The sequence below is a fragment of the Lycorma delicatula genome, chromosome 4 (genome assembly GCF_047948215.1).
Source record: "Lycorma delicatula isolate Av1 chromosome 4, ASM4794821v1, whole genome shotgun sequence".
NCBI lineage: Eukaryota > Metazoa > Arthropoda > Insecta > Hemiptera > Fulgoridae > Lycorma > Lycorma delicatula.
The window spans coordinates 215,042,230-215,186,408 of record NC_134458.1 but is presented as its reverse complement, the minus strand read 5'-3'; the positions used below and the strand labels follow the sequence as shown (position 1 = coordinate 215,186,408).

Genomic DNA, 144,179 nt, shown 5'->3' with positions numbered 1-144,179 from the left:
CTATCATCGGATTTTAACATCATTATTCTTATTGAAACTTTGACTGATGCTTCTTATATCTAAAGTGTATCTGCTTGCGTCATAAGTCATAAGAAAGACTGTGACAGATAATATAGAGCGACAAAATTAGTCTACTCCTTTCTGTTGAGAAACAGAATAATAAATATGACATAATGTATGTGGTACAAAAATATTTTATATTTTTAAACTGAATGTAAAAATTTAAAATTAATTAATAATGAAATTCCTTTTTCACAGTAGATAAAAAAAAAAACAAAGAAAAACTTCAACAACGAAACTTCCTTTCACATTTCAGTCGATCATCACAAAATTAAGCTTACAATCTGTTTAAAAATAAAGTAAAATGTTTATTATAAATAAAGAGAAAACAGAGAATATAATTTCTGCTGGGAGAGGAATTATATAGATCAGAAATGGTAATCTGGTCTTTTTAACTACGTAAAATTTAATTTTTAAAGTATTTACAATTTGCTTTTTTTAATTTGTATTTATCAATTGCCTGTGAAAGAATTCAAAAGTTTACATTCATCTTTTTGTTGATCACTGCAACCGTTTTGAAGTTACATAAGAACAAACACATATGTAAATGTTACTGTCAAAAACTATTACTCTCTTGTTACAAGTTAAATAAACAAATTTTAATTTTGGTATAAATTAGGTATAACAAAAGATTGACAACGAATCAAAATATATAAAAAAATCTGATGTAGACACTACATGACTTCCTTGTACGCATATTAAATTACATATACACATTTTTTTTTTTAAATGAAAATTACATGAAATTTTATTTCATTATAACTTCTGATATTTTTTATATTTTTTGTTGTTGTTATTATTGAATTATTATTCACCGTAAAAAATGTTTACAATGAGAGGTTAATAATTATTAATAAATCAATATATTTAAATTAAAAAAAAAGATAAAAAAAGGAAGGTGAAATCTGATTCGAACCGGTGTGCCTTCCCCTCCAAATATTTCATTAATTAAACTTTTATTTGGCTGTAACTCTGGAACCGATGAAAATAAGTACCACTTATGATATATCGTTGAAAAGCTCTCAACAAGGGCTTATTACTGCAGTTAAGAAGTCCAAAATCCACATTTTTTTAATTTTACCGAAACTAGTCAAAATGGATTCACGGATGGTCAAATTGGATATTTCCGTTGAAATATGAAAACCGAAACTTTTCGCGATTACAATACTTCCTTGTACGTACAATGACTGACAACGTCAACGGTTCACTCACATATAAGTAATATGTGAAAAATATTTTTTTTTTTTTTGTTCAGCATTTGCAATCAACTTATATGACCGAACGTGACCAACGTGAACGAAACATATAGAGCTGCTGATTTTCTGGTATGAATTTTTTATTAAATCTAATAGGTAAGATCAATCAGAATACGGTGGAGATTAAAGCAATAACAGTTTAAAACGGATACTGAAGGATATTTCTATTTTCCCGTAATTCTTCGCTGAACATACCTTCTGTAGCGTTGAATAGGCTTTGCATAGTAGTTGATCTATGAATGGTTGGACGGACGAATTCATTTCTATGTAGCTTGATTAAACTTTATAAATTCCAAATAAAGGTTAGCCTACTTAGTTTAAACGTTTATTTATATTTTGGAGTTTGAAGCATAACGGAAAATGGCATAACAGCCGAATGGCGCTGAAATTTACCATAACATCGACTCTTTTACGAGTATTTTCAGTGATATTCCAAAAGTATAATTATTTTTAAAAAATTAGAAAAATCTTATTTAGTTTAACATATTAAATATTTACAGTCTATTCTATCAGAACAATAAAGAGACGTGTTGAATTTCTATAATCGATTTGAAGGAGATAATGCCTTGGGCTGTTAATTGCCCAAGAGCAATTAACAGCGATTTATTTTAGCTGGCACATTGTAACAGCTGCCGATGTACGATAATGAAATAAAGTTTTTTTTACCGTGTGAAAAAATGTCACACCTGACTTGGACTCAAACCCAGAACCTGCGGTTGAAAGGAAGAGATATTACCGCTCCGCCACGAAGATCGATTGAAAAGGTAATCAAATAAAACTTTTTACGCGTTGCTTCGAAAGTTCTGCTCTGTATTTTAAATATGTTTTATTCTAATATAAGAAAGTAATTTAGAATAATTAAACAGATGAATTTAAATTTCAACGATATCAGCTTTTCTAAAAAGGGCTTTAATGATTTTATAAGCCAAATTCAAGATGCCGACAAATATATTTTGCCTTGACTTTCACAATTTCCGATTGCTTGATATACAGCATAGATATTTTAAAACGTAAATTATCAGTAAACAATTGTTTACGTCGTAAATTTATGCATCAGCTCAGTTTTCCTGAGATTATAAAACTGTTAGCCATGAACCATTTGTTGTCAGAGGTATTAATAGACCGTTCCGATTTTAATCGTTAGCTGAGGAAAATGAATCTTGTTAATGATCAGGTTATATTGAGATCTATATATATATATATATTGAGATATACTATTTTGATTTGTCGATAAACGGAGGGTTTTTCGAAGAAGATTGCGCTTGAATATGGTCAATAAAAAACCGATACGGTTCAATAATAGGGAAACATTCAAACTTTACTGTGATTTCATGAATGATTAATTTGCTGAAGCAGAGGCTCCTCTTCTTGTTCTTACTGTTTTACGGTAACTAAAAATCAGGTGTTTATATCTATTTACTGGTCGAAGAGACTAAGCTGTACTCTCTATACCTCTTTAACTAGAAGACAAAATTTAAAATTGAGAGGAAAAATATTGCATGAAAGAAAGACGACTAAGTGCAAAAGATGATTATAGAAGCAGTAGGGCTGTACACACGGGTAAGGGTAAGACTGACGGCACTTCCTCCATTTTATTAAAATAGTGATCCTACATTTATAATATTAATAATAGATTTCTTTGATAAATGATATTAAGATTTACAGATTACGTATTCAAGTACCTATGGAAGTCTGTATAAGAAAGAAATTTTAATTATTATAATTGAAATCATTTGCGTGGAAAATAGGTCACGGCAGGACTTACGTAACACGTACACTCGGTCGAATAATAGATTAAATAATAATACAATTATCTGCTAAACAGAGTAATAACTTAAATAGTCATGAGTTTTAACCGTAAATACCACTACATTATCAATAAACTATATTTAATTAGATATGTTAATGCATCCAAAAGCTAATTTTACAGTTTACAGTTATTAGATGATATATGGTGTAGTTACATCCATTTAACATATAATAATGTGGTAAACATGATATATTTTACATAGATGTATTATACTCATATTTCAAGTACATCGTTAAATATTATTTTACTATAATTTCTCTATAAACAATAAAACGATAAAACAATAAACATTGTGTGTGTGTGTGTGTGTTTGTGTGTGTGTGTGTGTGTGTGTGTGTGTGTGTGCGCACACACAAACACACACACACACACACAAACACACACACACACACACACATCTATGTGACATTTGTTTGTGAAAAAAATAACTGCGTGTGTGAAACGAAAATAACTCTTAAGTGATACAGCGTCTTTTTTTGAACAAAAAAACAAAATTGTAGCATTATTTTTACTCATATAAAAATTAAATTTTAATTAATTTTAAAAATGTAATACTAATTTATGCCACAGATAAATATTATAATCAAAATCAAATTTTAATATTTTTTAATTTAAAAGAAAATCCAAATAATAAAGCTTTGTTTTGAAGCTTCATTTGAAAGTAAAAATATAGTTAAAATTTACAGGTGTTATTCATGTTTGCAGTAATGAAACATGAGAATTGGGAATTATTTTGTTGAAAATTTTCATTCAATGCGTAAACAGTACAATACAACAAATCGGTATAAAGAATTTTAATCGTGTTCTGAGGTCGTCATACTAGCACCTTTGTTTGCATATTATTTTACCCATAATAGGTAGTTACGGATAACGAATTTATTAAAATTTAAAGTGGAATATAATGTTAAGCTTATGCCGTTAAGAAGATTAATTATAATCAGAACATCATATTACAAATTGTTTATAATAATACATTATTTTCGTTTATATATTTGAAAATTCGTTACAATCCTACCCCACTTTAGGAACTCTTCGTTTATGTGGTAAATCGGTTTCTGACGTATTCTGGCGTGTACGTGATATGTTGTTCAAAATAATTTCTGAAGGTTTCACCGAAAAAAACGTTACAAAAGGAATCAATAGTTATAAATATTATAATTTAAAATACATTTAAACATAATTTAACTTAAATCACTCATTGAAATAAACGTATTTTCACTTTTTTTTAATAAAACTGTTTAGTTTTTTTATTAAAGATTAAGAAAAAAAATTAATCTCAGCAAATATTTATAGACGTAACTTTAATTGCATATTGAGCTATTAGATAGCATTCGATAACAAACTTAAAATAGAAAATTCCAACCGATCACAAAAATGAATATGTCGAACCAGTCAGATACATAACTATTATACCAAACACAATACGTAATAAATTGACCGATAGCAGTGTTAAACGTGCTGACGTACACCAACCGAACATAAAATATCGAATCACAAGTATAAATATGACAGTTTAATACAAGTTTTGTTTTGAACAGCAGAATGCAGGTTCGACTTATCATTCACAAAAATAAGTGTATTGCGTAAGAATAAAGATAAAATTGAAACTTTTAGGCCGATAACAATTCAGAAATTCAAATCCCATTTCGTTTCTGTTAATTCACATTTACATTTATTTAAAAAAAAAAAGTAAATGTTTAAATAAAATGTATTTAGATAATTACAAATAAGAAGAAATGTCTTATCGAAGTTGTTAAGTAAACATTTTATGAATTACATTTTTGTTTATGGTTTACTACTTACAAATAAAAGTAGGTTTGTTTAAGCAGTAACTAGTAGATCTATCTTTCGAGAATATTTTAAAATAAGTATTTGTAAATATTAAGAAGGTTTCACACATCTATCGCTTACAAAATAATACCATTGCCATATTTTTTCACCCTTAACGGATATCTGTTGCGATATTTACGTAACGTAAGGTATCTAGAAATTATGAGATACCTGAGAATGAAATTTTAAATTGACTAATTATTTTTACTTGTTGAGTTAGTGTTCTTATGATATTAGGAGTCCTGCAGATTGTGATAAGAAGTGAAAAAGAAATTTAAAAAAATGCAAATTTGTAAAAAAATGATAAAAGTAATTTGCGTTTAAATAAATAATTAAGGAATGTATTTTCTTATACACGGATATAATTAAATTATTCTAAAACTCTTTTACATTTCATTAAAATTTCTATAAAAATTATAACAAAGCAAATAAAGCAAATTTTTTTTAATATTATTTTTTTTTTATTCGCCTCGATACAACTGTAAAAACCTTTTTTTATTCTCATACAATGAACAGAACTGAATACTATACAAATGAATAATGGAAGAAATTTATTTACTTTAGCCGATCTCCGTGGCGGAGTGGAAGCGTTTCGGCCTTTTATCCGGGAGTCCCGGGTTCGAATCCCGGTCAAACATGACATGTTTTATATCCTAAAAAAATTAAATTCCATATTCCCACATACAAGCTTTCAAACTTCTGTGTTGAATTAATGAATTTATCCATCAAGCGAAAGGTAAAACTATTATGTAAATCCCGGTAAACTTATTTTTTATCTAGATGGGCAGCCGAATAGTAATAATCTCTAATGATGAAATAGCAAATATTGATGAAATTTCAATAATGGTATTTTATACTTACTGTTATTAATGGCTTCTTACTGTTATTACTATTATTTCTTATTATTATTGATTTTTTCTCTATTCTAATGATTTCTTAAAACGGATCTCATCGATTATAAGTATTGAAGTAAAAAGTATTAAACGGTCATATCCGGATAATCGACTCGTATAAAATAAACAATACCGTTAAAATAAAAGCCTCCTTGTATTATATTAATATAAAACCTAAGAATAATATGTAAAGTATTTGTAAATACGTACATTTCAAACCCTCTTTGCGATAAATTATGCCATTCTCATTCCTACGAAGGACAAATCGCAATGCGTAAATGTGTAGGGAAATTGCAGTACTGAACAACCTTCATTCGAAATTCCAACCGGTCACAAGACCGGTTTCTTATCAATTGTGTGAAAGTATACAACATTTACTTAACAAAATCTATAAAAAGTTATTTTTAGCTCTATTAAAACATTTTCTCAATAATAATTTAATAATTTTTAAAACGTTTCAACAAAAAATTCATTAATTTTTGTAATGAAAACAGGTAACTATGTATTTATTTTTTTCAGATTCAAACCAACAGATGATAATTTATTGTTATACACCCATATACCAATCGAACCATTTTGTCCGGAATGACGGTAGCAAAAATATCCTGAGCGTTGTACATGGATTTTAAGGTTTCACAATGATGATATAATCATTAAATTTATATACTTCTCAATCCATATAGAACCGTAATACAAACTGCTTTGTTTTGTTAACGAACCTAAATCCATTGAAACAAAATTATTTAGATAAAACAAAACAACTTGGCAATGAAAAATTACTGGTATTTGAAAATTAATCACGAGTTAAATATCGGTAGGGATGAATTTAAAGCTACTCTTAACTGTGTAATCCGATTTATTTGCCAGCATAGTTTTTCTATTTGTAGAAAGATAGCGTAAATAACACAGAGTAAATTTCATAATTATTATAATTTAACACAGCATAAAGACGGCGATAGCATGCGAAGATAAACTGACAAACTTTCAAATATATGTGATAAATCTTGGAAAAAAGGAACAATTATTCTTTATATGGAATCGAGAATGCCGACTCGTCATCAGTGACTTTCGAAATGTCAACGACAATTGAAAGTGTAGTAGGTGCAAAGAGTGTTCAGATATAAGTTACCGGTTAAGAAAAGCAACGTCGCTCGGTGATACTGACAACAGTTTCGGACGGAAAAAACTCTTTTATTATGTAACTTTTGAAAGAAAATATCTACCAAAGAGTAAACAATTTCCACCCGATATTTTGGTTCAAGTACAAGAAAAGGGATGGATGGATAATGAATTACTATTGGACTGGATAAAATGCGTCCGGGCGCATTGACCAGGCGCTTTATTACGAAAACCTTCCGTATTTTTAATGGACAGTTTGCGTGGTCATAGGGCCGATGATATAAAGCGAAGAATGACTGGTGAAAAGTGTGATCAGGTTACAAATCCTGGTGAAATGATATTTATTCTTCAACCTCTAAATATTTGCGTAAACGACCACTTAAAACCAAACTTTGTAAACACTATTGTCGCGTATTCGCGGCTCGATCAGGATATTGAAAGAGATTGACAAGAGAAAATGTTTATATAAGCGTAATTAAAATTACTAATTTATAAACCACAATAAGTAACAAATAATTATATCCACAATAATAATAAACAGTGATTACATACAAAACAGAATTTAAAGTAATCGTCAGGATTTAATCACAGGTAGTTGAACATTGAAAATTAGAATTCAGTCCCATTGACAAAAGACTTTAGCATGACCGCTACTCTTAACATTTTAAACCACTAGTTTGTATTAACAACAATAATACAATCGATAAAACAAGTATAGAGTTCTTTAACTGCAAATACCTTTGCTGCTGACAAATAAAACTACCCTAACAGTTTATGAATGAGATTTAGCACATTATCTCTTTCAGTTGTAGTCTTACAATAACTTACTGAACCACTTGTTGTTTTCCTGTACTGTCCACACTAGAATTAATTGTGACGTCACCTTAATCGCTAATTAAACAAATCGTGTATTTTGAACGCTCTTGACGGAAGCGAGGATCATTATTTGTGGTTAAATGATTACGAAGATAATGCCAATTCTACGGATAACGGAAACTCGAGCAATGATGGCAATAATTAAGGTAAATACTTACTATAATGTCTATACTTTCAATTGAACATTTACAATACCGACCGATTTACTGACATTATGTAAATAACAAACACTGTTCAACGTTCAATCTTCTGTGGTTATTCTGTTAGTAAAAATATCTTTTTTTACATTACATAAATTTCAAAATCTAGGAACGCATCTTACATGAGTGCGCGTGGTACATGGGTGTATATGATAGGTAAAAAATTAATATGATTGAATTTTTAAAATATATAAAATTCTTTGATTGCTGTTTTCCCAATTTTTCTTTCTAGCCTACGGCCTTATCAATTTCGTTTTACAAAGTGCAATATAAGTACATTTAACACTGATGTCTACGACAAAAAGAAATATCGCCCGTTTCTGATTAGTCCCCGTTAAAGGGTCTGATTTTAACTTTTAACATCCCGTCAAAATTATTTAACTTTATAGTTTTAACTTTCGCCCTCACTTTTTGGAATACATAAATATACCTTCTACCGGTTACAAAATGATGTTTATGTTTAATTACACGCCTAAATACAGAACAAGATATATTTTTTATTGATTTTTTTGTCTTCAACATATTATTTTTATTTTATACATTAAATCAGAACTCACCATGAAATAAATTAAAGTAAATAAAATATTAAAACTTTTCCCTCAGTTACAATTGTAACCTTTCTTATAAACAGTACATACATGACGTTCGCTTCGAAGAACTATGTCATTCGCCTTTCCATGAAAATATCAATACACTGAAAATATTAAATCGCAATGTCTCATATTTTTTTAATAATCAGGCTGGATGAATGTAGTTGACCCGTGGCAAATCACCATATTTAGTTCCAATAAAACCTCTGAATATCTCTGACCGATTAAAATACACAAAATTCCAACCGATTACAATACTTAATCTGTTTTAACCAATTACACGAATGAATACATCGGACCAATAGAAATACGATACGTTTAGGGCAATCAAACATTCAATTAAGTTGTTCATGAAAGTACTGAACTGTGAAAATACAATATCTCGACCGATTACGAGACTACGTTTGTTTGTTCGTGGTAATAAAGTATAAATATAGCCTTTTGGGTAAAAACATTTTTACCTGCAACAATACAGAATTTCTTTTATTTTCGTTAAATCATGTTCGCGAAAAGGAAGAATATACTTTTCAAAATTTTGCAATGCTTGTACATAAAATATTCAAAACCCATTCTATCTTGCCTTAGCCGATACAAAATTAATTTAAATTTTGCAAAGAGAAACTATATGCGTTCAGATGAAAGTTCATATGATAGGTTTAAATTTAGCAATGATTTTTAGTTTGTGAATTATTAATTATAAAGTAAAAGAAAGTTTGTCCAAAATATAATAACAGTTTGATTATCATTTCGACTTTTAATTTAGCACACACAGACGTCTTTAAGTAACTATTTACAAAGTTCACAGTAATATTTATTCGAATAAAGCTTACAACAAAGAGATTATGCCGTTTTTGGTCTCGTTCTCGTTAAACATCTATCGCAAAAGGTCTTTATTATTAAACGTAAGGTGATCGATCGCTTAATGAGGTCGAGGATATAAGAAATTATCATGGGCAATAATACTAACTCTTATGAGTCTTTTATATCAGTAGAAGATTCTAATTTCTTGAAATGTAATAAAAAATCTTACGTAAGTTGAAATTATTATTTAAAAGTTTGTAGGAGTAATATAAAACGTCTTATATATTTAAACCTTATGCTTAGAGATAAAATATGCCGGAGGTAAAATATCTGAGAAAATAAACCAGCTTACATACTTAATAGAGAATTTTGTTTTCCTTGAAGAATTAATTCACCACAGAAGTTTTGAAAAGCTTGTACGTGGGAGTATGGAAATGAAATTCTGTAGTATTTGAGAAATGCCATGCCGACCGACCGGGATTCGAACCCGGGACTCCTGGATGAAAGTCCGAAATGCTACCATTCTGCAACGGAATTTGGCTATATTTTTTCTATTTCAAGTAATAAATTGCTTGTTATTAACATCAATAAATTTTTTAACAGTAACCTTAAAACCTAACCGAGTCGCCTTTTCTGATGAAAAAATAAAAAGTTTAAAAAAATAATGTTTGATAGATGCATATGTTCAAACGGATACTTAAAATTTCGTTTATACTTCAAACAAGACTCTTACTGCATAAAAAAAATATTATTCTTATACTACCAGTAATTTAGGTAAAAAGTGAAATAAATAGATATATTCTAAGAAAATGGCGACCGTTTGCTTTCATAATAAGATGATATATCTCATCCAGTTCGTACCTAACGAGTAAGTAACGACGATGATACCAACTAACGGTTGCTGAGTTTGCAACGGAACTCAAATTTCACACCCTCATTTCCATTTTCTCTTGCTTCTTCAGAGACAACTATAAATCTAAACAACACGTGTATAAAATGAAACGTTGTGTAAGTTCCAAACCGAAATATCTATATCTACATCTATAACTGAAATATCTAAGGTGACAAATTGTAGAATAAAAAAAAAACTGGTAAAAACATTAAATTTATCTCTAAACCAAATAAATTATGTATTATTTAAAGCTTTGCCTAAACCTAAAAGTGTCTATTTTCTAAGTAAGTAGATTTTCTGGTTTGTGTGACTATTTTTTGTTTGACTACGCAGTTTTAAAAGTTTCAGTACATCCAGTTTTACGCGGTTTGGGTGTGTGTGTGTGTGTGTGTTTTGTGTTATATGTGTGCGCGTATATGTGTAGTAATTTCTATCGCTTCCACGTGGCGTTTAATGAAATGTATAATAAACTCTGCGTTTTTCAATCACACCAAATCAATGAATTTATATTTACTGGTAAATCTTTACCAACATGAGTTTTTCTGTCTTCCCTAACAACCTGTTAAATATTTTAACATAAGAATGTAAACATGATGAAATCCAAAGAGAAAATCTACAAGTAATAATTTGTTTTATCCTTGACTTCGGTAGTGATGAATTTTAGTTTCAGGTAATCGACGCAAACTTTAAGAGTCCATGAATTTCTACCTTGACGACGGTAGAACTGGACGCTTGAATTTCTCGTGTTCATATTCTTGTTAACTCTATCCAATAGGTTGTAACAAAGTAGGGGAAAAGCTTATATTGGTTAAAAAAATTAAATATTAAAACTCAGTAATATAACTTTATTTAAGTTCATTGTCTTGATTTAATTGAAAAAAGACTTGTTTATTATAGACATATCATTAATGATTATGTGTAAGTGAGAAAAACTTCTTACAAAACACACACACACTCACACACATACACACACACGCAAAATGCGGCAAGCACATAATACAGCCACGAGGCAGAAAAAAGACGATCACAAGCGGTCATCCTACCCTCTTATGGGTTAGTATGCAAACTTAACCACCTCGGTCCATCCTTCCCGAGAGCAGAGCATGTGGTCTACGATCATATAAGGAGCCATCACCGCCGAGAGCCGAGACCGGAAAGTAATCCACTTATCGCACTCGAACCAGATGTGCTGCGGTGTATCAGCAGAGCCACAATACCGGCAATCCGCAGGCGCCCTGCACCGGAACCTCGCCAGATAGGAACCGAATTTTTCATGTCCAGTCAGGAACTGAATGAGGCGGAAATTGACCTTCTCGTGTTGCCGCCCCACCCAATCCTTCACCTCCAGAATAAGGCGCCTGGTCCAGCTGCCCTTGACACTAGCCGCCCACCTCCTCTGCCAGCAAGCTAGCATCCTCCCTCTCGCCTCGTGAGTAGATACGCCGGCAAATCGGAGGCCCCTCTCCACCACCAGCAGGTCTATAGGTGGGACACCTGCAACCACACAGATTGCATCATAGGAGGCCGTCCTATACGCGCACGTAATGCGCAGGAGCAGCCTCCTATGAACCGATTCCAGCTGCATGCAGTACTTTTGTATTCTCATGCCACGGGCCCAGGCCGGACACGCATACAGCATCGCCGAGGTGGCGATGCTGTATGAGGAGTTGTGGCGATCACCCTTCTCCGTTTTTCCCCCGGCCCCACCGAATTTGCCATGAGTCTTGAGATGTCAGACAGGACCCTCCCAGCCTTACCAACGGTCTGCACAATACGGCGTCCAAACGACCTATTTTTGTCTATTCATATGCCAAGATATTTAGCCGCACGAACCTGTCGTATCGCTGAGTTGTTGATTATGAGATGAACATCACGAAGGCGGCCTCCTCCCAGAGAAGACCAGGGCCTCGGATTTATCTAGAGCAGCACATTTGTCAAGGAACCACAAAGAGAGCCACCCATAAATAGCTTCCAGCGCTTCGTTGCCCCTCGTTTCCACCTGATCCTCATCAGTGCCTTGCACTACTACCGCCAAATCATCAGCAAATCCGAGCACCTTCACCCCCTCTGGAAGTTGCAAACCATCATTTTTTTTCATATCATACGCAGGGAAGCTTGCGTATGATGGTGAAAAAAAACCTCGCGTGCGCGTGTGTATGAGTGTTTTTTTTTACAATTACTGAATACGAGTACTTACTGAATACCTCTTTTCAATATTCATGTTGACATACATATAATGTATTTTAAATACAGAACACGAAATATTCAAGTTATAATTAAGAAAAATATTTTTTTCTTTTACAGAAGCAAAATATCACTTTAATTAAATTTTAAAACAGGTAATCTATATGTAATAATCACACAATTGACGTATGTTTTAATTTACACAGATAGACTTTTTCTTACGATCATAAGTTAACTATATAATTTTAATTAAAATTGCTGAGTTGCTACGATGTCTAAATTTAAAAACACACTCTCATATTTGATACAATAAAAATATTCCGTAGATAACTGACGCTTACAGCATCTCTTCCAATTCAGTTCTTTTTTCTTTCCTTCACTTTTTCATAATTTCTATTTCTTTTTTGATATGTTATTTTATCCCTCCTTCGATTTCCTTTTACTACCTCATATTCTTCTGATCGTTTTCACATAATACAGAATGTCCCATAAGTTTCCATTCATAGAAAACCAAACATTTTTTTATGAAAACCATTTCTATTTATGTAATATGCTCTAAATAACTACCATTGTTTTGAAAACACATTTCGATGAGTGTCCTCCACTGCAGAAGAACACGTATAAGCGTAGTTAGAGTTATGCTTGTTAGGTTGGCGCTGGTGATACGGTCCTTAAGATGTTCAGTATTTTGTATCTTGTTATTTTCCTGTGCATAGAATCTTATGGGATACCTGTATGTATTAATTCAACATATTATTCTACTAATCGGTATTTACATTTTTATTTGCGTCAAAATAAGTTTGTTTTCTTGTTTCATACACTTAAAGTAACGTTTCAACTCTTTTTTAACCATTCGTATAATACATTTTTCTATTTTATTCAAAACAACATTTTTTTTTTTGACTGATGAATTAATTCATCACAGAAGCCTACTAAGAAGTTTGTATGTGGGAATATGAAAATGGAAATTTGTAACGTATGAAAAATGCCATGTGTACCTGGGATTCGAATCCCGGACTTCATGATCCCGGTTAACTAGTTGTAATTAATCTAACTTTTCCTCTCTTCATTTTCCATGTGACATAAAATTCCAAACCTTATATATTAAGAGAATGTTTTAATTTTGTTTTCATTCTTGTTAATTAGAAAGGGTTTCGATGAAAGCCTTCTTTTACTTATTTCTATTATCTTTTTATTTCCTTATCCTTATTCTTTCTGTATCTTTGCTATTTCTTGTTTGGTAAATAAACAACTGAATATATTAATATGTCAGTTACACTGTTTACAATATAGTATTTTAACCACTGAATTGAGTATTATGAAAGTTTTTATGTAGTATATTATTTCATTAATATCTGGGATCAGATATTTAATTCCTCGTACATAATTTAAATTAATATTAATTGATTTATATATCTTTTATTAAATGTATATATATATATATATATATATATGTGTGTGTGTGTGTGTGTGTGTGTGTGTGTAATGAGACTTTGTGTAAACTGTCGCCGAATGGCTTCGACGGCACGTAATTCATAACCTTGCGGTGACCCTGAAAAGGGCCGTATTTTTGGCGTTAGCTCTGAGAAGAGCTGCTGTTTCCGGAAGCTGGTCTCCGGCGAAGTCGGGGAGTTGCGACTCGACTTCGACCATTGAAGTCCGACCCAGCTTTCTCTAAGCGTCAGTTGGGTCCCCACTACAGCGTGGCAGTGGTGGCCCCCAGAGCCCGCAGTGTCGGGTCGGCGTCGGTCGTCCTTCGCCGGCGCGGTCGAGACGGTTCTCCCTGAGCGATTCCACGCTGGGTCGGCTCCTGCGGCTGAGTCCGCCGGTCAGGGCGATTGAATCCCGGCGAGATGGAGCTGGTGCGGGAATGTAGCGTCCGCGTCCAACGGCTCCCTCGGCGGGCCGGCCAGGTCTGCTGCTCCAGCGGGGATGCTGGCATCTGCCGGGAGGTCCCACGTTGAGCCGGCCATGGGACTTCTTCTTCTTCCAACCTCTTCTTCAGGTGGTGGTCGACGATGAATTGCAAATTCACTCTCGTGCACGCTCTTTTATTGGAGCATGAGAGTGGTGGGGCTGTAGCGTCGCTATGGTGGAAGAACTGCGTGGTGGGAGTGATGCTTGTATGAGCGCGTCCGTATACTGTTCACTTGCTCACATCGTTGCTACCATTATCGCCCGCCGATATTAAATTAGGCATATATGTGGTAACAAAAAAAAGGTTTTTGGTATAGAATGAAATTAAAAATTTTATACATATATATCACAAAGTAACTAAATACTTACAAAATATGTTTTGTTATTAAAATTAACGAAAAAATTCCATAGAAAGATAAATCCAAGAAGACTTTGTTTTTGAGTAACGGGAATATAAAAATTATTTGAAAATTTTAGTGTAAACATAATACTAAAACTCATTTGAAAAAAACAAATTACTACTAATACTGACCCAGATTTCGCAAAGGTATGATCATTTTCTGACAAATAGTTCTGATATATCTAAACAAATGTTGCTCGGTGAGAAGTTACCGGACCCAGGCTAGGAATGCATGGGGCTGAAAGGGTCGGTCGATCGTTCTTACGCTCAATTGGGGTCTGGTCCGGCAGGTAAAGAAGATAAGATCATAAATACTGCGGGGAAGACCAGTTGAAATCAGTTCCGCGAGGAGAATTTGCGATATGAGTTCTGCGAAATCAGTCTAGACGAGACGTTATGATATCAGTCTGCGAGATGAGAGTCTGCGAAATGTGAGTCCGCGAGATTATTCTGGGAGGAGGTCAGTGAAGGAGAGAATTTGTAGTTTAGGTTCAACGCAATTACGATGACGTTATAAGTAATTCCAGTACATGAAGACAAGAAATGGTTCAGTGAGTTACGGTAAGACTATAAGCGAAAGAGATAATGTACTAAATTTCATTCATAAACAGTGTATGTAGTTTATTTGTGAACAGTAAAGGTATTTGCAGTAAAAGAACTTTACACTTGTCTAATCCATTGTACTATTGTTGTTAATTCAAGAGTGGTGGTTAAAAGTGTTAAGACTAGCGGTCATGCTAATGTTTTTTGTCAATGGGACTGAATTCTGCTTTTCCATTCTATTTATCTACCTGTGAATAAATCCTGACGATTACTTTAAATTCTGTTTTGTTTGTAATTTATGTTTATTATTATTATTATTATTAACATTTATGATTATTATTATTATTGCGGTTGCGATTACTATGATTATTTGTTTGTTATTAACATTTAATATTATTATTGTTTACTGTTGCCAAATTTCTGCAATTTAAAAATTTTTTATGCATTCGCCCTTGCAAATAAGATCAATAATTTGAATTTGTAATGCATCAATCAAAACTTCCACAGATCTTTCGCTACAACGAAAATCGATGAGATTTGTTCTACCAGATTTAAAACAGTTCGATACAATTATAAAAAATTTTCACGGTTAATACACATTTACCATATTGTTTTTTTACATACATGAATATATTTCGGCAGGTTCTACACTTTCAGAAATTAAAAAAAACTTATTACAGCAGGATGTTGTTCCACGGTACATGTTTCAAGCGGAGTTAATATTAATAAATAAACAAGAGGTTAAAGAAATGAAAATTCTTTGTGAACAGCTGATATTTTCTAATGACCGGGTGACAACTTGACACTGTTTTGGAATTTCCCTCCAAAATGTTTTTATTTTTTTGAAAAATTAAATGAATGGTTAGATAAAATTATTTTGGAGAAACAAAAATATACCGTATTTATTCGAGTACCCCCGTCCCCGAATAAGCCCCGCACCTCGATTTTCGGACCGAAAATCTAAAAAAAAAATCGAGCATATACCAGTATTTTAAAGTGCAACCATATGATAAATCTTCGACTTCCTAACCGATCGTAAATAATACCAATTAAAAAAAATACCGGTATGCTAGTACCGGTTTTTAAAAAAAAAAAAAATACGAAAATATTCATAAAGTAAAGCATTTAATTCGTTCATTTAAATTACAATATTAATATTACATTAATAATTAATTCCCGTAGGTACTAGTTTCGTTCAGAATCAGTAGGCCAGTAAAACGAAAAGAAAGTATCACAATGGAAAGGATAATTTTAATACACTTTTTAATATTGGATTTGATTTTTAATCAATCATTGTCACTGTCAATGTCTGTAGAAGAGTTACCGGTAGTCTCCACGTCGCTCTGCCATCCGTGTCGTCTTCACTACCATCAAGTTCATTAGATATTCCGCATTTTTTAAAACTTTTCTTTACTAATTCCGTGGAAATACCTTCCCAAGCATCTTTTATCCAAACACAAATCTGGTTAAAATCTAGGCGTTTGATTCTTCCTGTAGGCGTGAGAAAGAAATTTTCATAAGACATCCATTTACTGTACAGTTGTTTTAATGCAGATTTGAACGGTTTATTAATGCAGACATCTAGTGGTTGTCAATCCGCCTGGAATTATTACTTTGTCTGTCATACCCTTTTTTAAATGTCTTTCACTTTATCAGTCGTATGTCCCAGATAACTATCCATTACTAGCATACCGGTATTTTTTTTAAAAGTAAATCTCCTGATCGCTTTTGCCATACATACCTGATCCGATCTAAAATTGAGGTTTCGTCCATCCAACCTGATTCCTGTGCTCTGATAATAACTCCATTTACCTGTACGGTAGAAAGAGTTTTTCTTTTAAAAACAATGTACGGAAGTAATTGTGATCCACCAGAAGTAATGCAAAGCATAACACTACACCTTTGTTTTTCATTACCACCAGTGCGAATCGTAACATTTTTTTCACCTTTTCTGTTTACGGTTTTGTCAAATGGCATTTCAAAATATACTGGGGTTTGATCAGCGTTTTCTACTTTAGAAGGCAAATAGCTCTATCTTTTCTAAGATTTATTACGTATTTGTGTAAAAGAATTATTTTTTGTTCATAAACGTCTGGAAGTCGTTGAGAAATGGTCCTCTTTCGTCTTGTTGACAAATCACTTCGTGCAAAAAATCGTGTTATCCATCCACGGCTTGCTATGAAATCAACTTTATTCAATGTTTTAGCGATATCATGAGCATATGATCGACACATTTGTGTCGTGACAGCATAACCGCATTTCCTTTTTTCCATAACAAAGTAATACAATTTTTTTCTATGTCTGTGCATTTTGGTTTTAAGCCACGAAAAGCCCTTTTATTACCAGTGCCTTTCACCAGAAGTTGTTTCTTCTTACGCCAGTCTCGAATGCAGTTTCATATACGTTAAATTTTCTTAATGCCGCCTGATTTCCAATATTTTCAGCCTCTTCTATAACAGGCAGTTTTTCATTTACTGTAAAAGATCGTATACGCTGTCTTTTTGTACGCATTTTAATGCCGTAAAAGTAAAATAAATCACCGTATTAAACCTCACAAGACAAACTAAACACATAAAATGTACTTAACCATCCACAAATACAAACAGTACAATGACTATGGCGATTAGACAAGACGACGATGGGTAAGTGATACTGTAACTATAGTGTCATTAGAACCGGATGCAGCCTATACAGAATGAATCAGTTTTGTAAAAATACCGTAACTTCGTTCCTGTCGGTAATAAGAACACGATGTTAATAATTAAGGATGATTCTGTATAAGAGGCATCCGGTATCGATAAACGAAAGCCTAATGTAACAATATTTATGCGATTGAATTTATGTACTTCTAAGGAAACGTTTGCTTTACATAAATTATCCTGACTAAAGGCTATGTTTCAAGTAAGTCCCGCACCCTTATTTTTTCTCTCCAATTCCAAGAAAAAAGTGCGGGGGTACTCGAAAAATATTGTAATTAAAAATTCACATAATATATTTTTAAATAAAACATTCATTATAAATCGTAATTACAATTCCTTTTATAAAAACAAGACTTATTTTACTAAACGATAATTATACTACAGGATGAAACTCGCTAATATGTTGAAGTATCAAATAGAACAAATCTTCCTCATTCTTATGTCGGTGACGCCATAGATATTCACATAGATATGAAATCAACAAACTTTATTAGTAATCATTATAGATTGTATCACAGTTGTATATAATTTATATATTTAACGTTAATTAAACAAGGTTAGCCAGCGAAGCGAGCATAGGTTTTATTTGATTAGGTTATGTTGATAATCGTAAGATTCGTCATATAGCTCAAGCTCGGTAGTTTTTTAACATTTTCTCCGCATTCTATTTCTTTTTGTATTGGGTTTATTATATTTTTTTAATCAAAAACAGTTTTTTACTTTTCGTTTCTTATCTACGCATTTTTTTTTCATTGGATATTACATTTTGTAGACTTATCTATTTTTTTTTTTAAAACGTTTGCTTACTTGTAATCTGAATATATTATTTTAATTATGTAATACGAATTTTTAAAATTAATTTGATTTTTTAAAGAGCAATTCACACTATAGTATAATAAACCCTTTAATCCTAAGCCTAAGTAAGTAATATTTCAAATTTTATGATATCAGTTTCGAAAAGTTGCTAGTCAGGATCGTTTAACAACAGTTAACTAGTTGACGACAGTGATGTATGAGTATACGTGTGTATGTTGTTATATTGACAGCTATAATCACGCTACGTATATAAAAGTTTCTCTTTTTTTATAACAGGTCACCTGAATAATTATATCGGTATTGTTATTCATACTTAAAATACGTAACCAAAACCGAATAATTTAACATCGTTATTTTGGTTACGCTATAATAACTTAGTACTTTATAATATTATGAAAATTAATTTTTTACAATTTAAAGTTTAAATTCAGTAGAATTTCCATAATATTTTTTTATTTTTAATAATGTTATTAATTCTGAAATCGATAAAATTCAGTAATTTGAAATCTCTGTAAATTATTTAGAATAATTTAAAAAAAAATTATATATGCATTAGCAGTACAAATTATGGATCACAGTTTAATTTTACTAAATAACAATAATATTAACGCTTAGATGATGTTTTAATTACTGGTAGTAACACCTTAAGAGAATCCCTTAATTTACATTTGTAACTAGGAATCCATGTATTACATTTTGCATATATACAGATTTCCAGTTAGGTTCTGTTAATCCGTATTAACGGTTGGATGCTTTTATGCGATGCTTGTTTGTTTTATTATAATTACAAAAGTTTAAATGGAACGTGATTTTATCTACATAATGTGTTTTTAGAGTTATTAAACTTGTGATATGATCACGTAGAGATGAAATTATTATTAATGTTCGTTTGAAAACATAAACAGTAGAAGATTAGTTAAAAAAATGAACTAACAAAACGTTAAGATACATTAACTTTTTATTACTTTCTCAAGCTCAATATTTAGTAGTAAATATGAGAAAAACTTAAATGTGTGTGAACGGAAAATTTACGTGTGAAGTTGTTGCATTTGCAGATAATGTGGCCATCTGCAATCGATCAATTAGAATACAGCAACTGCATACTAATATTGTCAGTGATTTTAGACACATAAGGACTTCGCTAACGTTGAATGGAATTACTTTAAATGTTAAAAAATGAATTTTGTAGAATTTACTTTAAGATCTACGGATAATGTAACCGATAATTTAAAATATCACAGTGTAAATTCTGCGGATGGAAACTTGTGTAACGGTGTATCTATCATTAAGATTGATAACGTTAAAATCTTGGAATGATCTTAAGCAGCCAATTGACATGGAAGAGTCATGTTAATTACGTTAGAAATCTTATTGGTTTTGGTATAAAGGTCTATTATTTAAAAAATACCTGTCAAAATTATATTATTTAATTTCATTAAATATAATAATATATTATTATATTTAATGAAAATGTTGTACTTTTCTCTTGTGCAGTCCATAATCAATTACGCAGTAACATATCGGGGAGGTACATATAAATCGGTTATTGAGCTATTAATTTAGTCAAAAACATTTTTTGAGGTTGATTTCTAATGAGTTTAGGTTAAATTCATCTTTACCTATTTTTAGGAAATTAAAATTATTACCTGTAAGACGATTGTATTTCTTTAGATTATCGGGTAACTTCTATTTAAGAACAGGATGAATCGAATGAAATCATAATATCGTGCAGTCTGGTAGAAACAAGGGAAATTATTATTATTATTCCCTTTCCAAAAAGGGAAAATATCAAAAAATTGTATGATTGTACAGATCCTAAGATTTATAATTTAATATTTCATGATATCAGGGAAGCTGGAACTTATTCTGCGAGAAAAATATCACTTTTGAATAAAATATTTGAGCTTGATGATCCAGTGTGTTTCTTCCTGTCGATTGACCGATTGCAATGATTATGAGTTTTAACTGATTTGTGACTTTATTAGAGGATTACTTGAGTTGTTTGACGAATATATGTTAATCGCTCTGGCATTTCGTGTCGTATAATATATGTGATATACAACTGATGTGATGATATCATGTGATATGATGGATATCTGTCTTCTATATGTGAATAGTTAATTGTTCGAATTTGATTAAACTAATAAGGGTCAATATGTCGACTGAGTGCAATTCTGTATTTTTTTAATGGGATATACATTATAGGATACGTTTATGGTGAATATCATTTGTCGCCTCTTTAAGTTAGTATTAAATTGATGTTTTATTTTTGCTCTGATTATATTAATTAATTAAATCGCTGGTAATCTCTGAAACAGGCTTGCCTCTAGAGATAACTAATTTCCAATAATTTGGAGTGCTGTCTAACTGTATTATTACGAAATTTAGATTAATTTTGTTTAGATGATAGAATAACAATTGGAAATAAAATAATTATTATTACTTAAAGCCTGGAAGCATAAAGATTACACACTTAACTAAAAAGTCATTTTTATATTTGAAAAAAGTTTTTAGAAAATTTATTGTTTTGCGACCGAAAAGCTGAATTTAATAGCATATCGGAACAGAACGCAAGGATAGCAGGAGTTTATTTTCTCCCTACTAATCGCAGAGCCTGTACAAATGTCCCTTGCTGCTGTGTCTTTCGTTTATCGGGCGGGTCATTATTTAGTGGCGGTTATAGATTTTTGTGTTTTATTTATGGACGGAGTTGGTATTTTCGTTCCATTCTTTTAGACCAATGAGAAGTAATTGACTGGGACTGATCGTGAGAGACTAAGCGCACATGAGCTTCGTACACATGAAAACTTCCCGGCGTGATTCCCCTTCAATCCGTCCCCTGAACTCCTTTCGGTGATAGCGTCTTTCGGCCTAACAGGAATACGACTTCTGCGGGCTCTAGTGTTTGGAGGCAGCAATGCGCTCCCAATTCCGGAGGGAGTCGCATGTGCTGGCTGGGGCAATAATTATAAGAATTAGGTAAAGGGGATGGTGGGTGATAGGAGAGGTGAAGTTGAAGTTTGTAGTCTTCCTTCACTCGAGCTGTCTTCGCTGCTGCGGCTCTGCTGGGCTCCGGCGTGCCGGATTCCTCTTCGTGTTGGCGGGCCGATTTTCATGATAGCATATATAACAGAGGAAATTTACGAAATCCATTCGATTTTTGGCTAGAAAAGAGGATGTGCATTCCTTTTATTTTTTGGATGTCACAGTCCATCTACATTCATTCATTTGGATAAGATCACGTTTCAGAATATTGAATGATATATCTTCAGACTGATTTAATCTAGAGAACGACAACAAGAAACTGGATGGGCTGGATCGCAACAAAGAGAAGGGACTGATCTCAATAATTTTATTTTATATTTAAGCCTTGAATTATAATAAAATTTTATTCTAACAGTTACATCAACTTTCAGAATTTGCAGTTAAATATGGTCCTCATTCACAATTTTACATCACTTCAGCTAATAAAACTTTTATTTAATAAATTTTCTACCAATCCAGACAAGAACTGTTTTCAGAACAGAACTGTGATAAATATAACCCAGCACAATCTACGAGGAAAGGGCGTTTTTATTTCTGTTATTTTATATAAATTTATAATATATTCCCAAAAATTTATTTAAAATAAATATATATATATATATATATATACATACTCGTATATACAAAAGTAATATTACTTTTCCGATTTAAGTATTATTATATTTAAATAATACTAATCGAAAAATAATACAAAATTAAATTTTCTTACGTATCTATTACATGCCTACATAAATGAGTTCAAATAATTTCATTTGTTTAGTATTTTGACCCTCCTCTATGAATCATGAGACCTTGCCGTTGGTGAGGGGGCTTGAGTGCTCAGGGATACAGAGTAGCTGGACCGAAGGTGCAACCATATCGGAGAGGTATCTGTTGAGAGCCAGACTAAGGAATGATTCCTGAAAGAGGGCAGCAGCTCTTTCAGTAGTTGTTAGGGGCGTGAGTCAGGACGACTTAAACGGCCGTATCAACATCACTCAGTCCTCTGAGTACTGCGCAGCTGAAAGCAATGGAAAACTACAGCTGCTTTTTTTCCAAGAAAATGTGGCTCTCTGCATTTTCACATAGCAATAATGGAGGCGCCTTCCTTGGTAAAATATTCCGGAGGTAAAATAGTCCCCCGTTCGGATCTCCGGGTGGGGACTACTAAGGAAGGGGTCACCAGAAAATTAAAAAATAACATTCTACGAGTCGGAGCGTGGAATGTTAGAAGCTTAAAAAAGGTTGGTAGGCTAGAAAATTTAAAAAGGGAAATGGGTAGGACAAATGTGGATATAGTAGGAATTAGTGAGGTTCGGTGGGAAGAGGAAGGTGACTTTTGGTCAGGTGATTTTAGAGTAATTAACTCAGCGTCAAATAATGTGCAGGCAGGAGTAGGTTTCGTGATAAACAAGAAGATAGGGAGGAGAGTGGAGTATTTCAAAACGCATAGCGATAGAATCATTGTAATAAGGATAAAATCAAAACCTAAACCGACAACGATTGTTAACGTCTATATGCCTACAAGCGCCCATGATGATGATGAGGTAGAGTGTGTATACGAAGAGATTGATGAAGCAATTAAACACGTAAAAGGAGATGAAAATTTAATAATAGTTGGAGATTGGAATGCAAGCATTGGAGAAGGCAAGGAAGGAAATATAGTGGGTGAATACGGGCTGGGCAAAAGGAATGAAAGAGGGGACCGACTTATAGAGTTTTGCACGAAGTATAATTTAGTAATTGCCAACACCCGATTTAAAAATCATAATAGAAGAATATACACTTGGAAAACGCCAGGCGATACTGCAAGGTATCAGATAGATTATATCATGGTTAAGCAAAGATTTAGAAATCAACTCGTTGACTGCAAAACTTACCCTGGAGCAGACATTGATAGCGACCATAATTTGGTGATAATGAAATGTAGATTGGGGTTTAAAAACCTGAAGAAAAGGTGTCAGGTGAATCGGTGGAATTTAGAGAAGCTTGAGGAAGAGGAGGTAAAGAAGATTTTTGAGGAGGACATCGCAAGAGGTCTGAGTAAAAAAGATAAGGTAGAAAATGTAGAAGAAGAATGGGAGAATGTTAAAAAGGAAATTCTTAAATCAGCAGAAGCAAACTTAGGCAGAATAAAGAGAACTGGTAGAAAACCTTGGGTTTCAGACGATATATTGCAGCTGATGGATGAACGTAGAAAATATAAGAATGCTAGTGATGAAGAAAGTAAAAGGAACTATCGGCAATTAAGAAATGCTATAAACAGGAAGTGCAAACTGGTGAAAGAAGAGTGGATTAAAGAAAAGTGTTCAGAAGTGGAAAGAGAAATGAACATTGGTAAAATAGACGGAGCATACAGGAAAGTTAAGGAAAATTTTGGGGTACATAAATTAAAATGTAATAATGTGTTAAACAAAAATGGTACACCAATATATAATACGAAAGGTAAAGTCGATAGATGGGTGGAATATATTGAAGAGTTATACGGAGGAAATGAATTAGAAAATGGTGTTATAGAGGAAGAAGAGGAAGTTGAGGAGGATGAAATGGGAGAAACAATACTGAGATCTGAATTTAAGAGAGCATTAAAAGATTTAAATGGCAGAAAGGCTCTTGGAATAGACGGAATACCTGTAGAATTACTGCGCAGTGCAGGTGAGGAAGCGATTGATGGATTATACAAACTGGTGTGTAATATTTATGAAAATGGGGAATTTCCATCAGACTTCAAAAAAAGTGTTATAGTTATGATACCAAAGAAAGCAGGAGCAGATAAATGTGAAGAATATAGAACAATTAGTTTAACTAGTCATGCATCAAAAATCTTAACTAGAATTCTATACATAAGAATTGACAGGAGAGTGGAAGAAGCGTTAGGATAAGACCAATTTGGTTTCAAGAAAAGTATAGGGACAAGTGAAGCAATTTTAGGCCTCAGATTAATAGTAGAAGGAAGATCAAAGAAAAACAAACCAACATGCTTGGCGTTTATAGACCTAGAAAAGGCATTCGATAACGTAGACTGGAATAAAATGTTCAGCATTTAAAAAAAATTAGGGTTCAAATAAAGAGATAGAAGAACAATTGCTAACATGTACAGGAACCAAACAGCAACAGTAACAATTGAAGAACATAAGAAAGAAGCCATAGTAAAAAAGGGAGTCCGACAAGGATGTTCCCTATCGCCGTTACTTTTTAATCTTTACATGGAGCAGTTAATGATATTTAATCAGCAGTTAATGATGTTAAAGAACAATTTAGATTCGGAGTAACAGTACAAGGTGAAAAGATAAAGATGCTACGATTTGCTGATGATATAGTAATTCTAGCCGAGAGTAAAAAGGATTTAGAAGAAACAATGAACGGCATAGATGAAGTCCTATGCAAAAACTATCGCATGAAAATAAATAAGAACAAAACAAAAGTAATGAAATGTAGTAGAAATAACAAAGATGGACCGCTGAATGTGAAAATAGGAGGAGAAAAGATTATGGAGGTAGAAGAATTTTGTTATTTGGGAAGTAAAATTACTAAAGATGGACGAAGCAGGAGCGATATAAAATGCCGAATAGCACAAGCTAAACGAGCCTTCAGTAAGAAATATAATTTGTTTACATCAAAAATGAATTTAAATGTCAGGAAAAGATTTTTGAAAGTGTATGTTTGGAGTGTCGCTTTATATGGAAGTGAAACTTGGACAATCGGAGTATCTGAGAAGAAAAGATTAGAAGCTTTTGAAATGCGGTGCTATAGGAGAATGTTAAAAATCAGATGGGTGGATAAAGTGACAAATGAAGAGGTATTGCGGCAAATAGATGAAGAAAGTAGCATTTGGAAAAATATAGTTAAAAGAAGAGACAGACTTATAGGCCACATACTAAGGCATCCTGGAATAGTCGCTTTAATATTGGAAGGACAGGTAGAAGGGAAAAATTGTGTAGGCAGGCCACGTTTGGAGTATGTAAAAGAAATTGTTGGGGATGTAGGATGTAGAGGGTATACTGAAATGAAACGACTAGCACTAGATAGGGAATATTGGAGAGCTGCATCAAACCAGTCAAATGACTGAAGACAAAAAAAAAAGTATTTTGACACGTTTAACCGGTTGACTTTTACAATCGAAATAGCAATGCTTTAATCGCCTGCTACAAAAATCTTTTTCTGTAATTTCTATTTACTTTCAATCTACACATTTTCTGTAAAACATTTACGTGCAATTATAATAAAATAATAACATTCTTTTTCCGCAGATTATTTACAATTTATTTAAATATATTCTTTTTGTTAAAAAAAAAATCTTAAATGTCTCCTTAAGATACAAACTTAAAAAAAATCAATATTTTTAGTTTTTTTTTGACCGATCTATATAATTTCCCGTTATAGTCGTAGGTGCTATAGAAGCATACATTGCTATAGTCGGGAAAGTAAAATGTGAAACGACATAAATTTGGACCTAACAACATTTTAGGTCTGGGGTCAATTATTTAAAAAAAAAAATTAGAAATTTAACTTATGCGTATAAACTTTCAGAAAATGTTAGAAAAATATTTAAACTGAAAGGAGATTCAGTAAAAGAACATATATTTTAATTTTTATAGGTGGGGGTTGGTTTTTTGAAAAAAATTGTTTTTGTTATTTATGTATGCATTCTAGATAACGAAAGAAGAGAAGAATTCTAGATAACCCTCCTCTATGAATCATGAGACCTTGCCGTTGGTGAGGGGGCTTGAGTGCTCAGGGATACAGAGTAGCTGGACCGAAGGTGCAACCATATCGGAGAGGTATCTGTTGAGAGCCAGACTAAGGAATGATTCCTGAAAGAGGGCAGCAGCTCTTTCAGTAGTTGTTAGGGGCGTGAGTCACAATGACTTAAACGGCCGTATCAACATCACTCAGTACTCTGAGTACTGCGCAGCTGAAAGCAATGGAAAACTACAGCTGCTTTTTTTCCAAGAAAATGTGGCTCCCTGCACTTTCACATAGCAACAATGGAGGCGCCTTCCTTGGTAAAATATTCCGGAGGTAAAATAGTCCCCCGTTCGGATCTCCGGGTGGGGACTACTAAGGAAGGGGTCACCAGAAAATTAAAAAATAACATTCTACGAGTCGGAGCGTGGAATGTTAGAAGCTTAAAAAAGGTTGGTAGGCTAGAAAATTTAAAAAGGGAAATGGATAGGGTGAATGTGGATATAGTAGGAATTAGTGAGGTTCGGTGGGAAGAGGAAGGCGACTTTTGGTCAGGTGATTTTAGAGTAATTAACTCAGCGTCAAATAATGGGCAGGCAGGAGTAGGTTTCGTGATGAACAAGAAGATAGGGAGGAGAGTGGAGTATTTCAAAACGCATAGCGATAGAATCATTGTAATAAGGATAAAATCAAAACCTAAACCGACAACGATTGTTAACGTTTATATGCCTACAAGCGCCCATGATGATGATGAGGTAGAGTGTGTATACGAAGAGATTGATGAAGCAATTAAACACGTAAAGGGAGATGAAAATTTAATAATAGTTGGAGATTGGAATGCAAGCATTGGAAAAGGCAAGGAAGGAAATATAGTGGGTGAATACGGGCTGGGCAAAAGGAATGAAAGAGGGGACCGACTTATAGAGTTTTGCACGAAGTATAATTTAGTAATTGCCAACACCCAATTTAAAAATCATAATAGAAGAATATACACTTGGAAAAAGCCAGGCGATACTGGAAGGTATCAGATAGATTATATCATGGTTAAGCAAAGATTTAGAAATCAACTCGTTGACTGCAAAACTTACCCTGGAGCAGACATTGATAGCGACCATAATTTGGTGATAATGAAATGTAGATTGGGGTTTAAAAACCTGAAGAAAAGTTGTCAGATGAATCGGTGGAATTTAGAGAAGCTTGAGGAAGAGGAGGTAAAGAAGATTTTTGAGGAGGACATCGCAAGAGGTCTGAGTAAAAAAGATATGGTAGAAAATGTAGAAGAAGAATGGGAGAATGTTAAAAAGGAAATTCTTAAATCAGCAGAAGCAAACTTAGGCGGAATAAAGAGAACTGGTAGAAAACCTTGGGTTTCAGACGATATATTGCAGCTGATGGATGAACGTAGAAAATATAAGAATGCTAATGATGAAGAAAGTAAAGGGAACTATCGGCAATTAAGAAATGCTATAAATAGGAAATGCAAACTGGCGAAAGAAGAGTGGATTAAAGAAAAGTGTTCAGAAGTGGAAAGAGAAATGAACATTGGTAAAATTGACGGAGCATACAGGAAAGTTAAGGAAAATTTTGGGGTACATAAATTAAAATCTAATAATGTGTTTAACAAAGATGGTACACCAATATATAATACGAAAGGTAAAGTCGATAGATGGGTGGAATATATTGAAGAGTTATACGGAGGAAATGAATTAGAAAATGGTGTTATAGAGGAAGAAGAGGAAGTTGAGGAGGATGAAATGGGAGAAACAATACTGAGATCTGAATTTAAGAGAGCATTAAAAGATTTAAATGGCAGAAAGGCTCCTGGAATAGACGGAATACCTGTAGAATTACTGCGCAGTGCAGGTGAGGAAGCGATTGATAGATTATACAAACTGGTGTGTAATATTTATGAAAAAGGGGAATTTCCGTCAGACTTCAAAAAAAGTGTTATAGTTATGATACCAAAGAAAGCAGGGGCAGATAAATGTGAAGAATACAGAACAATTAGTTTAACTAGTCATGCATCAAAAATCTTAACTAAAATTTTATACAGAAGAATTGAGAGGAGAGTGGAAGAAGTGTTAGGAGAAGACCAATTTGGTTTCAGGAAAAGTATAGGGACAAGGGAAGCAATTTTAGGCCTCAGATTAATAGTAGAAGGAAGATTAAAGAAAAACAAACCAACATACTTGGCGTTTATAGACCTAGAAAAGGCTTTCGATAACGTAGATTGGAATAAAATGTTCAGCATTTAAAAAAAATTAGGGTTCAAATACAGAGATAGAAGAACAATTGCTAACATGTACAGGAACCAAACAGCAACAATAACAATTGAAGAACATAAGAAAGAAGCCCTAATAAGAAAGGGAGTCCGACAAGGATGTTCCCTATCTCCGTTACTTTTTAATCTTTACATGGAACTAGCAGTTAATGATGTTAAAGAACAATTTAGATTCGGAGTAACAGTACAAGGTGAAAAGATAAAGATGCTACGATTTGCTGATGATATAGTAATTCTAGCCGAGAGTAAAAAGGATTTAGAAGAAACAATGAACGGCATAGATGAAGTCCTACGCAAGAACTATCGCATGAAAATAAACAAGAACAAAACAAAAGTAATGAAATGTAGTAGAAATAACAAAGATGGACCACTGAATGTGAAAATAGGAGGAGAAAAGATTATGGAGGTAGAAGAATTTTGTTATTTGGGAAGTAAAATTACTAAAGATGGACGAAGCAGGAGCGATATAAAATGCCGAATAGCACAAGCTAAACGAGCCTTCAGTAAGAAATATAATTTGTTTACATCAAAAATGAATTTAAATGTCAGGAAAAGATTTTTGAAAGTGTATGTTTGGAGTGTCGCTTTATATGGAAGTGAAACTTGGACAATCGGAGTATCTGAGAAGAAAAGATTAGAAGCTTTTGAAATGTGGTGCTATAGGAGAATGTTAAAAATCAGATGGGTGGATAAAGTGACAAATGAAGAGGTATTGCGGCAAATAGATGAAGAAAGAAGCATTTGGAAGAATATAGTTAAAAGAAGAGACAGACTTATAGGCCACATACTAAGGCATCCTGGAATAGTCGCTTTAATATTGGAAGGACAGGTAGAAGGGAAAAATAGTGTAGGCAGGCCACGTTTGGAGTATGTAAAACAAATTGTTGGGGATGTAGGATGTAGAGGGTATACTGAAATGAAACGACTAGCACTAGATAGGGAATCTTGGAGAGCTGCATCAAACCAGTCAAATGACTGAAGACAAAAAAAAAAAAAAAAAAAAAAAAAATCTAGATAACAAATTTGCTCTAAAATAAGCAAAGTTTTCTCTAAAATTACTCTAAAAAAAGCCAACCTGGTTTTCTCGCGACATTCCCCCTCAATAAAAAAAAAAATAATATGTTCAATGCCCCATGTATAGAAATATTTGAGCCAAATATGAAGAAAATCGGTTTGGTTAATCCTGAGACATAAGGCCATAAGCAACGCGCCAACACACGTACGCACATACATACATATGATTTTTTGGTCTAGATGTACTATTTACACCTTAAAACGTAAAGATTTGCAAAAAACCCTACACCTAATTTTGAAATGATCACCATACTTTCCCCTTTAATATAGTTATTCTAGCTACATTCGCCGGGAAAGTAATAATTATGTCATTAGTCAATATATTGAAATAAAATATCATTCCTTTCAAAGAATTACTTATTTCTTCAAAAGTACTTCGTGCAGAGACAAAAAAAGAGAAAGCAATGTATTGAAATATTTTTAAATTAATATTTCTGTTAGAATAATATTTATTAACTTATTATTTTACATCAGTTTCAAATTAAGATAGTATAGATTATAAAATAATTAGTGTTCTATTATCATATTATAGATGATTGATGTAAAAAGCAAGATTAGATCCATACAATAAATAAAAATCTCTAAGCAGAATAATAATATTCATGAGATAGTAAGTAAAGGAAAAATATAAAGAAAATTTACAAAATACTTTTAATATATAATTATATTTTATAATAATTTTTATTTTAAACGGTTACTTTTCAACGAGGCGTGTTGATTCAAATTATATAGTTACTTAAGCTTCTGAAACGTATGAAATAATAGCAACTGAAACTCCAACGTATATTTTTTATAAGAAGGGTGAAGTAGCTTTAATTATATACGAGTATCCATTTCTTATCATATAAAAACATCAGTTTACAATTATTTAAATAGATAAAGTATTTTATTAAATTTTTTATTTATTTTTTTAATGTCTGAGTTATTCTTTGAATTAAAAACATTTGGTTAGTGTTATACAAATTTTTATTCCTCTTTCTGCTGATAATATTTATTACGACTTAATTTTTTCTTAGTTATTTATTTGATTGACTTACGGGCATCTCTTCATTTCTTTCTCTCTGCGCTAAACTTTTTATTTAAATGTATATAAAGTATACTTTTTTATTTTTATATATATGATCTAACTTTTGACATCGCCAGTAGGTTAGGGATTGTACATTTCCTTCCATTAATTAATTAACTGGTTGTGTCTTCGGATTATCTACAAATCTAGTAATTCTAGTAAGAATTTTTCATAGGTTTCTTTATTTCTAATTCATTTATATAGTTCTTAATTTTGAACTTTATAGAAAAGTCTTAAAAATAAATATTTTAACAATTTATTGTAAAACCACAGTTATATATCCTTTTTTCTTTCCTCCTATCAATACTTTGTTCAAATGAAAAATTTATCTTTAATATCTTCTGTATATGAAGGAATAATAATATTGTCTTGTATGTTAATATCTTCTGTATGTCATTAAAGAATGTTTAATATTCCGCTAACTTCTGTTTGTAGCTGAGAGTGTAGTGGCCTTTCATCGGAAAGATTCTGGTTTTGAATGATCAGGTTTGGCATTTTTCAAATATTAAAAGATTAAGTTTTCATCTTTATCATACAAAAAAAAAATATATATATATATATATAATTTAACTAGCATACCCCGTCGCGACTTCGCCCTCAATATAGATGTAGCTTCACTCGCAATGCTTTTTTAATAGCAAACTTATTTTTTTATAAATAAAAAATATTTAATCAACAATATTATATTTAGATTTTCATTAAATCCTGATAAAACGGTAAATAAAATTTTTTATGAAAAATACTGAGGGAAAATACGATAAAAAAAGAATTGTTGCCCAATAAACGAAAACAAAAAAAGGAAGATATGAAAATTGAACAATATTTGTTAGACCAATCTATTTTATGAATGAATTAAAATAGTTCAATATAAAATTCCAATAAAGATAAACAAAAAATTTATTACAATCCCAAATCTAGCATCCCCTATCGCGGCGTCGCCCGTGCTCTATGGTTACTTGCGCTTCCCGTCACGATCAGAGGGTCATGGCTCGCTTTACTCTCCCTTCCCGTTTTTTCCCATTTCCCTTTCCTTCTCTCGTTTCTCTTTCCCATACTTCCTTTTCACCTTCATATTCCCACATTTTCCTTTCCCCTTCCTCTTTCCTCTTTTATTTCTTCCCTTTTCCCTTTTTTCCATTTCCTTTTCCCGTTTTCCTTTTCCCCGTTTCCCCTTTTTTCTTTTTTCCATTTTCCCCTTCTTCCCTTTTTACCCTCTTCCATTTTACCTTTTTCGATTTTCCCTATTTCCTTTTTCCGATTTTTCACTTTCTTCCTTCTTCCCCGGTTTTCGATTCCAATTGCTTTTCGATGAATTTTTGCCGCTAAGCAGAAATCATGGTAAAATTCTTTGTTATTCCTAATATAAAAACAAAGCCTTTTCCGGACACATGTTTATTACGAACTTTTTCCATTATTTTAAACAGAGAAATACAGCTGTAAAATTTAACGGCATTCTTCTGGAGCACTCACACACTCATTCTGTCGCTCTGCGCGCGCACACGATATATTAATATTACTTATTTGACAGATGTAATGAATTACTTAATTTCCATGCTTTACGTACGCTTTTATTCTCAACCAATTTTTTTGTATATGACATCTTCAATTATTTACTTTACATATTCTAATTTTTTAAATCCATTTTAATCTAAATATTTATTTATTTAGAATTTAATTTAATATTATCTTATTTAATTTTAATTAAATTTATTTAATCCCCTTTCTCTTCCCCCATTTCCCTTTCCCCCTTCCTCTTTTCCCTTTAAATTTCCATTTATTTTCCCCCTCTTTTCCATTTTCCCCTTCTTCCCTTTTTATCCTCTTCCCTTTTACTTTTTTCGATTTTCCCTATTTCCCTTTTCCGATTTTTCCCTTTCTCCCTTCTTCCTCGCGCATAAATCGGCCCAGTAGTTTTTTAGTCTACAGCGGACACACATATCGGAAACATTGTAATGGAATCGTAAAATATTTAGTATAGCGTATGTTGTTTTTACGTCCAACAGATAAGAGGATTTACTGTATATTATTACAACAAAAATTTGATTAATTAAAGAAATCCATTTTAATTAAAAGGTTTTATTATTTTAATTAAATTTTTATAGTGGTATTTTTTTTTTTTTGAATGATAAATAAACATTATAAACCCACAAGACAAATAACGTATAGTTAAATTACAATCTAATCTCTTTTATAACAGTATAAAAGTAGGAATATATTTCTTTCCGCTGTATCTTCTTTTAAACCGAATTCTCTTGTTTTTAACAGTTAGAATTTGTGGTGACGGTATTATTATTATTCGTATATAAACAGGTAGCTAGCTTTATTACTGTTATTATAATATTTTATAATCCTTTTTAAAAAGAGAGAAAAAACAACCTGTTAAAAATTCATAACCTTTTACTTAATACAATAAAAGTACAGATAAAAATAGAATAAAAAATAAAGGAAAAGTAAACAAAAGATAACTTCAAAAATAAAGCGTTTTAAAACTTCATTAATATTTTTATTAAAATTAAATATAAATGTGAGCGAATAATACTTTAAATAGAGTTTCTTATATTTTATTTTGTTGTTATTTTTATCCTAACCCTTTCTAATTTGATAATTGTGATAAGCACATTAAAATATATTTATATTATTAGGAAGGTTTTTTTTAGAATTGATGGTTTTAAATTGACCAATGTATTAATAATAACAGATTTATACCGTTAGGCTACTGTAATTAAAAACGGTTACGTTTTTAAACGTAATAAAAATATTTTGAAAAGGTTAGGATAATGAGAGATTATCTACAGCTGTAGATTATTATTAATTATGTGTAATATGTAGGCTGCCTCTAAGTAATGTCAAAGATGGGTATCGGGGCGTGCTGTATTAAGTGGGATTGATTTTAGTCGGTGAGAGCCCGATACTACCACTGTCTGTACGCGCGAGCAGTGGCTGGGAGAGCTTTCTCCTCCACCAAATAAAAAAAATTATACGTAAAATATTATTTAAATAGTTACAAGCAGTACCGCAAAATTTAGACGTGGGGGAATTTAGGTAAGAATAAAATACAAGTCTATCAGTTTAAAACAACAAATAAAGTGCAGTGATTGGACGATTGCGTTTTGATGAAATCAAGACCGTTTCATGTAAAAAACGAAGATAAATGCGTGGAAAATTAGTCTGGATGATGTAGGCTGTATGACTGGAAACATCGATTGTTATATCCGGATTGTAAAGGAAAAGTTACAGAATAGAAGAGGTGAATTAGCATCAAGTACACCCTCAAGCACAATTGTAATATTTTTTTGTTATATAAAAAATTGATATAAAAGATTAGGGAACCGCATTGCTTTCAAATTTTACTTGCAACTACGGTAACTCAGGTTTTAGCTTCACATCGGGCAAAAGTTAATTAAGGTATACTCGTTTAGTAATTTCAAATGCTAATTCAATATAATCGAGTTAGTCCGAAAGATATTATATTAAAAACCTCAATATTCTATACCGATAATCGACCAACCGGAAAACAGATCATATTTAAAGTTTCTATTTCCAACATCAAGCCTTTCTTCACACCGGAAAGAACTCCATGAATTACTGCAATTATTTTTATGTAATATAACATTAATTATGATCGATTTTAAATATATTTGTATTCACTATAAACATATTTTTTTTTTAGCTATAATTACCACGAAACCTTTGCAAACAATACATTGGAGTACATTGAACTCAAGAAATAGAAAATATGTAATAAATAATTTTAAAATTTAATAAGATAATCTTTCTTTTATTATTAATCAATATAATAAGCTTTACCTGCTGAAATCCTCTGATAGCTTGCTGTCGATAAAACTATCTGGTTATAAATTTTCTATTAAATTTCCAAATACGCGAACGGAGAATTAGATGTTAAAGTAAAAGATTATGCTATAACTTCTGCTCTAAAGTCCTTGAAACTCATTAGAAGGGTTTAATATCAACTACCAACCTTAAAAATATTTCTATTGAGATTCTGGAAGAAAGAAATTGTATATTTGGAAAGAGACGGTAGGAAAATTGAAATATTAAAAAAAATAGATTAGAATACTGAAATTTTAGTTTTTTACGGATTAGTTTATTTCTGTTTACTTTTGTGTTTACACAAGCTGTGGCTAGTTAAATAAAGTTTTAAAGATAATAAAGTAAACAATAATAAATTCTAAGTAACGTATAAATTCCTGCATTACAGTTCTCTTTAAAGAAGAATTGAAATTCTCAGTTTTACCCTGCAGCCTCTTCAACCAGTGGGTTTATTATCCAAACATCGGATAAATAATGTGAACGATTCAGATACATCAGATCACACCAAGATCGCCCCTGGTTCTACCGGGTCCGGATGGATGTAAGAGAGTTCGACCTTCAATTACAGAACCTGAGATAAACAATCGGTCCAAAAGGACGGGTCAAAATCCTTCAGGAAATCATCCTCCTAAATAATAAATAAAGTAATTTTTACCCTGAATGGTAACGAGAAATCTCCGATCATTAATTTTGTCTTGATAGTTTTTATATATGATGAAACAATAATTCCTTTACTTTCTGTAGTTGAAAGGTTGCCCGAAAAAAGCTGTGTGGGTCCTAAATAACCTTTCACTTTCGGAATAGTGAACCTTGCGATAGAATTCAATTGAACCTAAACTCTCACTGAAGTGTTTTCTGTTTATAAAACTCATTTCATTATTAATATATCATAATATGTGTGGGAATATATGAAAATAAAACTTTGCAGATAATAGTTAGTAAAATAAAAAAAATAATCTAAAATAATAAATTGCGTAAGGACTAAAATCAAATAAGGAATTTTATAAAACCCAAAATAATTGGAAACCGCAATTAAAAAAAAAAGAATAAAATTCCTCGTTCACATGATCCGAATGAATGCAAAAAGAATAAATAAAAAAAAAGAAGATAAACTTTGGAAACTAAAAAGCCAAACAGAATACATAAAGCAGATGAAAGAGGATCTTCCAAACGTAGTATAACAAAGGAAGGCTGTTCGGTTAGAATGAAGTTTAGAGAATTAATTTATAATGTAAGGCTTTTGTAGGTGAAGGAAGAAAGAGCATCAGAAGAAAATGGACAAAAGAAGAAAAACAAGCGCACTCTAAGAAAGCGAAGAAAATATGGAAAAGAAAAAAAACAAAAAAGGAATGATACTGGTGTGATCTCTAGTAGGCCGCTACTAAAATTAAGTAAAACAATATTTAATATTTACATTACAATACTGCAGTACTGTGATACTGGAAGAAATCAAAAAATAAAATTTGATGTGTGGAAAAAAGGGTTGAATAATGAAAATATATGAAGATTAAATGAAAGAATACGGTATGAAGGAGTATTGAAGAGGGAAATAAGATAAATTATCGTAGAAAACCTAAAAGTAATAAAAAGCCAATTTTTTAGTATATAGAAAATAAATGGAATAATATAGTAGAGGATGGAATTATACATAAGAAGAGTAAGAAGAGTTTACAGAAGTTTGGAAAGTATTTTTTACACTGCGGAAGGCTTAAGATGGTATGAGAAAAATATTAAGATGTGTAAAGATACATATAAAAACTTTCATACGAATCATGACTGGTGATAAAGCACGGCTCATTAGGAGAGAGAAAGGTAAAATCAAATAAATGGAAATAAGGTTTTTAAAAATATGATAAGAAAATCATGTGTAATCTATGACCATATCAGAAACGAGAAAATAAGAGTGTATTTGTTGGGTGGCGGGAGGGGGGTGTTGTAGTGTCAAGACTGAGTGGAACAGTGCACCGTTGGTATGGGCGTGCCAATCGAAAAGTGTGAACGAGTGGTGGGAAGTAGAGATGCCTATCCTTGTAAGACCAGTCACTCTATTCTTTATTTCCACTATTCTGCAGTTACATTCTTTCGGTTACACTTAACAAAAAACCATATTATTTTAAAGAAAATACAGAGTAATCTAACAAAAGAAAATTTATTCGTTATTCAGAAAATAGACTAATTCACACGAACGTCTTATTTTGTAATAATAATAATAATAAGTTTTTTTTTTGCGCTGGGCGGTGGAAGTGCATTTACGCACGGAGTGTCGGGTCCCGATGATGGTATTATCCAATCACTATCAGTAGACTACCGACTAAAACCACCCCCCTTTCTACCGCAGCTCGACCTGGAACCGTTTAACACATTACTTCCGGTCGAATCCTCCTAGACTAGCCTGATTAGGTGCTACCTAATTTTCAGGACTATCCAGGTCAACCTTTTTGGTCCTGAGAATGTTGCCGACGAATCGGGCTACACTTTCCCAGCTGCTCAGATTTACGGAGCATCATCGCAACCACATTGTGGGGGCTCAGTGATCCGAGATCCTCCTCTAGTGTCCCTCGATCTGCCGCCCACTGTGCACATTTGAAAAAGGTGTGCTCAGCGTCGTCCCGTACACCTGGACAATAGAGGAAGTAGGGGGACGGCGATTTCCCTATGACATGAAGGTAAGCGCGGAAGTACCCGTGACCCGTTAAAATATGGGTCATGTAGTACTCCACCTCATGCCGCCGCTCCGTCCACGTTCTGACCAGAGGGATAAGCCTTGCGGACCGTCGTCCTCTGGTCTCGTGGTCCCAGGTCTCTTGCCATGCGAGGAACGTGCGAGTGCGTTCCTCGTTGGCAATGGTCACCCGGTCTTCGCCTGCCCGTCGCCTTCTGTAAATCACCTGGCGCTCCCTTGCTAAAGTAGCATTGGGTATGACGCCGGCAACCACAAGTACTGCAGGCTCGGAGACCGTCCGATAAGCGGAAGCGACTCGCAAGGCTGCGGTGCGTTGCACCTGCGCGAGTCGCTTTCGGTTACTTGCGGCTCTTAATGTCTGGGCCCACACTTCCGACCCGTATAACAGGATGGAATGCACTGTGGACATCAGCAATCGCCGTCTGCTGGCCTTCGGTCCGCCGTCATTCGCCATGAGCCGGCTGAGAGCAGTTGCGGCTCTCACAGCTTTGTCGGCGGCTCTCCAAAGTTGAGTTTCCGGTCAATCATCATACCGAGGTACTTTGCGGCCGGCTTGGTCTCGAAAACTTCCACTTCGACCCGCAGGAAGGATGTCGATACGCTTCTTTGTTAGAATCACGATCTCCGTTTTACTGAGGGCAATACTAATAATAACAATAATAATAATAATCACTATAAAAAAAAAATTGAATATATTTAAAAATTTCCAACGCTGAAAAATGATTATCAGCTATTACAAAAAAACAAAAAAAAAACGACCGATTCCCCTTAATTAGTAGAAAAAATTTAAGAAGTATATCCACATCCACTTGGAATGAAACGCAAGGAAGTCGGGAATGTTCTATCCCCCTATTTATTATAGAGACTTGACACCAGTTCCTTACTGCTGGGTCTTTCTATTTATCTAGCGGGTATTTAATTTTTAATGACGATTACTGTCTCTTTGAGATCGAATACAGATGAGAAAAACTGTTTATATAAAAATTTAAGTTTACTAGATCCTCGTATTAATCAATTCGGTAAATGTGAGAATTTTTAACAAGAAATTTAAAAAATCCTTTAAAATTTAGCTGTTTTATATTCCAAACAGTTAACGGTTAACGGTTTAGTTTATTAGCTTATTTTTACATTTTATAATCGTATTTAAATAAGTTAGAATAACTGAAATTATATTTTAAGAGTAATTACTAATTACTTTTTCGATTATATTCTAGAAAAAACTCTATCAACGTGAGAATATTTACATAAATAAATATCTTTGTTAACTGTGTTGTGTGTTTTTTTGAACGATTCAAATAGTCACAAGAGAAAATAGCTTATTAATTTATGCAATTTACTCTCTCATAAAAAAATGTATTTAGAGGATTCCATTTACTAGAATTGTCATTCCATGTGCTACTGTAATAGAGGAAATCTATTTAGTTACAACTTAACTACATTTTAAATGAAATTTTCAAATTAAAAAACCGTATGCGTATCGTAAAGTGATGGTATTACTGTTTCCTATCAAATACAAAAAAAAAAAATTGATACTAAACCGACGGATCAGGCATGACGGCAGTTAACAATTTTGTAATTAAATTATATACATATAAACTGATTTATAATTCCCTATAAAGATAAAAAAAAAATGTTTTTAACTTTTTTTGATTTTACACATATGCTGAATAAATCTAATCTAACGGAATGAAAATTTTCATATATATGAATGTTTAATTATTAATAGTTTTCTTTATTATTATTATTATTATTTTTAATTACTAAAATCATCTTTATAGCTAATTAAAAATATTATTAGAATGAAAAATAAATGTATTATAAAAACGAATTAAAAATTAAAATTAAGTTAAAATAGTTTGAACTTTTGAGTATGTAAGGTCATCAGATTTATTTTTGCCTGTTTGTCCGCGGTAAATTGTAAATGTGCAGGATGAACTATAAAAGTCCGTAATAAAATTATAATTACTTCTAACAATGGTAAAATCGGTAGTTTAAATCAATTCCATTTGAATAAAAAATATATATTGTTATTTATTTATTACTTTTTTTATTGTCCTCATGTTGCAATTTGTTAAAATAGCGAACAATAAACATATCCGCGGTCATGGCACAATGAGTTGAGGATGATATGTATGACTTGTAAAAGAGAGGTACAGATTCAGGCCGACTAATCCTGAGACATGTGGTTAATTGAACCCCAACCACCAAAGTACACCGATATCCACCGTCTACGGGTAATATTCAAATCCGTATAAAATCAGCTAGCTTTTACTAGAATTTGAACCTCACAACCTTCTACTTCGAAAATCAGCTGTTAAACAACTGATTTCCAAAGACGAGTTGATCACTTAGACCAGCCCGGTGGACGTTGTTATTTAAATAGATATTTTAGTTATGTCTGGATATGAAAAAAAATCGATCAAATACTATATTAGGAGATGAGTATAAAATTAAGATAAATGCAATGACGGATTGATACTATTTAAAAAACTACTAAGTAATCGGCAAACCAATAAGTAAAAATAAATAAGGCTTTAACGTATATACAAACTATTTATATATGAATAAATTAATGTTTTTTCCTATAAATTTTACCTCTTATTTTGATAAAAGTAAAAATATTAAAGTAAAACCTACAACAAAGATTATAATAATAATAAAGCCGAAATAAAATAAAAACCCCCACATTATAAAGTAAAAAATTTCATTATATTTAGTTTAAATTTGTTTTAATTCATTAAATTTCATGTTTTTGAAGTGTGTACCAAGTTAAAAACGAAACCAATAAAATGTCTAGTGTCTGTATAAAAAGAAAAACTGCTTAAAAAAAACGAAAAAGACTCAGAAACATGCGTCTTGATAAAATAGGAAAAGTAAGTCGAGAAAAGAAAGATGTATAAAAGATTGCTAATTTCCAAACACGAGTCTAATATAATGCTGGGTATTGATGAATCAGTCAGTCAGCTCATGTTTTTTTATTATATACAGAATATATTTTTGTAAATGTTGATTTTTTCAATGAGATCAGATATTATAAATTTATAGTTTTTTCTAATTAGAAAAATATATTAACAATTTTAATAATATTGAAAAAAACTTATTTTATTTAAATTTTTACTTGTATTTCATTTTAGCTGTAAAAATACGTTCGAAATTAATAATTGAATTTCCTTTTGAAATACGAAACGAGTCTAAATACAAACGATTTAGAATTTTAAATGAATTTAAAAATTTGTTTAAAATTCAAATTTTCTGTTAAACTGCCCACTGAAGAAGATAGAAAAAATAAACTTAGATTATCTTTTCATCATAACTATATAAAAATAAAAAAAATAAAAAATAAACAAAACTCGAGCTTATCGCGTTGTATAACATCTTAAAAAATGAAATAGTATCGAATAATACATGTTTATTCAGTTGGTAGAACTGGACGAAGTATAGAAATTTCGTGCTAAGGTATTTTCAACAGTGCGTGATAAAGAGTTTCTGATAATGACGACACATTCAAAACTTGCAACTCCTTCATGAGGGTTAAATAATATAACAATCCCTTAACTAAACCTACTGTTGTTTTTATTCTTTACCTTCACTTACCTTATCTTTGTCTTCTTTTACCCTATTTTTTTTTTACGTAAACAAAACTCTCATGACATATACAATTTCTTTATACTTCTTTTTCACGTGATTCTGGCTAATAAACGAAACTTAATTTTTCGTTTTTTTATTTTTGCTTTTTTATCGACAAGAATAAATTCAATAATATACGTATTGAGGTCACATTTCTATAGTACGAATCTTAATATATATATATATATATATATATATATATATATGTATATATATTAATGTAGATTTCTTTAGAACTTGTAAATAAATTATTTGAAACTTTTTTTAACACATTATTACATTATTCTATTCATGTAATATTCATAATTGCCTTACAACTATTTAAGATAATTCAAATAAATAATTTATAAAATTATTTTAGTACATGAATTAATTTAATTAATTCTTTTATAGATAAAATTTTTATATATTTATTCATTTATTTTTACAAGATAAAATAAAAAATATAATTAAAAAAAAATTAAAAATTATAAAAATAGGTCTAATTAAAAATGTCTACCAACAGTTTACAGATACTTTTTTTGGCGGCAATTTTCAGAAGTCAACATTTGAACAAGAATTGAATAGTATCATTATTTTTAAAGTTTATTTTTGTTATAGATTTTTTTAGTTTTATTTTAATCTAAAATTTGGTTAGACTTACAAATAAAAACTTTCTGATATGAAAATAAAATAGTCTGTAAGAAAGTACAGAAGTGTAATTTGTGTAATAATAAAAATAAGAAAAGGAAAGCAGCTAAATGATTATTAGAACAATAAATAGGGTGGGGTAAAGCTCTCTGTAATAAAATAAAATAAATAATTTATTTATCTTAAGATTTTCAATTAATCTTCTTGAATTTTTGTGTGAAATTAATTCTGAATATTAAAATGATATCAAGGTTTATAATTGACTACACTATAACAACGGAATTCTAAGCAATGATTGCGACAAAAAAGAAGAAAAAAATACCTTCAAATCAACTCTACGTCGATCCTAAAATTTTTACTTCAAAAAAATCTTTTATTTAACTTAGTTGAAAAAAACGTTAAAACACAAAAATAATCAATAAAAACGTTCAATTTGATTACGTGGGTCAAATAGAAAGTAGATTAAAATAAAAGAAATGTTTCAGCTGAAATTATGATTTAATTAAAATACTAGTCAACTTATAGGCCGAAGCTTAAAATGATATCCATTTTTTTTTTTTTTTTAGTTTACTAAAATATAAATTAAATCATAAATATTTTATTTATTTTTCAGAAGTAAATTTTTATAAAAACAATTAATAATATTATTTATTAGTAGTTACTTTTTTCAATCTCTTTAATGTTGAGTTTTATTTCTGGCATTTCAATGAGTGAAGATTTTTAGCACACCGTGTAATAATAATGTACCTCTTCAATCTTCCTGATGTATATATTATGCCGCCAACACACTTTCCCCTATTACAAAGTACATTTTGAACGAAGCATTTCTAAAAATTATCTCTTAATTTCTACGCCAATAACGTACAAGTTTTAGGTAGGTAGGTTTCATAAGAAAGCTACCTATTGTAATGGGTGCCATGATTCAACTTCCGGAAAATTTCGACATATCTTCACGTTTCACATCCTCCCGACCCCAAAACCACGTAAGATCAAAAGTTTATATATATACATTTATATGTATATTTCACTTTCTTGTGGACACGATAACTGCCGTAATTTTGAGCCAATCACTTTTAAATTGTTCCTTAAAAATAACTCGTCAGAAAATCTCGGTCGAGCTCGTTAACGGGCAGAATCGGACCATGGACGTGGAAATTGGGTTGCTTTTACGAAAAAACAACATATTGCTATAACGTTTTTATTAAGTAAAATAACTAATTCGTTTAAAGTTCTTACTAGTCTTTGGATAAGGGTACACCTTATGTAATTAAATTTTTTGATATCACCAATATCCACGGGGTTGAAGAAATTTGGTTTTGAAGACAAAATCACCATACCTCCCTTAATAGGCACAGTATCGAATCGGTTTTAAGTAGTCTTTAATACTATAACCATTATCTAAAACTTTTGTCTGAAGCAATTTTTTATATGACCTACCCTTACGGCAAGGGATGACCAAATATTTGTTGGAATTGTAAGAAGATAGGCTTGTCGTATGCTAAACAATTGAAATTTTTTCACATACAACCATTGTCGTATTGAGTCAATTTTAAGTTTTTTTTAACTTTAAGGTGGAATTTTTTTTTATCCCCTACTTAGCATCGGTGAAATCTACCTCCGCCTCCGGCGTACCGAAAGGGATTTTTTTAGTACTAAAAATTCCAGTTAACTAGGGTTTTTATATTCCGTAATCTAAAACCTTATGACTTGAACGTAGAATGAAACATTATCTGTTAGATATAAAAATCTAGTGTTGCCAGCGTATATGTTACTCTTTTACTCAAAAACTTCTCAACCGATTGATCTGAGATTTTGAACGAACATAGGTTTTATAGCTGGAGAGAAAATAGGACTACTGCCGTTATAAAATAATTTACCTTTTCAAGATGGTGTCAGTACTAATGGCTTGCGTAAAAACCGGTTATTTAATTTTACTTTGATCAAATCGAATTCGGGACCATTTGCAGTATCTGAAATTAACTTTTCTACAAAAAAACGTGTTTTTGTTTTTTCGTTATCCATTTCTACTATACGGAAAAGTACCTTTAAAGGTGAGTTTTTGGTGTGTTTAATCTTCATATGAATATCTAAAAACCAATTTCTAGATTTTTTAAATTCCGAGTTTAAATGATTAAAATGGATTTTAGAATTTGTTTTGAAACCCGGCTATTTCTTTTTGATTTGTCGGTAACAAATGAAAATATCAATCTGATTTTTTAGTGTGTAATTTTCATGTAAATATCTAAAAATCAATTTCTAGATTTTATTTCTTTTTAATTTCGATTTTTTAAGGGGTGAAGAAAGGTAAAACATTTTGAAAAATGACTGAAAATTTTCCCCATTTCCAGTTACACTAAAAGAGATATTCACTAGATTTGGGCTAGCAAATAAACTTCATGTAAATATATAAAATCCTTTTCGGGTTTTTTTAAATTTCATTTTTTTAAGGGGTGCGACGGTGTACGGCGCGGCGGCTCAACCGTTTGAGTTAAAGGACACGCCCCTGCACGTACATTACACGTATATTGTACGTGCAGTACATTGCTCGTGGTCCCGCGCACGGGTGTAGGAAGGGGAAAAGTTTAATTTAGGAAGTCACGATCGTACACCTTCAGCACATGCAATTAAAAAATGGAAACATAATTTTGAGGAAACAGATTAATCAATATAAAAGAAACCCCCTAGACGGTGTGCGGACCATTCATACGTCAGTAGTGTCGAAACTGTTCGAGCTACTGTTTTAAGAAGCTTACACCGTTCAATTTATTGTCATGCAGTGTCTTTACAGTCGTACAGTTCAAGAATACTATTACAGGATTTTACCATCTATACAAGTTGTACATCGTCCAGCAACTAAAACAAAACGATCATATAATGCCCCAATAATTCTTTGAACGAACGATTGTAAAGATAAACGAGAACAATGACTTGCTTAAGTTGCGGATGTCGGACGAAGCCCATTTCCACTTTTACAGATTTAATAAACAGAATTCTCGTTTTTGGTTACAAGAAACTCCTACACAGTTTCACCAGCGCCCGCTACACAGCCAAAAGGTTACCGTGAGATGTGCTGTTCATCGTATGGCATAATAGGCCCTTATTTTTTGAAAACGAGGATGACCTTACGACTACAGTCACTTCATTCGTTAAGCTGAAAACTTTTTGCGCAAAAATTACAGACATTATTGACAACAATTGTTTGAACAAAATGTATCACATTTTAATTCATATTTGAAGCTTTATTTTCTGTTTTTTCCCCGTCTGGATAGCGCTGTAGCAGAGCTATAGCTCTAGAAGGGAAAATATAGTAATCAGTCCAATTTGGCCGTATGCGGTTTTCACCGGATCTTGACGTTTTGATATCTAAGGAACCCAAAAATCCATTAAACGGATGGAAATTTTCCGGATGTTAATGTTTGTATGTACGCGCGTGCGTATGTGTGTTCAATGTTGGCGTCTAAATCACCTTATATTTCCAGAACTACTGGACCGATTTTGACCAAACATGTTAAGATTATTTCTACATATGAGACATTGATGCCATTAAAATTTCAACTTAAAAGGTCATGGGGGTGAGGCTTTAGAGCAAGGTGGCCCTCAATATTTCGAGATTTTGCCTAATTAAAATCATGTTTTCCTTAGACACATCTGTTAAAAATTGAAAAATAACAATGTTCACAAAAAAAGATGTTTGCAAAATCGCACCTTCACCCCAAAAATGATCTAAACTTCTGATGTTGTGACGTCAAAGGTGAGCGGCAGCATTAAATAAATTAATAATATTTAAAGTGTAAAGAAGTAACTCGGACTGGCTGGGTCTCAAACTCGATCGCCGGTCGACTTGGTACCTAGTGCGTTAAGCCTCGCTGCTACTCCAGTCTGCCGACCGTATAAGCTAAATTTGTTCTATGTTAGTTGTGAAATTACACACCCGCGCGTATTAAATACGGTATGCGTGCGCGCTTTAGTTAGAATCATTAAATTAAATAAATGAAAAAAATATATTTAAATAAAATGATAAATATTTTTAATTAAGTTACGTGTGTATATGTGTGTAAACCGTGCATCAGAAACAACCCACAGTTGTAGAACTTTTCAGTATCGTGCCTACTGACGAATTATTTAAATTAAAACTTCGATAGACGTCTACTTTTTTAACTTACCTCTCTAACTCGCGAGTAAATTTTAATTTTTTTTATCTAAAGATAAAATATTACGATCAGAAAATAATATTCATAAAAATAAAAAAAAATTAGTCTTCTGTGCGTTAGAATGACAAAATTTAAAATAACAACACTGAAGTCAAATGATTTTATACGTAATATGTAAATAGTTTATAGAAGTGCAGGAAACTCTTACTAAAGGTATAAATTAATACAAGTAGTACATAAATTTCACAATTAATCAACTAATAATGGGTTGTAGTAACTGATTTTTTGAATATATTATAAGAAGAAAAAAGATATGGGTGAGAGATAACGAATAAATCACAGGACAAGTGAGATTCAAATTTCCTATTTTGATTCATAAGAATAAATAAATTCTTCTTTTGATTTCTGTTAGTTAATATAATAGTAGAGCACATACGAGTATTACTACTATGGAGCCCCCGAGTTTGAGGCTTTATAAAGAAATGTATTAGATTTTGAAAAAAATTGCATCATCCGTCAAATTACTTTACTTTTTACTTTATTTTTAAATTACTTTATTTTTTGAACTTTTTATTGAATACCTTGACTTTTGAAAACATTTTAATAAAAAGCTTGTGAACTAATATCGTCAAAATATTTACACAAGAAATTCTATTTTATTACCATATCACCAGCAAAATTTCAAATAGGATTCTTTAACTTAAGGCTAAGGATGGTTGGGAGAAATACTTAGAGAAAGGAAGAGAAATGAGGCTATATTTCATAGATTTAGAAAAGGCATTTGAAGAGTCAAATGGGAGAAAGCAATAGAGATTCTTAAAAAATAAAAAAAAATAGAGTGGAAAAATAGAAGGTTAATTAAAGAATTATACGAGTCAAAAAGCAGCAACGAAAATAAGAATATAACTGATCGGGAGGGTCTACGTAGAAGTGTTAGGCAAGGATGTTACCTCTTATTGACCCTGTTCCAACATTTACGTTGAAGATAAGATAAGAAATATATCAAACGAAAGAGAAGAAGGAATAAGTATGGGAGGACGAAAAATAAGATACTTAATATTTGCTGATGACAGAAAACAAGCGCTTCCAAAGCTGGTAACAGATCTGGAGGAAGGAATGAAAGAGTATGGAATAAGAATAAATATAGGAAAAACTAAAGCAATGGAAGTAAAAAAAAGAGGATTTAGTGGTAATGAAGAATATAAAAATTTACAAATTATAATTATTTGAGTATATGATGACAGAGGATTGAAAAATAGTACGATGGAAATAGAAGGAAGGATAACGATGGCAAAGAAAGCCTTCACTAAGAAGAGGAAATTACTACGTAGTGAAAATCTGAACTTAAAACTAAGGAAGAGGTTAGCCAGATACTATGAAGTGAATTTTTGTATTGCAGTGAAACGTGGTCAATAAGGAAGAAGAAGGAGAGGGACTGGATTGAGGCTTTTGAGATGTGAATATGGAGAAGGGTGGAGAAAATAAGATGGACAAATAAAGTATGGAATGAGGAAGTAATGAACGTGATTAAAGAAGAAAGAGCACTTATGCGGGAAGTACACAAAAGAAAAGGAAACCGGTTGCGACATGCGGTTAGATGAAATGGAATCTTGGCAACTATTTTGGAAGGGCCAGAAGAAGGAGAAAGGAAGCAAGGAAGAAGAAAAAAGTTAACAGATGAGGTGAAGATTGGAAACCATAAGGGAACGTAGGAGAAGAGTTGGGAGAGAAATAGGTGGAAATAGAGGTTTCCATCTATTTTTGAGTTATTCGATCTATAAAACTATATCATCGTTGGATCTATACACGTAAAAATATATTAGATAAAGTTGGTTACCTTCATTGTTAATTTAAATTTATGAATTTAAATATACTTCTATTAGGGTTTCTTTTTGTCTGTTAAAGAACTCATCGGTGATATACATATAATCTAAAAGATTATACGGTTTGCTTGACGGTTTTATTTTTAAAAAACCGCAAACTCAAGTGTACATACTTTCTGCGCTGATAGTAGTCATCCTAAAAGTGTAACTATTACAGGGCGATCATGCATTAACAAAGGGATTGTGTTTGTCGCAATGGAGGAATTAAAACATATCGCTCTGTTACACAAATGTGAATGGATCAGCAAGTGTTACTGTTAAAGAGAGATCTTTACAATATACAGAGAAAATTTATAAAACGGGGCTTACTGTATATGTTTACATGATTATTAATTCGTACATCAGCTTGAAGCCTGCTCATGGAAATATGTTATAAAAATTTTATAGCGTATGAAAAAATAAAAATAAATTTATGAAACAGATTGTAATCATTATTTTTTTCTTAAATTTTATTAAGTACATGTTTTTCAAAGAATACAAAATTTAATTAGTTTACTCATTAAATAAATTAATTTACAATTTCAAGAGACAAGAAATAAGTTTTAAGTTAATGATAAAGTTACTTAATTACAAATGACGGAAAGCGTAAATTTTAAGTACATTAATATTTCTATATCGTATATATATATATATATATACGTAAGATATAATTTGTATGAACTTTGGTGGTAAACATTCATCAAGAGGAGGAAGTTTATGATTATTACAAACCTATTCATCTTAAATTACAGCCATCTAATTACATGCACTATGCATTAGTATAATTTACGTACTTAATAAAGAGCTTCACATGAGATCTTGAAACAAGAGAAAAACAAATAATAAACAGAAGTGTATGTATACTTTTATATATATATATATATATATATATATAATAATAATATCTTAAAATGATAAAGCTTTATTAAAATCAAGACGAAAATAATAATGATATCCTTCTAATAAAGTAATGAAACGTTCTGTCTCTTAAAGTATTATTTTTCCAAGAAAACTTTTTTATAAAACCGGAAAATTAATAAAAACAATAAATTTATTATTTCATAACCTAGATTAAAAAAATAAAATAAGAGTTCTTTAAAAAAAGTATTTAAATAGATTAGTAATGAGGTGTAGTAAAAAAAACACTTTTTGTAATATTTTTACATCCCTATTCTAGGGAGAATAGAAATTTTTATAATAGAGGGAATTACAATCACCATATTTATAATTTATATACATTTTAATTTCAATTTTTGGTTCATACGAACCGAGAAAATTAAAATCAAAGAAAGGCAAACGCTAACATAGAAAGAAATGCTATAAGGATGAAGTGTATAAAAAAGAAGAGTACAAAATTAAAGAAAAAATATAAATCGGAGTAAAAAATTAATTCAAAAAAATGAAAAAAAGAGATTTTTAAGAATACTTGATGGCACTGTTTTAATATTTTGTTAAAATACGAGTATGAAATGAATTGAAAAATGTCTAAACAGTATGAATTCATCAATAGTAAAAATAATGAGCTTGAAAAACAATCATAATAAATCATTAAAAAAAAATACGTAAAACCCACCTTCAAACATAAAAACAGATTGTTCAACTCTTTTATATATTTTGAAGTAAGAGCTAAATTAAAACTTAATTAGATACCAACTTGAATACTTAGAATATAGAAAGGTGTCTTTACTTATTAGTGACAATTTTTAAAATCGTTTTCTGATTTAAAATTTAGGTTGGATAAAAATAAAAACAAAATATCGATGGTCTTATAAGAATAAAAATATTAGAAAGTACCAAAAAGTCGGAAACTTCTGTGTTGGTAAAAAAAACAAAAAACAACCTGTCAGTTAAAGACTTTAGAATGCAGGAATACTTGTAAAATTTTAACTTAAGTTTATACAGAGCAATCAGAAAGTCTCATTAAAGTATACTTTAGAATTATGGTGTATTCTGTTCTTTAGGCGTTAGGTTGGTTGCCCTGTGGGTTCGTAGGGCGTTGATTAGTAATAAACCTAGTACTCACCGGGTTGGTCTAGTGGTGAAATCATCATCGCAAATCAACTGATTTCGATGTCGAAAATTCTAAGGTCCAAATCCTACTAAAGGCAGTTATTTTTATGCGGATTTGAATACTAATGTATTCAAATAGTGTTCTTTCGTGGTCGGGTTTCAATCAACCACACATCTCAGGAACGGTCGATCTTAGACTGTACAAGATTACACTTCATTTGCCTTCATACGTAATCATCCTCATTCATGCTCTGAAGTCCTCTGACCATTACCTTACAGTGGTTCCGGAAGCTAAACAGAAAAAGAGAGTAATAAACCTAGACGTCAGTTAGTTGAGCTGTGATTGAACGTGCTTCGTTTCGTTTCGTTTTGCGGAATCAATAGTTTCGAGAAATGTAATGGTTCTTTCAGTAGAGGAAAACATTTTTCTCGTTGAACAAGTTTTTCGAGAAGGTGACAAGTATAACGATTTAGTGAAGTAAAAGTTTTCTGAAAAAATTACAAATACTCCTGTTCCTCACCGCAATGCAGTTCAAACTCTTATCGAACATTTCGGGCAACAGGCTCTGTTGAAGACGCTGATCGAAGTGGAAGACTACCTAAACTAAACGAATAGAAGCTGCTTAATATTTCGGATGCTATGGTCGAAAGTCATCAAAGTCAATGCGTAAGTTAGCATAGCAGTAAGATATCGGACTTGCTACCAAAAGCTGTAAGAAAAGTAACTGAAGAAACTTTTCCTTTACAAAGTAATGCTTGTTCAAGAACTAAAACTTACAGATCGTGCCAAAAGACTAAATTTTTTTAACGATTTAAACTTTTATTGACCAAAATTCCGTAGGTATCTCAACATTGCGTTTTTTACAGATTGTATATTAACAAAATACACGACTGTGGTCGAGACCTAACTTCATGAATTACACGAACGATCTTTACACGATGCGAAAAATTTACACCAAAAATTTTTTTTGTTGGCCAGAGTGCTGTGTACATTGCGAAGGAGGGAATTTCGAACAATTACTCCAACTGAGATTTGTTGCTTTTTTACCTTTTATTACTTCATGCATTTTATTTTTTTGTTTTGCTATATTAGGAATAATATTTATTAGGTACAGAAAGAATAATACGATTTTCTGTCTATTTTTCGTCTGTCTTGCTTTAATAAAAAACAGATTTATAAAAAATTTTATTTGCTTTTGTTGGCTGTATTTACACACTAATCTTCTCAAAATTAAATTCTCTACAAGTTTTGTTGGTAATCTTTCGCATTTATTAGTCATTTAACAAAGCTATTATTACAAAACTAAAAGTTGTTTTTCGACATCAAATTTTGTGTTTTACATCAGATACTTTACAAATTACTGCAGTTACAGTTCTCATATCTGTTTTATTCTATTTTCCAGCTCAAATTACATAAGAAACCACCGACTTTACTCCTTCATTTGGGTCGGAAAAATTACAGTACGGCTTCTGTTTATTAGAAGAGCTGATATCCGGGCGAAATTTTCGCTAATCGTAACTCGAAAACAAAGCATTTCCAGACCTATGTTTACATGTAGTTTTTTCACTATTTTCACCAATGGAACATGTCCTGAAAGATTCTCGCATCACACGAGAACCAACTAACCGATTGCTTTCAAAATGGCTGGATACATTCGTGATATCCTAATGAAGGTTTTAAGCCATAGATCGAGGCCCCTTGGGGGTGAGGTTGTGATTTAAAGGTATTCATAAAAATAAAAATAAATTAATCCATTTAATTCATTATTATATATCCGTTACTATGGCAAATGAAATATTTTGTGGAGTTTTCCTCGTTAAAAGAACTGTGTACTTTAGTTACCGTAATTACTACTATTCTGTTTTTTGTAATTTAGTTTTTTTCAGGTTTCTATAAAGTCTGAATATCTTAATTATTATTTATCAGTACTTTTCTCACAACGGTAAGGGCAACGGACAACGCGGGGTTCAAGGAGAGAGAGCCCTATGACCAGATGGGATTGGCGAGTGAAGCGAGCTCTGTGGCCCTGGGTTCGGCTCGTGACCCTTAGAGGCTCCGAGATCCCAGGAATCGTCTGGGTCAAACTGAGCCTCGGGAGTCCAGGGGTTGAGCCCCAACGAGAAATTTTATATTTTAGAATGACTTGTTACCATTGTTACCGTGATTAATGTATATGCTCAATATAAGTTCACTTTTTGTACGATATAAACAAAAAATAAATTACTATTCTTTTATAAACAGCCCACCGGGCTGGTCTAGTGGTATCGCTGCGATTCATCGTTGCAGATCACGGTTTAACAGCTGATTTTCGAAGTCGAATGTTATGAGGTTTAAATCCTAGTAAAAGTTTAAAAGGTACGGGTTTGAGTACTAGACAATGGATATTGTGTACTTTGGTGGTTGGGGGTTCAATTAACCACACGTATCAGGAATGGTCGGCCTGAGTCTGTCCAAGACTACACCTCATTTAAAGTCATACATATCATCCTCACCTCATTGGGCCGTGAGAGGGTTTCTAATTATTCACTAGTTGAACAGATTGCAATTTACACATTAGGAACAAAAAAAAATTATAATACAAAAGAAGTAAAAATCTGTTATTCAGTATTAGATAAGAAGATCTTGATTGGAGGAATATATTATATTTTACGCAAAATCTTTCAAATATTTTTCTTGTATTTTAAAAAGAACAAATTTTGAATATCAAAATGGTATCAGGCTACATATCATTACATTATAACAATTCAGTATTAAGCAGTTGTGACGACAGGAAAATAAATAACGTCAAACCGTCGATTTAAACAACGCTATTTTTCATTTTTAAAAATCTTCCGCTTAATTTATGCGGAGAAAACTTACAACGGGCCCATCAAACGAACTTCATCGTCAAACTTAAGAAAAAAATCATTGAAACCGATCCATTCTGAATAAGAGTAAAACTTAATCATATCTCAAAATAGTTTAAAAATTACCTACGGCTCAAACAAAGAACCTTTTTTTAAATTTAATTAAAAGAAGATGAAATTTGATAAAAACAAACATAATGATAATTAAATATTACGATATAAAAAGGTTTTATACTTGAAAGAACATTTTCGTTTAAGGATTAAAATTATAAAGACGAATGATGTAAAAATATAATAAAATAAAATTAACAAAACAAGGAGATCTTTCATAGAGAAATGGATTCACCTCGTTACTGTCCAGTAAAGATTCCAGAATTAAGAAGAGATTCTTAAAGATAACTTTACAGACTGTAATACTTTACGGTTGAAAAAAAGTAGATACTTAAAAATCTTGAAAGAAAAAACTGTTTTGAAAAGTAGTAATGAAGGGCAATCTTGAAGATTAGGTGGATTTAAAAAAAATACAAACGAAAAGGTTTTAAGAGGAATTTTAAAAGATAAATATTTCAGGAAGAATCTTGTTAATAGAAAATAAGATCGGGCATCGTAATACGTATTTATAAAAAGAAATAAACTACAACGTAATAAATTTTCGCTGTAATTTCAATCACGCTTGTTCATAGGGAGTCTATTTTATTTTTATTTTCCAGAAATTTTATACTCATCTATTAATGATTATTATTTTACAATCGAAATTTTCATCTAGTTAGACATTTTTTATCTTTTGTAAAGGAGATCATTTTAAACGATATCTGTAAAGTAAATCAATTAACATCTTACGATTTTCTTCTTTTTTTTGTTAATAATATAATTTTTTATTCTTATTTTTATTTACAATCGCATCAACAATTAAAATCATTAGCGACTTATCAATGTAATGTAACTGTATCGGTAAATGTGTAATCGTGAAGAAACTCAGGCCGACCGTTGCAATTAACCGAACTGGTGGTTGTATTAATTGAAACTTAACCACCAAAGAACACCGGTATCCACCATCTAGTATTCAAATCCGTATAAAAGCAACTAAACTACCTTTATTAGGATTTGAATCTGAGAACTCTCGACTTCGAAATTCGCTGATTAACGACGACGAGTTTGTAGCTAGACCGACACGGTGGGTTGATATAATTTTTAATTTAATATAGAATCTTAAAATTTTCTGCCGTGCTACATTTTAAATGAAACTCCCGATTTTTAAACCTTATTTAATTTTTATGAGCTTTATTTATACCAATTTTGTCATAATTAAACTTTATTTATAAAGTTCTACTAAACCGAACAAATTTGAAATCTTAAACGTAGAAATTATATTTTTTACTCCAGCTTTTGAGGTTAATAATAGATTTCTTTAAAAGATGCATGAGATAACAGTTTTCTACCTGTTAAAAAATATGAGGTCAAATAAATATAAACCATTAACTAAAATGGAACTCGAATTAACAGAGTTTCTGGATTTATGTTCGTGATTTTTTTCTTAATATGCAGGTATCTTATTTTATATTTTATTCCTACCTGTTTTTGTTAACAACTATTTTCGGGAAATATTTTACACTATATTTTCACGAATTTCACACATAGATAACATATCTAAAAAATATTTAATTTTATAATGTATTTGAAAAAAAGTACAAAATTTCAAAAAAAAAGGTAACCGGAAAATTATCTTCGCAAATAAATTAATTTTGTGGATATAAGTTTTGAAGGTTTTTATGTATATCTATACTATTATATAAATAGGAAGAGGGTTTTGTTTTTTCGGGATAAACAAAAAAAAAAATACTCACTTAACCGCAATCAAATTTTTACCCGTGTTTCTTAGCATAACTGAGAAGGTTTTTAGATATCTTTCATCTCGAAGAATCTCTAAAATAAATAAATAAAAAAATATATGTAGTGTGGAGATTTACCGGTTGAAGCACAAACTTTAATGAAGTGAATTAATGAACTGCGAGTCTCTATTACTGTGTGAGCTGGGTTTAAACTGAATGATTCGAATCAACTGAACGAATAATATTACAGAAATAATAGAATTAAATTTACGTTAAATAAAATAATATTAAATGCATGTAAAAAAGAAATTTATCTGTTTAACAATAATGGGCTTCCCGTGAGGACTGGGTGTGAGACTAAGTGGTGAGGTATGCGAGCACCTCGTGGGAGGCTAGACCAGTCATAACCATCGACTGGTAACAAACGAGGTGCCGCTGGGGCACTATTTTGGGAGGTGCAATCGGGTGCCCTTATAATATTTGTCCAAACAATCGTCCGATTTTGAAAATTCAAATGGGGTATTTGCATGTGTATATATAAACTTTGTTTGTTTGTTCTCGCTATACGCAGAAACTGACTGACCGATTGGTCTTAAATCTGCAGGATACATACCCAGGAAAGGTTTTAAGCCGTAGACCGAGGTCCTAGCACTCTTGAAGGTTAAGAAATTAAAAATATTTATTATTTCTTCATCTCCAAAGAGGGTGAAGTTGAGAAAAAAAATGCTCATTAAGGAAAAAAAGATTAATTCTTTTACTTCATTATTATATTTCTGCCACCACGGCAAAGAAATAAGTTATAAATTTTTCTCGTCAAAGGTCTGTGTACTTTAGTTACCAAAGTTACTGCTATTCTGTCTTTTGTAATTTACTTTCTTTTTCAGGTTTCTATAAAGCCTGAATACCTTAATTGTTATTTATCAGTATTATTTTCTCAACCGTGGAAAAACGAACAGTACGGAGGTCCAGGGGGTGGATTCCTCTGGGTAGACGGGAGTGGTGACCGAAACGAACTTTGCAGGTGTTCAGGGCGCCGGTCCACCTAGCAACACGGAAAAGCAACTTCGGCGAGCGAAGCGAGCTCTGCGGCCCTGGAGCAGACCTCGTGGCGCCGCTGATTTTTCTCCGGAGTTTGCCTGGACCTCAAGGGTTCAGGTTTTGGCTAGTATGTGTGTGTGTGAATATATATATATGTATGTATATAAATATATGTAAATATACACAAATATAATGTTGTATAATATATATATATATATATATATATATATATACAACTGGGCTTTTCTTTTTATGTATATATATATATATATATATATATATATATTAAGAAAAGCCCAGATGCTTTCACGAGGGAGGGGGCAGCTCAACATTCTTAAATGGAAAGAATGGAATTGTTATCTATGATTTTAAAGGGTAATGAAAACAAATTTTCGACTTAAAAAAACCCGATTTACGCCGACTGTAGCAAAAATGACGAACATTTTATGTTTTCACAGCTAGTTTCAAAAGTAATTTTCACTATCTCTTAAATAAATATTCAAGAGTAAAACGCTAAAAAAAAATTCGCAAATAATTTCAGTTACGGCCCTCACACCCTTAAGCCCAAATATGGGGCAACTCAAAATGTTTTAATGGAAAGGGTAGGGTTAAGACAAATTATTTTAAACAGGAATAAGAAATTTCAGAGTACGATAACCCTTACCAAAATTTTCCAAATGATATTTTTCTATGTTTACGTGTATTTTTTATGTACTAGCATCCCTGTTGCAGTTTCGCTCGCGCTCTATGGTTACTTGTTTTCCCATTGCGGTCAAAGGATTTTTAGACGATCTGCCCCCTGGATCCCTCTGTGTTTATTAAACTCATGCTTGTGAGAGTAATAATCATAAATAAAAATTAAAGCCTGTTTAACTTTTATAAAAACTATCTATACATTATAATCTTTTCAGAGCAACAGTTTGGTCAGTACAGGACCCACTAATTGGTTTTTAGATTTCTCACCGTGGCTTCTCACACGAAATACATAATCAGAATTATGAACGTAAATTACTATTACAATGTTACCAAATCTCATGAAGATCTATTTAATAGCGGTAGTATAAAACAACAAAAATGTAAAAAAAAAAAAACAATTATTATATTTACTCTTAAAATTCAAAAACTCCGAAAATTGTTTTTAGATATTTATCTTAAGAGTACTTACAAAGTCAAAACTACTGAATATCTCGTTTAGTATAGTCGCAAATGGAGGAAATTCGCAATCATTGTTACAAATTCTTTTAATTTTCTTCAATCCCCCTTCTTGGTCGAATTTCTAAAAAAAAAAATTTAAAATTGCTTTTTAGATATTCGTATGAAGATTACACACACAAAAACGAAGTTGAGAAATTAAAAATGTAGTAAATTTCATTAACTCTTTAAACTGGGAATTTTCAAAAATCCTTTCTTAGTAAGCGCTTACACCGCGTAAGAAGAATGTGGGTATAAATTTTCATCAATTTAGCTTCAGTAATTTTTGCTCTCCGTTTATTATGAATCACTGATGACATGTTCTTTTATATATATATTTGATTTGTTAATGGTAGTGAAATTCGTAAAGAAAGATTACTTGAGATTGTTATACATCGAAACCGATAGGAAAGAAACAGATGATACTGCAAATTGTAAGTAAAAAAAAAAAAAAAAAAAATAGAAACAAAATAATTTTGAATTATTCATTGTAAAAGTGCAGAAAATAAAAGAGAAAATAAAGAAATAGGATATGCATAAATATAAACTGATAACCTTCTTTTTCTTTCTGTAAAAGTAAAAAACTATTTAATTTTTTCCTTTTTGAAAATTATTATTGTAATAAAAGAAAAAAAATACTACACAGAGATTGTTCTGTCTAGATAATAAATGAATCATATAATTGTTTCTTTTTTAATACACCAGCTAAATCTTATAACAGAAATTTTTTACAGTATTTTCAGAGAAGTAAATAATTCATCCAAATCCGAGACGGAAGATATTTTACTCACTCAAGAGTTAGTATACAAATAATATTTTCGAGAAAACGGATAAATTCACATTCAGTTAGTTTACGTTATTCAAATTAGAACACAGCATCACGCGATCTTATACATGTTTATGAATACATATATACATAATATACTTGTTTGTTTGTGTACGTGTGTAGTTTGATGTTAACTGTTTTAATCGGATATGTTTGTTTGGCTAAATTTGAATATAAATTGCATTATTTATCCTACGAGTCGTCGTCACCCTTACTTCTTCCCCCGATTTTAACTACCTTGTATTCAGTGTTACGTACGTAAGTCCTACATGTTATAATATCTATTGTAAAACACTGCTTGCATACTACTTTATTACAAACATTATCACAGATATAATATTACATTGAAATTAGAGTTAAAAAATATAATTACATTTTGTAGGTACACATTATATGGATTTTTCATATTCCAACCCTCTTAATTTGGATATATACGTGCTAATCAACACTATAACGTGTTATTTATTAATTACGATCAAGCGGATGATCGCACGTTCTTCATGTAAATTCACAAAGAAATAAACTGGTACTGGGTACTGCCCTGGGTATCTTATGTAGTGACAAAATTACAAATAATGTGATTTGTAGAAGTATGATATAATCTACATATTCGTATATAAAAATGAATATTTGTTTGTTGTCTTTGCCAGCGAAGTTTTTGAATTAGTTTGTACCCGCTAGATAGCGCTGGGGTCGAGATACTTCGAAAAATTATATTTACGGTCCGATTTGGCTCATATTCAGAATATATATTAGTTACGTGAAAATAAATATTTTTGCAAAAAATATTTAGCAGCAGAAAGAAATTCGCTACGTGGAGCCGGTGTCGAGATATTTACGAAACAAACAAATAAGTATACAAACAGGTTTTCTTCTTCTACACACATAAAAGGCAATGTTAATATGTGTGTCCGCTATAGACAAAAAAAAATAAACTGGAGCGGTTTACGCGAGGGTTTTTGAGAAATGGTCCGCGTTGTCCGGAGAAGGTTTAAAGCTATTGAAATCCTCGATCTGACCAGCAGAAAGAAAGTTAGGGATATTTTGAACCGATTACTGTGTTTGAGAGTAGTTTAAATTAAATCCCATAAGTAGTGCTGTTTTGACGATTTATTTATATCCTGACTTTTATAAAGTGAAAGGTTAAATTTTGAGAAGTTCCGTAATGTTCAGTTTTTTAATATTTTATCAAATTCTAAACTGCGTTCATTTAATCTATAAACGAGTTTATACTAAATCTAGCAGTAGCCAAGCGTTGCCGGGTCTACTAGTGTATTTTAAATGAAATTGCACTGGGCTTTACTGAGATGCTAGGCTCGAGACCTCTCTTCTTTCTCCAAGTATAATTTTTCTTGTAAACCCAATAAATATTATAATATTACTAATAATCACTCTAAATACAATATCTTTATTTTAATTATTATTTATAACTTTTCTACTATAAACGACTGAAGTAATTGAAAAATAGTTTCTACTTACTTTAATTATAATTGTAACCGGCCCTCTTATTCGTAAAATCATGAAAACAGCCCTACTAATTCGTTTTAAATACAAGTTACTCCATATATTATTTTTCTTTTATTAAGATCAAAAAGATGGTGTCAATTTTTCCATGTAAATGAATAAAGGTATGGATCGAGAGTTTTCCATGTTCGTGCGTTTATAACCGGTTTAATAGGCAAACACAGGTATTGTATTCTAATAAAATACAATAATAAAGTTCGCAATACTTTTAAAATAATTTTAAATAAAAAAAAAAAATATTTTCACTTTTTTAAAAAAATATTATCAAACACGAATATGATGTGGAAGGGAGACAATGTAAGAAAAAATACTTTTACTTTCTTCTTATAAATGTAAAACATTTATAACTTTTACATTTATAAATAAATAAACATATATATATTTATATATATGTATACACTAAATATTAAGATTTATATATATTTATTTTAAATTTATATTTTACATTTCTTATAAAATGTGGAGATGTGTTACTGCCAGATTTAAAACAAAATCACTCTATATAATTAACTGAAAAATTTCCTTTTTTAGTTTGACCAACGTTCTAATAATCAAATTAACAGACTAACAAGAGTAAAGGAGTAACAAACAGACAACTTGAATTATTATCTTTCTGAGGTCAGTTGTGTGTTAAGTGATCTATACAAGTTAGTCTGTAAAATTTCTTACGTTAGAGAATAATCCTCAGATTTGAATAAAGTAATTTTTTCCACCGCACAAAAAAACAAAAAACAATTAGTTTAACGGTTCATACTTCCAAATTCGGGCTTGAATAATTTATACAAAAGATGAAACGAGATTAAAAATAATTTATATTTTAAAATAATAGATTAATTTTTAATTTTTTGTATCGCTTCTATAGAAAGAAAAGATAAAATGATATAACCATTTCTGTGTGTTTTTAAATTGTAGAGTACGATTCTTATAAAGCTCATGAATTTCTTTATTTCACTGGAATAACTGATTTAATCCAGGATCAGCAAGAAGACGCACATACAGCTGGTTGGTCTTTATTATTTATAACTGTGTTGTAATTGTTATTATTGTTTCAGTACTGTGTCATAATGCATCATATGCACTATTATAATCCATGATGCAGTAAAAATATGTTTGTTCATTTCGAAACATTGCTGGATAACAAATGGGTTGTAGCTAGACGGAAAGGGCGCATCAGATGGAAATCGGTGTTAGGCCAGACCAGAAGACAATACTCTCTACGATTCGCAAGTCAGAAAAATTAGAAATGCTTTGAATGAAACTGAAAAACATCGATCGTTTAAACTTCTGGGGATTGGACTTTCGTACTTGATGTGTTAAAGAGTTGCGAAGAAGACTAAGCTGAGGCTATACACGATAACGGCTATTTCGTGAATTTCTGAAACCCGTTAAGGCTAAAAGAATACAGTTCTGTCGGTACCAGGCGATCCTTGTTGCAAATCCTGACATAGAACCCGTAATTCGATTCAAAGATGAAGCTTGGTTCCACTTATCCGGTTATGTCAATTCTCATAATACAGTATTTGGCTGCAAATCATTCGCATAACATTCATGAAGAGCCTACGTACCCGTTGAAAGTCGGAGTTTAGTGTGCAGTATCATTATAGAGAATAACGGATCCAATTTTCTTCGAAGGAACTGTGTATAGTACAGAGTACCGCCGCATTTTCATAGAATTCATTTAACAAGTGGATGAAATTAAACTATGTCAAAAGTACTTTCAATAGGATGGAACCAAATGCCGTACCTAACGGGAGTCCACGGCTTTGATCGAAAGTTTCTTTGACGACCTTATCATCTTCAGGAATTTATAGCTACCGAGATCACTAGATTTAATCCGTCAGAAGTTTTTTTGAAGTTATCTGAAGGGAAGTGTATTTACAACACGCTCTCGAACATTAGGTGGTTTGAAACAAAACATTATGGGCAAAATCAACGATATTTACAAGGGAACACTCCATAGAATGACCAGGATCATGGAAAGACAAGTTCGGCTGTATCTTGATGCAGATATTTTCAGCAATTAATAAAAAAAGTAGAGTAATCTCCAAAAAATACTGAACATTTAAAAACTATGTAACGTTTGTAGCACCATTATTGTTAAATTAATCACATAAAGTAGTTTTATTTGAATCATCCGGTAGACAGTATAAGAGGAATAAAAAATAATTGACAGTTGGGAAAAGGGTGGGACAAAAATAAATCAGAATAGCTGTTGGTTTTGTTATATTAGCTGAAATTAAAGAACTAGATTAGAAGTAAATAAATTGTATAGTGTCTTGCAAGGGAAGAGATTAAATCTTAAAGTAAATAATAGTAAAACAAGGTAATAAAAAGTGGGACAATTAAGTGAATAAAGTGAAATTAAATATTAACTTAGGTGAATACAACGTATCAAACGCCATAATTTTGTTTTGAAGTAATAAAGGATGGACGAAGTGAAGGTGGTATCAAAACTAAATGCTAGGAGAGTTTTTATACCGGCAATATGCCGACATCATTTACAGAATTAGAAATAAGATAAATTTTTAAAGTTACACGAATGGAGGGTTATTGCAGCAAAATATAAATTATAAAGAACCAAGAGAAACAGAGAATAGATATTTTGATATCCCGTGACGGTTGGGACCTCGATCGTGTGTAACCATGCGTGTGTTTAGTTAGGGAGGGCAGCCTCGTTCTGGAGAGGATGGTCCCCGAGGTGGGCCGTTCTTGATGAAGGATCGGGGACCCCTTGTGGTAGTTTTCTGTACAACTGGATAGCCTCATGTAGGAACACCGCTATAACCTGCTCAGGAAGTGGGGGTACTCTAATGGGTTGCTTACTAATATAATATAAAATAAAGATCCGACCGGCAGCCCGTCCTGCCATGCCGGACATACTGCCGGTAGGTGGGAAGGGCTGTTAGAGTAGAAAGGACACCCCCTACCCTGTTCTATGCTTAATTGCGGGTCCGGAGTGGGGGAGTAAGGAAAAAAAGATATTTCGAGATGCAGTGTAAAAGAAAAATTCTGAATATTGTATGAGCTGGCAGAGTTAAGCAAAGATGTATAGAAAAATAAGAGAAGTTTGTGGAAGAGTCATGCCAAAAAAAGAATTTGACGGGTTGTATATACACAAAGATAAGAAGGATTATTAAACACATTTAGAAACCAAATGTAGTAAAAGAAAATGTGATAGTGATAATTAGAGTATGATAATGATAAAATTGAGGTTAAAAGGCTGGCAGAAAATAGAACGGAAGAAGAAGTGCATCAAACCACTCAATTGGCTTGTTGGGGCGTATGCGTTTGGATGTGTATGTTTGTGTGATTGCGTGTTCTGAGAGTGCTGGAGTGGAGAGACTGGGCAGGTCGGTGTGGATTAAAAAGGAGTTAGTGAGCGTTGTGGACAAGGGCAGCGTTGAATTCATGAGCTGTGTCTTTGCAAGTGTATAGTCCATTTTCAATAATTACAATCATTGTGTTCAATAAATTCATTTTTTTAGTCATTAAATGTCAGTCAATTTGTAAATCAAGGTGTCTTATCATTTCGTACCCCATCATCCGGTGGGAACCAGCCTGTTAAATTCAAATTAAAAATCAAAACAGTGTTACAGTCCGCTATTAGTGCCGAATATGACTGAAGACTCACAAAAAAAAAATCCAGATTTCCACTTCAAAACTTAATTTCTGTTAAAATTCATTCTAACCGACAATAATTATTTTGTAATACCTGTCAAGGAATAGGAAACTCGTTTAAAATAGCAAAAAACATTTTTAATAAAATTTGTTTTCACGTATAAGTCATATGGATTTTAAGTGTATTTTTATTACCATATATTGGAATCCACCGAGAATAAAACAAAAAGAGTGTAAGGTTAAACACAAATAAAAAGATAGAATACTACGTAATATTTCAAAAATAATTTTCAGAGTCCAGTTTAGAATAAAAACAATTAGCAGTTGAGCAGTTCTGCGCAAGAAGACCGACTTAAATTTTTAAATAAATGAACTCATTATGCTACGTACTTTAATCCTTTTTCTATCAATAGCGTATACCCTATAATATAAAACGAGGGATCTAAAAGCTACTTACAAGATATTGCGTTTATTGAAACGATTAAGCTAAAAGATGAAACCTGTAAATATTTTAAGGAATTCGTTTTAACTTTTTTCACTTTCATAAAAATAAATCGGTACTAAAACCGGAAATGAAATTCTGTTTACCAATTAAAAAAAAAAAACTAAATTATCTGTTTTATTAAGAATATACATTGATTTTCTGCTTTGAATTTAATATTATGTATGGTTTATAATTCTACTATTTTATTATTTTAAGAAGATTAAAGTACTGCCTTGAGACATTTATATTTTTATGAAGTCTTATGATATATTGTGTTTTTACAACGGAGAAAGAAAACAATTATTCTTTCTTTGAAATTTTCTTAAGAAATAAAGAAAGAATTACTCCACCAAAACCGAGAAAAGAATGCAACAGGGAGTACTGTTTATTTATAACAGTTCAGATCTATTTTTCTTTACTCGTAGTTAAAAAAGAAAGCAATAACAAAATATATATTAAAAAAAAAGAAATAATAATAATAATAATAATAATAATAGAAGAATGTTTATTGAACAAAGGATCATAATTTTGAAACTTTTATTAGAATATAATGTTTATTTATATATAAACTAACATGTACTGTTGTTAGCTACTTTATTTTTACTTTGAATTCCTGTGGTACCAGTTACCATGTTTATGGTAACCATACACATGGTAACTCGCTACCATGTTTATGGTAGCGAGTAATGTTCCAGGAGCATGTTAAAAAACTAGATGGTTTTTAATTTTTGAGAACAAAGATTCTTCCACAAGTTTCTCTTTTTCTCTTTATGAAAGATCAATTAGACTGGAGGAATATGTATTAAGACATACAGGTTTACTTAATTTGTTAATAAAGGGATGAGTACTTGGCAAGTTTGGAATAAATAAATCAGATGACTTACGACGTTATAAGTAATTATTTCATATTAAAAGATTAACAGGGAACAGAAAGGAATAGAGAAGAGTATCAAAGAAATAAAAAACTATTTAGTCTTCCTGAAAAAAATTGCTAGAATAGAAATTCTCAGTGAGAAATAACAAAAATACCAAAAAGTATTGGCTTACCTTACTCAAATTTCTTGTCTTACTCAAATTATGGTTTTTTTTTATGAACATTTCTTAAAAAAAATTATAATTTTGTAAATATTAATTTTTTTTTAAGTAGTATCGTGAACGAGTGAATTAATAAAAAACATTTTTCATCAAGAGATTGGTGACACAACAATAAATATTTTACTATTGATACATAGTGAAACGTACTATAAAGTAATGGGTAATTAAAAATCTTACAAACATATAAATATAATATTTTGATACCGTAATATCTTATCTTGAAAAATGATAAGTGAAGAAAAGAAGGAAAAGAATAACTCCTTAACTTATACAAAATTGAAATAGGTTAAGGTAAACTTTGGATATTATGCCCATCACTAAATTAAATATAAGCAAGAATTTTAATTTTTCCAATAACTTTAAAATGTCAGGAGTTTGCTTTAAAAACGTTTTTTGTTCCTCCGCTCCAAAGACCACTTAGGAATGAATAGTAATTTATTTACGCCGCATTTCAATAATTAATTTTTTTTTAATTGCATATATAAGGATAAGTCAAGATGAATTTTTATCTTTAATTTTATACCAAACTATAATTTTCACCCAGCACATAAAATACAATGCAATACAATAATAAAAAATGTTATAATTAAACAAAAATTAGTGTAAGTTTACATAACGTTTCGCTGACAATCTTACGCTTTTCGAGTGTAAAACCGCTAACATACATCAGTGAAATTTGCTGCGAAATATGTGTACGGGAATTTTTACAATTGAAAAAGTCTAAGAGTTTCTGTATTATATTTTACAAGGTGTTAATAACCTAAAGAATTTAAATTAAAAATAACACATTAAAAACAGATTTGATCTTGAATTCACATTGATTTTGAACCTTATAAATAGAAAGAACTCGCTTAACATTTTTTTTTACTATTGAGTTTCTTTACTAGGTGATGTAACTGTTAAATAATTAATTAATAAAAATAAAAATAACTAAGTATATATTTAACCGAATAATAATAATAATAATATTGTTCGAAGTTTTAAAAGTGTAAATGTCTTTCAGCTTACCCCTCTCAATTTAGATAGTAAAAAATAACTGAGCTTATCTAAATAAAAATTGTTACATTACGATAAAAATTTTCATCGTGTTAGTACAAAAGTAACTTAATGACATATTTTTGTTGGTTAATGAGATAAGTGAACTAAAATTAGACCTCTATGAACTAAATTAGTGTATAAATAAAACGACAATTATTTAGTATACTGTTATATAACTTAAAAAGTTATTTGTTAGAATAATAATATATTCTTGGTAGAGCTTTTACATTATTTTTAATTATTCGATTGTATTTTTAAGAAAAAGAATAGTGTTAAATATATTAGTATAATAAAAACTTACGTAATATATGGTTTCCAGTAACAAGAAGTTGATCAATCAATTTGTAACATACCTGTAACAAAACAATTATAAATAATTTTAATATGAAACCTATTTATTATTTTTTCATCTTAAAATTTTCGACGCTTTAGCATCAAAAGGTTTTCCGAGGAAATTTTTTATATATATGTTTTATGAGTAAAGAAAATATTTTATCAAAAGATTTTTTCACCCACGTGAATCTCCTAGAACTCGGGGATGTCGTTAGAAGATTAGAACGGCTACACGTTCTAGACCTTAGTGATTCTACAGAATCTTGTGTAAGTTGAGTTGTGAGTGCAGTGCATTATCTCTTCGATTTTTATTTTCAAATTTAGTGCACACACTGCTTGCCACAAAAGTTCTTCGTAATACCAGTGTGTAATTTTTGAGAAGTTTCGCTGAGAACTCTTTTATCATGTGATTGCGTGTGTGATCCAATTTACTTCAAGATAATATAACAGATTATATTTATAATATATATATATATATATATATATATAATATAATATCTGTTATATTTATAATATAAATATAACAGATTTCAAATAAAATATAATAAAAAAAATTATTGAAATAAGATATGTTTCACAGCATTTACCATTACAATAATAGTCTTCTTACTTTGATAGACAAAAAAAGTTAATTTATATTTTCATTCTTTCATAAAATATCTACCCGGTTAATATCAGAACAAAAAAAATAAGTTTTTAAACTACGAGTCCAAAAATATGATAAGGAATAAAGAATTACAAGAGGAATTTTTGAGATTAAAATAAGTAAATTAAGTTAAATTTGCATTCAGAATGGCAAATGCTCGTATTTTAATTATGAATATTCTTTTAAATACTCAGTCAATTCAAACGGGTAACTTATTTTAGAAAAAATCGAATAAATAGTTCAATAAATTTTACCTTAACAATGTAGATAATAATTTATTAAGTAAAAAAAAGATCATTTTACTTATATTTTTTATTTTTTTAAAAATCACCATCGAGTATTTTCGAAAAAATTCGGTATCTTTATAACGGGATTTTTTAATGATAGCTTAATTTAAAGTTTTAATAAATAAATAACATAAAAATTTCCATTTCAGGTTATGTCACAGACCTGTTCTGTTCCGCCAGCATTTCCTTGGTCGTCCTCTTTCTCTTCTTCCCATCGGTAATAATAGGCGTCCTTACATAGCCTGTCATCAGATATTCTTCTTAGATGTTCCACTGTTTTTTTCCTGTATGCGGCAATTCATTTTTGAAAAAATATGTGCAAATCCCTTTAGAATTCATTTCTATCTCTGCCCCGATAATTTATGCCCTTAATTCATCGCAAGAAAAATATCTATGTTATCTCCAAATAGTTTATATTTTTAAATCTCAAAACCCGGTTCTTACAGTCGCGTTAAAGCACTGGTACAACATTTGTCTTCCAAAGTTACGGCTGATTCTGTGTTTATATCTTAAATTCTGCCAAATAGTTCTGTAAACTGCCCTGAAGCTGTTTGTTTGTGTTTTGATATCTTCATCTATATTGTACGAAAGATTGAGAGAATGAAGTATTTAAAGAATTCACTTGTTCGAGAATATCATTATATAAAACAATTTCTGATCTCACGGATACTCGAAAGAGTTACACGTTTGAAGATCTCATTATCTAAAACAACCTTTGATCGCATAGGATCCTCGCGATTAACACTATCCCTTTTCTCATTAAATATTTTTTAAAACTTATACGTAAAATATTTTATTTTTTTAAAACATCTTAGATTTAAAAAATCTACCTTTACAATTTAAATATTCTAATAATGTTTTTTTATCTATCGTAAAAAACCGTTCTGAAGAAACAGAGTTTATGCAAAAGTAAACTATTCAACAGAGATTTAAAAAAAAGAAAAGGCGTAAATGAAATAATTTATTAATTTATTACTTCGAATAAAAATTATTTATATATGTAAAGTATCTATAAAATAATGTAACAATATTACATTTAATTTTGGAATTCTATTCTATGTAAATAAACAAAGTGTTATATAAAAAATTAAAAAAATACAGTTCCGATTTTGAAAAAAATACTAACAGATTGAAAACGGGAAGTTCTAAAGTAATAACATTTTTCTTAATTATTCTATCAGGTTAATATATTTTCAAAAAAAAAAAAACTGTAAAATATGGAAAATGAGAATAACAGTTTTGGAATACCAATTTCATTAATTTTTCTAGCGTAAAATGTGGTTTATTTGGATATTATTTTCTTTTTACAAAGTAAATTGTACTAATTAAACTACAATTTAAAAAAAAAATTATTTTAAATTTAAAATGAAAACAAATTTTATCCGCTGATTTGAATTTAATTTCAAAAGACTCCACTTTGTTGAAGTCAAAAATAAGTATCACTATCGTAGTTTTATTTATAAAATAAACAATAGTAATAATAATAAACAATAGTGTCAAAGAAATGTATTAATAATAAATAAATATCTTAACAGAATATTAATAATATCTTGAATTTATTTGCGATATGACTTCATGTTTTTACATAAAGTTATATTCCTTTTCATATCTAAATTAGATCCATTGTAAAATACAAACTTTTGAATAACCTCCAAGAAGTGAATAATTCAATCTTATTAGATTAGAGTTAAGTTTAAACTTTAATATAAATTTAATCCTTTCAGATTATATTATAAAGTTAGATAAAATGTATGAATTTTATCAAAAAAGATATGAAAGTGTTAATTAAATTCATACAATTTATACATAAACAGAATTACAATTTATTGTTAACTTATATTCTTCTGATTATTTTAGGAGGTTATTGATATTCTGATTATTTTAGTTGGTTTGATGTCGGTTGGTGCGTGTTCCTGTTTACTTTCTAGGTTGGTGTGCTTTGCTTGTTTTCACTGAATTCAAACGAAGAATATATATGTGGGTCGAGTTGAGTTACTCATAGTGTGCGCACGTACCTATTTCGCTCTGCGTTTCAGGACTGTTTTAAGTGGTTTTTTTGATAATTATTTTGGATTCGGACTACTGCGAACTGTTGGTTGAAGCTTTATGGATATGGACACAAATTTTTAGAGTTTTTGGAAACGGATTAACGATTTTATTAAAGATTTTCGGAATATAGCATATTCTGACTTACTGTGTTAAGAAATATTAGGTTTCTGAGATACTGATTGTGATTGTAAGAGCTAAAAATAGTGTTAGTGTTGCAAGAACAGTCCGGAAAGACTTGGGACCGGTGCTGGAGTTGCTACTCACAGGTACTTGTGGGTTATGTAACTTTTAATTTTTTGAGGTTATACTTATAAGCAGTGGTTTGAACGACTTTCTAAGTCCTCATGCAGGCAGCAACTGGTCTTTGACGTCAGTCCTTGTACTAAACAAGGACTTAGAAATATTTTTCGTCTTCGTTGCCTGTACGGAAATTATTCTAAGCCCTAAGGAGTGTGTGATTATAAGGGGAATTTTCTTTTTACCCATGTTTCCTGTCCCCTTTATCCTATCCCAAAACCCCCCCGGATCTACGCGAATCGGGCCCTTTCTTAATTTTTTTTCGATTTTTAGGAGTAGATTTCCCTTAACCCCTTGAAATTTTTTTTATTAGATTTTCGAGGAGTTACATTTTATCTACACCAAAATCCCCCCTGACCCTCAAAACTGGTCGTCTGGGGTGTCACAGATATTGGATTTTGACCCTTGACATTACTGTGGCGTTAGATTTCCCTGAAAGTAGGTGTATCTCTTAAAATAAGTCAATTTTCATGTCGGAATGAGCGATCTCCAGGGAGCGATCTTCAAGAAGAGCTCAAAGACCGCGAAGTGACCTCGGGTGACTCCGTCGACAAGCCTCTTGGACGTTTCGGTGGAGGAAATGGAGACGTATGGACCTGTGAAAGGATCCAGGGAGCCTAATGTTGGCTCTGAGTCCTCAGAAATTGATTTATTGCTGGATGAGATTTGGGCTCTAGCAGATTTGTGCAGGACTAACCCGGGGACCAAAAAATCAATTAAAGACTCAGTGGCTCGCCCTACAGCATCATGCTAAAGATGTTGTGGATTTGGTGAAAGAGCTTACAAGAGGAAAGAGCAATTACGATAAACAAAACCAGACGACTAGAGCAGATCTTGAGATTCTTAGACAAATTTTAAAATTGGGCTCCGAAGAAGAATTAAAAGAGGTCATCGATAAAAGGTGGCAAAGTTTAGTTTTTAAGAAGACCAAGGAGAAAAAGGGCCTCCCTCCGGAAGATGAAGAAAATGCAAAGGTGTACATCCTCAATTTACTGCGGGACAAAAATAAGACCTTTGCAAAACATGTTTGTATGGCCGCCTCGGGCGCAGGGAGACTGATTGTAGCGGGTATCCTTCCGCCTGGAGCTGTGGTTAAGGAGGTTCTGGCCTAGGAGGAGTTAAAGAGGAACACTCAGGCACTGGAGACAGCTATGTACTTCTGGTTTGTAGGAGAGGGTAAGGAGGCAGTAGACCATATCCTGACAGGGCTCAGGATGATTGATGAAGTTGAGCCTTTGCCGTTGGTTATTTCAACCACCAGCGGTAAACTGGGATCCACAGCCAGGAAAACCTTGGAATTTTGGGCCAGAAGACAGGGGGCTGAGATTACATTGTATCTTGCGGATGAAGAGAAGAGGAGAGATAAACCTGTACCCCCGCAGACAACAGTTGTCATCAAGAAGGAAGGAGTTTCCTATGTTGATCTCCTGAAAAGAGTTAAACAAATGGTGGATAGCTGCATGGCCAATGAGATAATGTCTGTAAAGAAGGGTTGAGGCGAGGAACTGTGTCAAATTAAAGGGGAAGGAAGCCTCAGAAGCTTTAGGGGAATTTAGGAAGCCTCAATTAAACTTGAAGGACAAATTAGCCACCTTATTCAAAGAAGTAACCATGTCTGAGAAAGGGCTGGAGTCAAGAATGACCATGGTCCACTTAAAGGACCTCGTCATAGATACCACCAGTGAGGAAATTGTGCAGGCAGTGAGGCAATCCTTGCAGAAGGATGATGTTGAAATAAGAGTCTCCTCTATACGGCCGGCTTTTGAACGTTGTAAGAACGCGGCTATCATCTTACCTAACAGGGAAGCTGGTTTGCTCTCGGCATCGGGAAGAGTGGTGATAGGATGGCACTCTGCAAACTCTGGTCTCTTGATTCGAACAGAGTTTATGCGTTGTAACTGAGTCTTTTTCATTGCTATTTTTAACTGGTGATCGAGTGTGTACCTTCCCCAGTTTTTGAATTTTTGCTGATTGAGTACTGCTGCTACGGTTTTACGCCATCTCCCTTTCACGGAGGTTCAGAGTTTCAGGGCGTACGATTTGTTCGAGCACCTGCCTTATCGCGGCGAAAGACTGGCAACGACTTCTGGTGGTAAGACCGTGTAACAAGCATACAAAAAAAGAAATTAAAGCTAACGTCTTAAGCTTTTAAACGTTTTTAATGCAGTTTACTGAAAAAAACATTCGTTTCCCCTGTGCGCTTGATCAAACATTAACAAAAGCTCATTTCTCAGTTATTTTTTTTTTAATCTGATGATTTTTGAAATCTGACGTATACTGTCAAAAAATAGAGTATTCAAGCTTTAATCTTTTTTTTATTCGTCTCTCTAAGACTCTTGGTTGCAAAGTTAAAGTAGTCTGAATACAATATTTTTTTATCATAAAACATAGATGTTCCTTTAATTTTTTGTACTAGTGTGGTAGGAATTTAATTTTAGTTTTAAATATCAGGAAAATGTAATTTTTGCCTTTTTTTTAATCAGCCATTCCCTTGCTATCTTTCTAGACCGCCTGAACGCCTCCAATTTTCTGTGGGCCTTCTACTGCCCCCCTCTAGGTCTCCAGTGCCCACAAGGGAGCGTTATCGCCCACTTTGAAAACGAATGTTCTAAAGCATACTGCACAGCGACTTTCCGAACGAACTATATTTGAATAACAAAAGTAAAACTTGTAATGGAGAATGTACAATGAGTAAGTCAATCAAAATACATAAATGATCTCATTTTATCAATAATACTAGATGAGGGTTATAGCTCCTTCCCTCTGTAAAAATATTTATGAAGTATTATTAAGTTGTTATTATTCCTGTTTATAATTTTTTTTTCTTGTAAAGTAGGATATACTAAAAGACTAAGAACTAATATATTATCTAATAAAGAATTTAAGAAAACATTAGGGTAACGATAATTAGATGGACTGGTAAGCCTAAAGGATGACTTAAGACAGAGCATCACAAAGTATAATGGGAGATATGAAGGAAAGGAACTAGTGGAAGACCAGCAAAGAGATCAAAGTATAACCTAAAAGGTGATTAAAAAGAACGAGTAAATAATTTAAAAGAATGGAATGAATAATAAAACGATGGTAGCAGAGGTAATTATGACAAAAAAAGTCTAGTACGAGAAAAATCTTTCGTGTATTGTACTATTGATAAAAAAGAAGAAAACGATTCTTACATTAATCTTTCCATAAAATTGGAAACAAGAAAACTATTATCAAGGACTAAGATCAGCTATCAATCTTCCGTCAGGTCAACACAAATCCTCAATTTTAATTAATTTTTTTATCAGTTTAAAAAATTCATTCAAATCTCTTAAATCTTTTAAGCCAAAATATTATGTACATTTTTAATGAAAATGAAATCGTATAAATCTACATATTAATGAGGAGCCTATAAAAGCACTTTTATTAAAACAAAACAATCAGACTGGTGTATTATAATTTAAAATTTATATCTCCAGTAAAAAAAAAAGATATAGATTTGTCCAGAGTATTAAAATACGTAGTTAAAATTTTACTTTTAAAGGTTTTTAACAATAAAATTCCATTTCCAATGTTTTATATTTTATAAACGGTACTTTATATTTCATAAATTGTTTGTTTAGTTATTATGCTCTGAAAACTGCAGTAAAATGTTATTGTTATTTTACATACTGAAAGACCAATTGTTAAAAAGTTCAATATATATATATATATATATATATATATATATATATATATATATATATATATATATATATATATATATATATATATATATATAATATAATAAATACATACGAGAAGTTGACTCGTATAAAATCAGTTGTAACTTTTGTCCAAAACAACAGGAATGTTTTAACAAAAACTTAACGTTTTTATTAAAATAAAGTGGTAGGAGAAGATTGACTGCGACATACTTCCCCATAAAGTCTACTTAGTGTACATCAATTTTTTCTTACATTCGAAAATTAAAAAATGTAATTACGTCTATTTTGTATTATTATTAATAATAATATTGTTCCACTTTAACACGTTCTATAGAGATGATAGAATTTCTACATTTCTGTAATAAACATAAATATTAAACAACTTCGATAAGAAAGATTTAAGAATAAAGCAGTACAGTTAAAATATAAAAAAAAAAATTGAAATGATTGTTTTTATGAAGATTTAAATGGTAAAATTATGATGGCAGCTGAATTATTTAATCAATCGAATTGAAATTTATAAAAAATCATTACTAAATCTGTCATCTTCTTTTTTTCTTTTTTTTTTTTAATTTTTCTTTAAGAGTACGTAAAACAAAAATATAATCAAATAGCGGTTTGGTTTTTTAAGTAAATTTAATCAAATTGAACTAATAAACATAAAGGTAGAGTCTATTACTGTTTAAAATGAAGTAAATTAAATGTACATTTGTTCAGCTATAAGGTAGGAACGTGCAAATGATGTATACTTAAAAAAAAATATTCAGTAAAACAACTGTTAAACTTAATGTTTTAATTCAAGAAAAAACAGTTAAAAGTAGTGGACATCTGAATTCCATTTTGATATATACATTATTAAGAAAATCAGTTTTAGCCAATCTAAAATGGCGATAGAATTGAGGAGCCAAAGATTATGAAACTTTATTTTCATACAATCTATTATTGCTTAAAAGAATTCACTAGAATCGTTTTTCTAAAAAAACCTAGGTAAAATTGATTTAAAAGGAGAAAACTGTTTTCCTCCTTCTTCTGCTTCTTTTGTCCTCCTCATCCTTCTTCTTTATCTTATTATTATTATTAAGTCTAATTTATTTTTGTAAATAATTTCATGCAGGTCCTTTAGTAAATATCATTTCCTGGAGGATTTTTTAAGTTATTCATAATTTTTTATTTTCCTGGCATCGTTGCTCTAAGATCTGTTCTGCAAGAAGGAAAATATAGTAATCGGTCAAAAAATGGAGTATGGGATTTTTGCATTTCTCAACGTAGTATGACCCAGGGACTATCAAGCAAAATTATGTGGTAGTAATGTTCGTACGTCTATTGGAATGTTTGAAGCTAAATAACCTTTGACTGAATAAACCGATTTTGATGAAATCTGGCACAGAGACTCGTGTGTATGTGACAGTTAGTAAAGTTTTAGAAACAATTTTCCCAAAATTATGCAAACATAACCCCGCTTTATATTAAGCTCGTCCATATCTTGTCATTTAAAAAACGATTTTGCGCCAAATTCTCCCCTTGACGAGGAATTAAAAAAAACTATCTTTTAATTTACTGAATATTTCTTAACCGAATACTTTTACGTCTTTCTAAGCATAGTACAAGTGGCTAAAATAAAAATACTTTTGGAACAATAATGGGGGTGGATAAGCCGATCAAAGTTTAAAAATATTGATTTTTTGAAGTTTCTTTAAACATTATTCATGTATCATTAATTATTTTTCCACTATATAAGAATAAATAACCAATGCCACAAAAGTATTACAATTATGCTGTCAAATTTTTTACATTCATTTTTGAATAACTTTTTAATTTTTGTGGTATCCCTTTACAATCCCGCTATATTTAACTCTTTTGTCTTTATATGGTGCTGATAAAAAAAACTGTTTTTATGAAATATAGCTACTTCTGACTGGTTCTGCTCAACATTTTATTCTTTTTAGGCCAGGTTTGCTTTTTTAATTCCGATAATGAAACCTTCCTGGTTTATTCATAAAAAGTGGTATGTGCATATTTATATAAAAAGACAAAGAAGAAATCAAAAGAAGGGGTGAGAAAGTATTGTAAAAAAGAGAAAGAGATTTTAATTTAATATTTCGTTTTGGTGGAAAAATATTCATTCACAATTTTTTTCAAATCGATTATTTTCATTTTCTCTCACCATTGTACACAATATCCTCTTACATAAACGGATGCACGTAGGAGCAGTTTTAAGAAAGGATGATATTGATATAGATTTAGGGATTCTAACAAGAGTAGGCCACGTAAATCGCTCAGAAAACTGAAATAAAATATTTTATTACAATTCTTTCATTTTCTTTAAAAAGAAATAAAAGAAAAAAGTACTTGAAGAAACTAAATAAAGAAATTTCTAATGTTATATTTTTGTTATATGTCGGCATAAGGGATAGATTATATGAAATGAAGGAATTCAAGAGAAAGGAAAAAATAATTAAATTTTAGAATGAAACTTGTCGCTGCAAAAACGAAGTAAATTTATTGAGTAGGTGGTAACAAAAGTAAGAATAGAAAAAATATATATGAAAAGAACAACTTGAACTGACGTAAATGTTTTATTGTAATATATTACAACAGAGAATTTATAAGAGGTTTTACCGAAAAATGTAGTAGTTTAATATAAATTTTGGAACATAAAATGAAACCAAGGGATCGGGATTTATAAAAATAGATAATAAAAGAAAGAACGATGGATGATTATGAAAGGTTTAAAAAACGGTTTACATTTTTTATTTTGTTTTCTTCTTAATTTTTTTGGGGGAGGGAAAAGTAAAGCTTTAACTTCAAGTAAGAATTAGCAAAAGTCAGAAAGCATTGCTATAAGATCCCAAGAAAAATAGTCTAGATATCCATTTTGAACTTTTTCTGTGGCAAAAGTTTAAAGACTGAAACGTAACTGTTAGCCAAAAGATCATAATATAAATTTTAATAATTCAGCGAAAAATTATGTCAACTTACAAGTTTATTTTCCCAAATTTTTTTCTTAAAAATTTAAAGTACTACGTACGTACCATTAAGTACGTTATAGATTAATAATTTTTCCCGATTATATATAAAAAACCAGATAAAAGTTTTTAAAATGAAACATAACGAATAATATTTTAATTAACTCGACTGTTTCGTTAAAAATCAGTTGCAGTTCAAACAATTAATAATTTGCACAAAATATATTCGAATAGATGAAAACAGATTAACCAAGGAAATCTTTGACCGAAGAAACAACATAAAAACAACTACCAAGTGGTTCAAACAGGTCAAATAAGATCTATAAGAAGCAAAAATAGAAACACACGACGTTCAGAAAAAATCTCAAAACATGTGAAAGATTTCAGAAGGAAAGAGCAAGAACAAAATGGACTTAGCAAAGTCGAGAAGAACACGCAACATCAAAAAGTACGCGTACGAAGTACAAAAAAAAAAAGAGATGACAATAAATGTAACTATTTATTGTGGTCCTACAGAGACCAATGTCGATTAAAAAAAAAACCATGTGTTCTTTGCTTCATATAAGAGACATGTATAAATGTGTGTTTGAGTGTGTACGCGCGCGCGCGTATTTGAATTTCGTTTTTTATTAAAAAAAAATAATATTATTTGTAAGTATTGTTTTTTTTATTTGTATGTTCTTTTATAAAATTGTTAATGTAAATTTAACAATGACAAGTAGAACTAGTATCTAATAATACATTTTTTATTATTTTAAACTGTACTTAAGCTTTTTTAAAAGTATTTTAATCAGATAAAGAATAAAAAATTTAATGTAATGAGGTGGTAACCTGCTTAAAAAATTAATTTAAATTTCTTTTAAAGTATACTTTTTTACAAGAGAAATACAAACGATGAATTTTTGCAAGTGATGAAAGTTTTACATGTTATAACGTTTAGATAACCAATTCAAACTATTTTTTATCATTAGTAAACTTTATATAATAAATGCTCAACAACATTATCACATAATATCATGAAATAGTACTAAGTGCGCACTGCAGTATTTTGTATAATGTTTTCTATTATCTCATTGTATGGAGTTCTATTGAATGAAACAACCTCTTGCATAGAAACACGTTTTAACTAGTAGCCTAAGTTTATAGTGTTTACCACTGTATTACAGCAAAGGTTGATATAAATATAATAATAATCACACATATTCTCTAACCTACTATAACTCGTCGGTAATAAATTAAATAAGAGACTAATTAAGTGGTTAGTTATTTAATAGTTAGTTGTTCGTTTTTATTAAATAGTAAATAAAAATAAAATATATTAATTGACAAAACAATAAATTCACATAGAACGTAAAATTTAACAAAAAATAAATAAAACTCGATGGTGAAAAAACTCCATATATGGGTGATTTTATTAAATTAGGCATAAAATGTATACTGAAATAAGTAAATTATTTTAATTTGAAAGAAGAGGAAAAAAAATCCTGCATGATTTTTTATGACGAATTCTCTAGCTCCGAAAAACTATTAAGAAATAATTCATTAATGTTATAATTTTTTTAATTTATTTAATTTTGTTAAAAACACTTCTTTACAAGTGTTTCATATTGTTTAGTAATTAACTCATATTTATTATTGTTACTTCATTATTTTTTACTTTCTCGACTATATATAAGGGAAAGTATGGTTGTCAATAAAAAAAGAATCACCTATCGGGTTTTTGACAAATCTTGTTGTTTCACAAACTAAGAAATACATTAAGATAAAAAAACAAGACTTTTCCGGATGGATTTATTTATGTACGAGTATATTGAGCTGACTAGACAAAGATTTCAAATTGGAGAACCGATTTTGTTCAAACTTATTCAGTAGATTTATACGTAAAGGGCATTTAGTGTTAAAATTTTGAGAAAATTTTCCTAAAGAGTGAGGAAAATTTCAGAACTTAACTTTTACTTTTTTTATGTAAATAGAATTACAATAAGCACTTGAAAGGTTTCCAACGAAGCCCCTCAATAAAACATACGTACATAAAGCAAAAGTTCATATATTAAAATGCACTAGCACCGATCCAGTCCATATAAAGTATAAAAATCCATAAAATATTAAAGAAAAACAAAGTAAAAATCAATAAAATTACTAAACAAAAGAAAAAGATAAATAAAACAGTAACTTAATTAGCTTATGAAAGGAGAAGAAAAGAAATTAAGCTTTCCATCAAGGCACTGAGAAGGTGCTCATTATTTAAAGGATGTCGTCTCAGCTCAAGACTCCACTAGACGCCCCCAGATCCAGCACGAGAAGGCGTTTCAGACGCCGAACATCCTCACCGTTGTCTACGAGATTCACTGCTAGAAAGGGTTTACACGATTACCTATCAGCTGTCTGTAATTTGAACCGAACAGTTTGATTTCCTTGCGAACATAAAGCGGTTCCAGATAGTCATGAATTTCTTCGTTCCGTGCAAACCACGGCAACTCTGCAGTGGTTCTTGACAATCTACTCTAGAAACGTTGTTTATAACCTCTACGTTGCTCTTGATATTTATATTCCGTAGCTGTACAACGTATACGTTTAAATCGGTTTCAGAATGACTGTGTATTAAATGTTTGTTGGAAAACAACAAATATGAACTCCTGCTTATAAATAAAAAAGCTCCTTATATTTAATGTTTACCTGTTTTCTTTTTTCCTCACGTCGTTATTCCTTGTAAAGCGACGATTAACATGGAGCCCGAAGTGCCGTACACAGTCCGAATGAGGGTGGAAAACACCGTTTATATGGATCTGAGGACAGTCACCCCTTCTCATCGCAAACGTAACATGACTCGAGTTACTTTTATGATTTACTTTTATTCTCCAAAAGTCAAAATTTATAAAGAAAATATTTAAAATATTTTATATTTTTTTACTCCATTTTTTGTTCAGTTTTATTAACTTCTTACTTAAGATCTCAATTCAATGACTTGACTGAACATCTTTTTTGTTAATACTTTTATAAAAAATAAAAAATATATATATACATATAATATTTTTCCTTTTCAGAAGGATACAGTTAATTTTGTACATCATAACATAATTTTAATCTTTAAAAATTGTGAGTTGCTTCGAATCAATTTTGAATTTCTTCATATAATTGAAAACTATTTTGAAATATTTTTGTTATTATTATTTGCTACTCTAACTCTATAAATATTAATCATAATAATAATAATAACTTAAAAATTCTTAAAAAGATATACTGAAATATGTTCATTATACACACACTATATGTACCATTCTTTATTGTGAATGGAGATGGATATAAACCTAGCGAAATTTAAGAGGCACTGATCATAATTGTTTTCTCCGCAAAATAATTATGTTAAATATTTTTTTAAAACAACTGGTGTTAATAGAGTGAAGTTACCTCTTGTGCAGTTGAATACCACATCTATACCGGTAGGCCTGATATGCAGATATGCATCTGCATATTTTTCTCAGAAAAAAAGGCAACGGGAAACTACATCGCTCCCCCAATTGCTTTAGTAAGCTAAATATGAGACACAAGTTATTATTGGAAATTTTCTTCGCTACTTTCAGGAATAACTGGTGTTTCATACCAAATCATCGAAAACCATTTGGCACTTGTCACATACATAAATTATTATTAGAACGTGCCAACAAAAAAGTAAAATTTTTTTCTCGAAAATACAAGTAATTATTGTTTTAAATCTATTGGCTTAAATACATTTTTGAAATTCTGTAATTATTATGAAATAACATAATTTTTTCTTATAAAGGAAAATGTATAACTCTTGAAAATCTTTGGTTTGTTCAAAATAACAAACTTCTAAATATACTTACTGTAAATCAAAACCATGATTTCACATCGTTTAATTAAAAATACTATATGGAATATACATTTTAAATTTAAGGTAATTTGAAATTTTGTTTAAAATTAACAAAGGTAAAATATAAATCACATACTAAAAGTATCTTGAAAATGAGTTCAGCGGTTTTTCAAAATTCTTTCTTTTTTTAAAATTGTTAAAAGATTATGACTTAGTTTTAATCGTGGAAACACATATCCTTTATTTTTAATAAAAGGTACAAGTGGATTCATAACTAAGCAGTGCTATTTAATTCCTTTGTTTTGTTTATTTTCCCGACAAATCAAATAACGTTCTACATAAAAAATATAAATAAAAAATGTTCTCTATTAAAAGGTTTGATGAACTGTCTACATTTTTTTCAGATCATTTTGTGTATGAAATTTGTTATTCAAAATCAATTTCTCTGAGAGTCTTCTTTTTAGCTTTTATATATACATATATAAAAAGTTTTAGATTATTTTGATGTAACTTCCCGCATCAATATAATGCAACGTAATATTTTGTGTATAACAGCATACAATTTTATTTTATTTTATTTACTTTACACACTTTCGATATAAGATAAATTTACATTTTATCGATAAAAAGTAAAATAGACCTTCAGGAAATCATTTATAAATGTCAAACATAAAATCTAATTCATTCCACAAAATTATTATAAAAAATGTACTTAAATAGAATCCTTTGATTTCTCTTTTCTGAAAGTTAAAAATGGAAAAGAAATTGATTAATCATTATTTTTTACGATGAGTATAATAAATAAAAGAAAATCTCTTGAGAATTATTTTAGCTTTTTGAAAAATGATTTGTATCTTTCTTAAGATTTTTATCAGAAAAAAACCATTTTCTCTAAATATAAAATAAATACTGTAATTAATTTTGAACACGCTATTGGTAGTTATACTAAGCAAAATATCGAAGGTTCTGGATCCCATGCAATTCGTTATAAAAGTTTAAAAAAAACGAGATTCCCTCTAATCAAAAAATAAATAAATATTCAAATTACCTCGCTTTCAAATATAATCATAATAATGTTTGAAAAGCTATTTTGAATATGCATATGTTAAGTACTTGAGAAAAATGATCCATGCCTACAATTATTTCTTGAAAACTCTAACGACTTTCTTAAATAAAAAATAAATAAAACATGATTTTAGTTTTGATTAAATAAATAAATATTTTATTCTAATCTCTACGTAAATAATACATTATACAGATCAGGCTAAGAATGGAAAGATATGCTGCGTTATTGATAAAAAGAAATAATTCTTCTTGAATTTTCTTGAACGGATCAAGGGAAACCACGGTAAAACTTTGATCAGAACGGTATAAAAACATACATAATAATTAATTATAAAATAAAAAAATCGTTAACATGTGGTGTTCTGTCTGGCAGTTGGCTCCTTTAAGGCCACCGCAGTCTCCGTCATTACCTATCCAAAGCCTTCTCCTTCGTCCCCTTGCAGTTTTCAGTCTTTATCTCATCTATTAACTTCATCCTTCTTCTTCCTCACACCTTTTTCTCTTTACTAAATTCTCCAACGCAATTTTCAAGGGTGCACTTCTTCTAACCGTATTTTCTGATAATTTCCTATTTATTTGTTACTTCCCGCATAAATACTACTTCTTCATTACCTCCTTATTCCTCACTTTATCCGTCTGCCTTACATTCTCCATTCTTCTCCATAACCGCATCTTGAAAGCCTCAGTCCATTTCCTCTCTCTCTTTCTCATCGTCCACGTTTCGCTTCTTTACAACAGGACGTTCCAAATATAGAATTCGGTAAACCTCTTACTTAATTCTAAGTCCAGACTTTTACGGCTCGGTAATTTCCCCTTCTTATTGAAGGATTTCTTTGTTACTGTTATCCTTCGTTTTATATCCATTTCGCTCTTTCAGTCCTCTGTCAACACAGTCCCCAATATTTGTAACTTTCTACTTTTTTTATTCGTCCTTTACTTGTCCTTACCGCTAAATATTATTTGTTGTCTACTTTTATTAAAAAAAATTACAAACGGTTAATAAACATAATAATTTTAAAAAAATATACAAATGGAATTATAGAAAATTAAATACTTGAAGATACTGGATAATTAAAATCGAAATAAATACAAAATTAATAAATATTTTACAAGATGTTAATAACAGTTATTTGCGCCTCTGTTACTTTAATTATCAAATGGATATAAATAATTCGGAATTTTTATTACTTTTTAATTAGAAGAATTGTTAAAAAAACTCATCGCCAGAGTAAGGTTAATATTATCTCTATAAAAGGTAATATTTTAGTTTTATTTTAAATAAATTCGCATGAAGGTTTTTAAATAAATAGGAGTTTATTAAAATTTAAAGCGGAAGCATAGTACGTCCTTTTCTTTGACGTCGAATACACTGTGCTGAGTTATACGAATATAATTTTTTTTTGTTTGATAGAGGAGGATATTTTTATATCTATAGAAATAATTCTTTTAGCAGAGGAACCGCACCTATAAATATAAACGCATGGATATGTTAGAATTAATTTCTAAATATCGATTTACATGATTCGTATTTATGATCTTAAGCAATAATCCATTTTCATACTTTGTGCAGGAACCCCAAGAGATGATATAATATTTTTTACAGGTATAAACGTAGGCATAATAAATATTTAATAATGACTACAAGCTAAGCGTTTTATTAAGACGTAAAGGATAAAAGTAAGATTCTATTTACAGAATTACAGAATTTTAAAAGGTATTTAAAGAAGCTGATTTACAATTATTTTTCAAGTCTTTTTTTGTATAATTTCTTACTCTATATTATGAATTAAAAAGGATGAATACTATTTTTTTAAATTCGTTTTATTTATAATTTTTTTTTAATTTGTAACATTTTTTAGTTAAGCCATTTATTTGGTTGAAAAATGAGGAGGTTCTCAATTCAACTCTTTTAATATAAGTTAAAAGTCATAATTTTACAAACTGCACCGATTTCAACATATTTTTAACATTTCCATTTAATTCTGAAAGCTAAAAATTAGTCTGAGGATTAGAAAATTATGAAATAATATTATTTAAAAATTTAATTTCTAATTAAAAAAAATTTATGCGCACAGTTCTGCGCAAGAGATCGACTTTCGTTATTTTACTTTGTTTCTTTTTGAACTCATTGTATTCTAAAATTTTATGCAAATGAAACCTTTAACCCAAAAAAAATAATTAAAAAAATAAGAGTAATTGTTAACAGCAGACACCGCAGATCAAGAAATGTCAACGTTCCAACTTGCAGCATCATAAGGACCTTTTAACTTATCCGGTTCAAAATTTTTAGCCGGTTAATATTAAATCGAGCGTACTGAAGAACAACTGAACTGATCTTCATAAAATTTTCACATGCAAGACTTCAGGTATAATACTACAGCATATATAAATTTCAATGAAATCGATCCGGTAGTTTTGGAAATTTGCGAGCCAAAATTTTATACATAGGTTACCTATACAGCAACTTGTTCTGATTAATTCATCAACGTCCAGGAAGATCTAATCATGATAAATTTGTATATGCATTGTTCTTACGGTGCAAATGCAAACTAGGAAAGGATTTAAAACCGAAGGGAGATAAAACTTTTTTTTTGATTATTTATTTATGTAGGTAACATATTTATTTATCAATGTAAGTAACAAATTTTCCAAAGTTTTTTTAAACTGCTCCTGAAGAAAATCGAAATTTGTTTTTTTGCGATACACCCTCGTAAATGAATTTAAAAAAAAATTAATATGATAAATTCCCTCATATAGAAATATTTGAGACAAATTTGAAGAAAATCGGTTCGGTCAATTCTGAGATATAAGACCAAAAGCAGTGCGACACACATATGTACACACGTATATATGTTTTTTTGGTTTAAATGAACTAGCTGGATCCTAAAACGAAAAGATTTGCAAAAAAACCCGATACCCCATTTTTGACATGATCACCAAACTTTGTCTTTAGTACGGCTATATTCACCGCGAAAGTAGAAGTAAAATTTGAGTTTTTCTATTTTGACAAATAAAGGATGACAAACATTTTTAATTTTGCATAGGGTTATAAGTAAACTGTTATAAATTTTTCTCTCCCGATTTTTACTACACATTTTATAAAAGTACATAATTATATTACAAATAACAGGTTATCTAACTAATAAACTACTGACCAAAAATATCACAAAAATTTGTTGGTTTCATATCGTGACAATATATGAAGAGTAAAAGAAAAAAAAACCAGGGAGAGAACAAGAAACAGGCTAATAAGCGATGTCAATAAAATTTCTTAACTACTACTCGACCAGAATTTTGGCTCAGGAAACATATATAGATGTATCTTGTTAAAAAGTTAATACTAACATTTTAGGTATGGCTAACACGTGTTGCCGAGCTGTAGAAAGAGAAGGAAGTAGTGCTAGGCAACAAGAGAACGCTTCCTCCAAGCAATAATTTATAATTTATAGCTCACAAGGCTTGGCAACATCTATATAGACCATCGTTAACTACACCCCCTTCTAATAAAAAGTGTGTGTGTGTGTGTGTTTGTGTGTGAGCGCGCCCTTATGACTTATTTTTACCACAATCATGCCGAAATTAAAGTTATGCCAAATTAAAATTATACAATGTGTAAGTATACAGTTACGAAATATAGTCAGCTCCTTTCCATTTCTTTTGTGTAGTAAATGTATAAAAAGTTATCTCGGTACAAAAATCGGTTCGGTTAAATGAATTCATTTTTCTCAGCTGTCTAATGTTTTTTAATGAGATTATTTCAATTTTTTATTTCTACACGGGCTCGTATAGAATAAAGATAAAGAAAAACAAGCGTATAAGTTTTTTGATATTTCTCTTCTTTATAAAAGCAGTAAAAAAAAATAAGTAAGGGAAAATTTTTCTCGGAGTATTGACAAAAGGATGTGTAATGAAATATGTAAAGATTTGCTGATAAAATTTTAATTTTGAATGAAACTTACAATGAGTTTAAAGGCATAATAAATGATATGGATTCATGACCGGTGGAGAAATTTCTTTTTAAAGTAAACAAGAGTAAAACAATGAAATTTTATTAAAATGGGACGAATAACGATACTAAGAGCGTAAAATGCAACTTAATAAGGTAATAAAATTACGTAGGTTGGCCTATATAAGCGGCTTCAAAAATGTTACACTTGAGTTACCAGTAAGAAGAGTTTTAAATAGAAAAAACTATTTACGGCTTAATCCACCTAATTTTCATAATTTTCCTGTAATACTTCATCCATCAAAGTCCTTCGTTATTTGATTTTTTTAAATTTATTTTGTTCATGTTTCACAACACGTTATGCATATTTTATTTCAATAATTTATTAGCTATTCCTAAATCTATCAGTGAGATTAACTTACAATAATGAAAACAATTTTTACGGAATGAGACGAAATGAGGAGTTTTAAAACAAAAAAAAAAAAATGATCGGTAGACGATATAAACCAGGATTTTATTAGTGTTTACGTAGAATTTTATCGTGTTATCTTTCACATAAATATTCCAGAAATCTCTGGATATCGTGGGTAACTTTTGTAAATCGGATTTCGTAGAAAAGTACATCCCTTATTTCTGTAGTGAAAGTGCCTGTAATTAGTTACATTTCTAAATCATCATGCCAGGACCGGTTATTAATCATAACCAAACAATAAAATAATATTTAGGAACTAATACAAAAAAAAAAAATAGCTGGTTGGCTAAGACTTGAACTATTCACTTTCCGGATGGGAAGTAAAGCGCTATATCTATCAGATAATGGTAGAATTGAAAGCTGTTTTTAACTGCGATAAACGAGATAAATAAGTTATATTATATAATAAAAAAATTGTGCTGAAAACCTATTTCCAGTCCGTCTGGGCGCTCTACTGGACGGATAAGGTTGATTTTTTTTTTTATTCTGCTCGAAGATATGTCACCAAGCGTCATCGGACCCAAATACTAGTCTCCTCTGAGAATTTCTCAAAAAATCCTCATTTATTACTTAACTGAGGAAATTTTTGAGGTTATCAGTCACAGGAAAATCATTTTAAATGTCTGTCGATGCTTGATATTATATCTCCGGGCTATTCCAAGCAGAATAAAAAAACGTGAGCCCGATCCGTCCAGTAGAACGTCTTGACGGAAATAGGTTTTGAGCACGCATTTCACCTGTGGTGGGAAAGAAAAAAGAAAAACAAGGGGGTTGGGTGTGAGACATGTTGTAAATGAAATAGGCTTTAAGCCGATTTTTTTAAATACGTAACATTACTTTGTAATAACAACGCTGCACAGCAGCAAGGGGCCACTAGTAAGAAAATTAAATTAACCACAGCTCTGTCTTATTTTAGTAAAAACTTTCCCGTACACGATCTATTTCAGATAAAAGTAATGGAATCACTAAAGTGACATTTTTCATTTATCATTTTTCTCACAGTTTTTATCTCGATTATAAGTTATAGTATTTTAAAATAAAAAAAGAAAGTAATCTTTTTAAAACGTAAGTGTTTTTTTTATAGATCTATTTTAACTAATGAAACTTTTTACCGACTGAAAGGATTAATCATTCCATTCATTTTTCAGTTTTATCAATTATTTTACGCAATATTGAACACTAATATTTTAGATTATTTAAAAGTTAACTAATTATTTTTTTTTGTAAACGTGTTCGACCGAGTAATTGGTACTGTGGATTGTTCGCTTCTAAATAAACTGTTCTCAAGTTTAATTCCTGGTAAGAACTGGGACCTATTTACCTGTATAATTTTTTATTCTTTTTATTCGTCATTTAATCCACCTCATCTTTTTTTTTTGTTAGTTAAATTTTTATTTTATAAAATAGAATTAAAAAAGCTTTTCCAATTTTCCTATTAGGCGATTTTGGTTTTTTTCAGTAGGCAAGGATCGCAAATCAATTCAGTATCTTATATATGTTTTAGATATTTCCAGGATGGAACGAAATAATAATTAGTTTACACAAAATCTGTTCGATTTTTTTTTTAATATATGGTCCTTCGTCACAATTTTTAAAAATTAATGAAAAAATCAGCAGTAGGATCGTCATAAAAAAAGGGTGTGTGGCCCTGACATTTAAATAAAATATAAAATTAAAATTAACATTAAAACGATTAAAATAATTAAATAAATTAATAGACAGCACCAAAAAAACAGAAACCCTATGCTCAGGTGTAACGGGCAATCACAAAGGGAATTCGCAGTCAAATATAATACAAATTTTTATTTCGCCGACGGTTTACTACAAAGAGGTTAGTAATCAGCTGACATTATGGTAAGCATCTATTGATCATCTTTAACCTTTTCAAAATCATCAGTAATATCATTTATTAATTCGTATCTCTTTCTGTAGTTTTCATACATTGAACACTCATCAGACAGATGCTTTACAGCGAGCGGTTTGTCATATACACCTATTGCCGCTACACAACGGTCTTTCTTCGCCGGTAAGCATATATGAATCTGTTGTCGTGCGCGACCGATTTTCAGTCTTGTCAACGCCACTTGTCACTGCGAGTTAGTTTTGTATCTCTCTTTTATTTATATGAAGTAATTTTTATTCCGTTTAATTTGGCGTCCAAATCGTCTTCGTTCTTTATACAAAGTGTTTCTGATAAAAAGTACCAAGTACTTCAACTACCGAAGGGTTAAGCCATAAAGTTACCGTTATCGTTACCTATATAAAATAAAATTATCCTTTTCATTGAAATTTAAAATTTAAATAAAATAAAATTCAAGATTTTTAATCGACTAATTTGATAAAAGTCCAAAAAGTTCACTAAAATAATTGTTTCTTCGTAAATAAAAGAGTACATCAATCTGCTTTAATAATATTTCTCGCGCAAAGAAAAATGATATGCATAATACACTAACATATGAAAACAAATGATAAATAAAAAGCCATAAAAAGTTAATGGAATGCTTTGATGCATATTATTCTCACAGTTGGCGATAATGTATTAATGAATTATAAAGGAAGGGTGCAGGTCGACCGGTGTTTTATTTTTCATATACAAAAAACTCATATTCAATCTTCATTATTTTTAAAACACACACGGCATTTTCTGTAATATCCTTTGATGTTTACATTTAAACATTAACAATTCTATTATGAAATTTTAAAAACTTTATTGTTTTAACCTTTTCTTTTTACTTTTGTCTTGGTATTTTTGTTTTCTTTATATTCAATAAGAATTATGAAATATAAAACAGATAAATTAGAAGCACTATATGTGTTAAATAATATAAAACAAAAATAGGTAAACGTTATTATAATTAATAATAAAAGCATTACAGCAACTCGGCCAACAAGTACCCATGTTGTATTCTATATCGATTTAAAATTATTGTACAACTAATGATTTTTAAAATTTAAATTATATATAACCATATTAACTGGATTTAACAATAATTACAATTATTTACCTAGGTTTAAATAAAACCGGTAGTGATAATTTCTCTTGGACAAAGGATACAAACATGAAAGCTATTTGATCATAGTATAGTTTGATATAAACCAACAATATCAATTATTATACACATTATTTTACGGAGTTTAATAATGTGTACCAAAAGAATAAAATGACTAGGTAGTTTCTTTTTCAGTCAAAAGCATAGAAAGTAGGATCGATTGACGTATTATCGGGATAAAAGGGTTATAATCAATTTATTACACAAAATACGAGGTCTGTAAATAAAGTAATGAGACTAGATTGGTAGCCAAAGTGGCGAGATTGTAAGGTTACTAGTAAAAATACGGTTGATTTATATTAGGTATTAATATTTTTAGTCTATTTTTGCCACGTGAGACGTAAACAAACTTTTCGTGAAACGAGTTTTTGTTGTTCGTTGCAATGATGAGTGATACTAATTATGAGCAACGTTGTGCAATCAATTTTTGTGTTAAACTCTGTGAGAATGCTACTGAACCTTTCTCAAAATTTAAAAGGGCGTATGGAGATGACACTCCGTCACGAGCCCAAGTTTTTAGGTTGTTTAAAGCATTTTCAGATGACCGGGAATCACTTACGGACGATCCACTCTCCGTAAGTGACGTCAGTGTTGAGCGAATGAGAGACTTTTGGAGTTTTTATCTACAGGACAGACTGTAAATTAATATGTTTACCGAGAAATTCTTGAAAGCTGCGGAAAAGAGTTGCTCGTGTAAGACCAGCCGTCAAAGTCAACTGGATGCTGCATCATTACAATGCACCTTGTCACACTGCACTCTCAATTAATGAGTTTTTGGCAAAGATAAACATTCTTGTAGTTCCTCAACCACTTTATTCACCTAACTTGAGTCCCTACGACATTTTCCTGTTCCCGACTTAAAAAAAAAAAAAAACACCTCAAAGGATATAATTTTGGAACAGTAGAAAACATAAAAAAATGTAACCGATCATCTGAAGGATATTCCGGTTTCTGAATTCCAACACTCCTATGAAGAGTGGGAAAACCGTTTCCAGCGTTGCGTGGTTTCCCAAGGGAACTGTTTCGAAGGTGATACGAGTCCATGTATAATTGGATTGTAAATAAAACGTTTTTCTGAACCAGTCTCATTACTTTATTTACAGACTTCGTATACTATATCGACCACATTGTGAAAACGGTAGCGTCTTTGTCTTTAATTCAATAGGTTCTAAGTCTGAATATCGGACAGGTATAGCATTATTTTCCATACTATACAAAACTAATTTATCATTAAATACCCCTAATTAGGCGTAAGCTTCTTAATCTTAGAGGAAATAAATAAAGGAATACTTTAAAAATAGTCAGAAGAAAAAATACACCAGTAAATTAACTTGGCATTTCATATATATACATTTTTCCCTTATATAAAATTTTATTAGTTTATAGATAACAAAAGAATCGTAGAAAAAGTGGAAACCCCAAATCGGTGTTCCAATCCGGGACCCTTTACTTACATTCATATGCTCCTCGAGGAGCATATGAATGTTTACCACTATAACCGCAGTGGTTGTAGGCGACCTGACATGAGTCTGAAGTCGTTACCTAAAATGACGTAGTAATTCTCAATAATAATAGGCTTATTCTAAATTTAAAAGAGAGAAAATGGGGAGTGAAGTTGTTTCCTGTTGCATTCTTAACTAAGCCAAATGTACGGTTGTATATCAGCGTACTTATCTCGTGTGTTAACTAAATGAAGTTAATATTCAATTTCATAAGTGATATATTTAATCTGTTTATCGCAAGGCTCCCTGTTTTACGAATAGCATAGACAAAACGACGATTGGTGTCGCATGTACTTCACGAGCTTTATATACAAAAGACATTAATTTATTATTAATTATACAAATTTTATATTATTTATATTTATTTTATTTTATTACTTTAATTATTTTATTTATTGATTTAAGTATTATTACTTAATCATCAAAATTATATCTTCATTAGTGGTCAGTAAAATATAATTGGTATTCTTATAGATAACGTTGAACAATTAAATTTGAAGAACAGTTTTAAATACCTAAAATATTGAGGCCGATAATCTCATTATTGAGCATATTGAACTACTCCTAAAAGAAAAAAAGAAAATAACATAGAATCCTTTTTTTAATTTCAGAAACACCGATTTTATATATATATATATATATATATTTTTTTTTTTTTAATTTATATTATACTGCTTTAATTAAAGCTATTAAACCAATTAAATTTTATCGCTTGTCATTCTAAAGTCATACTACTATGTTTGATAAGTACCGTTAATTAAACCTCAATTATTAAACTCTTATTGGTAACACAGAATTCAAATTCCCTTCTCCAAAAAAAATCAATAGTTACCCGAAACCTGAACCAGGCAACTGCGGTGCTGTAGAACATTTCCTGCAACATATTCGTCTGCTGAAAGAAATCCGTATCGAATCTGATCAATAAATTCACAACAGATATAATTTAAACAATAAATCTAGCTGATCTATCAGATCAGAACTTCTTTTCCTTGAGGTCATAAATTTTCAGTTTTAACTGAAGGGTATTCACTACATAAATTTAAATAAGAAAAATAACTGAAAATCACGTTTGGGTCCTTTAGTTTGCTTCTTCTCTGAGATACGGTATCAATATTTAAATTTTATAAAGAAGAACACAAAAATATTTCTACTACAAATCGGAAATTCAGACTTGTATTATGATTTAATGTAGCCTATGTTATCCATTGTAAATATATTTTGAAAGCTATTAATCAAAATCGGGTGCTCGCGCGCACACACAAATATATATATATATATATCTCACTACTTAACAAAGAGACGCCTTTTTCGTTTGTTCCCGATTACCGCGAAAACTACTGAACCAGTCATTACGAAATTTTAACTGTTGCTTTCTTATAACCCTCTAAACGATTACCACAGTTCAAACCTCACCATTCTCACTACATTATAAATCGTAAAAGACGTATAAATAAATAACCTAGAACTTCTTTTTATAAATTGAATGTCTTCTATATCGATATATATTATCTATATCGATTGTTATCTATGTCAATAATGACTTCTTCAGACAGTTATGTGATTTGCTAAATTTAATTACATTGTTTGTAAAAGTACAATTTGTATTACTATCCTAATATAAATAAAAACATATTGAATTTTGGGAAAGTAAAAAGGAATATTTAATTTTGATATCGATTTCTTGAGAAAGTTATTATGTGTACTAAATTCAGTATCAGTGTTTAACCTGGCGAATCATCCTCACGCGAGCAGAGTAACACTCTAAACTAAGAAGTTCTATCAGGGTAAACCATACACATTATTGGTATGGATTCGACTTTCAATTTGATAGTAATATTTTCATAACGTCTACGTTGGCGAGGAACATTATTTACACAATAATGAAGTACATGATTTTTTTTTGTTATTGAAGGATTTTATTTAAAATTTTTATTCTTGCGAAAAAAATGAGGTTTTTCCGAAATTTTATTCGATCGGTCTATTTTCTTCTCTATCAAACAAGAAAAACACTAAAACCAAATGAGGTTACTTTATAATGATAAATATGTTCAATTGTATTAAAGAATACAGACTTACCGATTTTCCTAAATAAAAAAATCGAAAATCGCAAACAAAAGAAGGATGAAGAGGGAAAAATAACAAAGGTGGAGAATAGTTGAGCCCAGTTTATGTCCGTCAATATTAATCTACCACTATTTCAATACGTATTGTAATTTATTTCTCTCCTTTATTTTACTTTAACTTCGGATCTTTATTTCTAGATGTCGCTGGTTTCCACATTATTTGCTTTTGTTTCTCTATAAACAAAACAATGAAACACACACTTCCATAGAAAACAGAATAATAAAAAAGACTCGTAAAAACAGAATGATTAATAATACGAACCGTTCTAACATTTTTTCAATCTATTTTCGAATAACCGTATAAAAAATAAAAATAAAATATAAGACAAAAACATGTTGTTTTATAAAATATTAATAAAAATATCGACTACACGAACTATAAAAAAAACATCTTGAACTAATGCAAACTTTTTGTCTAATTTTATTTGTTTAATAAACAAATTAAGTTTTTATAAAACAAAATAATTTTTTTTTGGGGACGTAGTTAGGGTAAAAATATTTTTATTGTGTGTAAACTTTATATTTCTTAAATATTCTCACTTATAAAGTTCTACAGGGCAAGGTTTTAATCTTTAATTAATTTTGCAGCAGCAATAAACACCTGGTTTGTTTACGCCTATGAATAATTTTATAATAAAAATTACCAATCTTTTCGACCGCTTATATTAACTTTTAAAGAAAGTAACGTACACTCAAAAAATCTAGTACGTCGTTAGACATATGCTAATGTTGATATATTTAATGGAAAAAATCCGTATATTTTATTAGATTTTAAATAATATAATAAAATATAAGTAAATAAATATAAGTTTTATACAATATTTTTTATTCTTCTATTTAACAGGAGTGATTTTCAAGTTTTATTTTTAATTTATTGATTAAAGAAACAAGTGATAAAAAGATGAATCTGAAACCAGGGATAAATAATATTTTCTACTGATATGCATCTTCACCGTTTAATGTATCTGTCGATTGTATGTAAGTCTCGCCAAAATCCAGTGACACAGGGGATTTTACTATTTTTGAATAAATATTACACGGCTAATTTAACACTAAACTTTATATTTTTGTAGTAAAATATGTCTGAAGTAATGCCATTTATTTTACATTTATTTCAGCCGTGCATTCCCCCGTATGAGAGTGTGCTGTGCGATATCCTAGCGTATTGTTACCGTAACTATTTTTTGAAGACAAGAATGTAGCGATAACAGTGAATTCCAATCATTACACGCACATGATACACATCTTTTTTCCTGGTAATAAGTCCTGGTAAAGCCAGCGTTTTTTTAAACGGACTTGAAAACTAGATCGTGGATACCGGTGTTCTTTGGTGGTTGGGTTTCAATTAACCACACATCTCAGGTATGGTCGAACTGAGAATGTACAAGACTACACTTCATTCACACTCATACATATCATCCTCATTCATCCTCTGAAGTATTATCTAAACGGTAGTTACCGGAGGCTAAACAGGAAAAAGAAAGAGCTTATGGTAAGCCCGTAAGTACTAAGATCGTCCCAAATTGTTACTCTCGGGAGAACCGAGATTGATAAGCCCTTCCTTCCAATGGATAGAAGAAATACTGAGTGCCTGCCTACTGGTCTTCGATTGGCAACTGGGAATACCGTTGAGTGAATAGCACTAAATCTTGTTTTCTAGCTCACGGCGTGATGTGTCTATTAATTACTGACGGCAGCGTCAAATTACGTAGCTACGTCAGATTTGATGCTACCAGGAGATACAGGTTACCATTTTCGGTGGTGCGTATGTAATTCCGATGATGCAATCAGCGCAAAACAAGCAACATGTTATCTGTAAAGCCCTGAACCGTATGCGTTTTATTGTTGGTTTGCCGTTCCGTTGAATCAAAAACGAAGTAGTTTTCACGAATTAAACTTCTGGCATAAACGATCATCACGGTTGGATTGTAACGCAACTCTTGATTGAGAAAATGGTTCATGCTTTATCTTCAACGGCTCACATTACTTTTTTCCTCATTTTTAAAGAAATACCCCAAAACTTTTTTATATAGAAAAAATGAAGGGATGATATCATCTCGAACTCTGTAATACTAAAAGAAAGCGTATCAATATCATTAATTGTTCAATGTTTAAAATGTGCCAGAGTTTAACAAAATTGTAAAATTCATCGTTAGTAATTGGAATTTTCTATAAGCTTGTATTAAAACGTATCTTTTTACATTGTTTTTTTCTGTATTGTTCCAAAATTTATGATAACCTTAGTCAAGCATCTCCCGGTACTTTAAATTTTAAGCTGACCTCGATATTTGTGATATAAGCTGGTTATCTAATATTGATGTTTTGAAATATATGAAAGTTTATAGTACTAAACAGATTTTAAATTTAACTCTTATTAATTAAACTTCTATTAATTAATATATTGATTGCACACACACACACACACATTAAAATATTTTTAGAGGCAAGGTTCATTTACAATTTTTTCTTAAAAAAATATGTTAAATTAATTTTAAATCAAACAGAGGGAATAAGTTTTTTAATCAATGAAAAATATAAAATGTTATAAATGCATATAAAATACAAAAGTTGTTACTTTTGTAACAATACAAGAGGTTTTGTGAGATGGAATATATATGTGTAGAATTGTACAGTATATAAACAGATCGACTTAATTACACCCTGCTGATTAGTGGTTAACAGACAGTCTAGTATTTGCTCTTCCAAATTGGGTAACCGCACGAGTCCAGTACTCAATGTTGGGTGGTAAGTTTTGAATTTCGATCTGTTAGATCAAATACTGGTAATTTTACTATCAAGAAAACTATTTTACTCAAATTAAAAATAATAAGTGTAAGGCACACTCTTTATTTTCTTTTTATTACAATAAGATTTCACTAATTGAAACGTCCAATTTTTTTTAAATTTATGAAATTCTAACTATTAAGAAATCCTTCAATTCAATTTATATACATATTAACTAATACAAATATTTGGATTAGTTGATTTATTGCATCAAAATATTTTCATTATTTTACTTGCGTTTGTATGCTATTTAGATGTAGCAGGTAGGTCAAATATATTTACACAAGCAAAAACGAAAATAAGATTTATTATTTTTATTTTCAGCAGATGTAAATAAAATTTCTATGAACAAAAATTTCTGCAAGCTGAAGAATAGAAGTTAATACACGCTCGAATAAACTTACAAATTAACACCCGATCTGACAAAAAGTATGATGGTAAATTAAAAATAAAAACATTTTTCTTAACTCTAAAGAAAGAATGAATGTAATATATAAGTAATGACAGAAGAAAAAAGAAGACGAAGAAGATATCAAGAATATCGGTTTTCTGTCAGAAAATAAAATGTTTCTTCATGTAATCTCTTTCAGTATTTCCTTGTGTACTTATTGCCACTATTTAAGAGGAGTCGTTTGATTTCAATTTCATAAAAATCGGTGCAGAAATTCTAAAATTACACATGCAAATAAGAAAAACATATATCCACTTAAAAATATTATCATACTACTGACGTTGAGAGGTTACAAACCAGGACAACGGAAGAAGAAACACTATTATGATTTATCATACTAATGTTCGTTCATTCAAAGTTCATCAAATGACATAAAAAAAAAATAATAATTTTTTTTATGTAGTGAGGATAATTTACATTTTTAGAGAAATATTCATTTATATTTCAATAAGAAGAAAAAAAATTACTTATTTTTTCTATTACATAATAATACATTGCAAAATACATTGCACTAAATTATAAAAAATAAACCCATACTTCATTTCATACTGTAAAAGTTGTTACGTCAATATATAATATAAAATAAAATTCAGTAATATACAAAACATGATGAAGCGTTTAATAATGAATAAGAATAACGAAAGATGAAAGATCAAACATCATTTTAAAGAAGGAGTAAAAAGAAAATAATATATCTTCACAATAACATTCTCTGTATAACATTATCTTAAAAAAAAAAAAATTATTTCAAAAGAAAAAAGACTACTATAATGCTGTACAATAAAGTATATAGATATTTATTAACATTTAAATGTGTGCGTGTGTACGCAGTAATGCGCTTGCGTAATAAAACCGACTAATGAAAACCTAATCATCGCCACATTTTACTGTTAAACAACGAATATTTTCATCGATCCATTTTATCCCCAAAAACTAGAAATTTTCTGAAATAATATGAACAAACTTTTTACCCTGCAAGACTTTTCTCGGTGTATTTTCAGGATTTCACAATAGGTTATGTTTGGTTTGATTATGTTGATTCCGTATATTGACGAATCGTATGTATATCAACATAACCTGATCAAACATAACCTATGCTCGCTAAACTCGTCTAATTAACGTTAAATATACAAATTATTAATAACAAAAGAAATATTTTAACGAAATGCGATAGTGGAAATTAATGTTACTTTACATCGATTAAAAAAAATTGTTTGATTTACCCATTTCTCATACACTCGAAAAAAATTCGCAATTACCAAATTTTTTTCCTGGCAATTTCTAATTTTACATCTGGCTGGTTTTCTATACACGAGACATCAGGTATTTAAATGCATGATGAAAGTACCAGGTGTCGCACACCCAGGCCAGCGTTGCGCAGTGGCTCGTCCCAAAATCCTTTTCCCGCCATGATGTTTAAATTCGTTTATGCGGTTGGCGCACAAACAGAAGCAAGACATCAATGTGATTAAAGGCAGACTTATCAAAAATAAACAAACTTTTGAAACATAAAAGAATAAAATTTATTGACGTATATGAAAATTGGCGTCGAAATGTAGATTTTTACTCTAATATTTATAAATAGGAAGTGCCGTACTCGCGTGTGCGTGTACACGCACTTCCAAATAAATATGGAGTGTAGGTTTTTTTGTTTATTTTATATATAAAATTTAATTGACTGTATGTGGAGTCGAGAATTATGATCTGATTTTTTAGATTAATTAATTTTAGAACTTAAAATTTAATAATAATTGAAGATGAAGTCAATAAGTTCAGAGAAAATTTCATTCCATTGATCGATTAGCCAGTAATATATTCTTTTCATTTTTCCCATACAGGCATTTGAATTAAAAATTTAATCATATTTATTTCATCAAAATTTAAATTCAGATAAAAAACACACTTTTGAACTTAACATGTTCAATTTTTATATTATCACGTGATTTTCCGAATTTTTGTAGCCACACACTTTGTAATGCTTCATTCTCCGGGAACGGAAAATATTTCACGTTCTTTTTCGCTGGTGAATCAGTTCTGCTCAAACAATTGGGGAAATAACAAGACGGCATATTTACATTTGTATCAGAATAAATTAGTATAAAAAAAAAAAAAAAAAAAACACTTTAAAAGCGAGTAGTTATAAAATCAAGAAAATTCAGAGACAAACTATCCGTGTAAAAGCTAAAACAGAATTGTGTCTTCAGAGAGAAAATTCTTTTCTGCTTTGTCCAGGTAAAAAAATCAGTCAGATTTGTAAAACAAAGCGGATTAAGATATCAAACCTGAATGCAGAACAATTGTTCTCTTTATTGCACGCGGTTTAAAATGGTTTACCTAGAAAATCCCTTGCATTTCATTTGACTCGTTAGAAAAATACGTTTATTGAATATAAAATTATTTTTCACTAAACAACAACTTTTTATTTTATTTTTATTTCAGTATTATAAAGTAGTATTCATTTTTGTATCGGTAAAAAAAAAAGTAATATCTCATTTTCCCGTGTAAATTAGATTATTAAAAGCAATTTCTTTCAAAAATTGTTTTGTCATAATATTTTTAATTAAACTAAAAAATCATCAATTCCGAAGATTGACCAAAATAAATAATATCAGATCTTTAGTTATAAAATTTTGAAATAAGTTATCTCCCATTTAGTTGATTTTCCATTTTAACAGCATTAAATAGTTTCACATAATAAATGGAAAATAATATTAATAAAAAAAATATTTTACGAGCATAAAAAAAAAAAATTATCGGTGATTCGATACCGAACCCCAGGAATAGCAAAAGGAGTCGTTACCATAGAGCCACACACCACGCTACAGGAAGACTTTGTGTCAGTTGCACTTCATAAGATGTGTCCGCTGTTTGTTTGTTTAGGTTTTCATTCATTATTTTGAATTTTATCTTAATTAACAATCAATTTCAATACTCTTAAGAATCAATAGACTTGTATAAAATATTTATTTTTATTAAGGATTATTAAAAAAAAATTGTTATTATTAATAAATATTACAACTTTATCAGTACCAAATAATACTAATTCATATTGAAAGTGAATACTCATTCATAAATATTCGATTGTTAGCTCGTTTAATCATTATCATGTATTTAAAATTTTGTAAAATTTTTGTACTACTAAAAACTTTTGTTCCAAAATCCCTTACTTATATGTTCAAATAACCCGGTAGAAAATGAGATTTTGGGACGAGCGTATACGCCTGCGCGCCGAATACTGTGCGCAATGCTACACCTTGTTACTTTCATCATGTTTAAATGAAAATTACTTTGTACAATAACATAAGTTATTTACACATTTAAAAACTTACATTTTCAAATAATTTAGGAGGCTTTGTTCTTAACTTGTCTTCTTTTGATTCAGTGCAACAATAATACGACAGACTTTGTGTTCAACACTTTTGCTTCTTTAATTTTTGGCCCGTCAACACGATCGCTACGTTCGAACGTTTTTTAAGTGTCATAGAAATTTACACGGTGAAAAGCTTGGCGACAACTTTTTTGGGGTAAATAAAAATATGTACTAAAGAACCGCACTCTCTTAACGGAAAAAGTTTTTTTTCTTATTTTTACAAATGTAAGTATAGAATTTACACAAAAGTAAATGAAAAATACATAATTTTATCGCACAAGAAATTAAACTTCATGCGTTAATACGTATTAATGAAATCGAATAAATAAAAAAATTTTAATTAGCAAAATAGTACTTTGAACAAAGTAACAGTTCACCGATTACATTTCGGTTAAAAAATGAATTACGGCGAAGAAAACTTTCAGTAGTTACAACAGTTTCCGCATTTAAGATAGCGATTTATTCAAATTTCGAGTCATTTGTGTTTACTCCACGACAAAAAAAAGGCGATTTAATTGTAAAATTGTTGTAAACATTAATTTCTGTTATTGTAATTCACTTTCTTTTTTTTTTAATTAATACGCATCCGTACGTTTCTAATATTATCGTGGACAATTGAAAAGTCTGGAAATTTTTCAGTTTTCAAATTCGGTATTCATGCTTTGCGGATGGTGGTGGTTATTTGTGTGTGTGTGTGTGTGTGTGTGTGTGTGTGTGTGTGTGTGTGTGTGTGTGTGTGTGGGTGGGTGTGTGCGTGTGTGTGTGTGTGTGTGTGTGTGTGTGTGTGTGTGTGTGTGTGTGTGTGTGTGTGTGTGTGTGTGTGTATACATACACAGAGTGTTTATAAAATCGTTTCAAGAATTCAGGGGATGGTTTCCCCGCTGTAAAATAAAGAATAAACTTATATCAATATTCATTTGGAAAGGCTTAGTCTTCCGGCTATCCGCCATTTTATATTTTTAACGTAAAAATTATTTCTCAGGAATGGTTAAAGTATCGAGCTGAAATTTTGTATACTTCTAAAGCACCTAGAGGTTTAATTATATAAAAATAATGAACCTGATCTCTCAATCCATTTAAAAATGGCGGCCATGTAAACCTTTTAATTAATATCTTTGCTACCGCTGGTTTATTTTTAAAAAAATGTTAAGCGTTTCATGGAATTGCTTAACAAAATTAAATAACTTGTACGATCTCAACTGGAATTATTTTTATTAATGTTATGTAGTAAATTATAATCATTTAATAGTTTTGAAAATATTACAGTGAAATAGAATAATATTAAAATCATGAAAATATTATAATAAAATAAATGCTAAGTAAAATTACAAAATAATGAGAATTATTATAAACTAGCCGTTTATCAGTTACACGTATCTTAAAAAAAAAAAAAAAAAAAAAAAAAACACTATTTTGATGTGCTTTAATGATTTTTAATAGCATTGCGATCTATTAAATTTACACCGTTATTAAAATTAAATAAATAAGAAAATTTAATTTCTTTGACCGCTGTTTACTGTAAAACTATATTTTCACTTTTAATTAAAATTAAGTTCGTTTGGCTAGAGGTAAAATATACACGTGAATATCAACTGGTCTATAAACAACCTTAATAAAAGATTATATTTTTGCTACTCGACTAATATACCTAATAAAATAAAACTGTTCGACGATTAACTTGAAAACGTATTTACAGTTCCTTCTTTCTGTTTGTAGTAAATATTAATTTATGACGTCATAATATTTAAATAAATGTGAGTTTCATGAAAGATTAATTAAAGAAATTTCGGTTACATTTCAAAACAGAATCGTAATGCGTAAACTTATATTTTATGCTAATTATTCAGTAATTTAGGAGAATAATAATTAATAGGAGAATAAGTAATTTTATACGAAACGGCGACCACCCGACTACCTGCTTAGATGATGTACTTTATTCAATTTGTAACTAATGAATAGAGTAATGCCGCGGATGCCTGCCACCGGCGGCTGAATTTGCGATCATAACGCAAGTTTCAAACATTCTAATTTTCACCTCTTTTGTATTAACAGAACAAAAAATAAATTTGTAAAAAGAAATGCAGACGTATAAAGAAAGTATTGTATTATTTACATAACGAAGTTCAGAATCGTCTCGTTATTTCTAAATACGAATGACATGACATTCAATTGTACGTTGAAAAATAAAATTTAATAAAACCGTTACACTTTCCTGTATTGTCTGTACACATTTATTTTCAAAAACATCTGAATTATATAATATTTAAATCGAAATGACCATCTAGGTTTTTATAGTTAAGATATTTGATGAATAATTTTTTTTTGCGTAATTTTTTCCCAAATTATTTCAATAGTTGTTTCTCAATGCTCTTTATTTTTATTCGATGCTGTTATTATAATTAATTTTTCTAAACTCCTAGGGAGCATAGCAACAACTCGTTTGTAATATTGTTGTCGGTTAAAAAGTCTAGAAAAATTTCAGTTCAATTTATAGGAATAAGGGAATCTTCATAATTCCAAAACCTGCGTTTGACGTGTTTGCGTATGTGTGGGCCCGGTTTTAAGGATACAAATTAGAGAATATTGCAATAAGACGTTGAATTTTTGCTTATAAGTAAACAGGCAGATTTTTTAAATATTTTTTCCAATTTTAGCAATTTTCTAACCCAAACTAACTATCTTATATTTCGATAATCAGGACACCTAATTTTTCACGAGAAATTAAGGATAATTCAATCCTTGTATTTTAATTCCCTACGTGAATATAGCTCGTATGTTATCGTTTATCTCCAAAACGAATAAACGACTTTCTGATTCGAATTAAATATCTATATGGTGATAAAAGGAAATAGAAATAAAGTAAAAATTTTCATTATCTGTCCGTAAACTAGTAAAAATTATCCGAAATTTATATCTAAAATTTTATGATAGACAAAAAAGAGAATATTTAGCGATAGGTTAAGATGTGGTATTAATAATATTCATTTCTACGATTTGTCAACATAATTACTTATCCAGAATGGTCAAAATTTCGTACTTCCGTTCGGTGGTTTCGTGTATTACACTTGTGATTGGATAAAAAGCGAGATATTGTGAACGTTTGGAATATGACTTACTCTAATTCGTCACAATATTTCATTGATGTGATTATTCAAAATATTCAGAATGTTAAAAAATGTAGCATTGTGACTGGAAACTGATCTACCCTAGTTTGTCTGAACGATTCAGTATTGCTGTTTTTATGAAAGAACTACGGAGAACTGAAATTATCGGATGCAGTCATACGCTACAACACCTATGACTGCATTCGATAAATTTATATCAATAAATATAGATAATGATATACCAATATCATGATTGGTTGTATATTATCCGTTTCAATTTGTATGTAGATAGTGAATTAATTTATATATATATATATAGCCCACCGGGTTGGTCTAGTTCGTCGTCGTAAATCAGTTGTTTAAAAGATGATTTTTGAAGTGGAAGGTTCTAAGGTTTAATTCCTAGTAAACGTTAGTTGCTGTTATACGGATTTGAATACTAGACAGTGGATACCATTGTACTTTGGAGGTTGAGGCTCAATAAACCATAAGTGCCAGAAATGTCCAGCTGAGTCTGTACAAGACTACAGCTTATTTACATGTCATACATATCATCTTCATCTCATTGAGTAGTGGGATGATTGCTTAATGTTCGCTATTTGAAAAGATTATTGGTCGCTAGTAAACATTAGGATATATATATACTTATCAATCATTAATTAAATGTGTGTGTGTGTGTGTGTGTGTGTGTTACTAATATATATATATATTCGCAAAATGAAGGACAAAATAAAATACCATGTGATTGAACATTTAAGAAGAATGATTCTAGACATAAAATGTCATATAACCATATATTTTTCATAATAACATCCTGACAGAAACTGCGGAGAATTGAAACTGAAGCAAATGTGCTAAAAGATAATCGATTCTCTAGGATATTCTAAAGCCAGCTCATAATAACAAATTGCTTTTTAATATGACATACGGGTTTAGGTGATAAATAGTGTAATGAAACAAAAATAAATTATCCACGATAGTTAAACGTGTATATACGAAGTGTTAATTACGTGTAAATGTGATGGCCGATTCTGTGCTTGTTTTGTTTGTGTGAATAGACTATTGCTTGCGTAAAACCTATGAACTGTTGGACCGATCCGAATGAAATTCTAGAATAGAAAATAAAATTATAACTGCTCTCTTTTATATTTAAACGGGGTTCAATATACACAAGATATTAACAAATTAATAGAACACTATTCTATTATTTTTGCAGATACACAAGTGACGTAATTTTTCATAGCGCATATTCTGTGTGCGCGCTATTGAAAAATAAAAAAGATTTTCGTCTCTTTTGACATTACATGAAAAATAGTTTCTAAATTTCCTTATATATTTGTGTTATCATTAAAAACCATAAAAAGGTAACGTATTTTGTTTAAATTCTATTCTGTAATTTAATTTGGCCCATTATAATTTGGTGTAAGGGGCCTGCCGACAGGCAGAACACGTTGCTGGTAATATTTATATATAAATAAATGAAATTCAACGTCAAAAATTCGTCATGAAATTCAATGGTCATTCGACCATCCTCTGGAAAAGTTATTCTTCAATTTCAGATCATTAAAATTAAATTATATAGAATGTAAATTCATAAAATGTTAAAATCATAGCAACTGGTCGTCATAGTATAAAGTTAGTCATGTCTGTTATTTAAAAAGGTCACAGTTGTTATGAATATTAATGGTTGGAGGGTGACAGTTTAGGTATATTTATAATTATTAATTATTTATTTAAATAAAATATCGTCCTCAAATCTGGTCTTTTCATGGACTAATTTATTGTTATAATAGTATATATTGAATTTTTCGAGGATACTGGTTTTATAAAAGTCATTCGAAATATGTAATATTTAAATAAAATTATCGGGATTGTAGTTGTGTTTATGTTGTAATATGTGTCTAGCATAATTTGATTTATCCAAGCATCCTTTCTTTATATTGTTAATACGCTCTTTGTCCTTAATAGAAAAAGAATGTTTAGTCATATGTATATTCTAAATGACAGTCTTCACATTTCAGACTACAGACTCCTTGTTTATCTAAGATATTTATATTTTTAGGGTTTGCTATTTTATTATGATCGTTATTGTTTATAAAATGTATTATTCTGTTGTTGGTGGTATCTTGTCTTTAGATTATAGGTTTTATATATTTTATCAAAATATTTATAAAATGGGTTAAATTCTATTTTTATATAAGATGTTTCTAAGTCATTATGTCGTCTTTTATATATATTTTATTTTTATTTTTAAAGTATAATTTATTGATCAGTTGTTCATTGTAACCATTTAATACTGGTATATTCTTTATAATATATATTAAATATCTTTATTTTATTAAAATATTAGATATTTCTAACGATTTTTATAAAATCAGTATCCTCAAAAAATTCAATATATATTATTATAACAATAAATTAATCAACGAACAGACCAGATTCGTAGACGATATTTTATTTAAACAAATAATTAATAACTAACAGGATGCCTAAACTGCCTTCCTCCAACCACTAATATTCATAACTGCGACCTTCTTACATAACAGACATGACTAACTTTATACTATGACAACCAGTTGTGATTTTAACATTTTATAAATTTACATTCTACATAATTTAATTTTAATGATCTGAAATTGAAGAATAACTTTTCCTGGGGATGTCGAATAACCGAAAGTGCTAGAAAAGAGAATGCGAACGAATTGTTGGTAAGGTTGAATTTCATTTTTTTATAAATAAATAATATTATATACCAACTGTGCCATGTTTAAAAAACTTAACGATGCTGATATTTTTGTAGGTTTTAATGTACGGATAGGATTCGAATAAAAAACATTTTAAATAAGTACTTATTAAGAACGAACTAATATTAAGTAATCAAAGCAATTTATTTGATTGAAATTTTAGTAGTATCTGGGATTTTACCGTTTAGAATTTTAATCAACTGGCCACCCACTCATATGAAAAATGTATGTTTGAATCTACTGTCGCACGGAATAGAATCTCCAGATATGCTTAAAAAACATATGTAATCGGATATATTTTCTAATTTTTTCAACCAGAAATAATAGAAAAAAGTTATTTCCATATGTCTGTTAAATTTTTTTCAGCTTATCTGTTTTTTATGTTTTGAAAACTGAAAATCATTTTTCAAGAATATATTGTGATTATTTTGGCAGTAATTTATGAGCATTTTAGTATTTAGTATTGTATTCGTGTTAATATATTAGCGCGGAAAAAATGATCATACATCAAAATTAATAAGCCTTTGATGCTTAGAAAGAGAGAGAGAGAAAGTGTGTGTGTGTGTGTGAGTGTATGTTTGTTTAAGTGAGAGAGAAAAAATGAGAGTGAAAAAAAGGTGAGTAAGAGAGAAAGAGTGAGAATGTGTGTTCGTATTGTGTGTATGTATATATGTGTATGTGTGTGTGTAGGTGTGCGTGCGCGTGCGCGTGTTTTGGATGACTGAATGCTATAACAGGATCGGATACGGCTTGGGGGATTTAAAACTGTTGTCTGAAGATTGTGTTCGTCGACTCTATAGCAAGTTTAGTTTGCATAACAAATTTGCGATGCAAAGCTCTCTAACATTGTACAATATCTCTCTTCTTGAATATACGTCAAACTTACCTGGACTCAGCAATACATATTACATTAGATATTATTGTTACCCTTTTGTACTCTATCGCACCTAAAACTTGCGCACGCAAGTGCACAATATTCTTGTTTTATTTCAAAATTATCTTTTTATGTTCTTATACAAAACCAGTAAAAAAAATTATTTAATGATGCGATACAGAATATTCGTCGAAGCATCAAATTACCTTAATTTGCTTGTAAGTCAAATTTTATAAAAAATTCCCATGCAAAACGATTTTTGAAATAAACTGGAAAACAAGATCGCATTCCAAAAACTCTACAAAAAAAATTTACTTAAAATTTAAACCTCAGTCTCATGAAGTCATAACAATCTTTAATCGGAGAGCATAAATTTTTTTTTTCAAAATAAAGTTTATTTCGCATTCTAAAATTTTGAAATATCTTCATGATTATTTGTGTTCTTCAAAAGTAAATTATCTACCGGTGGTGCCTATTTCCTCAAGTATGTGTGTGTGTGTGTGTGTGTGTGTGTGTGTGTGTGTGTGTGTGTGTGTGTGTGTGTGTGTGTGTGTGTGTGTGTGTGTATATACTCGTATATGTTTAAATAAATTTTTAAAATTTGAAAAAATTATCTATACGAGTATACAAATATTACATACAAATTGTTACCCGCACACTTTAATTATCCTGTATTAAAGAGCAATTTTTTTTGGCAGTCGTGTGTTTTTAATGCTTATCTCTTGTTCAACTAATTTAATTTCTTTAATGGAACTATCAGTATTTACCCATTTGAGTAACTTTTTTTAATTGAACCGTAATTAAAAAAAAATTTAAAGAACCTAAAAAATGGAAAAGTATAAAGTGATATATTATTTTATTTTTAAATATTTAATCAGTAAAGTTGATGTGCAGTCAAGAAAACATATTTATAGACATGTTAATAGAGTAAGCCTTCTATGAGATAATTACATTATTTTGATTAGATATATATATATATATATATATATATATATATATTTAATAAACAAAATCTTTCTGAGGATGAAATGCTAAATCTCTTGTTTTTTCAATAATAATTTATATTTTAAGAACAGTTGAAATATTTTAATGAAATATTCTTCTTTCACTAATTGAATTAAAAATAATTAACTATAATTTCTGTTATTTAGAAATAATAATAATAATAATAATAATAATAATAATAATAATAATAATAATAATAATAATAATAATAATAATAATAATAATAATAATAATAATAATAATAATAATAATAATAATAATAATAATAATAATAATAATAATAATAATAATAATAATAATAATAATAATAATAATAATAATAATAATAATAATAATAATAATAATAATAATAATAATAATAATAATAATAATAATAATAATAATAATAATAATAATAATAATAATAATAATAATAATAATAATAATAATAATAATAATAATAATAATAATAATAATAATAATAATAATAATAATAATAATAATAATAATAATAATAATAATAATAATAATAATAATAATAATAATAATAATAATAATAATAATAATAATAATAATAATAATAATAATAATAATAATAATAATAATAATAATAATAATAATAATAATAATAATAATAATAATAATAATAATAATAATAATAATAATAATAATAATAATAATAATAATAATAATAATAATAATAATAATAATAATAATAATAATAATAATAATAATAATAATAATAATAATAATAATAATAATAATAATAATAATAATAATAATAATAATAATAATAATAATAATAATAATAATAATAATAATAATAATAATAATAATAATAATAATAATAATAATAATAATAATAATAATAATAATAATAATAATAATAATAATAATAATAATAATAATAATAATAATAATAATAATAATAATAATAATAATAATAATAATAATAATTATTATTATTATTATTTTGTTATAATAGAACAGGTGTAAAGTTGTCTACTGCGTATTTTTGTGATAAAATTTTAAAACTTTCAGCCATAGCTCAGCTGTTTATCAATCGATCTAAACAGATAAGGTATCATTTTGTTCACAATAAAAGGTTTAACATTTTATATAATAAAACTAATATTTACGGAGCTATTAATGATTGAAAATTTTAATTGCCATCATTTTGAAATTTTAAAAAGTAAAATTTTCAAACTTATTTACTTATTTTGCAGTAGCTGTTGTTAAATATTTTTTCACCTAAATTTCATGAAAATATAACATTTTTTTTCTTAAGTTATGGATTGTTATTGGAAAAAAACACAGATCTATAGGCAAAGGAAATATAAAACGAGATATGGCATTTGCCCAATTGAACTTGTTTGTTTACTTTTATATCCTGAATCAGTTTCTTAAATTAAGAAAACTCCTCCCGAGACATTCTGTATAAAATTAAATAATTAAATCCGGAAAAAAATCGGATACAAGTAAAAAAAAGGAGATTGGGGAGAAAACCTTAAAAAGCCTGGATGAAAACAAAATACCTTCATTTTAGTTAAATTTCATTTAATTCTCAATGTGTTTATGAGAATGGGTTTACAAATCACAAAACTATGCAAAGAAAATATAAAGATTATTACGAGTAAAATATTTAATCAATATTATTAATAATTAAAACTAAATTAACATCCACGGAAGATTTATTAACAAACATAATTAGTTGTATGATGTAATAAACAGGTTGTAATCACGTAATTATAACATGTAAATGATGATATACTCTGTTTATTTTAAAGGACTGAGTATAATTACGCAGCTAATTTACGAGCATTAATATTACAGTGCTGCATATATTGATGGAGTGCCAAACATCAACATTCAGTTGATGCACCTAACAACAACATTCAGTTTTATTTTTAGTTTAAACCTTTTTTGTTTCATTTGTTTTATTTATTTTTTTTAATTTTAATTATTCGTCTTCTTTAGCATTTAATTGTATAATTTTAAATCCAAAAAAGATTTTGGAAAACTTCCGTATTCAAATTATTTAAAATAATGAAGTAATTATTTTAAATATTTGTCAATTATAAGATAATTTTTAAAAAAATATCAGTGAGATGTGTGTGTATTTTTTTTTTGTAATATTCAGATTATTTTACTTTGCCGGCGAATATGGTAGAATAACTATATTCTAATAGTTAAGAGGAAATCATGGTGATCGTGTCAAAAATGGGTATTGAAAAAAATTACCAAAGAAAAGACTTATTGTGCGTACGTATGTGTACCGCACTGCTTTTGGCCTTATTTCTCAGGTTTAACCTAACCGATTTTCTTCAAATTTGGCTCAAAAATATTTCTATATATGGGGCACTGATCGTATTTTTTAAAAAAAAAAGGGGAGGGAGATATCGCGAAAAGTCAATTTCGATTTTATTCAGGGGAACTTTGGAGAAAACGTTATTAAACCAAATTTGTTACCTTCAATGTATACGTAAATAAACCAATTTTTTTTAAAAATCAATTTCAATTTTTTAAAATTGATATATTTGTATATTTTTTCCTGCATCTCCTTCGATTATAATATTTTCCAAAATTTTTTTGAAAGTTTATAATTAATATATAAGCTTTCAAAAAATGTTTATAGTTTTTTAAAACTAGACCCCGGATCTAAAATGCAGAAAGATTTTTGGAAAATGTTTTTTTTTTTTTTTATTTTAGCCTCTATTGAAGGGGGTGATATATTTAGAGAAAACCTTAGTTAAGCAAATTTGTTAAACCTATATGAATATTTTTAGAAAACGTTTTCTTAAAATTTATTCCTCATCTCTAAAAAATATATAATCTTTTTTATTTTTTGGCTCTATCTATTTTAAGTTTTATTATAAAAAAAACGTTATTTTTCACTTTTTCTAAATTAAAGTTTTTTATATTTTATTTTTTTTTATAAACGGAGATGTATCAGAAAAGTTTTGTAATCAAAATTAAGCATAACAAGATGATTTATTCAAATCTGGGTGATTAATCTACAAATACTAATACAAATTCATATAAATAAATCAAAAAAAAATTTATTACCATAAATATGATAAAAATTTCAAATTGATTTGTAATAATAATTGACAACAAAGTAAACTTTTAAACGCTTACTATTCCATTTAAATATTAAAAATATGTACAAACTTTATTTATAAACTAAAATTGTTGATTTAATACAGAATTATGTTTTCATATTAAAAAGCAGAAAACGTATAAGGTTGTAGGATTCTTTTAACAAATTACAGTCAGAATGTGACCTTAGATGGTTTTATTAGTTGTACGAGTATATACATCCGTTTGCATACACAAGAAAGCACTTCCCGTAGGTTTCACTGCAATAACGAAAAATTATATAACACAGTGAATGTTCTGTTTCATATTTTCATATTTCCATTTCGTATTTTCTTATTGGATAATTTTAGAAAAAAATAAGTTTTAGAAAAATTAAAAAATGAGATTTTTTTAAATTAATCCGTTTAGAAATATATACTATCTTTTTATTTTCACCACTGAGATTGCTTTCGTTGATTTTTTTGTACAGGAAGTTTCTTTGGTAGTCCTGTAGAAATTTTTTCTCAAATAAATTAAGTGAAAATTTTTTTAAATAAAAAAAATATGTGATCTCTGTGAATGTATGAAGGTATTGTTTTGTCAATCTCTGTTTACCGATTCTTTTCTGTATGCTGTCAATGAATAGTCTTTTTACTCAAACCTGTGAACTCACCCGTATATTCAATTAAAATTTATTTTTCTGCTATAAGCCTCCAAAAACGGCATCCGGTTTTCTTTATAAACAATCGTTTTAAAAGCCATTTTATACGTTGCAAACAACTAAACTATTTGAATCCTTACTTTAACTTAAAAGCCTACTTAAAATTCAGCCAAATAATAATTCTTAACATATTAAATTTTATTTAATCTTTTAATTAAAGCTTTTAATTTAAATCTTAATATTTTTATAATTTTTAAGTTTTAAAACCTAAAATTAAGCATACGCGTCTATGATAACGTCTTATGTTAATTTAACAATAGCTTTACTTAAGTGCATTGTTTATTGTGATAAATTTATTAGACGAAAAACCCCGTAAAAATAGAAAATATAGGTATAAAAAGAACTTTCATAAATTATCTAAAAAATAAGAAATTTGTCGCTATATTTTGTAAAATTCATCAGCATATAAAGTAGTTAAAATTAAAGAAATTTTTAAATAGAACGAAGAAACATTTAGGACCCCGCCACAGAATAAAATTAACAGCAGTGGAGATGATTTTTTTGTCTTCAGTCATTTGACTGGTTTGATGCAGCTCTCCAAGATTCCCTATCTAGTGCTAGTCGTTTCATTTCAGTATACCCTCTACATCCTACATCCCTAACAATTTGTTTTACATATTCCAAACGTGGCCTGCCTACACAATTTTTCCCTTCTACCTGTACTTCCAATATTAAAGCGACTATTCCAGGACGCCTTAGTATGTGGCCTATAAGTCTGTCTCTTCTTTTAACTATATTTTTCCAAATGCTTCTTTCTTCATCTATTTGCCGCAATACCTCTTCATTTGTCACTTTATCCACCCATCTGATTTTTAACATTCTCCTATAGCACCACATTTCAAAAGCTTCTAATCTTTTCTTCTGAGATAATCCGATCGTCCAAGTTTCACTTCCATATAAAGCGACACTCCAAACATATACTTTCAAAAATCTTTTCCTGAGATTTAAATTAATTTTTGATGTAAACAAATTATATTTCTTACTGAAGGCTCGTTTCGCTTGTGCAATTCGGCATTTTATATCGCTCCTGCTTCGTCCATCTTTAGTAATTCTACTTCCCAAATAGCAAAATTCTTCTACCTCCATAATCTTTTCTCCTCCCATTTTCACATTCAGTGGTCCATCTTTGTTATTTGTGCTACATTTCATTACTTTTGTTTTGTTCTTGTTTATATGGAGATGATAATGTAAACAAATTCTTTTAACCGGGTATGTTTTTTTAAATAATATACTGAATTTTATAATAGACAACACATAACTTATTAGATCATACCAAATATTTTATTCATTTCATACCTTAATTAATAAACTGGAAAACAACGTACACTATTAAATATGCTAAAATTACGAAAAAATTTGTTTAATTATAAGAATACGAACATTAACCTGGGCGTAAAATAATGAACAAATGTGATAGACTAACGAAGCGCAATATTGCGCCGTACCTGTCTGTATACCACTACGAATTCAGTGTGTGTGTGTTTCAGAGAGAGAGAGAGAGAGAGAGAGAGAACAATCTATGAATGATTGCATCATCTACTATACAACAGTTAACACTACCTAAAAATCAAGGTTGTGTTTATACAGTGTTCAAAAAGGGACGCAATCGTATGGAAAAATGAGGAAGTTACAATAGTTGTTGAAAGTGGCTTCCGTTATGCGATTCACATAATTGAATGCATTGCATGCTCTTAAACACATGTTGTAACGTTTGTTGAGGAATTGCAGCGAAACATCATTTAATATTGCTATGCAATTCGGGACTCTGGTGTGAGGATGAGTTTTGTAAGCAGCATCCTTAAGGTATACCCACAAGCAAAAGTCAGGAGGGGATAAATCTTTTTTTTTAATTTTTTTGTATCTTCCTAAGCATACTAGTAGTGCAAATGGCAAAAAAAAAAAAAAAATACTCTGGGAACAATATTGGGACTGGGGGGAAGTCGATGAAAGTTTAAAAATATCGATTTTTTGAATCCTTTTAAAACTTTTTTTTTATTTACTATATTAAACTTTTAATAATAATAATATTACGATAAAATTTCATCCTAATTCACTTAACACATAATTGTAACATATAATTGTTTGAACATTTTTCAGCGGAATGTTTTTTTTATTTTCTTCAATTTAACATAGTAAACGTAGAAAAACAAATAAACTTTCTTGAAAAGTGAGTTTCGTAGTAGAACAGAAAAAAATAACGATTTTTTTTAATCTTTTGAAATTTTTTTGGTTTATTTAAAGATATATTGAAAATTTTACTATAAATTTCCGCCATAAATTGACCCAACTCCAAAAAATAAATCTTAGGTTACTTTTGCATGTATCATTATTTTTCCACTATATAGAATAAATAACCAACGCCAGGAAAGTGTTACAACTTTGTTGTAAGCTTTTTTAACATATATACATATATTGTTTACAATAATTATAATATCGTATTTATCAATAAGCCTGTTTTTCGAGATATATTTATATTTATAAAAATGATTTTATTTTCAGTACGATTAACTGGAGATTTAAAAACGGTAACGTTTCTTTAGTTTCAGTTTCACAGGTAAATTTAATGTTTTCGTTGTATTAGTTTATTCATTAATTCTTCTTGTAAATTAAAAAAAAAAAAAAAAACAGTAGAAATAAGGTAACTCAATCTAACTAGGGGGAAATAATAGAATTTCTTTTTCATTTCTAGTTTATCCATGAAGGAATTATTTAGAAATCCATATATTGGTTACATATTGCTGTTCTATTAATTTATAAAAATTGTTATTAATTTGAACAGCGTTTTTTCGAATATAAACTTGACCTTTTGTTTTTAATCTTTTGTTTTCCTGAATTTTACAAGAATCAATAGATTGGCGCTTACCCGATCCAATAACTGCACTGCTTTCTTGATAGAGTACTGGAATTTATAGCAAAATACCTATTAGGATCATCTAATTCACTTAAAATATATATATTTTTTCGAGGTTAATTGTAACGAGAAAGTTATAATAAAACTTATGTTTCATATACAGAGACGAGCTAAATAGCAGAAAAAACTACGCTACTATAAATTTCTAGAGATATATCTGAAATTTAGAGGTGGAAGTTATGTCCAACTGATTCACATTCGGCGTTGTTTGTAATTTCGTTTTGTCTCGCTACTCGTTTTACTTTACTGACACTTGTTTTACTTATAAACACTTTACTGATCACAGTTCACCAAAAATATATTCCAAGCCTGTGTCCATTACTTCACAGAATAATTACATTCGAATATTTTTAATTAAAAGAATGTAAAGATATTCGAATAATTAGCTTATTGAAGTATAATGTTAATTTTGTTCAATTTTACCCGTAAAAGTGTTATAGATGAAATTCATAATTTAGTTTATTTAATATTATTTTAGTACTTTATTAACTAATCTGTATTAAAGTGAAATATTTCTTAAATAGGATGTAGAAAACTGAATGTTACGTTATATAATACTTTGATTGGCTGTATTTTAAATTGTAAAGAATATTAACTACGCTTGAAAATCATTGTACACTGCACTCAATATCAACGAATAACAGATCGCTGTTAATATTTTTCACAAAACGGAATTTTATTATTGTGTCTGTATTTCTTTATAAGATGTCAGAAATGCTTTCATTCAATTCAGCGACACATTACTTCTTATGATCCATTACTATGATCGAGATCTCTCAGATTTTAGTACGAGACAAAAAAAAGTAGATTTTAGGGGATGTATATTTCTCATACATTTTACGGCGGGCTTTAACTTATTAACAGAAAAGTGATCGTGATTTGTAACTCTGTAATTAATTTCACGGATCGACATACTGAAGCGGATATCGATTAGTTTCCATCTTTCTTCCTCCTTGGGGCTGGACTTGCTTTATTATAAACAGAGCTCCAAAGGAAGATTCAGGAGAATTTTCTCCCTCGTACACTTATTCCGCCATCTTTATTTGGATAATTAACCAAAATTACGGACACCGCATGCCACAATCGCTTGGTCAGCAGTTTAGTTCTAACGATGTAAGCTGTGATAAGCGCGCCGAATTCTCTCCGGCCCGTTTCCCTATGGTGAAGGATCCGATAGCACAAGAATACCGTGTGTTCTGCAGTAATGTCCTTCCCGGAATAATTACAATCTGCGAGGGTCTCAGCGTCCGCGCACACAGATATGCCTTAAAACAATCGTGACCAGCAAGGATCAGGGTCAGTTTGTACTCCAGTTCTCCATGTTTGCGGCGCAGCTATCTCAGGAAGTCCGGTATTAGTCTGTAGGTCCATCTTCCCTTCGTTGACTGATCCCATCGATAGTGAAACCTGATTTCAACAAAATGATGGTATACTATCGTACCTGACAGGACAAAATAATTTTTCTATTCTTGGTGTTTTTGAAATTTGATCGTCTTGAAGCACTTTCAGCTCCTATGATAATCGGATTGGAGATTACTGCTTTACTGGGTGTATTATTAGATTCCTCATGATAGGGAACAGTAAAATAAAAGGTGTCGAAACTATCAGAGCAAGCTCAAACAAATCAAACTGTAAATTACTGCATAGATACTATGTAATCAAATGATTTATATGTTTTGAAACAAAACGAAAGATCTCTAACAGAGATCACTAACACAAATTTTAGATATTCTTTTATTAGTCTGAAATCTAAAATTAACATTACTGATCTGTGAACTTTACAATTAAAAGTTTGTAAACTTTATCGATCTATAAAATTAGTATACACTAACTTTTTGAAAATTATATATTTTTAATTGTAATATTTTAATTAATTTCACACGTGGAAACTTAGCATATTCTTACGTGCATATGAACAATAGAGCGTGTTAATTGTAATTACTTAGTTTTAAAAAAAAAAACTGTTTTATGGATTAGATTCCGAGCTAATGAATAACAAATTTACGAATAAATACTTTTGAAACAGCAGCGAGTAGTTACGTAAACATAAATTCAGAAAAAACACTATTAAATAATTTTTTTAAATGTTAGCTTTTCCAAGTATTGTCACTCATCTTTAATAAGAAATCATTATTCATTTGTTAGGGGTTTCCTTTTGTTTGATAAACAATACAACTAAATTTATTTATTATGGGTTAATGACAAGTTAAAACTTGTTTAGTAAATAATATGTTGAACAACCTGCACGAGTTTAATTACACGTGGAGGATAAACACTGTTTTATATGTCGCAGTAGCTTTTCATTATTTGACCCTAACAGCATGTAATCTCCGAGGAAGTTTATTAGAATCGTATTTACTCAAGTTAACAAAGAAACAATAAATAAAGAAACAATTAATTGAACTGATTTAAAGTCAATCAACGAAAATTAAAAAAATTAAAATTAAATTATACATTTAGATATTCCAGTCAAAGTTTTTCCCATAGATTTTCTTCATCATTCCAGACAAATAATGAAGTGATTCCTTCTATTTTCCGTGAGTAACACACCTATTAATTGTTGGAATGATCTACATAACGCACAGTTTATCTTCTGATCTCAATAAAATATTTATTTATTAATTTATAAAAAAGATTGTACAGGTAAAATTAGCCAAAATTTACAGAAATGTTTAAAATTAACGTTTGTTGGAACATAACGTTCGTATGAAATAAAGTAATACGTAATTTCATTATCACAGTTATTTCTTTAACTGATGGGAAAATATTTACGTTATAATTATACATGTTGCAATTATATCGAACAATAATCTACATGTTAAGCTTAATAATATTAAATTTCCCTTACCATAAAGAATACGTTGGGTTAAAAATCAGTTTTCCCCTAGAGGCAGATTTAAATTCTGTAACAGTTAGGAAATTTTGATCTTGCAGTTTGTAGTACTATTCAATTCTTGTTCAGTTCAATTTATTATAAGTATAATAATGGCGTTAATATACAAAGTAAGAGCGAGTTTTTATATTCAGTGTAGGTGGAAAAATAATTAGAATATTGATGACATATGTCAAATTTCATACGTGGTTTCGTAATATTAACCTGAATCTGCTTACAGTGGAGAGGCTCCACGTACATATTAACTTTAAGTTCATATGCTATCATTTGCTATGCGTTCTAAGCGTTGATTTCAGTCTTCCTTATTTTGAATCACTTGTTTAAACGATCGTTTTATACCTAATTTCATTATGCACTCGATCCCTTAAAGTGCACCTCTTAACTGCTCATAGGAATCTCATTTCAGAAGCAGTGATCCTGGAGCAATGACTTATTGTGCAGTAACAAATTTCTGCACAACTACTAGAGCACTAATAATGCTATAGAATTTAAGATGAGTCTCTCTTGAAGCTTTCCTATTGAGAGCTCGTCTTATCGTACTGTACACAGAATGAAATTTGTTAAGATTCCTCTCTATATCTCTATCACCGCCAAAACTCATATCACAATCCAGGTAATTAAAATGTCAAATCTGCTTCAATGTTTTATCATTAATGGCAGTTTTTGTTCTTACTGAATCCTCTCCTAAAAAAAGCTGTTGTTTTTGTTTTATCCAGAGATTTCCGTGATGTATTTGCCACAAACCTTGTATAACCTAAACACCGCTTTCTGCAACAGATCTTCGGTATTCTGAATAATTGCCTGATCATCCGCATAAAGGATAGTGTTGAGAAAAAACCCTCATCCAACTTAATACCTGGGCTTACATCCAGATCCCACATTCTAACAAGATCATCCAAATACACGATAAACAAAGTTAGAGAAAGATTATAACCTAGTTTTACTTCTCGATTTACAAGAACAATTCTTGAAATTTTACATCCACACTGAACAACTATGGATGAACCAAAATCTATTGATTTAATACAGTTTATTAGATGTAGTGAATAAACTTCTTTTCTTTATTACGTCACGTGGTTTACCTCTATCAACTCTGTCAAAAGCTTTGGTATAGTCAATAAAGCCAAATACATCATTAGATTAAATTCTTGTCGCTTCTCAATGATTTGTTGCAATGGAAAAACATTATCGGCACAAGAATGTACTTCTCGAAAATCACTTTGTACGTAACAACATAACTTCGAACTTTGAAGCCGACCGTTTAAAATTTTGCTACAAATCTTTTATGCAATATTCAAATGCCTTATACGTCTATAATTCCTAATTTTATCTTTCTTAAACAATGAAATTACTTTAGTTACAAACCATGTTTCCGAAATTTAACAGGATTTCCGACATAAATTTATAAGGTGTAAAACGGGAAGCTGGAGTGAAGTTCTACCATACTTCAGTAACTCCAGTATTAGTGCCATCTAGACCAGTAGCTTTCCTATTTTTTGATATCTTCAAACTTTCTTGAAACTCCTCATACGAAATAAAATCAACCGCAGCATTGTACAAGGTGTCGCTTCTACTTCACTGATTAGGTTGAATTTCTAAGGAATTTATTTTACTAGGACATTCTGCTGAAAGCAGAATGTCCTAGTAAACTGGGATAATTGTGTTTACTGGTACGATGAAAATCCTTACAAAATTACAAAGAAAAAACTTAATGTATCTCAGGTATATATTTGGTGTATCTCAGGTATTTGGAAATGCATGGCAACTTAAGTCGTAAAAAAGATGGCGTCTATGTAACAGAAAACATTTTGTATTCTACAATTTAGCAAAACAGAGTGCGTAATATCGGTTCAGCGTGCGTTTCAGGATAGATCCACCATCGAATAAAACAATGGTTGCCGGTATAAACAAGTTAAAAAATCGAGGTATTTATGTTAGGGGAAAAGCCCAGGACGACCAAGCACTTCAGAGGAAACCGTACAATGAATTCAAAAGGCTTTTCAGCAAAGCCCGGAAAAGTCTACTCATCGCGCTAGCCGAGATCTTCGATCCCTCATATTACTGTTTGGCGTTCATTAACATGACGCTTGAATTTCAGTCCGTACCGATCACAACTGGTACAAGCTCTTCGTGTAAATGACGAAAGAAAACCTAACGATGTTTGTAATATGCTCTTGGTTTGCTTGGCATTTCTCCCGCCGCCACCCCATTCCGTCACCCTAAAGCATAAGAATGAATGTCTGTGCCACAAACGGCTCGAACAGTTTAGCGACCAGTATCCTAACATAGCTCCTACAGCTTACCTAACAGCGTGTGCGGACTAAGCGTGGTGCTATACACCATCGGCTTACGTGTCCCAACCGCTCACTTGTCATATATTTGCTAAAATGGGTAGGCGCCCCCGTCAAATACTAAAAATATATATGACAGCCATAATAAAATTTATTTCGTCTAGGCAGCTATTAGCTGCCACGCCTAGGTCGGTGAATGCCAGCAAGTACCTGTCCACAATTTTATAGCGCTTGGAGCCATAATAATTGGCTGGTGGTCAGCCATACTCAGGGTTAGCTTCCCACGGCAATACGTTAAGAGACTTTACCTTAAGAAAACTACGGATGCCGGTTGAACAAAGTAACCTCATCTAGAACTCCCAGACATCCGACAATGCGACTTTCGCTACATTGACTCGCCACTTATGAGTGGCCAATTTTCCCCTTGACCTTTAGTTCCAGGGTGGCCCGGTCTCTGCCCCCCCCCCCAAGAGCAGGGCAGTCAAATATCAGGTGTTAATTTGAGTGGACCTCCCCGCAGAGGCAGAGCTCATCAGTTGCCAGGCGGAACCGAAACAGATATTGATTCAAATTAACGTGACTGGTGAGCACCCGGGCACCCGATGCCCTTTAAAACAAGCTCAAGGCATACCATCCCCCCAAATCCTGTATAAACTTATACAAGGATCTTTCCTTAGTCGTGGTGTCTCATTCCAGCTGCCACACTTCCATTGCGAGGCTCTGCAGCCTCTTCCGTAGGCGGGAGATGGGCAACTGAAAAAAATTTAGATCGGGTGCATTGTGATCACCGTTCCGCTCCGGTACTGGCCCGGCTCGAAACCGCATCCCAAATATCTCAGCCTCCCGGCCTCTTCGCTATCTCCACATGGTTGCCCGAACTTTCAGCAAAAAATCGATTGGGAGAGCCTTCCCCGCTACGGTGGTAGCCTCGTAGGAGGTTGTTTTAAAAACATCAGTGCATACAATTAAAGCTCTGCGCTGGGCACTCCTTAAATTTTGAAGAAGTGCTCTATTCATATCCAACCTATGCGCCCAAAGGGACGCTGTGTAAGAGGTCATGCTTTTGAAGACACCTCGGTACACCATGTACATTTCACCGCCCACCAACCCATAGTCTTTCTGAGCAATCCTCCTAAGTTTGTGCATCACTGAGACGGCGTCCGCCGCTACTTGCCTAATGTGGTTGCTAAAGAGCAACTTTTCATCAAACAAAACACCTAGGTACTTATGAACTTTAACACTTCGTCTGCACTCTTGAGAATCATAAGTACCCTTGCACCCTTCTAATATGATCTTAGTCAATATGGAAGACGGTAGGACAGTAACAGGACATTCTTATTTATCTTGAGATGCTACTGGTTATAAAGAATTCATTTTTCAGCAAGATGAGGCTCTGTCACATCGGCACAGCTGAGTTCGTAGACTTTTAAATGAAATATCGCTTCAAAGGTAGCTCAAGACTTGGTACTATACTTCTGGCTCCCGAGATCTTCAGACATTACACCTTGTGACTTTTTTTTGCAGGGATATGTGTAACATAGCGTATAGTGTATATTCCACGATGAACACTTACGATTTGGATGAGCCGGAAACCAGGATCACAACTGCACTTCTGTAACAGAAAACTGTCTGCAACGCGTTACGGAAGAATCCAGCTATTCTCTTGATGTTAACGGTGCAGCAGATGAAGGTGCATAGAACATTTATAACTTGGTAAGTGAAATTTAAAAAAAAATTTAATAATATATAATTCGTCTTGTAATTGTAAAATAATTTTATTTCGAAATATATATGAAATCGATCATTATTTTTGATAAATGCTGTGTTTTTTCGAATTCCAACATTTTGAACCACCTCAACCTGTCACTTGAAAAATCAGTTGAATTTTATAAATCAGAACAAAATTTTTTTGGAACAGAATATATTATATCGTGGTTGAACGATGCCAAGAATTCATAAGGACAAATATTCAAAAGGTCGATGCTTTAAAAATTTCTTCTGATGTGCACTAAATCTGTAATAATAATAATAGTTTCAAAAAAAAAAAATTGATTTGTTTAACTTTTTTCCATTAATAATCTGGGAAACTGGCATTTAGAACACCAGTATAATTATAGTAGTCTTTTAATTATAATTTTATTAAATTAAATGGGTTCTTTAAGAACAGTATCTGGAAAATTATTCACAAAATAATAGCCTTTCCTTATCGGTAGGCAGAATAAACCGCCTCCACCACAATCCTTTAGACATATCACTGTCTACAGGATACTAATTATCAAAGGAAAGCCGGAGATACAATTATTAAATCTAAATAAAAATATTCAATAAAGAAAAACAATAGAATGTTTTTATTCAGAAACAAAAGAACTGTAATTAACGAAATGCGTAAATAGAATACATTGAATAATAAACGAAACGATGGATGACGACGATGATGATGATGAGAAGGAAATCAGAGTGCGAGAAAGAGAGAGAATGAGTGAGAATGATAATGATTGAGGGGGGGTAATGGAATAGGGATCAACGGTGAACATTTGAATATAGCCTTGTAAATGTAAATGGCCAAATCCCGCTACCACTTTCTCTACTACCACTACCGAATGCTGAATGCTACCGCCCAACGCATTACTACTGTCCATATTTATGTCCAACCCCGGTCCCAAAAGCAAGCTTTGATTGCCACCCTCACTCGATAGATGGATATATATAATATATGCTCGTGTATATATATATATATATATATATATACTCGTGTATATATATTAAATACGTAATATTCTAATCCATTATATTGCGTCATCAATTGTATTATTCTGTATCATATATCGAATAATTATTATTCATCTGTCACAATTGTTAAATACTCATCCCTTCAAACAATATATATAAGTTTATATTTGTGAATAATTATAATTGTTTTATTAATTTAAATCTGTTACAATTAAATTGTCCTAGTAATAAAAATAATTATTTGTTTTTACAGTAACAACAGGCTGACGTCCAATAAACAGTTACTGATGGATAATAATGACTTTTGTAGCGTGTGAAAAATGTCATGCCTGCCAAACCCGAAACGTGATGAAAAGATACAGACGCTATAAATTCATCACTGAAATCGGTTAATAATAATGTGTTTCAATCGGTAAAGACATAATAAACATTAATAATATTTCCCGCTTTGCAAAATTAGTTATTTATTTATTTTTAATACATAGAATACGAATACGCTAAAAGATAAAAAAAAAATAATAATAATAATAATCAGTTTAAAATTACATTTAAAAATTAATTTCTCAAACATGGTACCGCTGATATGTTAAATAAATAAATTAAAAATTAATATAATTCACCTTACCAGCACGTTGATACGTTTTCTAGGTCTTTCGACTTAATTGGAAGTCATCATTAGGAGTTAAAAATTAATGCATTAAAGTCAAATTTTAAAAATCATAGTTAAAATTTAAAAAAAAAATGACTGTCCCGATCCTACTAGTATACTGAAGGAATAATAATTTAATTCCTGATGATGGCTTCCAAGTAAACCGATAGATCTAGAGAACGTATCAACGTGTTGGTAAGGTGGATTATATTAATTGTTAATTTATTTAGACTTAAAAAGATTACATACATCAAAAATTAATTCTGAAATTATTTTCCCGTTGAAACAAAAAAAAGCAAAAAACATCTGAATTATTGTTTAATTTTGATTTATATATTCCAGAAACAACAGACTGATTACTGTTTCTTTATGCTGGATAAATTTTGTAGCAAATGAAAAAAAAAAGACAAACCTGAGTGGTGTTTGAACCCAGATCTTTTGAGAAAAAAAAATGTTCTAAATCTTAATAATACCACATAAAATTCCTTTAGGTAGAATATACATTGCTGATAAAATATTTTGGAAATATGATTTAATTTCTTAAGTTTTAATATATGTTTCATTTTAATAAACTTCAAAAAATCTTAGTTTTTATTTAGTCTCTGTGACTTTATTCATACCATTTTACTCAAAATCAAATCCCCTGCAAAAAGTTGTTTTTATAAATTTTACGTGTTTATTACCAATTTAATAAAGTTATTTTACGCCAAATATAAAATACTGTGTTTTTCGACCCCAATCCTTTGCCTTTTATCCAGCTTTCGCAAAAACTACTATAAAAGAAGTTCTGGGACATATTTTTTTCAGTTTTTCAAGTTAAATTTCAGCAAAAACCATAAAATTTACCTCTTAATTTGGGTCTAATAATTACAATCTAACTTAATTTTACCGAAGGCGCGGAAATCGGTACGAAATCTTTTGCCACCCGATTACTCACTAACGAAGCTTTTCCAAACCTTTTTGTTTCATATGAGTTTTTTCTTTATTTTTTCACGTAGAACATGTCTTGAAAGTTTGTTACAGTTTTCGTGAATCATTCCTTTGAATGAATCTATTCTAATTGAAATATATTTTTATTCATATCTATATAAAAAATATAAACATTTATTTAGAAGAATATATTTTTATCAATAAATTCAACCATTTTATTAACAAATTACATATTAAAAAAAGAAAATAAAACATGATTCTTCTTTTATAAACCTTTTTTTTTTTTTGTAAAATTTCTAGAGAGAAAAGTGTAGAAGGATGAGAAACCGATTTAAGATTACCTCACTTCTTCAATGGTCCAAGCAAATCTAATCATTTGACTTCATCTTTCTTATCAAAAGAAGAGTAGAATTTTCTATAAAGGAAATATTTTTTTATAAAAGAAAATATTAAATTACAAATATAAGTCACACATCGTAATTTAAGTTGAAAAACTGCCAAAAGCTTTACAAAATTATACTAAATTTATTTATTAATAAATATAAGATAAATATTTAATAAAACAAAAATAAAAATAAAATCTTGGTATATATATATATATATATATATATATATATATATATATATATATATATATATACCGAGTGTCCTAGGAAGGATTCTGCTAAAATTCATAAGCTTATTTCTTTTATTAAAATAATGAAAAATGTTCACATAAACATGGGTTCAAAAATGCTTACGGCTAGTGAAAAATTTCGCCCCGATTTCTGTTCCACCATTGAAATAAAGCCGTATTGACATTCTGGGAAGGTAAATTAAGGGGGGAATTTAGTGGTTTCTTATGATCTTTGACCTGAAAAATTCTTAAAATGGGTTCACAATTGTATCCCCATTGTTTTCTACGAAATAGAGTGTAATAAACAAAAAACGTTGAGTTGGAAAACACAATTTTTTACCTCTGGCGTAAAGAAAATTTGTTAAATTGTCAGTTAAAAAATTAAATTTATTGATTAAATTAATAGAAAATTTAATTCTGAGAAAATTGATGTAAATTAAGTCAATAAAAAATAAATAATATTGCAAGAAAATAATGTATTCTTTAATGCAGAACAATATGGAAAACATGAATTAGAATTTTAGATTAAAACGAATAGCCTTCTATTATTGGATAAAATTGTAAAAACGAACTATTCTAAAACCAAACAGAATAACATAAGTTATTCTTACATTACATCAACTATTCAAAATGTCCGCCATGAAGCTGAAATGTCCGCCACATTCCAGCACGCCGAGTTACAGATGAGACAGCATTTTCTAGCATTGTTGGGTTGCTTTTGATTTCTTCAATGGCCCATTCTTTGTAAAAGTTCATTTGCACTTTCTGTTTTTTGTGCTTATACTAACGCTTTCATATATCCCAAAAAAAAGAAATCCAAGGTATTCATATCAGTTGATCTAGCTGGCCATAATTGAGATCCATCTCGACCGATCCAGCGTTTAGGAAATGTTTTAGTCAGATAATGAATAACAGGACCAAAAAAAAATGGCTGGTGCGCTATCGTGTGGAGATGCATATCAGTTCTTGTACTGGTACATCCTCTAAAAATATTGACAGCTTATCTTAAGAAGGTTCAGGTACCTGAACGTTATGGTGAGTCTACCGCTGAAAATCCGATAAGAACAGGCAATTTTCTTTTCACGCTGTTTTGCAATAGCCATTTAAAATAATTAGGCCACAGGTGTGATCACCTTCTTCAAGACATTGAACTGGTTGAGGATGATATCGATAAAGGCCTTCATTGTGTAATGTCCGTCGTATACAGCCGCGTGGAATCCCCAAAAGTAAAGATAATCTACGAGTACTAGTAACTGGACTTCGCTCTATCATACGTAAAATCTGCTCATTTGCATTTGTTTCCCCTTCTAATATTACAAATGTTCTGCTTTCTATTAGATGTCGGTGAGTATGTGCAAATACTTGCCGACTAGGAATGTCTGGGTTGGGAAATCGACGATATTCTTCAACGGCTCGTGTAGCATTGCCGATACAAAAACCATAAATGAAATGAATGTTGTCATATTTCTGATTTGTAAATTTATACGGCATTTTTCTTTTATTACAGAAGAAATAATTTACTACTTACTATCAATAGCTTTAAAAATCAGTACAAATTAACTACTTAAATACACATAAATCACGAATGCACACTTCAAAAATTAAATAAAATTTTATACTTAAACTTAACTTAACAAATACAACACGTCGAAGCAAGATTCTGAATCATAACCACAATAGTGTTTGAAAATCTTGTTTGTAGAGCTTTGCTCCGTGGGAGGTTAAATACAAACTACTAATAGTGAATAGCATTACAGCGTCCCTAGTGGTGAATTAATGCGCTAATAATTAAAAAATAACATCATAATACTGCAGACCGACAAATACGTATTAGCGTAATTTTTCTGTTATTGTTTCACATGAAAGTACAACTAAATTGCTGTTGTGGGGGGATGTTGTTGGTAGATAATTTACATCAGTTTTCTCAAAATTAAATTCTCTATCGATTTAATTAATAATTTTTTTTTGTTTATTGACAATTTAACAAAGTTATTTTACTCCAAAGCTAAAACGCTTTGTTATTCAACTCAATTTTTTTTTGTTTATACACCTTATTTCGCAGAAAACAACGGTGATGTAGTTCTGGGACCCATTTTTAAAAGTTTTTCAGATCAAAAGCCATAAGAAATCATTAAATTCGCTCCTTAATTTACCTTCGCAGAATTTCAGTAAGGCTTCATTTCAGTGGAGGAACAAAAATCGGGGCGAAACTTTCACGAGCCGTGACTCGCTAACGAAGCGTTTTCGTATCCATGTTTATATACGAACTTTTTTTCATTATTTTAATGAGAAAAATACGCTTATGAAGTTTAGCAGAATCCTCCCGGAACACTCTGTATATGTACAAATATATATCAGTAATCTAAGGCAATTTTTTTACCGTTAATATTCAGTTTTAAATAATTTTTAAAAATAAATTTAAATACAAATACAACGCTTTTATAGTCGCAAAAAAAAATTATCGAATGATAATTATAAAAATTAACTTTTTTTTCACTGTTTTGCAAAAATTATAACTTATTATACATAGTAAATTCCTTGATAAATAAGCTTTTAAGAGCGTGTTATTATAAAATTTCATTCGACTAGTTACAAAAATTAATATTTTTAAATAACAATATCTGTGGTGTCTTCCTGGGTAACATCGATGAGGCAAATAATTAAAATATTAAAGTGCTGCAGTTAATAAAATCGAATACCTAATGAAATGCAGTTTATTACGGTTAATTTTACCGTAGTCTCTATCAAAGCAGGTACTAAATTTATTTTTAAACGTTATAAAAGGTAAATTCTATTACTAAGGAGATTCAACGATATACCCAAAAGCAATTATATACCATTATATACCAGTGATACTTTAGCTGTCTGATTTATCTGTTGAATGATCAAAAATTCTTACTCCAGTAAATCCAGTAATTTCCAGTAAAAAGTAATTTCCAGTAAATCTTATCATAAAGCCCTAGTACAGGATGTAAAATATGAACTTAATTGAATGAACATTATAAAGTTGTGGATAAAGGAAAGTAAAAGAACCCACAAGCGTAAGGGCAAACTGAACTGAAGGTTCAAAGAGCGGGTGAATAAATAACTCTGTAACTTTAATATAACGCAATTGTTCCTTCACTACGTAATTTTATAAATTAAATTTTACTTTTATTTATTTATTCTCAGGATCCCATAATAATATTTACAACAAATCAAGTTAATTTATTCTAAAAAAACCGTTTATTCCATATGAAGAATTTATCAATAAATATACATAACAGTTATGTACAATATAAATAAAGAAATAATAAATATAAGTTAAAAATTAAAAAATTTATCTTAATATACTCTTAGAAAAAGGATTATCGATTAGTTCACTGTAGGATATAAAACGATAAAAAAGAGTGGAATAACTGGAAAATAAGACATTACGACCGGGAGTTCTCTTCTAATCTTCCTTACACACCACCTCTTTATATCGGACAAAGTTCTTAATTATTAAATACGATTTCAATGAAGAAATAAAAAACTATTTCAAGATTATTATTCTTGGAAAGTTTATACAAATTTTTATCGAGAAATAAAATAATAAAGAACTAAGTTAATCGTAAAACAATAATTAAAAGTAAATAAACAAGATTAACTGTTTTGTATAGTTGACTTTAGAACTCAATTTTATTGTTAAACAAGAAAACTTACAATTAAAACGATTCGATAAAAGTTAAATAAAAACTGATCCTGTTTTTGTCTATTTGTTTTTTCTTTTTTTTCCTATTCCTGCTACCCAAAAGTTACTGCTTCCTAAAGTTAGTGCTGGATAGGTACTTTAGTGCCTAAAGTTAGTGCTTCTTAAAGTATATTACTTTTTTCAATTTTCTTCAACTCCTTTCCTAATTTTCCCCGTTTTATTACTTTTCCTTAATTAATTGATTCATGAAAGATCTGTTAATCGAATAAAACTTGGTAGTTATTCTGTATCGGGCCGACCATTCCTGTTACAATACTGTTCGTTGAAACTTAAATATTAATGTTAATGTTTCTATTTTTCAGTTAAATTCTATATAAAATGTGTGTACAGTACCGTAAAATTAATTTTTACTAATTTATATGTTAGTGGGATTTTTATAATACAGATGTTAAACTAGTTCGATCAGTTTTAAGCTAATATGAGGGGCTGATATATAGACCTGACTCAGTTTATTTTTTCACTATTGAAGTAATTTTTTCTGTCCGTTGTTAGTCCAATTTTTTGTTAAAATGTTATCTACAGAAAGTATATTAAACAGATAAAATAATTTGCTCACTTTGTACTGTAAATAGTCTGACTTAGATTAGATATTAGTCAAAAAGATTAAATTTGGAATTTATTGCAAGCTTGAAGTTGTTTATATTGCAACAAAAAAACTAGTGTTTCATAAATATTGTTTTTTTTTTGCAAGTTAAATTTATTAAAGATATTATATTTTCATCTATTTGTTTATTTATTATTGCTACAATCGTAATTTTTTATTTTAACTTTTCCTCAGTATCTACCGATGATGATGGTTAAAAATAGAAACGTAATCTTGTCTTCTATTTAACCACTTTAAAAAATAAAACGTTTATAATGAGCAAAAAAGTTCAAGAACCAGATCTTTTATATTTAAAAAGGAAAGTTTTTAATGATAATCACTTTTTTAACAGACTTCAAAAAAGGACGGGGTTATCAATTCGACTATATTTTTAAAAAAATTATGTTACGCAATATATCCGACGTTGGTAAGCCTGTTTTGATAGTTTTTTTTTTTAATCGAAATAGTCTCAAATAAATTTTAACCAAATCTGTTGATAATCTGAGGAAAAGCGCATTCCGCGATCGACATCTCCGTATCCCTTTGTCGCTTAGAATGTTGTAAAAACTGGTGAAATGGGTAGGCAACCATCAACATATTTCATTCTAAGGCCAATAGTCAAGTTATGAAATTTTATGAGTACAGCTTTCGGTAACTCTCCTTCCTTGTATATCAAGCCGAGGCGTTGAGCGTTGAAAACATTGCTCTTGCGTTTCGTTTGACAAACGTTTGGGTATTAAACTGACACGGTCAGCATGAATAAACTTTCATTACGTAAGAATCAACTGTTTTACGTTTTCATTTGTGAAAATCTACATTCTCGTTGAGAAGTCTCTGCGGACATATTTATGGTATTTCTTTCTATATTTTTCCATAAACGATCATTCCTTTCTTAGTATCTTTCCTTTAAACCTTGCTGTCTCATTTGAGCAGCGTGTTTAGTAGGCCTACCTATATTTTAATGTTGTAATAATATATATACACTATATAATAAAAATTAAAACCGACTTCAATAAATAATCGTACAAAAAAGTTGCAAATAATTGTATTTTTATTTATTAAACAAAGTAAAAGTATTTATTAAAAATAACTATTTTTGACACTGATGTCAGCCAACACAAGTTAAACAAAAAAAAAAAACCTATGATCTATATAATACAAATCCTTATTAAAACAGTGCAAAATTGGTATTAGAAGTTTTACTACAATAATATGAGATCTACAAAAAAATAATACAACAATAAAATGCGACATAAAAAAACATGATATAAGAATACTTAATAGATGCTTAGATAGATATATATTATCACCAAGTATATATGCCTTAGCGAACTCAAGATGAGGTATGATCGTGAAACGATCTCTCTTATATGCTCCTGAGATCCCATTTTACATGTGGGAATCCCGTTTAACCGCTTAGCGGTCGGTTGAGGTACTAACTTTATGTAACTTTATTTTTAACTTCTGTTGCTCCTGGCACTGACTTCAAAAATAGTTATTTGTTGTAAATACTTTTACTTTAGTTAATAGATAAATATATAATTGTTTGTAAATTGTAATTATTTGTAAGTGGTTTTTATTTTTTATTTTTATAAATTATTTTATTTTAGTTAGAAAACAGATCAGCTGTTATTATATTAGAAAATAATAAACTAGCACAAAATTGAGCATGAATAACAGGCTGTAAAATTCACTTATAAAAATGTTTTGGCTGGTTAACAAAATGGATCTGGAAGATCAGTGCCAATTAAAGAATTATGATTTTTGATAAAGTACATAAAAATTATTAAAAGAAAAATATGAACCGTTTATTCATATATGTTTTCACAGTGTTGACATATTTCATCTCGGTTTTTACCCGTGTAAAATTCGAAATCAGTCAAAAAATTCGTGCAAGAATAAAATATTCGAATTCCCGACTAGCCGGACAATTCTCTTGAACAAATTTTATTGAAAACTTATGGAATATTTTAAAGAAATATCTCGTAAAAAACGTGTTAAAAAAGTAGTATTGTAACTAAAAAGGAAAATATTTTTAACAGGTGCAGTCAAGCCCAAATATTACGAATGAGGTTTGTAATTCAGCTAAAGGACATATCTTATTTGTTGAATAAAATACGTAACTAAGTAAATCTACATGAATAAAAATATAAATTTAAAATTATTTCAGTTTCGTTCTATTAACTTGTACATTACTATAACCGGATGGATTAGAAATCTTTAATTTAAAAAAATAATCAATGAAATAATGTAATTAAAGAGAAATAGAGATTATTTGGTTAAATTTTATTTTCCTTAACATTAACTTTGTTTATACGATTCTATAAATAGTATTGCAATATTTTCGATCGGAAAAATTTGCGGTTATAAAGTTTTAGAAAAAATATGGAATCGCATTTTTCATTCAGGAACATATGCGGTTAAAAGTGGTTATTTGAGCGGAGGTAGCGGGTTTTTAGAGGGTACGAATTAAAAATTGTCAAAATAAAATAGATCTGTGCGGTTCGGTACGGGTTTGTACGCGCACGAATGCGCCTAACGTAAACGCGGTAACGAGTAGGCTGTTTTCTGTAGAACTGGATTCAAATAGTATACTGATTCTGGGTCAGTACTGAGCTGAATATAAAGTACAGCCCAAACACTTTTATACTGGTACAGCACGTATATATTTTACAAAAAATATACTTTCGACTAGTCGAATTGAGCAGAACGATAAAGAACAGTAAAGTCAGAAAAAAGTAACGTGAGTTACAGCAATATTAACTTTTCGTGCTCATAGTATAGTTTTATTTAGAAACGAATACTTATATTTAGATATCAAATATTTGACTTCACTCCGAAAAGAAAGTGTAAAATTATAGTTACCTGTAAGTTTTCTCTATTAAAATATTTATACCAAACATCTGTGTAAATAATCACAAATAGTAGCTTCAACAAACGGGAGTAAAAATTACGTTTAAAATTATATAATTCTTTTTTCTAAAATAGTTATTTCAGACTTAATTTTATTTCGAATCTCTTAAAAAAAAAAAAAATCGCTTATAAAATGAATATTTGACGTAAACATTTTTACAAAAATTTCTACCATAAGGGAATCAGAGTGAGTATCCATAAAAAATTTATAAAAAGTTTTTGAAAACTTGACAGGGTTAATTATTTTATCCAACTACGCCTTATAACTCCATAACAACTTAACCGATTTTCATGTAATATGTATTCAAAGATCTGTCCTTACTATGACTGGACATATAATAATGTGATAAAACTAAATTAACAGCAAAGGTGATACTTTTCCGATGAAACATATAAATTTTAAATTGTAATGAGTTGTAAAAGATAGAACATCGTTTATGATTAAACAATTTCAGAAAAATCTGTGTTATCGGGTTCTCTCACAATATACTTAATGAAAATTTTTATAAAATTAAACTTTAAAAAATATTATCGAAAATAAAATCGAGTTTCTAAAAAAACGCACTAAAAATTAAACAAGAAAAAATAAATATTTTTCAATTTTTTATTTATTTAATATTTTTGAAACCGGCAGCAATTTGGCCTTAACCTTCTATTCTCGATCACTCTTTTTATTATTTCTTCATTTTTTTTTCGTTTATTTATTTTCTCCATCCTCACATTTCTTTTTTTGTTAGTAACCATATTTCACAAATACACCAGTACATAACAAATATGAAACTTCAAAAGATGCTTCTTCAAGTTTAATCCCATCTTATTACATAATTTTTTTTTACCCATCGCTCTCCTTGTTTCTATTTCGTTTTCATTTTTTCAATCTTTTATTATCATGGTATCTAAGTTTTTTTACTTGTTCAATTCTTCCTTCTTTTGTGAAAACAAAACTACTATTTTCATATCCTTATTATTTTTGTTTTTTTTTTTTTTTACATTAATCGTAATACCATAATATCTTCTAATTTTGAAATCATTCGTTCAATATCTTGTACTTCATTTTCTAAACTTAAAATTTATTCTACTTTTTCATTAGAATTGACAAATATGCAGAAAACTAGGAAAACTTTCTTAAATATTTCATGAAAGGCAAAGTATGATAAAAAACAAATGTAAATACGTATGTACAATGTGTTAGTTTTTCACGGTATACATTCCACAAGATTTATTATTAAAGGAATAGAATATCAAATAAATAGGTGGACTGTTGACAGCGAAATGAATTAAAAAGGTGAATAAAAGAAACTTTACGCGATGTTGCCTTCCACTTAGTCACTCTACCTGTAATATTAGTGTTCTTTTAAATTGTATTTTGTAATTTAACTTGATAAAATTTTAATCGAAGCTTTATATTTATAATAACCTTTTTTTATCATAATAACCAAGTGTTTATTATTAATTTTAACTTACCAAGTAATATCTGTAATGCAATTTAGATTTTAATTATATCATCGTATTGTAATACGTGCATATCTAATCATTTAACAAATATTTAATACATTAATTAACGATTGGACATAGTCACGTAACTAATTTAATAACTAAATTCCCATAACGGTATAAATTAATTTAATTCTATTAATCAGTACGTAAATTAGGTTATACATTATATGATTCTGACACATTATCATATTGATCAGTATTATATCTTCTACAATGAAATATGAAGCCTGCTTTTGAGTGAAGTAGCTTATTAATGCTAATTCATAGAGATTTTACATACGTTTTGTTTTAAAGCTAGTTTTGTTGTAAATTGATCCGTGCAAAATACTTTATTCTAGATTATTCTGGATTATTTTCATAATTCGTTACCTAGTAAATACATTACGCTTTTGCGAATCGATGCGATTATGTCATTATTTAAAAAGCGTGTTTAGTTGTAGGAGATAACCCTTTCACCATACAACTACCGTTTATTGACAAACAGATAGATGATGAACGACAATTAATTACATATGAAAACTGGTTACAACGTATTCAGGTCACATTTAATGAATACTATATGCGAATCGGCTGTTCGACCGGTTGTTGACCTATGCAGAAACTGATCGGAATTTCTTGTGCCACGCATTGCTGTTAGCTCCCAGTAACACAGAGATAACGTCAAAAATGTAATATATCAGCCGTTTGAGATTCGGGTACTTAATAAAGGTCTTTATAGTTTTTGGAAGCAGGAAGGTTGCACTTTCAAAGACGGGTTCTGTTATATCTGAGTCATTTCATATACCAACCCGACTTGCTGGATAGGGGCCTCTATCTTGCGCCTAACTGGGTACCTCTATCAACTAAACCTGGGTACCGGCTAGCGTAGCGGGTACTTCGGGCCGAAACAGGTCGCTATGAATAGTTGTTAATTGGTAGAGTGGCACCGTCATGAATTAAATAGTGTCCTGTGAGTTTGCGTACATAGGAAAAATAATTTTTTTTTTACGTGTGGGAATTTTACCCATCCGAATATGTTTTCAAAACAGTGGTAGTTATGTAGAGAATATTATATATATAAGAATGGTTTTCTATAAAAAACGTTACTTTTCTATGTACGAAAACTTATAGGACACGTGTAGAATGGGGTGACTTTACCAATTTTGGCTATAAACGCAATTTTGTTCGTAACCGCTAGTGAACCCGAATCCAGTCTGGCGCCGATAAAAAGTCATTACTTTCGGAATCTAATCCCACTTGAAGTTGGAAACGTTAATTCATATGTCTCCCTGGAGGGAATTATAAATGACGACTATTGAATGAATCTTGGTACTAAATTTTGTTTTACGATCCACGGGGGTAATAACGTAGCAGCAGGATAGTCTTACGTCTACCACAGTGAAAGCTCTAACACAACATTCGTTAGGAAGTGCGTGTGATTGTAATCTAAAGAAATCAGGCGGGGTTAAAATCGTATGTGATAAAGTCTCATAGAGGTAAACGCATATTTATTTTGTTGTTCGTCAGCCAAACTGTAATCTGGACGAGGAAACTTGCAAAAGACGCAAATTTTGCCCACACAGGGCTCTTTCCGAAATGTAGAAACAAGTAGCGAAAATCCCTTTAATGAAATTCAACGAGGTTCGGCATTTATATTTCTCTTTGGCAGAAATTCACAGTCATGGTCAAGAATGAAAGAAGATATCCTTTTCTAGGTGTGAAATGTTTATACTTATTTTTGGGGAACTATCAGCAGTCAAGTACGGATAAACTCCTTTAATAATCTTTTGTTAGAAGAGAAATTATCGTTTTATATAAACTGCTTTAATAAATCGGTTAAATTATTCTAACATGTGAAAATAAAACCGATGGTAAATTTTAAAAAAACAAAAAAACAAAAAAAAAAAATCATCTACAGTCATTGATGCTTGTTGTATTGGGAAATTAAATTATTAAATTAAAATGTAGTGAATCATTATTTTGTTTGTTATTCGGTGTATAATAAGTATTCTAGAGGTTAACCCATTAAAATAAGAAAAGTTAAGTTACTTAATATAATGCCGTAATTATAAATATGTATTTTCAATAAAAATAGTATAAATAAAAATATTAATTTATAATCATGCTTAAGATTTAATTTTTTGATTTAAACTATTTTTTAATTATTGTGCTTTAAATCGTTTCTATAAAAATACCTTGAAATTAATAAAAAACAAATGTTACTGCAGTATTTATGACAGTGTACTAGTTCGACGATCGAAGATGGCTGAATAAAAAACCAATAGAGTGACGAATTATCTAGAAGATTCATATATGAATAAACGAATAAAATTAAACAAAAAGTATCAAAAACTATTGGATAATAAAAAAAAAATTATCATGAGTAACAAATTCGTAAAATAGTATGGACATAACAACGTACAGCTTTGGGTTACACCATAACATCATAACGTTGATGTAATCTAAGATTCAGTTTAAAGTACTTTGAATCAATACAAATACGCCCATAATGCACAGAGGTATGAACACACACAATGTATAAAGAAATTCAGTATTTAACGATTTGGTAATACATATGAAAAAATACTAGATATTAATCCATAACGTTATAAACTATTTTAACATTGAAATACTGAAATGATTGAAATTATTACTATTGCGAACAACCAAACACATTGATACATAAACAGTAGAGGGATACTAATGGGTTTTTCTTATTTAACCGACATAACTATTTATTGTTCTACGAGCATATTGCATACACATTTACATAACAATGCGTAAAATAATTGTTCAGTATCGTTTAAGAATAAAAAATAAATTAATAAATATGGATAAATAATATTTTGTACAATTATAAATTTCAAAATTAAAATGCTTAGCTATTTTGTTCCGCATTTTCAGAAAGTAGTTATTTTGATCAACATTCCACACACTATTATGTTAAGAATTTAAATAGGTAAATTATATTTTACATAATTTATATTTAAATTACGTACGACAAACTTTATCCTATATATTAAAAATATTGAGCTGATAATCTACTTCCAGTCCGTTTGGGCGTTCTACTGGACAGATCGGGCTGATTTCTTTTACTCTGCTCTGAATGACAAACAGATATGTCATTAAGCGTCATCGGACCCCAAATTTGAGTCTCCTTTGAAAATTCCTTTAAAAAATCCCATTTATTGCTTAACTGAGGACATTTCTGTGGTTATCACTCATAGGAAAATCACTCTGAGGGTAAGTTGATGTCTGATGACATCTGTGGGCCATTCCGAGCAGAATAAAAAAAAATCAGCCAGATCCGTCCTGCCAACGTCTGGACGGATTGGAAGTAGGTGTCGAGCATCCATTTTTTCTGAGGTAGGAAAGTAGAGAGAAAAATAAGGGGGTTGGGGGTGATACGTGTTGGAAATGGAGTAGGTTTTTAGCCGAATTTTTAAAATATATATATATATTTTTTCATTATTACTTTGTATAATGATGATGCGGAGCAGCACGGGACCTCTAATTAGCTATGAAATTAATTCTCAAACACGTCAGATTTCTTTTTTTAAATTCAGTACGACTAACTCAACCTCAGAATAAACCTTAAAAGAATCAATTAAAAATAAGTAAACCTTTAGTTGAATTTAAATTTATCAAGCACTATCAAATACGTATAAAGTAAAGGCTTATATTTAACAAAAAATTCTGCTAAGGTTAGCAGAAATCCGTTACATCGTTTAAAAATTTATAAAACAAAACTTATTAATCTAACAGCAAGCATTAAAACAACCTAACTTTTATAGCTATTAAAAGATATGGACGAATAAACATATGGATTTAATTTAAAAATCATAATGTAATCATGTTTTGTATTGTTCTATTATCATTTACAAAAATAAAGAAAAAAGGCTTTTGTCTTATTAAAAGATAATTACAAATAATGCTTTACTCTTCGTAAAGAAACAGTGACGTCATCAAAATAACTAAATAATAATTTTTTACCGATCTTTTCTTCTTTTTTTTATAACAATATTTAAAATATGATACATAAAATTAAAAAAAGTTTTTTTTTGCAAATATTGTTATTTTGTAATCGTTATCAAATGTACCTAAGAAAAATACGAGTATGACCTTAATTAGGGGAAATCTCGAGATACTGAGGGTGACCTTGCTCTACAGCCTCACCCCCTTGATCTTTTAAGTTGAAAATTTAGTGACATCAATGCCTCATAAAGTTTGTCAGAAGTAATCTGACGAAGTTTGGTCAAAATCGGTCCATTAGTTCTGGAGATATAAGATGATTTAGAGGCCAACACCGAACACACACAAGTACATACGAACATTAACGTCCGGAAAACTTTCATCCGGTTTTTGGGTTCCTTAGGTGTCAAACCGTCAAAATCCGGTGAAAACCGCATATGCCCAAATTGGACCTATTACAATACTTTTCCTTGTAGAGCTATAGCTTTGCTGTAGGGCTATCTAGACGGGAAAGTAAAAAAAACATTAGCAGAAAGATTTTAATTTTTTCTTAAACAGATAAGGAATAGAAAAACTTTCCCGCGTTTTAACTAAAAACGTTTTAATAATTTTAATTTCTAAGCGTACTTTTTTATGTAGATGAAAGTATTTAAAAAGCGTGTAATTTTAAGAATGGTACAATTTTTATTTTTTTTTTATTTTTAATTACCGGAATAATTCTTTTTTGTCAGTGGGGTGTAAGGAAACGTTCGATCATTTTTGTTAAGTCAGTTTAATACAGTGTAGGAAGGAATGGTAGGACGCATTAAAAATTAATTCAATTACATTACGCATTACTTTTTTATTATAGAAATTTATTTTTCAGGAATGATTTAACGGAAGAGAGGAATGATATCGTTGTAACTTTTCTGCTAATACATTCATGAGCTAATTTATTACTTCTACCCAGCTTTAGTGGAAAAAGCGTCGGTTTTGTATTAATCTACGAGAATTCATATATATATATATATATATATATATATATATATATACAAGAATAAAATATTCGTTGGTTGATTTAGAGAAATTACCAGGTTTTTTTAAATCCTTTGTGTTTTCAAACATATATTTTATTTAATTTATCTTTTTCTCCAATAAAACATAAATGAAAAAAATGACCGTATAAAGATTATTTTTAATACTGGCACAGTTTCGAAATTGTAATGTTCTTAAAAGTAATGAACATATTTATGCACATATTTCGTCGTTAAGTAACCTTGAATTGTTAAATCGTTACTAAGTGAGATTTATTTTAACTTTATTTGTCGCAGCGAGTGATGGTTCACGCTAAGTTACACGAAGTAAAGCAATTAAAAAACAAATATTAAAATAAATTAATACTTTAATAACATTTAATATCGTATGAAAGTCATAAAATACGAAATATAATGTAAAAATCCTTCTTTTATTTGATTCTTAAATCCTTTATTAATATTGCAACTTTACTTGCATAAATGACAAAATTTTTACTCACGGGGATTTCAAACTTTGGTTTAATAATTAAAAGGTAATTGATAGTTATTACAAAATTACAGCGCATTAAAATTAACTTGTAAATGTTTTAAAACACATAACCCTCCATATCTCCATTCAAGTAATTCTAAAATTTCTTGAACATCCATAACTCCGATATTGACGTACGATGCTGATGTAGATATTTTACCGTCGATTATTTCATATCCTTTCTTAAGGAAAAAGGATATTTATTTTCTCCTAATATACCGCACCTTTTTCCCCCCTTTTAAGAGGTGGAGGAACCGCATTCACGGGCGCCGATGCAGTGTCGGACTCGCTAACAGGTTCCGCAAGATAGTAAAAATGGTGTATGTATTCCTGCGCACTACCGACTAAACTACCATCCCTAGCGACCCGCCTCTTCTAGGAATAGCTGGTAAAGCATTACTTCAGAAAGGAGGATAAGCGCTCACACACACATTCAGACAACAAAGCAAATAGCAAGGCACATACACACACAATAACAGATCCGCACATAACTAAAACATCAGCACAAAACAACACCAAACACACTTATACCAACACGTATACACCAACCGAGCACAGACACAGGCACACCAAAAAATCTCGCAACACTTGTACTAACCATACGCATACTTATATGCCATCAGCTTTAGCTCGGAAGTGGGGGAAGCCCCCCGGATCCCAACCGGTGGAGTGATCGCGGCTTCATTGCATTCAGCCGACCATCACAAGATCGGGCGGTCCTCTAGGCTCAGGGCCCGCGGCCCTGTCCCCTGCACCGGAACCCCAGGGCCTTTATTTAAACTGCGGATTTTTTCTTCGGCAGAACGTAATTTCTCCATAACTGTTTTAGCATATCGGGCGACAGCCGCCCAGTGATTCTCACTGGTTAACATAATTTTCTGAAGGTCCTGAGGTTCAAATATTTCCTCTCTGCCAATTGCATCACGATCTCCTCACGCCCTACCAAAAATCTAGAACAGCGAAAAATACTTGAAAAGGCGTCTCTTCAACCCCAAAAGCAGGGCAGCTATTTGAGTGGTCCAACCCAAACCTACAGAGATCCCCTATGGCCCTAACCTAAATCCCCTATGGCCCACCAGCAGCTGCGTAAGATTAAAATCTATCGAGCCATGAGTTCTGCCAGACTATCTCCCGACATCGCATATCGGCCTGTAGGTCCATCGACCCTTCGCACAGCAGTCCCATCTCTACTGCCAATTCTTTAGCATTTCCTCAGTAATTGCCGCACTCATTTTTTTCTTTTCAACTAGGTCATAGCCCCGTATTCACGCATCCTCTTCCTATGCATAATCACGAAATCAATCGGGAGCAACCCGGAAATGACCTCCACGGCCTCCAAGGAGACAGTCCTGTAGGCTGTTGCAACCCTGAGACAACACTTCCTATGGAGAGCCTCCAATTTGCCTCTGTATTTCCCATACTTAGTAACATCCGTCCAAATTTCAGTACCATAAAGTAAGGTGGCGTATGCCACTCCGGTGAGTATCCTCCTCCTCTGTTGTCCTAGGTCTCTTAACTTCGGTAAAATGCCCGCAATATAGCGCATAACTCTCTCCGCCTTTTCAGAGGCTTCAAGAGCATGACTACCAAATCTCAGTCTAGCATCGATCCAAATTCCCAAATATTTTATCGCGGCCTTAGATTTAATTTTCTACCCTCCAACTCAATCGTCACTTTTGGCTGCGTTTAGCAAAAGAAATTACAACCATTTCGGTTTTCTCTGGCGCCGTCTGGAGTTCAGATTCCATCATCCAAGCTGCAACACAGTAATAAGAGTAGCTGATTTTCGAGGCACCCTCCCTCCGTGTATCCGCCTCGATAACCAATAATAGATCATCTGCATAGCCTATATCTTTTTTGCCCTGGAATATCTATTTTCACTACAAAAGTAACCCTGATGAGTTCTAGTACGAGTTGTGCCGGTGTTATTTTTGTACAACAAATCCTACCAGTAATAGAATTATAGAATATGTAAGTGTATCAGTTTTACACACACTAGAGTTTGTTTTTAGAATATGTAAAAAAAATAGTCGTTATTTATGAATAAAATAACTGTATTGTAATTATATGCAGACTAATATTCATAAAAAAATTTTTGATTTTTCCAAAATGTATTTGGGTTATAAGTTATAAAGAGATCTGATTTACTTAAAAAGACCAGTATAAGGGTCGTTCGGAAAATCCTCGGCCTGAACAGAGATAGCGCAAGTATGATTAAATGACTAAAAATGACAAAAATGAATAAAGTTCTAGCTGTTAAAAAGTACTTTGTTTTAAAAGGTTTCACTCAGTCATATAAAAAAAAAAAAAAGATTCCACAAAGACTCTTCCCCTTCGTTTTCGACAGTAAAAAAATGGGCTCCGTAGGATCATTTGTTAACAGTCGACCAAAAAAAATTCGACTGAATACTTTCAAGGACGTTAGATCTATTTAAACGATTCCGCTGAGCTTCTTCTTGTTTTTTCTTTGCCAGGTCGAAAAACTTTGCAAACGATTTTTCTTCAAGTTCTCAAGTTTTGCTTCAGAAGTATTACAATATCCTTATATCTTTAATATTTATTATTCATTCGATTTAATTAATTACCTTAATTATTTAATATCTATCAACTTCCTTAAATATTGAATATCGATGTACCATAATATCGTCTGAGTAAACTTAAGGAACAATAAACTACAAATTTATATTTAAAAAAAATTATTTACAAATTAACAGTACCGTTAAGTAAATTTAAATATTTGTAACAATAATTGTAGTTTTCATCGGACGAATTATGATTCTAATGGAAGATTTTATTAGTGTTCATCCAGGAATGAGTCTATTTGTGATCAAAAGAATTCCAAAATTATGGCTGGTCAAAATGTAGTATTTTTTGATCGGTCAAGCCTATAACTGTTTATAGATTGTATAAAAAAAATGAGTTATAGCGGTCGACAATCGTAAATTGTGATTTCTCAGAAATATTTAGTACTACAATAAAAATAAATCTGCACTATGGCCGGTTTAAATTTAACGTATTCTTACAGGGCAGATGACGACGCCGGTGAACATAATATGTGATATGATTCATCAGAACGGTCAAAATCATTTAATACTGCTATCGGTAGAAATATAGAAATGATTCAACAATATGATTAGTCTGAATTTTGAGTTTCCTAATTTTTTCAAATGTATATTCTTACGATCTGTGAAAATAATGCAGCAAAATGATCGGTTAGAATATACAGTATTCTAACCCATCACAACTCTTCTGACAACGATGGAGAATTACGACTCGTCAAAAGAATTCCGTGTTTTCACTGTAAAAATTTAAAGCAATAAAGCAGATGAATTTACAATTTTAGGTTTTTGTTTCATCGAAACAATAATTATTTGTTTTATCCGATTCCTTTTTTATTCTGATCGATCGAATTAATTTTCTTTTATAAAAAAATTCAATGTTTTTAAAAGGATTTTGACGATTTTTTTTAAACAACGTTCAGTCGATGTCGTTGTACGTATTCGCTCATAAAAGATTATTGCAGACATCCAGAGAAAAAAGATTGCTAGGTTTAATGAGCATTACCGATGTAATTTTGAAATTCTTTACAATTTTTTAAATCATTTATATTTTTTAATTTGTTTTAACTTACTTTCTTAGTTGAATGTTTTTTTTCATACAAAAACGGTAAATGAGATATAAGACAATATTTCTTGTTTAAACATTTAAGAATGAAGTTTTCTGGTCGGTTAAATTTTATGGATTTACTTTTCCTTTAATTTAATTTCCTAGAAAAAGCAGTAACTTGGAATTACAAAAATTACATTTACAAGACTAGCATCAACCGGCAAACAATTAAACCGAATAATATTTAATACCCAGCTGTATATATCTATTACAACTTAAATTAGTTTGACATTGGGTTTGCTTTAGTAAACATTTTTCTTTCTTAATTAAAGATTCCTCCTCTATGAATCATGAGACCTTGCCGTTGGTGAGGGGGCTTGAGTGCTCAGGGATACAGAGTAGCTGGACCGAAGGTGCAACCATATCGGAGAGGTATCTGTTGAGAGCCAGACTAAGGAATGATTCCTGAAAGAGGGCAGCAGCTCTTTCAGTAGTTGTTAGGGGCGTAAGTCACAATGACTTAAACGGCCATATCAACATCACTCAGTCCTCTGAGTACTGCGCAGCTGAAAGCAATGGAAAACTACAGCTGTTTTTTTTTCCAAGAAAATGTGGCTCTGCATTTTCAAAAGTAATAATGGAGGCGCCTTCCTTGGTAAAATATTCCGGAGGTAAAATAGTCCCCCGTTCGGATCTCCGGGTGGGGACTACTAAGGAAGGGGTCACCAGAAAAGTAAAAAATAACATTCTACGAGTCGGAGCGTGGAATGTTAGAAGCTTAAAAAAGGTTGGTAGGCTAGAGAATTTAAAAAGGGAAATGGATAGGGTAAACGTGGATATAGTAGGAATTAGTGAGGTTCGGTGGGAAGAGGAAGGCGACTTTTGGTCGGGTGACTTTAGAGTAATTAACTCAGCGTCAAATAATGGGCAGGCAGGAGTAGGTTTCGTGATGAACAAGAAAATAGGGAGGAGAGTGGAGTATTTCAAGACGCATAGCGATAGAGTCATTGTAATAAGGATAAATTCAAAACCTAAACCGACAACGATTGTTAACGTCTATATGCCTACAAGCGCCCATGATGATGATGAGGTAGAATGTGTATACGAAGAGATTGATGAAGCAATTAAACACGTAAAAGGAGATGAAAATTTAATAATAGTTGGAGATTGGAATGCAAGCATTGGAAAAGGCAAGGAAGGAAATATAGTGGGTGAATACGGGCTGGGCAAAAGGAATGAAAGAGGGGACCGACTTATAGAGTTTTGCGCGAAGTATAATTTAGTAATTGCCAACACCCAATTTAAAAATCATAATAGAAGAATATACACTTGGAAAAAGCCAGGCGATACTGCAAGGTATCAGATAGATTATATCATGGTTAAGCAAAGATTTAGAAATCAACTCGTGGACTGCAAAACTTACCCTGGAGCAGACATTGATAGCGACCATAATTTGGTGATAATGAAATGTAGATTGGGGTTTAAAAACCTGAAGAAAAGGTGTCAGATGAATCGGTGGAATTTAGAGAAGCTTGAGGAAGAGGAGGTAAAGAAGATTTTTGAGGAGGACATCGCAAGAGGTCTGAGTAAAAAAGATAAGATAGAAAATGTAGAAGAAGAATGGGAGAATATTAAAAAGGAAATTCTTAAATCAGCAGAAGCAAACTTAGGCGGAATAAAGAGAACTGGTAGAAAACCTTGGGTTTCAGACGATATATTGCAGCTGATGGATGAACGTAGAAAATATAAGAATGCTAGTGATGAAGAAAGTAAAAGGAACTATCGGCAATTAAGAAATGCTATAAACAGGAAGTGTAAACTGGCGAAAGAAGAGTGGATTAAAGAAAAGTGTTCAGAAGTGGAAAGAGAAATGAACATTGGTAAAATAGACGGAGCATACAGGAAAGTTAAGGAAAATTTTGGGGTACATAAATTAAAATCTAATAATGTGTTAAACAAAGATGGTACACCTATATATAATACGAAAGGTAAAGTCGATAGATGGGTGGAATATATTGAAGAGTTATACGGAGGAAATGAATTAGAAAATGGTTTTATAGAGGAAGAAGAGGAAGTTGAGAAGGATGAAATGGGAGAAACAATACTGAGATCTGAATTTAAGAGAGCATTAAAAGATTTAAATGGCAGAAAGGCTCCTGGAATAGACGGAATACCTGTAGAATTACTGCGCAGTGCAGGGGAGGAGGCGATTGATAGATTATACAAACTGGTATGTAATATTTATGAAAAAGGGGAATTTCCGTCAGACTTCAAAAAAAGTGTTATAGTAATGATACCAAAGAAATCAGGGGCAGATAAATGTGAAGAATACAGAACAATTAGTTTAACTAGTCATGCATCAAAAATCTTAACTAGAATTCTATACAGAAGAATTGAGAGGAGAGTGGAGGAAGTGTTAGGAGAAGACCAATTTGGTTTCAGGAAAAGTATAGGGACAAGGGAAGCAATCTTATGCCTCAGATTAATAGTAGAAGGAAGATTAAAGAAAAAAAAACCAACATACTTGGCGTTTATAGACCTAGAAAAGGCATTCGATAACGTAGACTGGAATAAAATGTTCAGCATTTTAAAAAAATTAGGGTTCAAATAAAGAGATAGAAGAACAATTGCTAACATGTACAGGAACCAAACAGCAACAGTAACAATTGAAGAACATAAGAAAGAAGCCATAATAAGAAAGGGAGTCCGACAAGGATGTTCTCTATCTCCGTTACTTTTTAATCTTTACATGGAACTAGCAGTTAATGATGTTAAAGAACAATTTAGATTCGGAATAACAGTACAAGGTGAAAAGATAAAGATGCTACGATTTGCTGATGATATAGTAATTCTAGCCGAGAATAAAAAGGATTTAGAAGAAACAATGAACGGCATAGATGAAGTCCTACGCAAGAACTATCGCATGAAAATAAACAAGAACAAAACAAAAGTAATGAAATGTAGGAGAAATAACAAAGATGGACCACTGAATGTGAAAATAGGAGGAGAAATGATTATGGAGGTAGAAGAATTTTGTTATTTGGGAAGTAGAATTACTAAAGATGGACGAAGCAGGAGCGATATAAAATGCCGAATAGCACAAGCTAAACGAGCCTTCAGTAAGAAATATAAGTTGTTTACATCAAAAATTAATTTAAATGTCAGGAAAAGATTTTTGAAAGTGTATGTTTGGAGTGTCGCTTTATATGGAAGTGAAACTTGGACAATCGGAGTATCTGAGAAGAAAAGGTTAGAAGCTTTTGAAATGTGGTGCTATAGGAGAATGTTAAAAATCAGATGGGTGGATAAAGTGACAAATGAATTGGTATTGCGGCAAATAGATGAAGAAAGAAGCATTTGGAAAAATATAGTTAAAAGAAGAGACAGACTTATAGGCCACATACTAAGGCATCCTGGAATAGTCGCTTTAATATTGGAAGGACAAGTAGAAGGGAAAAATTGTGTAGGCAGGCCACGTTTGGAATATGTAAAACAAATTGTTAGGGATGTAGGATGTAGAGGGTATACTGAAATGAAACGACTAGCACTAGATAGGGAATCTTGGAGAGCTGCATCAAACCAGTCAAATGACTGAAGACAAAAAAAAAAAAAATTAAAGAATGTATGAGTGCAAAATAAGAGTAGCGGTTGATTGGTTAATCTTTT

The 144,179-nt window shown here is 30.4% G+C and overlaps 1 long non-coding RNA gene across 1 annotated transcript; it reads left to right on the top strand.

Annotated features, from left to right (window-relative positions):
• Window positions 1–57,649: 57,649 nt before the first annotated feature.
• On the top strand, window positions 57,650–121,771 carry LOC142323022 (uncharacterized). The gene is made up of 3 exons (XR_012756000.1): window positions 57,650–57,800; window positions 119,288–119,476; window positions 120,747–121,771. It is a non-coding gene; the product is annotated as an uncharacterized LOC142323022 (long non-coding RNA).
• The last annotated feature ends 22,408 nt before the right edge of the window (window positions 121,772–144,179 follow it).